This window comes from Octopus sinensis, linkage group LG4 (assembly GCF_006345805.1).
Source record: "Octopus sinensis linkage group LG4, ASM634580v1, whole genome shotgun sequence".
Taxonomy (NCBI): domain Eukaryota; kingdom Metazoa; phylum Mollusca; class Cephalopoda; order Octopoda; family Octopodidae; genus Octopus; species Octopus sinensis.
In genome coordinates, this window is record NC_043000.1 from 60,445,965 (window position 1) to 60,568,688 (window position 122,724).

The 122,724-nt window shown below is 35.6% G+C and overlaps 2 protein-coding genes across 6 annotated transcripts; both read right to left on the minus strand.

Moving 5' to 3' along the window:
* Window positions 1-28,738: 28,738 nt before the first annotated feature.
* On the minus strand, window positions 28,739-86,818 carry LOC115210224 (activin receptor type-1). Of its 5 annotated transcripts, none has more exons than XM_036502028.1 (9): window positions 86,683-86,818; window positions 47,947-48,107; window positions 45,335-45,402; window positions 40,710-40,890; window positions 38,317-38,516; window positions 35,246-35,345; window positions 32,991-33,611; window positions 30,725-30,855; window positions 28,739-29,088 (listed from the first exon to the last, which is right to left on the minus strand). In XM_036502028.1, the coding sequence occupies exons 2-9, from the start codon at window positions 48,026-48,028 to the stop codon at window positions 28,963-28,965; spliced, it is 1,509 nt and encodes a 502-aa protein (XP_036357921.1). In that variant the 5' UTR covers window positions 48,029-48,107; window positions 86,683-86,818; the 3' UTR covers window positions 28,739-28,962. The 5 variants fall into 5 exon arrangements, with proteins under 5 accessions (XP_036357921.1, XP_029634556.1, XP_036357922.1 ...); XM_029778696.2 differs by lacking the exon at window positions 86,683-86,818 and adding an exon at window positions 59,828-59,946 and having other exon boundaries at window positions 38,317-38,510; XM_036502029.1 differs by lacking the exon at window positions 86,683-86,818 and adding an exon at window positions 59,828-59,946 and having other exon boundaries at window positions 38,317-38,513.
* A 6,364-nt stretch (window positions 86,819-93,182) lies between these two features.
* On the minus strand, window positions 93,183-121,323 carry LOC115210798 (intraflagellar transport protein 57 homolog). The gene is made up of 11 exons (XM_029779536.2): window positions 121,095-121,323; window positions 118,325-118,494; window positions 116,091-116,199; window positions 114,863-114,916; window positions 112,339-112,457; window positions 111,178-111,274; window positions 109,168-109,248; window positions 104,230-104,352; window positions 102,470-102,736; window positions 99,619-99,685; window positions 93,183-93,366 (listed from the first exon to the last, which is right to left on the minus strand). Exons 2-11 carry the CDS (start codon window positions 118,480-118,482, stop codon window positions 93,203-93,205), a joined length of 1,239 nt encoding a protein of 412 aa, XP_029635396.1. The 5' UTR covers window positions 118,483-118,494; window positions 121,095-121,323; the 3' UTR covers window positions 93,183-93,202.
* Window positions 121,324-122,724: the final 1,401 nt, after the last annotated feature.

Genomic DNA, 122,724 nt, shown 5'->3' on the forward strand with positions numbered 1-122,724 from the left:
AGGCACTTATCTCAAAACTAAAATGAAGAGAAATAAATAAATTAATGAAGTCTAACATTCAGAAGCCTCAGAGAGATGAATAAAGGGAGCATTCTGCTACTTGTGGCCTGGTTAGGGAACCATACTGAATCCCTGACCAGTATCTGTTGTCCAACCAAACCATAACAGATGCAGCTCTCTGACATACCAGCTCCAGTTAAGCCATCTAACCCATGCCAGCATGGAAAATGGACGTTAAATAATGATCATGGTGATGATAGAGATTATGAAGATGATGGTGATATTTAGAAAAAAAGAACCATAGATGTGTCAGAACAACCTAAGATAAGACTTATATAAAGTAACTGGTTGTGGGCAAATTACAGACTGACATCAGTTTATAAACAATGTCAGTTACCAGAAATTTGAAACGTACAGTATGAAGCATGTTTTATTCTTACCCATTCAGTACCAATCTTAGAAAGTTACAACATTTTCAAATAAACCTTAGTACGTCAGTTTAGAATATAAGAATTTGTATATCTATCTGATACTGATATTGATAGATTTGTTTCAATTATATTTAGTTACTTTTCTTATAATATCTAGATTTTAATAGCATCTTGGAAAACCCCAGGTGAAACATTTGTAATGTATTTTTTAATAAGAAAATATAAATCCCTCTAATGAGGGATTAGGAACACTGATTGGCAATCTGTAGCCCTCTACACGGGGGTTGTCATGCAGTCCTCAAAGGAAATTATGTATCTACCAAGTGACTACAAAAATATGCTGACTGGTTTCCAATTCAATATTTTGTTAACTAGAAATTGCAGTAATTAAAACATTGCACTAAAATTTAAATAGTCTTTTTGTTATTTTCCATACACTCTTCCTACATTGTGATATTTACATAGTTTACCATTATACTCCATACTGTACAAAATCAATGTAGAACATTTCAGAATATTTTAGACTAGTATTATAACCTGATTTCATTCGGGTCTACTCGGGCCACATTTTAAAGATGAGGAATTTAAAAAAAAAAAACCGAAATTTTATTAAAAATTAGAAAGAAAATGAAGGCAAAAAGCACTCGTTTTTTCACAATAAAAAATCGTTTCCTAGTAGCCGGAATTTCGCGACAAAATGTATGTTTATTAAGCACAACAGCCTGCAGTGCATGCCACTGGGCATTAAAAGCCAATCACACAAACCTTGAATCACTCTTTTTGCCATAGCAACCACATCTTTATAGCTTGCGAATTTTAACCATTGTGGGTCTCATCCTCACCACGCATTTAGTATCCCTGCCAATTTTCAATTTGATCCTAACCTTGGTTTGGCTGCCATTAACTGTCAAAGCAAAATGTGCATACATTTTTCGTCCAAGGACTGTTTTATAGATATAGATTTACATCACTAACTTATTGGAGGAAAGGTGAAATAGAATAAAGTTAATCTATAGTATCATGTTTTATTATTACTATCTTTAAGGCAGCACACTGGCAGAATCATTAGCAGACAAAATGCTTAACAGCATTTCATATGTCTTTATGTTTTGAGTTCAAATGCTGCTGAGGGTGACTGTGCCTTTCATTCTTTTGGGATCAATAAAACAAGTACCAGTCAAGTACTAGGATTGATGTAATTGGCAAAACCACTTCCCTAAGATTCCAAACTTTGTATCTATTATTGAAAGGATTATTATTATAACCTTCATTAAGATGGTGGACTGGGGGAATTATTAGAGCATTAGAAAATGCTTTGTGGTATATGTATTGGCCCTTTACATTCTGAATTCAAATCCTACCAAGCTCAATGTATATTAAAATGCTCAAAGGTTGAATCTATCACTTACGGAAGTTTCATTACCATGAAAACAGGTGGTTACTGACAAGTTTATATAGGTGAAGTGAACAACTATTTTTTTGAAGATATAAGGACCATATGCATAATAAGAACTCCAAAGTGTAGCCTTGTTAGGGAAAAAAAGGTGCAGACATGACTGTGTGGTTCAGAAGTTTGATTCACAACAAAGTCATTCTGAGTTCAATCCCACTGCATGGCATCTTAGACAAGTGTCTTTTGCTATTGTTCCAAAGCAATCAGTGCTTTGGAAGTGAATTTGGTAACTAAAAACTGTGCAAAAGCCCATCAGATATATATATATATATATATACATACACACACACACACACACACATACATACATACATACATATATATAATATATATATATATATATATATATATATATATATATATATATATAAGTAAAAAACATATAATAAATGCATCAGCAAATGGAAAACAAGGGTCAGAGGTCCAAATGCAAATTGGTGCTTGAAGGCATGAAATTGCATTTGACCCTCTGGTTGATAACAGGTGAAGATTTGGTGACCTCCTGTATCTGTTTTCCATTTGTTTGTGCATTTATTATGTTTTTTTAACTTATTATTAATGGAACGCTAAGTACCTTTATTTTGTTTTATACATACATACATACATACATACATACATACATACATACATACATACATACATACATATATATATATATATATATATATATATATATATATTGGGGGTGGGGTTTGTGTTTGTGTTTTGTGACTCACTGCTTGACAACTGGTGATGGTTTGTTCTCAGGTACCCATAACTTTCAATGCAAAAAGAGACTTAAAACAATTTCTGGATTCAATTTGTTTAAAAATCCTTCAAGATGGTACCACACTACAATGACTGAAACACGTAAAGGAATAAAAGTAAATGTATCCAATGGGAAGCAGGAGGATGTTACAGTAAACATGACGGGAAGGTGAAACACTATATGTGTATACTAGCTTATAATAGCTTATGAGATGCTGTATTAGTGTATGGCATGGAGAAGTCATACAAACTTTAAGAAAAATATATATCCTATAAAGTCAGAGGTTTATTTTTAATTGAAACCTTTTTCTTTTTATTATAGGTTCAGCTTTCACATCAGAGCTATTCAGCTATTATTATAATTACTTTTCAATGTCAGCTTTCATTGACATCTCTTGCAAAAATTTATTAGCATTATGGCTATGTGGTTAAAAATGCTTGCTTTGGAACATTGTGATTATTGGTTCAGTCCCACTGCATAGCATTCTGGGTAAGTGTCTTTTGCTATAACTCCAGGTCAAGCAATGTCTTATAGGTGAATTTGTTTGATGGAAATTGTGATGTGGGAGTCTATGACTGCGTGTGTATCGTTGGCGATTTTTTTCTTCCGTCTTCCCTTCCTTGGACCTTTCCTGTTTCTATGTTGCTGACGAAGAGCTCTGCTCGAAACGTTAAATCCTCCTTCTTTCTTTCCTTTCCTGAGCGTCCAATAACACTATACTTGTTCCACATCCTTGCATTGTTGTGTTTTCTCTTTGTTCATGTTTGGATTAATAAGATATTATCTACTCAATTCCTTAACTCTTGTATTTTATTCACATACTAGACAACCCTGGCTGCCTACTGTGAAATATTAAAACAATTTTTTTCAGCTTAACATACTTTGATATGGAAAAAATCCACAACTGTATACCTCAACAAACCACTATTGCTCTTAAAAGTTGTTTTTAATATTTTCTACTTGTTCCTCACACTGCTTGAAAACCGGAGTTGGTTTGTTTACATCCTCACAATGAAAGAATAAATACAAGACTTTAAAAAATAAGTATACAAATCAATTTGTTTTGACTAAAACCCTTCAAGGAAATGCTCCAACATAGTAGCAGTCCAGTGATTGACACATGTAACAGATAAATTAGCTAAAAATTACTTAAGTTTCATTGATTTAGTTACCAATGCATCTTACAATAATTGTACAAAGTTAATTGTATTCTTTATGTTTTTTTTTCCAGTTTATTATGATGGAGTTTTTTCACCAGCTTCTATATGTTTTCAAGTTATTTTTATTCCACATTCTCACATGTTGAACTGCCAAGCTACAGGTCATTTTCCTTATTTGCAACATATGTTGAATCATTACTTTGAAAGCAGCATCAATGTGAAGACATGTGGACACAGACACACATGCATGCATGTATGCACGCATGCATGCACATGCACACACACACACACACACACACACACACATTCTTAGGTTTATCGAATCAACAGGCTCATTAAGCTGTAGCATATCTTGGTTTCCATGGCTTTCAGGCACAGGCTTGGTTGTGTGGTAAGAAGCCTGCTTTCCAACCACAAGGTTCCAGGTTCAATCCTACTACATGGCACTTTGGGCAAGTGACTTCTACAATAGCTTCAGACTGACCAAAGCCTTGTGAGTAGATTTGGTAGACCAGAAACTGAAAAAAGCCCAATGTATGCATATATATATATATATGTATGTATGTATGTATATATATATATATGTATATATAATAATAATATTAGGGAGTAAATCCAAATTTACAGGGAAAAATTAGATTTAGGATTAAATCTAATTTTATAGTATAAATATATATTATATTAAATTAGAGATAAAACCACTATTAGGCAAATCAAACAGTGAAAATCATAAGCCAATACATAGAAAAAAATTAATAAAAAAAATATAAAATATAAATATAAAAAATATAAAATATAAAATTCCAAATTAAAATATTTAAATTAAAGTTTTGCCTAATAGTGGTTTTATCTCTAATTTAATATAATGTATATATATATATGTATATATATATATATATGTACCTGATGTCACCCAGACTGTACTGATCAATACAGCACAATTGGATGCACAATATCTCACCCATAAAGGACAGTTGCAGGAAGGGTCGAAACAATCATTGTACTGGATAAAGACTAATGCCAAATCTATTTTCCACTTCATTCATCAATTATTATTATCTTAACTAACACTGCGTAATTCCTAAAGTAGATCCAGCATAAATATACCCCAACTATAGATGACACCAGGTAGCCCAAACTGTGAATATGCTTTGCTCAACACACTAATTGACATATACCTATTAGTTCAAAAAAATTACCTATATGTTTGTATGTGTGTGTGGGGGGGGGGCTAAAGTGTTTATTTATTGACAGCAAAGTAAAGCATACATATGCCTTCACACTCACATCATGATCAGTATCATCATTTAACATCCATGTTCCATGCTGACTATGGTTGGACTGTTTGACTGGATCCAGTAGGTTCAAAGACTGCACTATGCTCCTGTGTATATATTGGCATGGTTTCTATGGCTGGATGCCCTTCCAAACACCAACCACTTTACTGGGGGTACTGTGTGCCTTCTTTTTTGTGCCACCAGCACTACTGAGGTTGCCATGCAGCTTTGAGAACCCTTTGAAGAATGGGGATCAGTTTTATGCCATGGGATGAAGTATTAGAGTGTGGGTGAAGTGAAGGTGATGCAGAGCAGGTTTTTGTAGAAGAGCTGCATGGTTATTTACATTTTTAGTAGGGGAGGAAGGGAATGATCAGTAGGAACTCTGAAGAGACAGATAGGAGGCAGCCCCACAAGGCTTGTTGTATACATATGTAAATAAAGAACTAAACTGGTATATTAACTCTAACATTATTTGACTATAGACATTTGAGAAGGTAAAATGATGAGGATATATTTGCATTGCATAACACAACTGAGATGTGAAAAGCATTAATTCATAGTATCCAGCTATTTGATAGGTGAAGGAGGAGATTTGTAAGAATAAAACTATTTTTGCTCATTTCATCCTTCAACGCATTAGTGCATATATCAAACCCACTTTTTTCTAGTAACAACATATTTTACTAACTCTAGTGACAATAACTGTTGGATTCTGAAACATTTCTGTATGTTTATATATTTTATATATACATGTGTAAGTGTTTATGCTTCTGTCATGCAGAAACTATGTTTAAAAATTACTGACATGTTTGGTTCAAACAGCCAGGCCAACAATAAAATGACAATAAATAAAAAGAGAAATAATGGTGTGTAATATTATTCATTATTCTTTGATTTAGTTAAATTTAAATAATTTTTAACTTAAATAAACATAACTTCTGTTACAATTGTATTTAATCACTTATATGGTAACAAAATGTAATACTTTTATAATCATTAAGTGCTATCCAGTTTCAAGTTTATAAATCTAACTTAATAAGAAATAATACATTTATAATGAATTAATAAGCCATATGTCGTAGATGCTAATTTTCATTCATAAATTCAAATACTACTTCAACAACAAACAATAATACAGGGTACTTCTAAGAAGTCACTAAATCTCTAAATCTGCTTCATGTAGCAAATAAATACCTATAAAAATATTGTCCCAACAGTCTGTTGAAGTGGGAACATATGTTTAAGTTTCAAATTTCAAATTTAACAAATTTATGAAGTTTGTATCCAAAAGCTTAGGACAATTTGCTTACAATAAAGATGATTAACCATAGATAAAAATACTAACTAATGTCATTGGTCACCTCATTGGTATAAGATATACATCAGTAAAACTGACTGGCATAATCCAGCAACAATTGCAATCATCATCATCATCATCATCATCATCCGCTTTCCATGCTAGCATGGGTTGGACGATTTTGACTGAGGGCTGGTGAACCAGATGGCTGCACCAGGCTCCAATCTTGATCCGGCAGAGTTTCTACAGCTGGATGCCCTTCCTAACGCCAACCACTCCGAGAGTGTAGTGGCTGCTTTTTACGTGCCACCGGCACGGGGGCCAGTCAGGCGGTACTGGCAATGACCTCGCTCGAATCTTTTCACACATGCCACCGGCACAGGTGCCAGTAAGGCAACACTGGTAGCGATCACGCTTGAATGGTGCCTTTTACGTGCCACCAGCATGGAAGTCAGTTAGCTGCTCTGGCAACGATCACGCTCGGATGGTGTTCTTAGCACCCTACTAGCACAGGCACCAGTGCCAGTAATGCGACGCTGGTAACGATCATGCTCAAATGGTGCCTTTTAAGTGCCACTGGCACAGAAGCCGGTTAGCCGCTCTGTCAACGATCACACTCGTATGGTGCTCTTTGCACCCAACTAGCATGGATTCCAGTCATCGAATTTGATTTTGATTTCACTTGCCTCAACAGGTCTTCGCAAGCAGAGTTTAGTGTCCAAAGAAGGAAAAGGTATGCATTTGTGGGCTGGTTATGCCCCATAAGTATCAAGAGGAGATGATCTTGCATATTTATAGACGGTCCAGCATTATTTTAATCAATACACATTTGATCAGAATGTCATCACCTTCATTTATACATCTACTTTTTCTATGCTGGCATGGGTTGGATAAGAATTTTTGAGGCAGTAGTTCTTGTCATTAACTCTGCCTTGTTTTGAGGCAGTAATTCTTGTCATTAACTCTGCCTTGTTTTCAAGTAAAGTATTTTTATTTCATGTCATTGCTCACCAAACTGCTGAGCTGAAGGAATTTTTGTATACGTAGCTCATAATAACATCATCACTGTGGAACAAGTGTCCATTCAAAAGCACACAAAAGCTAACAAACTCATGCACACATATATGATCACAAATGCAGACACACATACTCACACACATATGTCACACGTACATGTACATATCACATTCACTTGGGAGTGCAGCGTACACACATATACATATGTGTGAATACACAGATATAAGCGTGCGTGCGTGCGCACACATGCACACACACACACACAAACACACAAACACGTACACAAACACACACAAACACACACAAACACACACACACACACACACACACACACACACACACTGTGCTGTTTCAGTCTTGGAAATCATAATTGCAAGGTACTCACAAGACTAGTCTGAACCTATAGTATAAACCACTCATTCAATATGCCATGCTGTGAAACTGAAACAAGAACCATGTAACTGAAAAGTAAACGCACCAGCACTGTAGGCCCCGCCAGGCAAATCAATGTACTGGGCACTATAGTATTTATTCATTGACAGCAAGGCATACACAGTCCAGAATTTGGCCCCTAGATCATAGGGTCTCTGGGTAACTGGCACTGCTTCTTAGCTATACAGCTGTACTTGTGTCTATTATTATAAAAACGATAAGCTATCAGGTGGAGTTCTAAAAAAAATGCAATAAAATTTGTTGGCTCCTTGACAGGTGGAAACATTTAACACTATAATCTCAAGTTTACTGTAAGAAAAAGAATACTTAGGTAATCTATATATATAAAGCTGAAGTTGTCTGTGTGTGGCAGGTTTGGTAACCTTCAACTAATACTATCTCCTCCGAGACCCTGCAGCGCAAGCTGACCAAAATTGAGAGTATGATAGAAGAAGGCTTGCTCTTTATTCCGTAGAAGATAAAATTCAAATTGGACCACGTTAGGACCAAAAATTATTTACATCAAAAAGGTACTTCTTTTCTATGAAAATCCCTATTTTTTACGATTTTTTGACTGCTGTGTCGCCATTTTTCAGTGTATTTCAACCAGGAAAATGTTCACTTAAAGAGAATAACAAGCTACATAATGCGAAATTTTTACTTTTCAAAAATTCCAATTCTAAAATTCCAATTCAAACCCGAGCAACGCCGGGTGATACTGTTAGTATAAGGATATTTAAGTAATATCACCTTTACTGACAAAGGTCAGGATTCCAGTAACAATGTTTTAGAATGGTTTTTATCGTCCAGAGAGTAAGGAAAAAGTTCTTGGAGAGTAGTTAACCCTTTACTCTCGCTAATTAATGCGTATTTTATTCACATTGTTTTGAATTAATCATGCACTAGCTCATAGCTTTGAGATTTCGATAGTGTGATGGTTTATTCTTAGAATGACATTGCAGTGTAGGTGTGAGAGGCCAGATCTGGTTGGTTTGAACATTAAATGGATAGAGTATTTGAGCTGAAAATGGCTAGTTTAAATGCTAAAGGGTTAATTAATGAAAGCAAAGTAAGTAGATTGGTCCATTGGAAACTTGTAAACAATGTTATTGTTCACAAATGTGATATAAAATAAATAAACCACATTTTAGGCAACTTTTCATTTGAAATCTGCTCTTTTACTCTTTTATTCTTTTACTTGTTTCAGTCATTTGATTGCGGCCATGCTGGAGCACCGCCTTTAGTCGAGCAAATTGACCCCGGGACTTATTCTTCGTAAGCCTAGTACTTATTCTATCGGTCTCTTTTGCCAAATCACTAAGTTACGGGGATGTAAACACACCAGCATCGGTTGTCAAGCGATGTTGGGGGGACAAACACACACACACACACATATATATATATATACATATACATATATACAATGGGCTTCTTTCAGTTTCCGTCTACCAAATCCACTCACAAGGTTTTGGTCAGCCCGAGGCTATAGTAGAAGACACTTGCCCAAGGTGCCATGCAGTGGGACTGAATCCAGAACCATGTGGTTGGTAAGCAAGCTACTTACCACACAGCCACTCCTGCGCCTGTTAATATTGTAGAGATATGATAGCTTACATTTCTTCATTTTCTTTTCTTAGAAATTTGTGTCATTGATCTTAAATAAGAAACTAATTTTAGAACTACTCAAGTCACCATAGCATCAATCACTGCAATATTCTCATTATTTTACTTACATCTATGATTCATAGAACTATAAGAAAACAGAGATATCAACAATATCAACCAAGTTTAATCTTCCAATTTGGATCAAATAACATACAGTAGGTTTCAATGAAACTAGTGGCATTCTACATCAGAAAAGTAATACTAGTAATTCAAATTGTGGAAATATCTTTTATGTCATGAACAAGAAAAGCCTAACATTTTCAGCATAACCATTCATCAGCCTGAAATGATAGGCCTCTTTCTCAAATCATAAAATTTATTCTGTTGTAGTGACACTCGTAGAATCAGGTGAAGCTTTGGTTACTCATAATTATTTACCAGGTTATCAGACTTAATGGGAGAAAGGTATCTCTTAGCTATGCACAGGTTATTTAAGCAGAACTCAGACCTCTCTTTCTCTCTCTGTACAGGACTCAGCTAGAGTGGAATTGGTCATTATCTACTCTTTATTTCCAGAACATATGCTTAGCACTAGCTCCTGCAACATATTTAACCCAAACCATCTTCATGAATTATCATCATCATCATCCTTTAACATCTATTTTCTATGCTGGCATGGGTTGGACATGGTTTGACCAAAGCTTGCAAGCTGGAGAGCTGCACTAGGCTCCAGTCTGATTTGGCATGGCTTCTACAGCTGGATGCCCTTCCTAATGATAACCACTTTACAGTGTGTGCAAAGTGCTTCAAATGTGGCACCGACATGAGCACTTTTATGTGGCACCAGCACAAGTGTCTCTTACATGGCACTGGCACACATCTTTATGAATGTTGCAATTGAAAATTATTATTTCTTTCTGTATGAATTACTGCTTCATTTAAATCTATACTTGTAAACTTTTGGCAGTAAACACTTTAATCTTGTAATTTGTACTAAATAACAAACAGTAGAGACCAATGAAACTAGAGGTATTCTGCATCAGCAATAAGTAATACAAATAGTGGAATATGTTTTATGACATGAGTAAGAAGAGGAGTCCAGCATTTTGAATACAGCCTTTCACCAACCTGCATTTGTAAACTTATCCACCTTCTAGTAGAACATAGATGATAAAAAAGAACTTGTGTGTGTGTGTACATGTGCATTATTGTTATGTTTCACATCCATATTTCCTTTACAGTGTTTGAATTATTTATATAACAGTATATATTTGTTCCTGACATTCCTGGTAAGGCAGCTGCAGGAGAAATACCTAGCCAAAGATAAGCCCCTGTACCTGGCTTTTGTTGACATGGAGAAAGCCTTCGACAGGGTCCCCCGATCCCTTATCTGGTGGGCAATGAGAAAACTAGGGATAGATGAATGGTTAGTGAGAGCTGTGCGGCCATGTATAGGGACGCCGCTAGTAGGGTGAGGGTTGGAAATGAGTACAGTGAAGAATTCCGGGTAGAGGTAGGGGTCCACCAAGGCTCAGTACTCAGCCCCCTCCTATTTATCATAGTCCTCCAGGCAATAACGGAGGAATTCAAGACAGGATGCCCTTGGGAGCTCCTCTATGCTGATGACCTTGCTCTAATTGCTGAGTCGCTATCAGAACTGGAGGAGAAGTTTCAGGTGTGAAAACAAGGATTAGAATCAAAGGGCCTCAGAGTCAATCTAGCTAAAACCAAAGTCGTAATCAGTAGGAAGGTAGACAAATCACAAACACCTTCAGGCAGATGGCCCTGCTCGATCTGTAGAAAAGGTGTAGGTAGAAACTCTATAAGATGCACCAAGTGTAAGCTATGGACACATAAGAGATGCAGCAATGTGAAAGGAAGGCTAACTAGGAAGATGGTTTTTGTATGTGGCAGATGCTCAGGAACAATAAACACTGAAAATGCTCTGAGACCAACTTCCGTCACTTTCCAGGGAGAAAAACTAGAAATAGTTGATAGTTTCCGTTACCTAGGTGACCAAGTCAGCAGCGGGGGTGGGTGTGCTGAAAGTGTAACTGCTAGAGTAAGAATAGCTTGGGCAAAGTTCAGAGAGCTCTTACCTCTGCTGGTGACAAAAGGCCTCTCGCACAGAGTGAAAGGCAGACTGTATGATGCGTGTGTACGAACAGCCATGCTACATGGCAGTGAAACATGGGCCGTGACTGCTGAGGATATGCGTAAGCTCGCTAGAAATGAAGCCAGTATGCTCCGATGGATGTGTAATGCCGGTACTCACACTCGGCAGAGTGTAAGTACCTTGAGAGAAAAGCTGGACCTAAGAAGCATCAGTTGTGGTGTGCAAGAGAGACGTTTGCGCTGGTATGGTCATGTGGCGAGAATGGATGAAGATAGTTGTGTGAAAAAGTGCCACACCCTAGCGGTTGAGGGAACCTGTGGAAGAGGCAGACCCAGGAAAACCTGGGACGAGGTGGTGAAGCACGACCTTCGAACTTTAGGTCTCACTGAGGAAATGACTAGAGACCGAGACCTCTGGAAGTGTGCTGTGCATGAGAAGACCCGGCAGGACAAGTGAGTCCACAACTCGTGGCCTTCTACATGGGATGGAGCCAGCCTACGTATGCATACCTTCCCTTCTTGGGACACAAAACTCTACTTGTGAAGACGTGTTGAGGCAAGTGAGGATCAGAATCGAAATCAATCAATGGAAATTGCGGATGTGCTACCAGTGCCGGTGGCATGTCGAAACTCTGCTTGTGAAGACCCATTGAGGCAAGTGAGGATCAGAATCGAAATCGATCAATGGAAATCGATCAATGGAAATTGCAGATGTGTTACCAGTGCCGGTGGCATGTAAGAGAACTTTCCGTTTCGCGACCGTTGCCAGCACCGCCCCGTTTCGTGTCCGTTGCCAGCCTCGCCTGGCCCTCGTGCCGGTGGCACATAAAAAGCACCATCCGTTCGTGGCCGTTTGCCAGATCTGTCTGGCACCAGTGCGGGTGGCACGTAAAAAGCACCCACTACACTCACGGAGTGGTTGGCGTTAGGAAGGGCATCCAGCCGTAGAAACACTGCCAGATTTGACTGGGCCTGATGAAGCCTTCTGGCTTCACAGACCCCAGTAGAACCGTCCAACCCATGCTAGCATGGAAAACGGACGCTAAATGATGATGATGATGATGATGATAATAGGCACATAGCCACAGGTTAAAGGGAGGATAAGGGTATCATTGATTACATGGACCCAAGGTTTGAATGGTGCTATATTTTATTGACCTCAATAAAGATGGAAGGCAAAGTCAACCATATTATTGAATTTAGAATGTAAAGCAACTTAACTAAATATCACAATGTATTTTTCCCATTGCTCTAACAAATATAGTATTATATATATTAATGAACTATATATATATATATGTATTATTAATGTACGATATATATGTATTATAGATATTGTGTGAAGGCACCTGGCTTAGTGGTTAGGGTATTCAGCTCATGATTGTAAGATCATGAGTTTGATTCCTGGCAATGTGGTGTGTCCTTGAGCAAGACACTTTATTTCATGTTGCTCCATGTCTGTAGAGTGCTCAGCCACTTGCACATTAATTTCACAAGTAGGCTGTTCCATTTATTGGATCAACTAGAACCCTTCTCGTCATAACCAACAGAGTGCCAGTATATATATTAATCAACCATATATAACAAATGTCATCACCCAATGTTGTATGCATGTCAAAACTCTCAAAAGAAATAATAATTGCTAATAGAAACTCTAAGTAACATGGTAGGGAGAAAAGTTAGTTATATTAGCCTCAGTACTTCACTGGTATCACTAAGCATAGATTTGATTAGATTATTAATGACAGATTGATCCATATTTATCCACTCTGTAGTTAACACTTCTATGAGCTCTATAATTGATGCAATTTTCAACGATCTTGCTTGCAAGATCGTTGAAAATTACATATAGGAACATCTGTCAATCTGTTTCCCATATGTATTCTATTGAGACCTTGAACAACCTATTTCAGAGATTTGATTCAGAGTTCTTTTCTAACCATGTGAGATCATGCTTGTATGGCATCCAATGTCACTGAGAGAACTCATGTATTGTCAATCAATCTGTTATAAATACTAGCCAAATCTACTTCTAATCACCTTAACCCTTTAGTATCCACATTAATCTATCAAAAGTACTGCTTATTTATTCACGTTGTTTTGAATTAATTGGGCATTTTCTCATAGTTTTGAGATTTTGATGACATGATTATTTACTTTTGGAATGACATTGGAGGGTAGGTGTGAGAGGCCAAATCTTGTCATTTTGAATAAAAAAACAGATAAAATATTTGGGCTGGATATGGCCTATTTAAATGCTAAAAGGTTAAATAATAGAGAGAACATTAGATAATCCAGTTTAAAATACATTGTCTGGAAATAAAAGATGGCATGGTAACAGTAGGAACATCTTTCACCATTAGTCTGCTCTATATCAGGGTTGCCATGGCCTATACAACAATTGGTACTTATTCAATCGACTCTAGAATGATGAAACGCAAAATCAACTTTAAATTCAAACTTAGAATCAGTCTAAATGCCATTTTGCCTGTTGCTCGACCAATTCTAACAAGTTACTCCATCTGAAAGATGATCTACCAATGTTCAATCTAAAGCAAACAACTAAGTTTTCACAAAATAAAGGACTTTTGTGCCATCTAATAACATAGGCACAGGCATAGCTGTGTGGTTAGGAAGCTTGCTTTGCAATCATGTAGTTCTGGGTTCAGTCCCACAGCACAGCATCTTGTACAAGTGTCTTCTGTTATAGCCTCAGGTCAATTAATACTGTGTGAGGGAATTTAGTTGATGGAAACTGTGTGGAAGCCCATCAACATATATATATATATATATATATATATATATATATATAATATATATATATATATACACACACATATACATGCATATATATGTGTGAGTGTGTGTGTGTATGTCTTTGTGTTCGTCCCCTGCCACCACTTGACAACCAGTGTTGGTTCGTAAACATCCCTGTAACTTAGCAGTTTGGCAAGAGAGAGACTGATGGAATAAGTACCAGAATTTAAAGACGGTAACGGTATTGATTTGCTCAACTAAACCCTTCAAACCAGTGCTCCAGCATGGCCACTGTTCAATGACTGAAAGAAGTCGAGAGAAAAAAGGTAAGAAATTCTGTTACTAGCTCCAAACACTGATAAATGATAACGGTTTCAAATTTTGGCACAAAGCCAGCAATTTCAGGGTGGGGTGAGTAAGTTGATTACATTGAACCCAGTGATCAACTGGTGCTTGTTTTATTGACCCTGAATGGGATGAAAGGCTAAGTCAACCCCAGTGGCATTTAAATTCAGAATGTAAACACGGATGAAATACTGCTAAGCATTTTGCTTGGTGCGCTAACGATTCTACAAGCTTGCTACCTTACTCTAATAAATAATAATGTTGGCAAAGTTACTAAGTATAGAAACTTGGAACATTTAAAACTGACAAAGTATTTCAATTGAGATTTAATGTATTGATAATTTTCCCCAGTACTTCCACCTCAATAACTACCTCCTTCAATCTATAAAGTAATCATATTTGTTAACTCATTCATTTACTTAATGTCCATTTTTCATACTAGCATGTGCTAGATGGAGTGTGTGTGTAGGGGTGGGGGTGGGGATTTATTTAGTGCAAACTTTTACAGCCATTTGCTCTTTCTGCTGCCAATCTTTACATATTCTTTGAGTGAGGGAGCAGTTTTTTTTTATTCCAGAGTCCTATTGAAAATAGAGAGCAGCCAATCATGCTGTCAACATCACTGCCATTTCACTGAAGCAGTGACAAATGTGGAATATTAACATTCGCAGACCTTTGTTCACACACAAACACACAACACAGATGCATACATTCATACACACACACACACATGATGATGATGATGATGATGATGATATGTTGAGAAAAAAGGTCGTCAGAATTTTGGAAAGAAAATCTTTTTATTTCTTCATTATTATTAGCATTTTTGTTCATTTCTTGAACTTGTAAAATATGTATATATATGTATATACATATATATATATATATATATATATATATATGGTAAATGAAAGACAGAAGATGGAGTATATGAGAATTTTTATTATTAATCACAACGATTGTTTCAACACACCTAGCATCGATCCCTCATGGGTGGGGCACTTAACAACTGGTTCAGGAGCATCCAACAGTGAAGATGTGTCTCATCAGGTGATAGAGAGACACAACTTGTTAAAATAACAGTTCCGTGATGTATCTTCTCATTTTGTAGAAGGAAAAGCAGCAAAACAAAAGAAATATTTTAATTTATATAGATCAAAAATAAAATCACAGATGCAAAAAATAAATGAACATGCAATACAGTGAAAAAAGTATTAAAAATAACCGTTAACATATATGGGTGCATATATATGGATACAAGTTGCATGGCATGTACACACTCACACATACAAGCATCCATAAAAATGTAAGTATGCGCACACATGTGGTTTGGTGCACACATGAAGAATGGGTAGTTTAAAGCTAAACTTAATCATCCCTATATATAATAATAATAAAGGGTGAAATCATAAATGAGTTTTACCAAGTGGTCAATGCGAAAATAAAACCTTGTAGGTAAATTAATATATAATATAAATATTTTATAATTATAACAAGGGCTTGGCTTGCGCCTCATCACACACTGAAAAATAGACGTCAAAAGACACTATTGCCACCATAAATTCTCTGAGAAATACACACTACACATAGGCCTATATGTAGTGTGTTTTTCTCAGAGAATTTATGGTGGCAATAGTGTCTTTTGACATCTACTTTTCAGTGCGTGGTGAGGCGCAAGCCAAGCCCTTGTTATAATTATGTGTATAATTATAAAATATATATATTTATAGATATATATGTTCAATATGTGACTGCGTGTGTATTGCTGGCCATTTTCTTTCTCCGTCTTGCCCTCCTTGGACCTTTCCTTTTTCTATGTTTCTCACGAAGAGCTCCGCTTGAAACATTAAATCCTCTGTCTTTCTTTCCTTTCCTGAGTGTCCAATAACACTATACTTGTTCCACGTCCTCGCGTTGTGTTTTTTCTTTGTTCATGTTTGGAGTAACTATATATATATATATATATACTTATATATATATATATATATATACTTATATATATATATATATTATATATATATATATACTTATATATGTGCATATATATATACATATATATATATACTTATATATGTGTGTATATATATATATATAAACTTATATATGTATATATATGTATATATACATATATATATATACTTATGTATGAATATATATTTATGTATATATGCATATACATATATATACTCATATATGCATTACTCTGTGATTGGGTGGGAGTGAGGGTGTATTAATTTACATCCATTGAAATGCTCATCAACAAAATCGATCCTCCTTGGATAGTTTTGTTTGAAAATAAAGTAAATCTTTCAGCTAATGCACTTTTAAAAGAATGCAGTGTAAATAGAGGATTACATCGATATATGCATTGACACCAGATTACACCAAATGAAAGTTTTTTGGTAACATTGCATTGATATTGAGACAATTTAATGCAGAAAGCTATAAAATAAAAATGAGCTGTCAAGTATTATATTTCAATTGTTTTGTATTTCAACAAAATATGACACCACCATCACAGAATATATTTTAGCATATCCTTACAACCTTTCACAATGACTGTAACCAAAAATATTTAAAATATCAATATATGTAGACAGGTAATTTCTAACACTAGCATGAGGTTACAGATTTTGGAAGAAGTGTACTAGGAAAAGCTGATCATAGTTCTTTAGATATAGACTAGCAGTATAGCCCAGCATTGCTTGGGTTTGTTTTCTTTTCGATCCTTTAGAATTGGAATTTTTGAAAAGCAAAAATTTTGCATTATGTAGTTTGTTATTCTCTTTAAGTGAACATTTTTCTGGTTGAAATACACAGAAAAATGGCGACACAGCAGTCAAATAATCGTAAAAATAGGGATTTTCTTAGAAAAAAAAGCACCTTTTTGATGTAAATAATTTTTGGTCTTAACATGGTCTGATTTGAATTTTTTCTTCTATGGAATGAAGAGCAAGCCTTCTTCTATCATACTCTCAATTTTGGTCAACTTGCGCTGCAGGATCTCGGAGAAGATGAAATGCAAAGCTAACCTCAGTGTACAACATATTATAAGGAAAACAAATATATTTATTATACTGAACACTTCAGAGAGAAGGCTCTATAGAGATACTTGACCTGCTAGAAGTAACAGCCAAATCTCCTTCAAATTACACCCTATTATTTAAAACAAAGGGGCAGAATAGAAAGTCAGAAATAAAAGTGAAAAGGGTAACTTAGTTAGCATATTAAAGTATAAATGACTTGTATTTTCTGCAGAATGTGATGCCATCACATTTTGAACTTTTCAAACTGAGCCAACAAGGGAGCCTCTACATAGTCACTTGGTTGGAAAAAAAACTGCAGCCTGGTATTTATTGATCCTGGAAGGATGATAGACAAAGTTGACCTGGGCAAGATTTGAACTCGGGTCTCAGAGAGTCAGAACAAATATCACAAGGCATTCTGTCCAATGTTCTAATGACTGTTAATTTGCCATAGCTTTGTTGTATTGAAAGTTTATGTGTTCATGTGTGCATTGCTTGGAAAGCATTTGATTATTTAACTGTCATTTCTATTGTAGTAGTAGGATGTATATAGTATAGAATCTATAGAAAAAGTTGTTTGATTTCATAGTCTTGGTTGATATGGTTATTCATTGCAAATATGGAGTAATGTGCTGCAGATTTTGTGATGCATAGTTTGAGATGGATGTCCAGTAAGAGTATATATGCTTCAATATATGTGTGCATAATACAATGCAGCAAGCAGGCAGAATCCTTACCATACCAGACAAAATACTTAGCAGCATTTCGTGCCTCTTCAAGTTCTGAGTTCAAATTCCACCAAGATTGATTTTGCTTTTTATCCTTTCAGGGTTGATAAGATAAGTACCAGTTGAATACTGGAGTCAATGGAATCAACTAACCTCCTCTTCTGAAACTGCTGGTTTTGTGCCAAAATTTGAAACCAATATGTGTGCGTAATATTGGTGTCTCATGTGCAATCTTGTTTAATTTGGAGATGCATGTTTTCAAGTTTTCAACTTAAGTATTAAGCAAGTGTCTGTTATTGTAGCCATAAGAGTGAAATTTGAAAGACATATTCTTGAATGTTAGACTTAAAGCTGTTGCTAGGTTTAACATCACTTCTTGACTCTTTGGTTCCTATATCACAGTTCATTCTATTGCAAGCATCAAAGCCAGATCTCCTGTCTAACATCCTTCCAGCTACCAGTTGTTGCCAGCATTGAAATGCGTCATGAGGTGCAGCTCTTCCTTTGTTCAGTCTGACTATTTTCACTACCAATATTTCATATTGTTTGCTACAGGCACCTGGCTTTTATTGCCCATATTGCATCATACCCTACTTCTCATACAGGCATCATAAATTCTGCTCTTTGTTTGTGGAGAGAAACTGTTGGTTTTTCTTACCTGTTTACATTCTGTAAGAATGTTATATACCATATTTTCTGATACACAAGTTCAAGTTTTCAGACCAAAATTAATAACCAAAACAAAAAAAAAAACAGTAAATTGACTTAAATACCAAGATGATGTTTTAGGACAAAAAATTTCATGTAAAATGCCGCAGGATTTGGAAAGATAGTGAATGTTTGAGTGTTTATACTGTGTACTACATGGACTTCAGTAATCTCAGGTGAGTGTATATCAAAGGGTTAAAGAGATATCAGTTGAACCCTTCCCAATGCCAGCTACATTACAGCATGTGCTGGGTATTTTTTTTTATACCATCAAAAGTGTTAGTGGTATAAAAAAGGCATCCAATGCACATAAAGTGATTGGCATTAAGGAGGGCATCCAGCTGCATAAACCATGGTGGGTCCTTGGACCCACCAAACCCATACCAACATGGAACATAGGATGTTATATGATGATGACAATGGTGATGATTGTGTATGTGAGTATGATTCTGTTTTAATACTATACAAATGACATTGAATAAGACAATATATTTAGCCTCAAATCAGCCTTAATCAAGCTATGGCCAAAAAAAGCTTCCATACTATCTAGGAATATATTACCCCAAGTCTCCTTCCTTCCTATTTTTTAAGATAGTAGTTTGTAGATTGGAGATTTGGTTGCTATTTCTAGCAGGTTTCCTCTTTGAGTCATACATTTGACAAGCATTTTAATAATAGGTGCAATAGCTGTGAAATTAAAGTTAAAAGAACTTATGTCTTTCACTATCGTGATTGTGTTTATGCTATAAAGCAAGATCCATCATTATGCAAGTATAAGTCTTCTCGATTGACAATATATTTTTCTTTTACTTTGCAGCTCCATGATATGTGATAGCAACAGTTATGCAACCAGTGCATTTTGTATTTGTTCCTTAGCCAGTTATAACAGGAGAGAGAGAGAGAGAGAGAGAGAGAGAGAGAGAGAGAGAGAGAGAGAGGAGAGAGAGAGAGAGAGAGAGGAGAGAGAGAGAGAGAGAGAGAGAGAGAGAGAAAACTGAGATTAATTAGAAACAAATATTTTATGATCAGCAGTCTGCATTTTGTATTAGTTCTTTTGAAATCAACTCACTTGAGACTGCTTTGGTACCATGAAATGAAACATCATTTTTAAAGTTCATATTTTAAATTATGACCATCAATTATAATTTTATGCATGAACATTTTGTCCAAAGTTATGTCAGAATTGCATTGCATCTGATTGATCTTCTGATAAAACCAAAGAAATCATGTTCCCATTAATTTTCTCATCACTGATATTATCTGTTGATTGCAACACCTGAATGAAATGTCACCATTAAAAAATTTTTTAAAACTTTTCTTACGAGAGGTGGGATATGAACATGGAATAGATTACTGCAAGGCGTCCCTATCTGTCACTGTAACAATTTTGACTCTTACATTAAAAATATTGGCCCCAATTTCATAACAGTCTCGAAACATGAGCACATTCTGTACTCTGCAATGGTGCTTTAAGTATGACTGGCTACAACTTGTTTCACAAAAATTGCTGTAACTCCTTTAGGGATAGCATGATGGTCAACATTTGCTCAAGCTTTTAAGTAACTCTTTGCAACAATTTGAACCAGTTGAAGCAAAAGCTATTTTTCTGTGATATTGACCTTAATATAACTTGAACTGCAAACATAAAAAGCTACAGTTAACATAGTTCTATCAATCCATCGGCCTTATGTAAATGACAGTAAAATACTGTTGGCACCATTGAGCTGTTTAGCACTAGGTCATCACTGATCAAGCAGACCTGTGGTCAAAGGCATTCCATTTACATTACATAATTTATCTCTGACTATATAACATAATATGCCCTTCCCTATATTTTAAAGATGGTAGTGTGATTTGAAAGTGACTATGTAGAGGTTGTCTGATTGATTTGTCAGGATATTGAGTTTTATAGTTGGACACGAAGTCTGTTTCTAACTAATCAGTTGTGAAAATGAAAGTTGTTATTTGAGACAAACAAAGTAACGTGCTTTGCCTAGTAATATAATGACTTAAGAAATTTTGAATTTGTGACTGTTGACAGTAACTGAAATCAGCCCTCACATGTCCTAAGTTTGAATTTTACCAGAATAAATTTTCTTTCAACATTCCAATGTACCACTAATATACTAAGTTTTATTGAGAGATTGAACCCAAGTTTCTCAAAAAAAACTCTTGAAAATAGACCAAAAGGAAAAAAATGTGTTAAAATTAAATGGTGTGAATTCAGAAGACTAAAGATTAAGGGAGATAACTTAGCTAACTCTAAAACCGAAAACTTATGAATTTTTTTTTAACAAATTAAAAAATGGAAAAATTTCAATATACAACATACTCTATATTTTTACCATATTACTTTAACTTTCACAATAGGTATTTCAAAAGTATATAAAAAGCGTAAAAGAAAAATGATCAAAAGTTTGATGTATGGTTTGGTGAATTATAGTTTCATGTTTTAACCTAATCAGAAGCTACTAAGTAATACAGTACAATGGGCCAAGAAGACCTATCCCACAATTCACCACCACTTGAAAAAAATCTCCCCATTTAAGAACTTTTAACTGCAGATTAAGCAACTAATTATAAGCTTTTATATGCAAAAGGTTTATGGTTGAGCTTGTGGCAGTGGAGAGCTCTGGCATTCTTGGTCCCTGCCATCGGGGTGGAGGTGGCTGTCTGCAAATATAAGCTCAACAAATCAGAGTGGCTGTTCCAGCTCATCTCCCTAGCCATCCTGCAGGGCAATGCCTTTTCCATTTTGTCTGCTAGGACCATGAGAGACAGTCTGACTTACAGGAAATTGTATGTTCCACCCCTTAATGTAAAAACTATTTTCAGGACTTTTTAACTCTTATGTTTAAGGACTATCATGTAATATGTGTATAGAATGAAAGTTATTTCTTAGCTGTAGTTTATATAGACATTCATCACTTTTATGATGTACTAATACATTGCCAGCAGAATATATAATACAAGTCATCAACTTGATAATCTATAGATTTACTTGTATTTCAAATGTACTTATCATGAAAGTGGAATTTGGAATTTGTGAAGAGCAAATACAATGCCTATGAACCCATTATGGAACGGTGGCAGGGAGATAGTTGAATGAAATTAGAACAATTAACTTTTTACCTGTTTAGTGCCTAGAAATCTATATCAATTTGAATTGTACGATAATGGTATTAGGTGAGAAGACATTGCTAGGGAAGAGAAGTTCACTGAAATTAAAGACTAGATGCGTTTAGTACAAGATATATGAAGTGAAACACAGTATAGATATTAGTATAAGTGGAAGTAAAGGTGGCAAGTGGGCAGAGTCATTGACATGTCAGGAAAAATGCTTAGCGGTATTTTGTCCGTCTTTATGTTCTGAGTTCAGATTCTGCCAAAGTTGGCTTTGCTTTTCGTCTTTTTGAGGTTGATAATATAAGTACCAGTTGAATATCACAGTCAATTTAATTGACTTAGACCTTCCTTCTAAATTGCTGGCCTTGTGTTAAAATTTGAAATCAATACAAGTGGAAGAAAGTAAACATTCCATAAGAAATCTGGAGTGAAGTACACATAACTGGTATTTAAGCAGATTTGCCTATCAGTGAGATGTTTTTCTTTTTACACCAAGATGTAACTTCATGAAAATTAATGAATTCTTTAAGATGACAAACTCTGATGTATCTAATATGCAATGTTTAGATGAGGCATCAGAATAATTGAAGAAAAATCAGTTACCATTATAACTGAATAAGGCACCAAGCTAGCAGAATTATTAGAATGCCAGACAAAATGCTTAGTGGCATATCTTCTTTTTGACATTGTGTTCAAACACTGCCAAGGTTGTCTTTTGTCTTCCATCCTTTTGGGATCAATAAAGTAAGTACCAGTCCAGCACTAAGGTCAATGAACTTGACTAATCCCCACACTTCATCCAACAAAATATTTCAGGCTTTGTGCATATAGCAGAAAGAATTATTATAGGTGAATTAAAAGGGGAACAGATAGTCAAAAAATAAAGTTTATTTCTAATAAGCTGCCGGACGAGATAGTGAAGATGCCGACGACCGCTCGGTTCAAAGTCTCTCTTGAACACCCTCCCTGTACATAACTCCATCTCCCCCTACATGGCCTTGCTTTTTGCTTTTAGAGCCAAAAAATTAACTTAACTTATTTAATTATCTAACTGATATTTTATTTTAAAAGTAAATCCCAACCAATTAAATTTTTGAGATTTTCAATTAAAAAACATCAATTAGTAATTTTACTGAATTTTGCTTGGTTATTAGGCAGAAAAACAATAAGCTTCTTATACACTACAACTTGTAAGAAAAGGTTAAAAAGCACAAGAAAAAGTATTAATTCTTTTATTTTTGCTTTTCTTTCAAATAAGGGTTTGCTGAGACAAAAGTAGGTCTTTTGTTGATCCTCTTGTTTCAATATCAACAATTTTTAAAGGTAATTTCATTTAGTGGAAAGCAATATACAGTTAGCATTTAAAATATGGAAGGTCAGACATGGAAGCACAAATAATAAAAATAGCAATAACAGTCTATCTCTACCAGGTTTTGTAAGCAGTCTAATTCACTTAAACATTCATGATTTTATAAAAATAAGATCATATATCCATGAAACGAAAGAGGAAAGAAATTATGGAAGAATTAATGAAGAAAAATTACAGCATATTTTCATTTTTATTACAAAGTTATACATTTTCTATGATGATGCATAACCCTTATGAAATATTAAAATCCCATAAGAATTAAATGTATAAAGTTTAGAAGTGGATGGCAGTTAAATCTGGATAAATGTTCTGAATGACAAAAGACATTAAAAGCAACTTTGAACAAGATATAAGACATCATTATCTATCTAAAAACAAAATAAGAATAAAAAGAGAAAATAAAATAAACATTACAAAAATAAATAAAAGGAAACTAAAAAAAAATTATTTTGTTAAAAATAATGGAGATTTCATTAAACTGACCCAAAACAACACTGTCGTTCAAGCATGTAACCGAATGGTTGTTGTATTAAACAGTAAAATGGATAACATATTAAAATGGTAAAATTGCATTGATGTGATGACTGATGCAAAAGATGAAAAATATAAATCAAAGCAATTGATGAATACAAATGATTGAAAAATCTTGAGGATGACTGAAATTACGAGAATAGTTAAGGATGTAATAATTTTATCACTAGTTTAATATATATGGGCTGTTGTTTAATCACAGGATGTTCTTGATTGAGCAGACCTAAGATCAAAGGCATTACAGCTATGACCATCCAAGTCTTTTACTCAGTGTGTCAAGAACCAGATTATCCAACGAGTCACTCTTTTTATCAAGATGTTAAGTGTGATTTCAGGGAAATTTGGTTGCTATTTCTAGTGAGTCAAAGTGATAATTAAGAAGTATTAGATATTTAAGCAATGCAATGAAGCAAAGAAATTCACTCTGCAACCATGTGGTTTTGAGTTCAGCTTCACTGCACAGCACCTTGGGCAGAGGTCTTCTACAATAGCTCCAGATTATTTAATGCCTTGTGAGTGGATATGGTGTGGAAACTGTGTGGAAGCCCATCATGAATATGTGTGTGTCTCACCAACTCACAAATGGTGTGAGTTTGTTTGTGTCTATAACTTAGTGTTTTGGCAAATCAAGACTAATAGAATAAGTACTAGACTTAAAAAACAAAAGTACTGGAGTCAATTTGATTGACTAATTCTTTCAAATTGGTACCCTAGTATACCTACAATCTGATATAAAAGGAAAGACATATATATATGTCATTATTTCACTTGTGATTAACGATACTGATACATATGCTTCAGAACAAAGCATCAGTTGAGTACAGAATACAATATTTCATGGTCATATTCCAAATCAAATGTACTGAGCTACCATTACTTCTGAAAATATGTCAAGATTTGGTGGGTGGGATGGATTTAATAAAATAACTTTGTCATTATTAACTCTTTAGCTTTCAGATTACTCTATCAAATGTAATACTTATTTACTCATATTGTTTGAAATTAATCATGCTATATCCCACAGCTCTGAGATTCCGACGGTTTGGTTGTATATTTTTAGAATGACATTGTAGTGTAGGTGTGAGAGGTCAGATCTGGCATAAAACAAGTAGAATATTTAGGCTGGGTATGGCCAGTTTAAATGCTAAAGAGTTTAACTGGTGTTTAGAACAAAACAAATAATGAGTTTACATAAAATTATGATGGAAAGTTTTAATCTAAATACTGTATAAACATTTTTTTAAAATGATGTTTTTGTATCATAGAAACAGGAGTGGTCTTAGATAGGTTGGTATAAAAAGGGTTAGGTACTTATATGATTGTATGTTTGGAAATATATTTATTACTTATGAAATCTATTTTATACCAAGTAAGTCACTAAAAATGTGATGTTACAAGAAAAAAGTTGGGAACCTCCACAGTGAAACATTAGGGTTTCAAAGTAGCCACTCAAATTACTGTTTCAATTCAAGGAAATTATAGAAATAGCTTAGATATTAGTTTAAGTTCATATGACAGTTTTTTAAAAAAATTGTTTAAGAAGGGAGACTGTATGTCAACAAGCATCAATTCAAAAAGGTCATTAAAGAAAGATTATGAACATGATTGTAATGAGTAAAAATTATGAACAAAAAGCAGGAACCTCATTGTCTGTTATATGGGGATAGAAATTCAGACAATGATTTCTGATTTGAAAAATTGCAATACACACACATACACATATATTTATGTGTGTGCGTATACATACTATACACATACATATAAACACACACCTACATTTATATATACAAATACATATATATATATATATATATATATACATATATATATATTATATATATATATATATGAGAGAAAGAAAGAGAGAGAGAAAGAGAAACACACACATATATACAAAGTGTCATGAAATTAAAGCAAGTTAAGTTTCGGGGTTTAATAACTATAAATGAATATAAGATATGAAAATTATACATCATTATAAAAAACTTAGTGTATCTTGTTTTTGTTTCATACTAAAAAAATTCAGATTTATAAATTAGATAATGGTTATAGACCAAAATACTATCATAACCCTCCACAAAGGAGGTGAAAGTAATACAGCAAAAAAACTTCAAATTAACTAAACAACAGTCTGGAAAATTGTCAAGAAATTTCAAGCAACTGATTCCTCCACTGATCAACCTGGACATGGCCGAAAAAGAAATGTGCAGACCCCTCAGCTTATCAAAAGTATCATAGAAAAGATATGGCGAAATCATTGTTGTTCTGTCAGAAAACTAGTTGCCACAGCAAAAGTAAGCTAAACATTGATGTATCAAGTGCTGAAAGAGAGACTTAGGTTCCATCCCTACAAGATGATCAGCTGTCATGAGCTCATGCAAGTTTATAAGGCCATGAGACTGGAGAGAAGTCATCTTATCCTGTGTCAGATTGCTGAAAATATGTTGCCCAACCTAGTGCTCACCGATGAGAAGAAATTTGACAACGAATAGACAGTAAACCACCGGAATGACCGATTTTGGAGTGTATCTGGCCCCGTCAAGAGTAGATTCATAAATGGACATCAAAATCCAGTCAGTTATGGTTTGGGCAGCTGTGACAGCCACTGGAAGGTCTCACCTCATTTTTGTGTTCTCAGGTGTTAAAATTAACACCCAACAATACATCAGCAACATTCTGGAAGCTGAACTGCTTCCATGGGTGAATGAATGCTTTCAAGGTGCACCTTTGAGCCTCCAACAGGACTCAGCACCATCCCACAGCACCAAACACTCACAACACTAGATTCAGAAAAACATTCTGCTGTTCATAGGCAAGGATGTATGGTCCTCAAGAAGCCCCAATGTAAATCCATTGGACTTTTTTGTTTGGTCCATTTTGGAGATGAGGGTGGGTCAAGAGCACTGATGTTGCTTTGCTAGATGCTCTGAAAGCAAAACTGTACCAAGAATGGGTTTCGATTCTCTAAGAACAGCTGTGTACAGCATGTGAAGCATTTGCACTTAGACTTAAGGTTGTGATTCGAAACAGAGGTGGTCATATTGAATAAATGTGGTAGTGTCATAATTGTGTTTCCTTTACCATTGCATTGCATTGCAAAATATAACATTTTGTTTTGGCAAAATAGAAAAAATTTGCTTGCCTTAATTTTAGGACACCCTGTATATATGAAAATACATAATATGCATACATAAACATGTATATGTGTGTTTGTGTATGTATACTTACACATGTACATACATGTAAACAAAATAAACAGAAAAATACTAATGAAGGAAAATGCAAATAATTGCAGATTTAAAATGACTGCATATTAGTGAAAAAATTCTTTGAAATGACCATACCTACCTGCCAAGGAAAAACATTCAGAGTTTATCAGCTTTAAACTTGTATTGCAAAAACACACACTCACATGAGAAAATGCACACATAATTCTCTACTGAAATGGATTATGGATCATATATATATAGATATATATATATATATATATATATATATATATATATTGTTGTATTTAGGAATGGTCATTTTGCCAGTTTAGCCAATAAAAACACACGCACTGTATATTTGGTGTTACTTTGCTTCAGTGTTATTTATTTTTTACATTAATCTTAATCTTATTTCGGCCAGAGTTCTTTCGTCACACTCCTGTGACAGCATCAGTGGTCCTTTGTTTTCTTCTTACTTATTTGTGACGGTTAGTAAAGAGAGACACAAATAAGTAAGAAGAAAACAAAGGACCACTGATGCGGTCACAGGAGTGTGACGAAAGAACTCTGGCCGAAATAAGATTAAGATTAATGTAAAAAATAAATAACACTGAAGCAAAGTAACACCAAATATATAGTGCGTGTGTTTTTATTGGCTAAACTGGCAAAATGACCATTCCTAAATACAACAATATCTGTTTCAACACACGACTTTACATAAAAAATCTTGCACAACAAATATTTAAACGTATATATATATATATATATATATATATATATATAGAAAGAAAGAGGGGGAGATATACATATATGGATAGCTATATATATATATATTATATATATATATATATATATATATACACACACACACACACATATATCTTATAGGTGGGAGAAAATACGGTTAGTAGGGAAGGAAAGGGATGAATCAAACATTATTCAGGTTTTATACAAGTGGTCAATGACTAAAAAATATGTTAAAAAAAAGTTAATATAATGAAAAGGTATAGACAACATGTGTGAATGAATCCTTTCACAAGATTGATGATTGGTTTAGTAAAAACTATGAAACTCTAATGATGTATCGCAAAAATATTGCTGAATGAGGTCTGTCTGTATAGATTATATATTTAGATATGCATATCTGTGTGTGTGTGTGTGTGTGTATATATATACCCACTCATGCATGTGTACATGCATGTACACATGCAGATATACATGCATGCATTTGTGTGTGTGTGTGTGTATATATATATATATATATATATATATATATATACATGTACACACAAAAGTACATACATATATATATATACATATGTATACATAAACACACAAATATATAATACACATGTACATAGATGTTTGTGTATGTATATATACATACTCACACATGCATGTTATGTGCACACACATACACTCTCTTTCACTCATGTATTCATACATATGTATACTCACAGAGAGTGTATATGAATTCATATTTTTGTTTGTAAAAATGTAAGCGTAAGTGCATACACACTCGTACACATGTCAGTAATGATAGTGTGTGCAGAATCTGCCTCTCTATAGTACACAGCTGTTAAGTCTCTGACAAGTGTTATACTGGAAAGTCTTATTTATTGTAATTAATTGTCATCTTCAGGTCTATCCATATAACGCTGTAAATTCTTCTTAACACGCAGCATTGACAGTCTGGCTTTGGGTTCATGGCGCCAGCACTCTTTCATTAATTTGCCCATCTGGTTGAGAATCTGCAACAAAAATAATGACATTATTCTTTAAAAAAGATCTCCAAAGATTTTAATGCATTTATTAAAATAAGGTTAAATATATAATCTGAAATTTATGATCAAGCAATGTCTTGAATTGTTTACTTGTCTTCATACTAAATAGTTGGTAGTAAGTACCAGAGATGATTATCTATGATATACAGGAGATGTAAAACTTGTAAAAGTCAACAACTGTAGTTTAAACAGACATTCATAAACTTCCGTTACTTATTAATATATTCATAGAACAATATAAGTGCAAATAATCAATTTGGTACATAACACATCTAGGAGAAAAATGAACCTGGAAGCAATCTTCAGAGTATATAATTGGTGCGTGTGTGTACAACTTTTGGATTACCTCTTTTTCAGCATTTTTTTTGTTGCTTAACCCAAATTAGCTTTGATCAAGCAAATATATGATCATAGGAACACAAGCTATGTGCAGCCTGTCTTTTTGTCTGGAATATTGTACTTGAGCTATATTATCAAATATATATTTCCTTTTAACGTAGTTGGGTGTGATTTGAAGGAAATTTGGCTCCTATTTCTAGCACAGAGAAACCAATTAAAGAATGATGTGCAAGTAAAATAGAAAAGTGGTTTCTTAAGATATACTAGATCATCATCATCATTGTTTAATGTTAATGTCTACTTTCCAGACTGGTATGTGTAGGACGGCTTTACATAGAGCTGTCCAGACTCCAGCTGTGTGTTGAGGCTGATTTTTATGGCTATCTTCACTTAAATATGGATGGTCTGTAAGAACAAACTTTACTGTGGTAAATATCATGCAAAAAACTTTCATATTGGCTTTTGGTGCAAAATGCACTCTTGTTTATATCACTAGCAGAGAGATAAACAAAAGTCAATGAGAACTTCTCTCATGATATGTACCACAGTATAGTCCGTTTAACAGAACATCCACATATTAGTGGGATAATTATTACCTCTCAGCATTAATACTGCCTTTGTCACTAATATATATAATTGATATATAACTCCATCTCCAAAATATTTGAAAAAATCATTTGAATTAATCTAAGATTCTTCAAAGTAATATATTGCATAATTTCAGTGAGCAGTGATTTCAAGAATGTAATAGCACAATTTAAATTACACAAACTGTTACATGTGTATGTTAATCTGACAGCCAGTTTCTTCCATTGTAGGTACTTCACAGAACACAAAATCAATGATTTTTTTTTTTTTTTACAAAGTTTTAAATGAATCAACACCTGTATATAGAGACTTATTTTACAGACTCTGGAAGAATAAAAAAGCAAAACTGATTCCACTGAGATTTGAACTCAGAACACTAATATCTTTCTGAAGCAAAAATTATCCAATGTGTCATTTTTCTTTAACAGAGTTAATGCACAACTGAAGGAGATTGACTGCTGTATCTAGAAGTGAGCAACCGCATAAAGGCTCCTACACTGTTTGTCTACTTTAGTAAAGCTGATGGTATTACTGATTCACAATCTCATTATAGCACTGGTACTGGTTACACTGATCCTGAAAGATATTGACTGTAGTGAAGCACAAAACTTGAATGCTGTAATACATCACATAGCTCATTAACACAAAGCTTTCTCTAAACCTAAAATATACTTACAGGATCAGTAGTCCATCTGTTTGGAATTATGGGTCGTTGCTGATCAACAGAAACTACTTTTCTCATATCCTCAAAACTGGGATCACTTGGAACAACATCCCAAAATGGTGGCTTGTATTCTTCAGAAATACCTGCAGAATAGAAGAGAAAATTATTTATCAGTATTATTGACCTGAATAATTACATTAATATTTGTATCATGGACGTGTGAAATAAATAAGAAATTTGGAACCTGGACAATTGTCTTCAACAAAGCCTTGGGCCGACCAAAGTGTTGTGAGTGCATTAGGGAGACAGAAACTGAAAGAAGCTTGCCATATATGTGTGTGAGATTGTGTGTCTGTACCCCACCACCACTTGACAACCAGTGTCAGTGTGTTTATGTCCCCATAACTTAAAGATCTGGCAAAAGAGACCAACAGGATAAGTACCAGGCCTATCAAAAAAATTATTTTAAAATAAGTAGTGGGATCGATTCATTCAACTAAAGATTCTTCACGGCGGTGCTCCAGCTTGGCCACAGTCTAATGACTTACTGAAATAAGTATAAGAAAGAAAAAAAAATTGATTGCTTGACTCTTTGTAGTAAGAGATATATGACTAGAAAAGTACAAACTTATTGACTTTAAGGATAGGAGAAACTGGAATTATAATGCTGACACTTTTGAGCAAGTGTGTTTCTGAATTATCTTAATTAAGACCTAGGCACAAAATAGCATTCTACCATAAAGTACTTTTTATCTCTATAGCATCAGCTATTGCAGAGCAAATGTTGAAAGTATTTGCCATAGAGCATTGATGCATTTGAATAAGAATAACTGAAAATGAACAGAAATCTGTTGAAAGTAATCTTGATACCAACTTGCCCCAGACAATCTCTGCTTCTGTAACACAAAACTATCACTTTCATAAAATATTCATACCTAAATTTAAAATTCCATTGTGACTCTATGTAAGACACTTTTGTTAAGTTTACAAACACCAAACTTAATGGAGAAGTTAGTTTAAAAACATCCCTTAAGTTTTCAATTATTTATCAAAGTGATGGAAAATATGTGTATATAGGGTATTTCACTGAAAATGCGGCCACAAAAGGGTTAATTAATACAATTTTTTTACTTATATATTTATAGTTTAGAAACCACATTATGTCGTTGGGAAACCTACCTTATATTATTTCACTTCAGTTAATTTCAAAAGAAGCGAGGATGAAAATTAACCGCATAAAGGTAGATAACTCATAAAATAGGCTCTATGGAAAAATTCTGATAAATATTGTCTAACCTGTCAGTGTGGTAAAGCAAATAGGAAATGTTCCTTTCTTTCAATATTTTAATAGATCTAATTATTTAGTACTTAAATAATTACATGCTATGTTTCATGTTACACACATGTATACATTTCTATCCATTTTTCAAATAAATATTTTACTCCAAACTCATATAAAAAGCAGTAATAGTTCAACATAGATTGTATAAAATAAATGACACATTTCTTTTAAATATATATATTTTTTATATATATAAATACAAAATTCTATTTTTAGAATTTATCAATATCAAGAATAAGAGTAGAGTTTCACCCTAAATTTGGATAGTTGTTGTTTGCTCTAGATCAGTTTAGACTGAGCAGAAATGATGAAAAGAGCTTTTAGCTGTGATCATTGCATCTTTTCTAGTGGTAGGGTATGATTTTTAACAGACAAATCAAAAACGACTGCTATTTTGAGTAGGTCAAACAACCACATATTGCAGTGGTTCTTAACATTTTTTCTATTTTCTGATGCACTGGGGATCAGATAAAAAGTTAATGCTGCACTTTGCATAGAGAGACAAAAACTTAGAAAAATATTGCTTACCTTATTTTATAGATCACACATGTGTATAACAAATTTATGAATAAGATGTTTGTTTTTCAAGATACTCAAGCATTAATGTTGATTTTCTAAAACCTCAAATAATATTTTTAAACAGTGCTCTGCTTGAATAACTTCTAAGGCTCCTCCATTTGCTTATACTAAGATATTTTCTTATTTTGAAGTGAGCAATGATTTGAAAATTGATTGCATTACTAAGTGCATTTAGAGCAGAACTCATGAATATCTCAAAATACAAACTCATCAAGCTTTACACACACATACATACTTCAATAAACAAAACGTACTCAGCAATAAACAAATAAACATTAATATATATTCAGAAATATTCTGAACATAATAGAATTGGTACAACTTAAAAAAATAAATAAATAAAAGAAGCTGAATTACCTCCAAGAGCACAACGGCGTGTTATTTCCCAGAGAACCAGACCAAAGGCATACACATCAATACATTTGAATGACTCAAATAGATAAGTGTTCAAATGATCATCAAGGACCTCGGGTGCCATGTAACGTTTTGTCCCCACCTTGGTGTTGTTTCCAAGATCTAAGGTGTTCGTTGTTTGACTGTGTATGACAGCAAGTCCAAGATCACCAATGCAACAGGAACCATCTTTTTTGACCAGGATATTCTTTGATTTAATATCCCGGTGTGCAATAGCAGGCTTTCCTTGTTTTCCAAGAATTTCTGAATGAAGGTGAACGAGACCTGCTGCTGCTGAATAAGCCAGAAGTAGCATCGACTGATGGTTTAAAACTACTCTCTGTAAGTAGTCATAGAGGGAGCCATTGACATGGTAGTGCATGATGAGCCATAGCTGAGTGCATGAATTACGACTGGTCATGTCTGATGCTAAGTATCCAAGAATATTATCATGACGTAGTAAAACGGTGTTATAAATTTCAGTTTCACGATCCCAGCTGGCTTCATCTCGAGAAGAAAATGTCTTGACAGCAACAACTTCACCATGATAGGTTCCTTTCCACACTTCTCCATATCGTCCTTTACCTGAAATCAAAACAAAATTTGTTAATTTAATGTAATTTCTTATATTGGCATAAAACCACACAATTATGAGAGGGAGTGTAATGAATTGAATCAATGCCCAGCACCCAGAAAGGTGAAAAGCAAAGTCAATCCCGACAAGCTTTAGAGTCAGAATATAGACAAGGTATTTTCCCTGGCTATTTTTGCCCTTTAACTACCTTTGCTCTAAAAATTTTGTCTTTCCACTTTCTTTAAACTGGCCATATCTGACCAAAATATTCTGTCTGTTTTATGCTCAAACTGGCCTGATCCAACATTTTACACCTACCTTTTAATGTCATTCTAAAAATAGACAATCACATCATCAAAATCTTGAAGCTATGAGATAATGCACAATTAATTCAAAACAATGTGGATAAATAAACTTTACATTTGACAGGAGAATCTGAATGCTAAATGTTTATAACAATAAAAATAAACATATTCACCTATCAATTTAACATCATTTCTTTCCTGATTTTTACCCAATGCAAAGGATTATTAAGAATAGCAGTATACACAGTATTACAAGAAATTATATTCCACACTGTTACTAAGCCATATTTTTGTAGAAAGTCAACAAAACGACACAAATTCAAGACATTAACAAATAATTTTACAACTTACTCACACTCTAATTACATATTTTTATCTAAACAATTTTAACCATACGGAGGTATTTAAAATCAACATTTTAGTAACTGCTTAATAGTTTGGTAAATTTTCATTGTTAATTGATGATTTAAATGCGCTGTTTTTCACTCAATGTGATCTGGTGCTCAACTAGATCACATTGGTGCTCAGAGTAGCTTTTCAGTCTTTGCTAGATATCATCCAGCACCTTCAACCATAATCATTAAGTTAGATGATTGACATTTTCTATTTTTCACATATCTTCTTAGATTCTCACATATATACATAGAGTGGTGTCTAGTATGTGTGTGGTAGTGGTGGGTGGGGCATAATGTGAATAGATCCTTATACATAGGTGACAGAAGAGAGGAACCAAAAGCAAAATCCTCTACTACACAAGCAAATGTGTAGCAGAGGATACTTAACCCTTCAGCATTTAAACCGACCATACCCAGCTCAGATATTCTACCCATTGGATCAATTCAAACCTTGTGACCTTGTGAATAAAATTCAGTAGATGGAAACTGTTAGGAAGCCCACTGAACAGACTGAACTTGTAAGTCAAAGGTACAATCTTGTAACATATCATGTCACACTGATTCCACCTGAGAATTATGTTAAGGATACACATACCTGTGAAGTATTCAGCCAATCACACATTAATTCAATAACAAGGTGTATCGGCTGATCAAACAACTTAATCTTCATTGGGGAAACTGACAGACATCCATTTACTTCACAGAGAACCACAGATGGTGTTGGCAGGCAGATCACAGCCACTGACATCATTATTTTATACCCATTTTTTTCCATAGTTGCATGGATTTGATATCTATCATAGCATCCCACTGTCCACTCATTGGTTTTCATCTAACACACACAGCAACAGAGACAGCTGGCCATTTTTGTTATATATGTCAATATTCTTTGGTAATTTTATGCATATAATTAAACCATATAGAGTCAAGCTTGACAATACTTACCAATCATTTCAACCATCATGACTTGTCTGGCTACAGTACTTTGAACAAGAAAAGGCAAACCAGATCCACTTCCAGATGTTACTGATTGTTCATAAAGCTCCTGTAAAAACACAAATATATTGCACAATCTTTGGTTTTAAAGCAACAAAAACATATCACAACATAACTATAATGTCTAGTTTAATATGGTTACTTGACAATGAACTGTTATTTTTTCAATCTGAATTTACTCTCACACCATCACATAAAACTGAAAATTGCACTTTGCTGAATGGTCAGGATATTGGTTTAATAGCATGGGCATGACTGTGTGGTAAGAAATTTGCTCTTTAACCACATAGCTCCAAGTTCAGTCCTACTGTGTGGCACCCTGGGCAAGTGTCTTTTAGCATAGCTCAGGGCTGACTGACAAGTGAGTGGATTTGGTAGTGGGTAACTGAAAGAAGCCTGTTATATACAAATACACATGTGTGGGTCTTTGTGCATGTATTGTATTTATGCCCCACCACTGCTTGATAACTGTTGTTGATTTGTTTACATCCCAGTAACTTCAATATATATATTTATATATATATATATATATATATAGACGTGCTGGTAGTATCTAAAAAGCACCATCTGAATGTGGTCGATGCCAGTCCTGCCTGACTGGCTCCTATGAGTGGTTGGTGTTAGGAAGGGCATCCAGCTGTATATATATATATATATATAAAATTATCAATATTTTAATGTCTACTTTTCCATGCTTGATATTTTTGGAGGCAACTTCTTTTTAAAGTTGGACACTCTTACTGTCACCGACCATCACCTGTGATGTCTTAACTTAGGTTGGACATGTTACACAAAAGATTGCAAACAAGTGGCGCGACTTGTATGGTGGTAGTGTTTACTTACAATTAGCACACTATGTCAAGACAAGGAGACGCACATACCAACAACAGGCCTCTTTTTCAGTTTCAGTTTACGAAATTCACTTCTAATGCTTGAGGCTATAGTTGAAGACACTTGTTAGGTGGGATGCACCCAGGGACTGAACTGGAAGCCACATAATTTAGCAATAAAGTTCTTAACCGCATGGCTATGTCAGTGCATATATAAGCAATACAGTTTGTTACAGAAAATAGATTTTAAGTTTGAGTTCATGCTTAATGAAATAATTAAGCAATCAGACAATAAACATTAGCCAAAAGTGTTGAAATGTTCTGGATAAAGAAGGTTTCCAGTAGCAGCATGCTGACAGAAGGTGGCAGATTAAATGGGGCACAATTCATAACTTTAAATGAGTTCTTTCCCTTTAATGGCTGGAAATACCATATAACCTTGCTGTTGTTCTTCACGCTTAAGTTCTGCTTGTTAAGGAGGAAACCAATATTCAACAGGCAATAAAATAATTATACCACAAACCCATTCCTATTCTCTTATACATTCACTTTGTGACATGTCATCACCACTATCTGTTTTCTCTCTTTCCAGCTAGCTGACACTTGTTCTTGTCGCTCTATCATATTTAACATTTCAACAACTTACATACAGTCATCTCCCTCAATACTATACTCCAACTCAGTTGAGTGGTTTTTGTGTTGTGAGTTACTTGGTGACCTCACTTGAACCAATGCCATGGAAAAAAATAACTGGTACACTTTATAAAATGGCTGGCATTAGGAAGGACATCCAGCTGTAGAAATCATGTCAAAGCAGTCACTAGAGTCTAACCCAGTCCTCTGGCTTATAAGATGCTGTTGAACTGTCCAGCACAAAGACAGTTCGACATATATGGAGGATTCATTTAGATCAAAACAGAAAGGGGAAAAAATTTACTCGATTATGTAGAAACGTAAATGATATGTGAAAAGCAGGTGAAAATTACATGTGGAATTGTATTAATAGATGGTAGTAACAAATTTCAGTTTTCTCTAGACACTGTCAAAGTGCTAACATTTTGTAAAAATTTCAAACATTGCATTTAGACAGAATAATGAAAGTTTTTTTTTTTTTTAATATTAGGTGTTTCTCAACTGGAAGGAAATTGTATTTTTGGTCCAACCTTTAAAAAGCCTGCACATCTCAAAAATGTTCAAGTTGATACTGAAATCATTAGCATATTCTTTCAAAGGCAAGATATTATGCAATTTTGCTACATACCTCAATTCTTTTATATGCCCAAATAAAAAAGTATGGCTGAAGTACCATTATTAAAATTTACCTTTTGTCATATCTATGTAGTGTTTTGGCATTACATCAAAGTTTGGTGAAGATAACTACTACTTCAGAATTATGATGGATTGAATGGACATGCATTAATATTCCTGCATGTATAGATAGCCTTAATAATTTACTAGTTATTAGATTCTTCATATTAATAGTATAATGGAAACTCAGTTTAAGAATGTTCATATTAAATATCTTTTTGTAACTATAGTTAATAGAGAAATGCTTATCAACTAACACTAGTAATTTCTTGGTAATATTGGACATAACATTAAACAAAAAAAATTTTTTGATTAAAAAAAGAAGTAAACCAGCTGATCAGACAGCATTTCATCTTAGTCTGAAATGGCAGGGATGAAGAACATGAATTATCTTGTTTTTGAATCCACTAGACTCTAATATTTAATTATAGCTGGGGGCCTGCATAACCAAAAATATTGTTATTCAATGACAAACTAGATATCCTTTAGCTAATATTATTTATTAACTTTAAAAAATTATGGGTGGGTGACCAGAGTCTATTTTCTAGAAAGGACCCAATACACATACACAAACAATAAACTTTCGTTCAGTTTCTGTCACAAATTCCAATCACAAGGTATTGGTCAACCGGAGTTTATGGTCAAAGCCACTTACACAGAGTTGGGCATAATTGGAATCAACTTAGAAAACCACATTGGTGTGAAGTAAACTTTTTAACTACATAGTCATACCATGCTCAAGATTGTAGCCATGTTTTGAACAGTTAATTCTTATGATCAGTATTCAAATATATTACACAATCTCAATCTGATTTATTATTTTTTTAATTTTTTATAATAATAAATGGATAAAATATTTCAAACTGAATAAATTCTGCTTACCTTCAGTGAACCCTTCTCATCCTTGCTAGCTTTACGTTCACTATCTTCTAAAAGGCATGGTTCTCGTGCACCAAAATCCTCCATTCGACATTTGTGCTTCCATCGAATATAAGCAATGAAAGCCAGTATTGCAGCATTAAACAGAGCAATAAGTATGAGGATGCTTAATAGAAGCACAAGTGAAGGATTCTTTACTGTTGTTTAATGAAAGAAACAAATATTGTTTAGGGAAACAGAATGGTTTTAGAATACTAGTTGACTGTTGACAAATACAAGTTGCATTAGGCTAGAGCTACAAGAACATAAATAAAACAGGTAAACGTAAATCTCCATTTTATTGTTCACTGGTCTAACAACCAGAGTTGAAACTTTGTTTCCAATTGTAATTTTATACTGGATGTTATGTCATTTTTTTTTTTATTATTAACTTCAAAAATATCAAATACAAAACTGGTTAGATTTTATGAAGTTGGTTAATGACAAGGAAATCTATGACTAGATGTAAGAAGTTATAAGTATATATATTTGGAACTATTCCTGCTGCACCAATTGTCCTTGAGAAATAATTCACTGGTTCATGTAATTGAATGGTATGGAGAAACTATTTCATATATGAGCTATAGTTATTATATTAGAGTCCTTTTAAAGTTAATTTTTTTCTGTTAGCTCTAGTTGTATTATAATTCTCTTTCAGTTTCTCAAAATATTGTTTATCCAAGCAATACTGATTATTCATTGTTGTGTAATACAGAAATGGGGTTTGATTGTCATTTGAATAACCTCAGTAAGATTTCTATCAAATTTAATACAAGTCTGGCAGTCAAAAAAAACATGTGGTGATGGCTTTTCATTTAGAATTATGGAAGCAATTCATTGTTGTCATGTATTTGTATGCTTTGCAGCATGATGACACTACAACAAAAGGCTTCCAGATTAAGCAAGTTCTCCCATTAAATGAATTCATAGCACTGCCTCATTTGGATTTCCTCATAGAGATATTGGGGTGATTTGCTATTGCCTTCCCCAACTGAACAGCCATTGACCCACAAGGAGCTTATCCACCCTCCTCACAAGAGTAGCAAGCTATTCAAGTGGGAGGGCTAGTTTAGTTGTGGACCACTTGACCGTGGAACAAGTAGTTCTGGTCTACATGGTACCAGTAGCAGGTCTCATCAGCCTGTGATGAGACAATCCCTGACCTGACTATACAAAGCAATTACAAAAGAATTCAAATTTTCAGTGATAAGAATATAGATGAAACAAATCTAATAGGGTTACATTATTGTAGCGGAAATAAATGATAAGACTTCTTTGTCCCACTGTTAAGGCACAGAGAAACTACTTCACTTCTATAGAGTATTGGATCATTGTAACAGGAGAAAAGCCTGTTCTGGCTTAATGATAATATATTAATCCCTTGACGCCAGTATTACCCGAAGCATGCGAGACACTGCTCTGGGATTTTTTTTTTATCTAATGAGGCCACACAAACACACAAGTGCCAACAAGCTCGCGTCTATTTACATTCACTGTTACAATAACATAGCGTCGTACATTTACGTTCACCATTACAATAACATAGCGTTGTATATTTATGTTAATCGTGGGTAGGCAAGCGAAAGTGTGATCGCATATTTGCATCAACCGTTGTCAAGGAGTTAACTAGAACTGGATATAACTTCATGAAACAACTATTGATATTTACCCAGTGAAAGAGGTGAGTTGGAAGAAATTGTAAAGATAAAGGTCTTGAAAAGGGTCTTGGTTGCTGCCCTTCCTCCTCTAAGTCAGTGCTCTGCAACCGGTATGCTGCGACACACTGGTGTGTCATGAGATGATGCTAGGTGTGCTACAAAGACACCTGAACAAAATTTTTTTCCATATACTTTTAGTTATATTTTTTGTTCAGGTGTGTTACTGAATTTTGAAAAGAATATAAGTGTACTGCAAGTGAAGAAAGTCAAGGAGCACTTCTCTAATTCAATAAGCTAAATATAACTAGAACACCCAAGAAATTCTTTCCATAGAAACAAACCCAAACCTGAATATTGTAAATAACCTAATCTCCTAATCTACTCAGTTGTCTTAGCAGCAGTGAGGAACAGGAACACTGGGTTCTTTCAACAAGAAATGCCTTCTTGCTAAAATCACGAGAAGTATTTTTTATAATCATAGTTGAAGTAGTGAAGTTGTTCTTATAATCATTGTTGGACAGGTACTAATGAAAAGAACTACTGAATATTTTGAGCAGATGACTACAAAGTATCAAATAGTGAGTACCATAAAAAGCATCAACATCAAATCCAGTTCTCTACTAGCTGCACCACCATTACAATAGCAATACATAGCAATATCGAATAAAACAAAAAAATGTTTTAGTGTACATAAATTACCTGGAGTAGGTTCAGGAGATAGTGAAAGGGTCATATTGGTGTTGCACCAACTTTCATTGCAGCATTTAATTAAATACGTGACACTTCGACTTGGGTTGCAACTAAGCAGTTCTGGTCGTTCAGTGCAACCTTTTTGATGGATTAACTCCCCATTTCGCTCACGAGTGATGGAAGAAAAACACTGTAAAGAAGGTTGGAGATAAAGTTATTGACAAGAATTTAAAACATGTATAATAAAACTCTCCTTACATCCTTTTATTTTTTTCTACAGTAAGGTTTGTATATTTGTTTCTTTCTGCGCTAAATAGAAGCATATGCTAAAGACTACTGACCAGACATGAATATGGGTCTTTTTCTCTTTTGTATGAATAATAAATTTGTAATTACAATGAATAACAATAACAGGGAAACTATAAACATAGTGGAAAAAGAAAAAAAAACTGTAGCATATTTCTCTGGTATTTTAAACTTTTTACTGCTAACATTTTGGTCTTTGTTGTATTGACCTTTAGACCTTTGGAATGCAGACCTTTTTCTTTTTCATCAGTATATATAAAATTTCCAAGAACACTAGTATTATAGCCCCTGGTACTATACTGAATGGAAGGGAGCCAAGGGTATGTCCCAGCTGAACACCTACTAGTATCTTTTACCTTTTATTTGTTTTAGTCATTAGACTGCAGCCATGATGGGGCACTGCCTAGAAGAATTTTTAGCCAAATGACTTAACACCAGTATTTTTTATTTTAAAGCCAGGAACTTATTCTATTAATCTCTTTTGCTGAACTGCTAAGTTATGGAGTTGTAAACACACCAACATTGGTTGCCAAGCAGTGGTGGGGGACCAACACATACAAACACATACACACAAGCTTCTTTCAGTTTCCATCTACCAAATCCGCTAACAAGGCTTTGGTCAGCCTCAGGTTGTAATAGAGAACACTTGCCCAAAGTGGTATGCAATGGAGACTGAACCCAGAACCATGTAGTTGGGAGAGTACATAGCTTAAATGGTTCTCATAAGTAATTTACCTGTACCTAGTATGAAAGGCCTTCTTCAGACCAGTTAATGCGAAGTGAAATGGTTAGTTTAAGCTTCTGAAGTGGTTTAGCAAAAAATATGGTATTTATGTTTTAACAGCATGGCACAAACCGTAACAGCATCTTTTCCAATCTAATTCTATCGACATTAGCTACAGCAAAACCTTCAGTAATTTGAAGCTTCTGTAATTGATGCTCTCTAGTGTTACTTGATGGTTATACTCAATGTCAGTCCTTTGAGGATAACATCTTCCTGCATGACCCATCATAGACGCTTCTAAATGGTGGTCTACACTAGAAATAGCAATCAAATCTCCCTCACATCACACAACCTACTGCCCTAAGGAAAGGACTCATTGGATAATGTAATCTTACACACCACTATGACAGAATGTTGTGGCTGAAATGTCTTTGATTGTAGTCTGCTTGATCATGGCTGACCCAGGGTTAAACAACAACCTAACAAAAGGTGATATTTATCACAACTGAAAAGTGGATGTGTTAAAACACAGAATACTGTGATAGTAACCATGAGAGAACCTCTTATATGGTTTTGTGGTGCATATAAGCAGTCGTTTACAGTGCTAGTGGAAGCAGTCACTGTTATTTCCAACCATCAGGCATCTACCAATGACAAGGCCAAAGAAGGCCGAAATAACATGATCTGGTAGTCCTGGCAATGGTGATGATTGTCTCCTGCTAGCAATGTAAACAAGAGTGCTTATATGCACCACAAAACCATATGTGAGGTTCTCTAATGGTAACTATCAAAGTATTATAAGTGGTGATAAATATTACCTTTTGGTATTAATAGTGAGTGCTTCTGTTGCTATCATTTTTTAATAAGCCCACTGATTATTTACAACACCAGAGCCTGATTAGGCACTGCGATCTCATGTATATCACTAGCATAGCAGTCACTGCTATTTCCATTGGTTAAGTGTCTACCATTGATAATGTCCTGGCAGCATTGATGGTAGTGATTGTCTCCTGCTAGTGATGTGAACAAGAGTGCTTATATGTACCACAAAACCAAATGAAAGTTTCTCTCGTGGTAACTATCAAAGTATTCTGTGTTCTAATACAACATCCACTTTTAAGTTGTGTAAATATTACCTTTTGGTCTAAATACTGCTTGTGTCGCAATTAATTATTTTTTAACAACTTAACTGAGTAGCCAGTATAACCTGAAATTTCGAACATCTCAACAATTACTCCTGTTGCTTCCGTTATTGCCTTACTAACCATAACTGGGTTAAGTGGAGTAATCACTTTCTGCCTCAGCCAAATTATTTTCTCAATAATTTCTCATAACAACATTTCTATGTATCTTTCCTTCTCTATCATTGGAGACAATTGTGCCATTGTTATTTCAAATGCGCTTCTCGTCAAAAGACATCCTTGATCATATGAACATGCTGCCTTGCAAAGTTTCACATTGCCCAACCTCACTGTACAGAAGAGTAACAAATCTACTGTCTGCATCTTCTTCCTGGTGCCATCGAGCATATTGATATCACTCCTTTCCACAACTGTCTAGGCCAGTTGGTTGGTTCGAATAATCCCATCTACTACTCTACACTATGTCATTTTGACAAAAATTTACTTTCTTATAGCTTTCTATTTGCTCCTTGCCTTAATACTGTTTAGAAGCTTTAGAAACAAATAAAGTGTTGTTAGTTCATGAAATATAATAGCGGAATAAAATCCAATAAAAGTAACTTGTAAGGGAGAAAGGTCAGGATTAACAGAAGAAAGAATAAAGACTAAGCAGTTTAATTTATGCTGGTTTGGAAATTGTATCCTGAAACATTTATACAGATTAAAAATAGCAGAAAAGAAATCATATGGAAGTGACAGAATAAGATAAAATTAAAATGGGATAAAGAATATGACATTGTTAGAGTTTAGAATCATAGACAATAGGTTCATGCTGAGAAAACAGCATTTGACTAGGATGAGGATTTTGACACAATTTGACAATCTGTAGCCTTATATTCTGCCAACAACAAATTGGAGTGGATGACTTGTTTAACCCTTTTGTTACCATGTTTCTGTAGACATACACTGCTTTTGTTTGAATTAGTTTTTAAAATAAAGAAAATGTTTGTAAAATAGCTGTCATTATTAAGCTAATGTTTAGAAAATAAATTAACATGAAATTTTGAAGAAAGGTTCTGATTTAGATCACTTTAAAACAGAGAGTTTATATCAAAATAAGGGATGGTCTCAGACAAGTTGATGTCAAAAAAGTAAATTGATTGTGAGCAGATGTAGCAGATGTATGATGTAATACATTCTAGTTACAGCTTCCCCATCCACTTTTGGTCAAGAACTACATTATCTATGATTCCTTCTATATTTCAAATTATAGCATGTGATTCCAGATTTGGTTGCAAGTATTAAAGGCTCCATGAATGGCAATGATGTTAGATATCGTGAGCTACATGTAGAAACAAACAGGTAGGAGAGAGATAATTAAAGAGCAAAAAAAAACAGTATGAAGACCATCCAGATAATACAAAGTAAAGTATTACAGATAAACGATACATGAAAACATATTATGGTGCCCATCCAGCATATGCCAGATTGGTAAATCAGATGCCAAGATAATCAGGAATATGAATGACATTGGCAAATGTGCCCAATTTTAAAGCACTGCTCACATATCTAGGATGGCATGATGCCATATTTCACAGACTGCATCCATAAAATCATGATTAAAAAAAAAACACCTATGCCCCAAATTTTTACAATATTAATTTATATTAATACATGATCACTAATTTGTAGAAGAGAAATACAGTCATAGAACATAATTATTGACCTAAAAGGTAAAGTTGGCCCCAGCTGATATTAAATCATAAAAGAATGTGGAGGGACAAAACTTAAATTATTGTCATTTTAATGTCCACATTTTCCATGCTTGTATGGGTTGGATGGAGTTTGTTGAGGCATATTTTCTATGGTCATATGCTCTTCTTTTCATCAACCCTCACCTGTTTCCATGCAAGATAATATTTCTCTCTGAATAGACATGTCTCAGAAGACTGGAAACAAAGGACACCGCTTGCTGTGACACCCATTTACAAACATCAAGTAGCATCAAAGTAAGGGGACAGTAACTCACACATACACACACAGATATGATAGGCTTCTTTTCAGTTTCCAGCTATCAAATCCACTCTCAAGGCTTTGGTTGGCCTGGAGCTATAGTAGAAGACATTTGCCCAAGGTGCCACATAATGGGACTGAACTAGAAACCATGTGGTTGGGAAGCAAACTTCTTACCACAAAGCCACGCCTGCACCTATTGCAATGCATTTTATTCAGATGCAATGCCTGCATCTGAATTACTGAATAAGTACTAGCTGAGCACTGGGGTCGATGTAATTGACTTACTCACTTCTCCAAAATTATTGACTGTGTGCCAAAATTTGAAAGCAATATATTTACAGATCATAAACTTATTTGTTTCAGTTCCTATCCCTGATCCAGAGTTGAAATTCTGCTGCAACCTTCAATCAAAATGAAACTTTTAGTGATAAAAGCAACAAAACTAAGAGTAAAAAAGGAAAACTTACAACAGTTGAGGTTTGACAAGAGGAATTTAGGCAGTCATCACAGAAGCAGGAAATAGTTTTATTTTTGCCTTTATATAAAAAAAGAAAAAAAAAAAAAAGTTCAATATTTCACTGTAAATATTATGATGCTTCATTTTTAATTTGTTAAAACAATTTTTTCATTACAAATATAATTTTCAAAAAACTTTGTGCTTCTACTGAAAGTTGTAACTCATCTTAGGCAAAGTAACACTGACTTCAGCTGGCTGAAGGTTTATGACAAAGAGCTGTGACACTAGTAGAGATGCTTAACTCTGAATTATGAAATCCAACTACAATACCAGACTCATAACAGGCTTCCAGAAATCCAGAATTACCAAAGGAAAAAAAAAAAAAAGAAAAAAAACCCCAGCTATTTTTGAAAGTGGCTAGTTTTGATTTTCATGGACTAGCTGAAGTTCACTGTGCAGCTACTATGTTGGTTAATTTGCATTGTTGGCATCCTTTTTGTCTCGGGAGACAATGGAGTTGCGCATAGAATAATCTATTCCGGCTTTTACAGTTCATGTCCTAATACATCTCCTGCTGTTGCTGTGTAGTCCTATCCTGGACAAACACTCCCTCTGGCAAGTGCCGCAAATGTAGCGAAGATTTTTGCCTGGCTGGTTGTAATGTCATAGTTTCTTGTTGACGTCTTTTCTTGTCATTCCATTTCTCCTCTCTCCCTCTGTCACTCCTTTGTGTTCCCTCTTTTATGGTATGTCGCCTATCTCCACGGTTGCTGGCAACTGCTTCCCAGTTACTAATATTGATGTTGCAGGCCTTCATGTCCCCTTTTGCAAACATCCTTGTGTCATAAGAACAGTCTTCATACAGTATGTTAAAAATAGTTTTGTAGCTTAATCTTTTTAAGTAGATATTAAACATACTCTGCTTTCAAAGTGTGTTAATTTGTACCTGTATCTATTAAATTTTTCATCATATAATTTTCCTTCTATAAACTTTATTCTGTATACATGGGCCATGGTCTAATCAGATCATCATCATAATCATCAATATCAACATTTAACATCAGTTTTCCATACTGATATGGGTTGGACGGCTTGACAGGAACTGGCAAGGCCAAGTTCCACAGTTTGTTTTGGTTTGGTTACTATGGTGGGATGCCCTTCCAAATGCTAACCACTTTACAGAGTGTACTGGGTGCTTTTTACATGGTAGCAGCACCAACACCAATGCTTTTTAAGTGGCACCCTGGTTTTAAGATTTCAATTCTGCAGTGCCGGGCAGAATTTCTCAAGTACAACAATGCACCATATATCTTGGTCCTTTGTCAGCTTCTTTGTAAAGTTCAGTTTTTTGAGATTGGCCTTCAATACTTCATCCCATGTCTTCCTGGAGTACCTCTTCCACAATCCCTTCCACTTAAAGGGATTGGCACTTCTTTATGCAACTGTCCTCATCAATCCACAGATGGTGCTTAGTATTTACTTTGACATATTGAAACCGTCCTTATTTTAATAACACTGGCTAAACGTTTTCAGGCTCAGTTGATGTAGTTGATGCATTTCTATTTTAATCAATAATTGATCATAAATAGATAATTAATTTTCAAGTGAAGTCGTAATAACTTTAAAAAACTGATAGTTATATATAAAAAAGATGGTAATTGATGTTTGGTCCCAAGTCAGCACTAATCAAAGAGCTGTATGATCAAATGCATAATTCAAAGTGTTCTTCCCTTTTGTTTAAAAGCGATAGAGTTATATGGTGTGATTTGCAAGATCCGGCTGTTCTTTCTAGCACAGTGAGCAACCATATAAGAATATCCTTGTTGGCCCATATAAAAAAAAATATTGTTGACTATTATAGAAATAAATGTATCAATAATAACAGAATTTTAAAAGGTTATTTTAACAATGACTTCTCATAAAGATACAAGGCAAGAAATTTGGGGGCAAGGGTTAATTGATTATATGAACCCCAGTACTTAAATTGTACTTTATTTTATTGGCCTTGGAAGAATGAAAGGCAGAGTTGATCTTGGCGGTATTTGAATTCAGAATGTAACTGCATCTGCTCACCACAATAAAACAGTTTTTCAGATATCATTTTAAAAAATATTTCTTCTCTAATAACAGGAAATTTCACAGGAAGTCAACTGAAACGTTAGCAACTAAGAGACTGTTTAACTAAAGTAGTGGTTCTCAACCATTTGTTATCTATGGACCACTTTGATTACCATTTTACTCTGGGAGACCCCCATAGCCATTCAGTTTTATAGATATTTCTTACAAAATCCCCTTCGATGACAGGAAGATACAAAGGTTTTTCATCTCTCCTAAAGTGTGAAATTTCCCATGAGATACTAACTGTTCATTGCTTGGCACATCGGCAGCATTTAGTGGCAAAAAATACTTAGTATTGTGAAAGATGGGATAAACTTCAACAAAGTTTAACTACAAAATCAAATTACTGTATACAAGATTCCATAGTGAAAGATGTTCAAATAAAGTACAATCAAAAGAACTCGAGTATATTTCTGATCAACTGTGCTTCTTCAACTACACAGATATTTCTTACCACTTATTGGAATGACAAGAATTGAACAAATGAATTAAGCATCAACTTACTTTTTTTTTCACTGCTGAGAGCATTAATGCCATAAAGCTTAAGCTTCTGGTGCCGTCTTCGGCGTGATAGTTTCTGTCTCATCTTTGAGGGCCTTTCAGAATGTTTAACAGAGAAGTAACATCATCCATACAGTTGTTAATTGTTTACAGTAAAAAAAAAGCTGAAAAACATGAAAGGAAAATAATTAAAAACTAAAGTTATTGACACTTAAATTTCTGAAAAGTAAAGATCAAATGCGAACATGAATTCTACATGTTCAAATGGAAGAGATATGAACTCTGCAAACTGCATGCAATCAACTTTTCAGATTACCTTTATCAGTGGCATGATAAAATACCCAAAGTCCACATTGTTAAGTGGATGGTAATAAAGAGGCATCCAACCATGAAAAAAAAAATATGTCAGAGATGCTGAAACAGTCATCAAACCCATGCAAGCATAGAAGTGATGTAAAATGATAATGACGATGACAATGATGATAGAAAAAGAAAAACCTAAAATATGAAGGACTTGGGGAATTGTGTAAGAATGAGAATAACGTGTATGATGCTTCTAGCAGAGGTAGAATGAAGTGGATCTTGTCAGACCCATTATGTCCTGCCTCACTGGCAGTGGACTGAGGACATATGGCAGAGTAATGAACTGAGAAATAGAAAGGGAAGCAAAGAATTCTTCATCATAGATGTATGGCAGACATGTAAGACAAAGAGAGAATAAAGCTTAGAGCAAAGTAAAAATTCTCAGTGAATATTATCATCATCTATTAATGACCACTTTTCCTTGTTTGCATAGTTTAGATGGAATTTGTTGGGGTAAATTTTCTATGGCTGGATATTCTTCTTGTTGCCAACCCCCACCTGTTTCCAAGCGAAGTAATATTTCCCCATGACCACACATTTTCATGGAAAACTGGAAATGAACAACTTGTATGGTAGTAACACTAATTTACAATCATGTTGTCAGGAGAAAGATACATGTACACAAACACACACACACACATGCAATGAGCTTCTTTCAGTTTCCAACAACCAAATCCACTCAAGGCTTCAGTCACCCAGGTACTATAGTAGATGACATTTGTCCAAGGTGCTGTGCTGTGGGACTGAACTTGAGACTATATGGTTTGGAAGCAGGTTTCTTAAACACACAGCCTGTTGATGTGATTACAGTTGCATCAAGCTGAGGTAGTTTCATGGAAGATGGAGTGAAATGCATGCTACAGTGTAGACCAAAAGAAACCAGATATTCCCTAATAATTATAATTATTTTGACTAGCAGAAAGACTGCCCTCCAGGCAGTTTTCTGCCAGCCACTTGATAATATTTTCACATTTGATTCCCAATTCTAATAATTTTTATATTTTATGTCCAATTATCTCTTTGTATAATAGTGTTCACTTGCTTAGTAAATTATGCTTTCATTATTTTATCACAGTTGTAATTTCTCTTTTTTAAACAAACATCAAGGTAGTCCAACTACAGAGAGGGGAGCAGTTTGTCAAGTTTTAACTCCCCTCATAGCAACATAGAGATTTCAATTCAGCAGCCCATCTGTAAGCTTGGCAGTGTGCATTTGTGTATGTGTGAGAGAGAACATTGCAGACAATGAATGAAATAAACATCAAATGAAAAAAATCATATAAATAAAAGGGCATAACTACAGATGTAGTTATGATTTTGTTGCCTCATAACATCCAGAAAAATGGATACTTTTTAACGAAATTTTCTACAAAAACCACTTAGATGTTGCAGCTTCAGAGTATATAGGGATTTATAGGAAAAAATTTTTCTGAAGAGTTTTGGAAAATTCACATGATCAGACTTTTCTCCCTCATAACTTTCAGGAAAATGGGTATCTTTAAATGAAAGTTTATACAAATACCTTTCAAATGGCATAGGTTATGATTATAAAGAAATTTGTGGTGAAAATTTTTTCTGACGGGGTGGGGAAAGGGGTTTTGGTACAACCGGAGTTTCAAATCAGGAACACCAAATAAGTTAGAACTACTGTTTTGATGGGGATTTTCCCCATTTTTTTAAAAACCACAGCCTTCAAAATGATGGGGTGGAGGAGGGGGCATCGTTGTACAAAACATGTTTTGAAAATTTTTTTCCTCCTCTCCCTCATCGTCCCACTCCAGACCTATTTTGGCCAATTTTTTTTTTTTTGCACTTCAAAACTGTGAGAGGAGCCTTTTCAGTAAAAAAATTTAAGAAATTGTTAATATTTCCAGAGGGAAAAGTGACTGATTTAATGGAGGTTTGGCAGTTATTTCTAGCACATTCCAAGACAACCCTCCTCGTTTCTTTATCACTCCCGCATGTATTGGTGTTTTCCAATATTTTTCTTCCCATAAATACATTTACATGCTATAAAAAATAAAATTTGAAAAATTATGTTTTTTCTTTTGCAACCCCACTCCCTGCCCCCAATTGTTGCTGTTTAGAATTTAAAATATTAGAAAGCCTGAGAAGGTCATTGCTGGCATTTATCCACAATGATTTAAAAAAAGAGTTACATAAACGATAATTCATTTTAATAGCATACTTCTCTGTTAGAAAATGATTTTTCTTATACAGACGGCTTTGTTTGATTCAGGTGGGGTAAAAATTTAGATTACAATATTTTTTTGTTGCTTATATTCCACAAATGGACCACACATACTTCGGCAGAATCATTCCATAAAATGTATTTAATGGGAGAAAAATATTGAAAAAACATCAATACATATGAGAATGAAAACAGAGGGTGGTTTGGGTTGTATTAGAAATAACAGCCAAACCTCCCTTGTATTGTTCACCTTTTCCTCTGAAAATATTTACAATTTTGTTTTGTTATTTTGTTTTGTTATTTTAACTGAAAAGGCTCCTCCCATTTTTTTAAAGTTAAAAAATCAGTCTGGATAGTTGTTATTGTAAGGCTTATAGCATACCAAACAGCCATAAGAACAAAATCACTTCTTAATTTTTTTTACAAAAATTATACCAGTATGATGATGATGATGGTAATGATGATGACAATGACGGTAAAATTAGAAATGGAAAATAATTGCACAGAATTTCTAAAGTTAAATAATTGTCTAAGTTAAAAAAAAAATTTCATTCAATTAATATTTTTACATTACGTATATAAAATAAACAGTGGGTTTTGTAAATAACAAATTAAAACTTGAAATAAAAACATTGAAATAGTAAGTGATAGACTTTGCAAGTGGAAGCAGTGAACCAACAAATATTTAAATTTGTGAAAAATTGGAATTAAAAAATTCAATAAATTTCATTAATCGAAATTATAAGAAATTTCTTGGAACATGAATTTATAAAATAATTTCCAGACAATCAAGCCTTTAATAATTGCTTTCTTTTAGTAACTGTTACATACCTAATTAATAAGCAGCTTTCTCCGTTATAATATAGATGCTACTTGGCACCACAAGAAGGAGGAATACAGTTGGGAAATACCAAAACCATTCTTATTTCCAATCAACAGCCTATGAAGAGGGCATTCTACAGTGCAAAGGCACAAACATCACCATTTGGTTAAGAACTTTAGGGTTTGTTTACAGGACATGACACTGCCAGTTAATGTCTACTATTGCTTCAGATTGCCCAATGTCTTGTGAATGGAAATGGTTGATAGAAACTTTAGGAAACCTGTGTGTGCATGTGTGTGTATATGTGTTTATATATATATTTCAACTCATCTTAGCATCAATCCTTCGTGGGTGGGATACTGCACAACTGGTTTAGGTGTATCTCTCAGTGTAGATGTGTCTCTTCAGGTGATTTCAAGAAGTGTCTCATTCAAATGGGCTCTGTTTAGCACAACTTATTACTGCATGTTTACTTTTTTCACTTTATTGTATATTTATTTCTTTTTTGTATCTGATCTTTGTAAATGATCTTCTATAAGAATGAAGCAGTATCCGTCAATTTACCTTTCCTATCTAGCAAGCCCAAAAAGTAAACATGCAGTAATAGGTTGAGTAAAATATAGTTTATTTTAATGGAATACCTCTTGAAATCACCTGAGGAGACACATCTACACTCAGAGCTACAAATAAACCAGCTGTTCAGTACTGTAATCCCTTAACTATCACAGGTATTATGTCCCAAAAAGCCCTGCGATATGCAAAAGTCCGTGAAGTAGAAACAGTACTGAACTGTATATTTTAAAAATCATTTTCATAATTTGTATATATTTATTTTATTTTTCAAATATATTTAAGCTTTTATAAACTCTCCCTACACTCTTAGGGGTACCTGTGTCTTCTCTTATTTTACGTCCCTAGTTTCATTTTCCATACAGTATGTGCGATTCTTTGTTTACTCATCTATGGTACACTACATATTTTCTTTTAATATATTTTAACTAATGTGTTATACAGTGCAGTACTGTACTGTATTTTTATTTACCAATATATTAATTTTTAGAAATAATTAAAATCTAAAAAAATATAAATACCTACTGGCCACAGAAACCTGCAAAATACTGAGGAGTCCATGATATAAATTTATATATATTAACCAGAAAAATCAGCAATGTACTGAAGGTCTGATGGGTGAACCGCATTTGGCAAGTGATTACTGTATCCCATCCACGAGAGATCAGTGCTTGATAGGACAAAATAATTAGTAATCAATAAAGATTCTCATATATTCCATCTTCTGTCTCTCTCATTGATTACATACCCAGTGAACACTGAGCCTGTGAATGTGCTTTACTTTTTTGGCCTATTAGCAGCCATTTTGTAATGTTTTACTCACCGAATGTAAACAAACAATGGAGTGTACATGAACAATCACCGAGGAGTGCATTTTAATTATTTTTCTGCAATTTCAAACTAAATTTGATAAAATAAACTTATTTAAATAATTAGGAATTCTTTACAGCACACCCTGTATAGCCATGGGCTGACTTAAAGCCTCGTGAATGAATCTGGTAGATGGAAAGTGTGGAGGCCCATCATATAAATGTGTGTGTGTGTGTGTGTGTGTGTGTGACCCCACCATTTGGCAACCAGTTTTAGCTTGTTTATGTCTCCATAACTAAGTAGTTTGGCAAAATAGTGACTAATAGAATGAGTACCAGACTTAAAAATAAATACTGAGGTCAATCTGTTTGACTAAACCGTTCAAGGCAGTGCCTTAGCATGGCTGCAGTCCTATAATTGAAACAAGTAAAAGAGAATACAAATTCGAATGGATTTCATCATTTAGTCGACAGATGAACGCAATGGACACATTTCAGTCTCCTTAGATCACCTCAGTGAAGTATATAGTGAAATAGATTGATGGTGATGTTGATTTTGATTTTACACACATACACACATTTATACATCATCGTTATTTAACATCTGTTTTTCATACTGGCATGGGTTGGATAGTTTGACAGGAACTGGCAAGGCTAGGAGCCATACCAGGTTCCATTGTCTGTTTTGGCATGGTTTCTACAACTGGATAGCCTTTCTAACACCAACCCCCTTTATAGAGTGTACTCTTTACAGAGGTACCCTGTCGAAGACTTTCTCCAGATCAACAAATGCCAAGTACAACAACTTATTCTTAGAAAATTACTGTTTGTAAATCTCATGAGAGATATTCAGCAACAGTACTTTGGAGTAAAGATTGTTTGCCAACATAACATGGCAGTCCTGGTTTAGGATGAATGTTGCTGTAATTTAGCCCTAGGAAACAACATCTCCAGCTGGCTATACAACATGGTCTGTGTCCTTATATTTTTGAACAAGGGAATCTAGCACCCCCACTCAGCTCAAAACAATGTCTGTGTATCACGATTTCCAGGTTATTTCCCTTTATCAGCACAGAATAAATTACAGCAACATTCGTCCTAAACCAGGACTGCCATGTTATGTTGGCAAACAATCTTTACTCCAAAGTACTGTTGCCAAATATCTCGTTGTGAGATTTACAAATAGTAATTTTTTATTTATAGATCAGTGACTAGTTGTTACTTTGAAAACTATATATTTCGAACAGGAATTTGGCAGCGCCACCTCTAGCTGAACAATTTTTCTTCTGTGACACATCAATTTTTTCATTTTTGCTACCTAACATTATGCGAGTTCGTTTCTGTCTGTGTTTTTGTACATTTGTGTTATTGTGATATACTTTATGTGGATTTGAACTATTGTCGTTTGACAAACAGTAATTTTTGCCCAACGGGGCAAAAAATTTCTAAATATTGTTATAATTTTTGCGAACTGTTTATTGTTAACTTTTACGGGTTATTTTACTGAAAATTTTTCTCGTCATTTGTGACAAGTTTCAACATGGATTTTGACCTTGCATCAAAACAGGATTTTCCCGAGGTGGGAGAAGGAAAACCGAGTGAAAATTTAAGGATACCAGGGAAAATCAGAGTTTTTTGGCCAATGTGGGTGGAAACATTATTGAACTTGAAGTAGCTATGGACAAACTATTCCAGTTTAGGAGTTTAATTGAAAAAGTGGAGAGGAGACCAAGTTGGTGCTGCCCCCTGAAACTGTACAAGCAATAAAGGAAAAAACAGTTATCTACAAGGTTTACGATATTAAAAAAAAAAGAATAATAGAGGTAAAAAACGAAGTAATGGAAAGGTGCATGGCGCCTATTTGGAATAAAATATGTTACGTCAGCTGAGGAGTAAGAAGTGCCACAATTGAGGCACATTTCGAGTCGGCTAGCATAGCCAAGAAAGTGTCGACACAGACTTTGAAGAATGAGGAAATTATGTTGCTGCCCACATACTTGGGTCACAGTACCACAAAGGTGACAGTAGAGGAAATTCTGGTAGGGTACAAAGTAATGTAGGTAGCAGGGGCAGTAGTGTACGACATGGAGGGGAAAATCACAATCCTGTAAATGAGGAAAAAGGAACTGGTGAACTGGAGTGGATAAGCTTTAGAAATGGTAATTCAAGCAGACAACGCGACACTAGAAAATTAGCCTGATAGAGTGTTTGTAGGGGAGGGGCATACAATTCATGTATCGGTAGAGGGACGTAGGCCCAGATGCTTTAAGTGTGGGCAGAAGGGCTATGTTCGCTCTTAGTGTACTAAGAAAAAGAGAATGAAGCCCCTCCTCAAAACATGGAGAAAGACAGACAAGTGGAAATAATACCAACGAAAGGAAAAAAATGAAAAAAAAAACAAACGAAAGAAAACACACAAGAGGCAACAGAAGAGATGGAGTTTACCCAAGTAACGCACAAACAGAAGAAATCAAACACCAAAACCAAAAAAAAAATACAACTACAGACAAACAACACAAAAAAATTCCCCAATCCCACCCCACTGGCACTACGTTAATTGGACAACAGTTCACCAAACCACACCCACCAAATTTAAAAGGTTTAAAAAAACTGATAACATCATCTCCTTTCACACAAAAAATGAGAAGGTTTTATGATATATAAAATTTCAACCAAAGATAAAACTTTTTAATAAAACGGCGGACAGTGGGTCTGATGTTCGCTTTGCAAAAGTTGGAGAGGAAGAATGGAAGGAAAAACTCCTTGAAGAACATTTAAAAGACAATGATATAAAAGATGTTACCTAAGAGGTGATAGCGGGCAAACTAATCATTAGCCACACCAACCCAGAGCCTGGTGGCAACACCGGTGAAAAGCCTAGCAGCTACGGGGAGTGTCGAGGAAGCAGGCAGACAAAAACTGTCATGCTTTCTCTCTCAACCACCAGTAGAATATTTTTCATTCATCGATGATTAAGTTAGGCTGTGTAAATGTGCATGGAATGGGGTTGAAATGGAAACAGGCTTGTTTCCTGGATGACCTCAGGACACATAGAATAGATGTGGCTATTGCAACTGAGTCCAAGATGAGCAGACCTCAAGCATTCTTGCCTCTTCTGAATGGTTACGAGAAATTTATTTCTCCTAGCCGGGGAAGAGGAGTGGGCGTGGCATTCCTTATCAGGAAGAGCTTGGACTTACAGAAAAGTACTGTCTTTCTGCACCCAGAAGGTAGGCTGGTCATCCTGGATGTGACCCATGTGAGTAAGCAATCCTTCAGGTTTGTAGCTGTCTACACTCCTAACGAGCATGGGCAGTCAGTTTTCTTTTTCAAGACCTGGAGCACTTTCTAGTGATGTCAAAAACGGTAGTTCTGGTTGGGGATTTTAACACTATCCTCGATGCGTGGGTCGATAGTGTTGGCTCAACTGATAGGAAAGGGAATCCTAGCCTCAAGAGTCTACTAGACAGCTTTAATCTAGTAGACTGTTACTGACTGGATGAGCCAAGCGTTCCACAGTGGACGTGGAGTAACAACGACAGCTCACGCTTAGATAGGGTAGTTGTTAGGGAAAGAGATAAGAATACTTTTAGTTATTCACAGTTTTGTATTGTGCCTTACATGGATCACAAACTTGTGACATGCGAGTTACATGTAGATAAATATCAGAGACAGGGACCCAGATACTTGAAGATGAACAAGTCTATTTTGACATGTGAAACCTTTCGTACTCGGATAAAGGTGTTAGTACAGAGGGCATTATGTGGCACCATCATTAATAATAGATGGTGGCACGCTCTTGAAAGAGCCATCTGTTTGGAGTCCATTAGATTTAGCAAACAGCTAAGATAAGATAGGACTAGAATAGAGGGTGATTTAGTTAAGAACTTAGACAAGGCGATGGAATCTGGCTCTGCCTCTAGAGTGCAGGTGACGAGAATGGTCTTGTACCATCACCTCAACTCCAAGCACGAAGGTTGCAAAGTTAGAGCTAAGCTATGTGCAGGGAAATGAGAAGACATTAACATTGCCGGATGGGCATGTTGTGTGGAGAGTCAGAGAAGTAAAAAGGCCTCTATAAAGTCTTTAATGGACGAACGGGGGCATAAGATCTATGGACAGGAAGAGATGCAGAAAGTCTTTCACCAGCATTCCACCCAGTTGTTCGGGGGTGGAGTGGGCAGTTCGCTTGAGCATGGGAAGGTCTTCCTAGCTGGTGGGTAGCGACTCTTGGCATGTGAGGTGGAGTACTGTAAAGGACGGATCACTCCCACAAAGGTAAGAGAGGCGTTAGCCGAGTGTGCCAGGGAAAAGTCGCCGGGGCTGAATGGTCTGCCCTATCAGTATTATCATTGTATGCTGGACTTGTTTGGAGATATACTGGCAGGCGTCTATGCAAACTGGCAACAGAATAGGAAGGTTCCCAGTTCTGTGAGCCGGGGAGTGATGACGCTGGTCCAGAAAAACTCGAGCAAGGGGGATAATATTAGCAATTACAGGCCCATAACTCTACTTAATGTAGAGTTAAAGATTTTGGCCAAGGTGTTAGCGAAAAGGTTGATGGCTGTTGTGGAGAAACTTGTAGGGAAGGCACAGACATGTGTAATCTCAGGCAGGTCAATCCAGGATAATCTTCACCTTCTCTGCTACACTTTAGACAGGGTTGGGAAATTAGCTGGCAAAGGAGGGGCAATGGTCCATTTAGACTGAAGTAAAGCATTTGATAAGGTAGACCATTGGTACCTAGCAGTGGTCCTCAAAGCAGCTGGGCAGGGCCCTGGATTTCGCAGGTGAATCTCCGCTATGTACAGTGGCATCAAGTCCACAGTCCAGATAAACGGTTACCTGATGGAGCCGTTTTCGATCAAGTGCTCAGTTTGTCAAGGGTGTCTCTTGTCTCTGCTTCTGTACGTATTGGCTCTAGCGCCATTGCTGCGGAAGTTGGAGAAGTTGGGAAGCAACCCTAATGAAATTGGATGCAGTAAGTCTGTTTCTGCTTATGCGGATGACGTCACCTTCATCATGTCTAACAAAGCACAGCTACCTTGTGTAGAAGATGTTCTCAGAAGATACAAAGCAGTGGCAGGGGCAAAAGTTAATAAGGACAAGTCCATCGGCTTGCGCCTCAGCACCTGGAGGAGCAAGTCGATATCGTCCACTTTTGTGAGTCACTGGACAGATGTTAAGTTGCTTGGAGTTAGGTTTGGCCCAGACTCTCTGATGGAGAAGAATTGGAGCGAGGTGGCAGACAAGGTAGAGGCCATAGTATGGAAGTAGTCCGGAAGGGCTCTGACCTTGAAAGGAAGGGTGAGGTGATACAGGTGTTTATGGCATCTGTAATCACTTACTGCCCGACCATTGTCCCTTGCCCCGATTCATGGCTAAACAAGTGGAAACGACTCCTTTTCCGCTTTTTGTGGAAGGGAGGAAAGCCACTTGTAAGGCACTCCATTTGCTGCCAGGAACCGTTAAAGGGCGGGCTGGGAATGCCTTGGTTAATGATGTGCGGACATGTGTTGAGGCTGAGACATCTCTGGAGAACTAGAATGGAAGGTTTCGTGACAGGTTCCTTCGTCTCTGGCCCAGGTTTGTTAACCTACTTCAGATACCATCTGAAGAGCAAGATGGGGTTGGAGAGGAAGACCCTGCTGCTAAGAGAGTATGAGAAACGGAAGGATGTGATGAGAAAGGTGGGTGTCAGTAAACCCAGCTTGTTCATCAATGAAAGGAAAATGTTAGTTGCTGGGTCTTACAGGCTGCTGGGTATGAAGTTTGAACTTGCTTCTTTTATTTCTTTTATTTTCTTTTTTAAGAAAAAGGATACGTTAAAAGTTAAGTCAATCATATATATTATATTAAAATTTTTAAACGTTCATTTGAACTCAACATTTTTGTAATTGTAATGTCCCATCTGTGTACTGATTGTATAATCATAATAAAGAATTCACCTCTAGCTAAACAATTATTCTGTGCTGATGAAGGGAAATAACCAGGAAATTGCAATACATAGATATTGTTTTGAGCTGAGTGGGGATGCTAGATTCCCTTCTTTGAAAATATAAGGACACAGACTGTGATGAATAGCCAGCTGAAGATGATTGTCTCCTAGGGCTAAATTATAGTAACATTCATCCTAAACCACGACTGCCATGTTATGTTGGCAAACAATCTTTACTCCAACTTATTCTTAGTTAAAAACTTCTTTTGCAGTTGCTTGGCTATGAAAATAGTGTCAGTAGTGCTTCTCCCCAGCACAAAGCCAAACTGCATTTCATCTAGCCTAATTCTGTTCCTAATTAATTGGGCTATTACTTTCTCTGTAACTTTTATACATACATACATATATATATATATATTTATATACGTACATACATACTATCATTTAATGTCCACCTTCCATGCTGGCATGGGTTGGACAGTTTGACAGGAGCTGGCAAGGTAGAGAGAGAAAGAGAGAGATAAAAGAAATATATACATATATATATATATATATATATATATAATAAGTGGAAATCAAACTGGTGAATGTGTTAGATAATAAGGTATTAAGACAATCTAACTCTCCCCAGACTCAACAAGATAAATAGGTAACTATATGATTAGTAAATGCAGATACAAGTTCATATGAGTTCAGATGCATATGCATAAGTCAATGAATTGCATAGTTGTAAATACAGGTAAAGATGGATAGACACAAAAAAAAAGATTGAAATAGATAGTGGGGGACAGATGCTTAAATGAACACAAACAGATTGCATTATAGTTTAGTGAAATATATATATATACATATATATAGATATTTCAATGTATGAGTGTATACATCAGAGATCAGTAATACTTGGTAATAACAAAGAGTATTATCAACACTACATTAAATATTTTTCACTCCTGGTCATTTTTTTTTCATCTTGCTTATAAGCAAAGTTTTTTTTACATATGTGAGAAAAATATTTTGTGAAAATATGTGAAAAAAAAATATATGAGAAATAATATTTTGAAAATAAGCTGCTAAATGTGTACTTCTATTATTCTATTATCAAAAGCCTTAAGTAGTTTATTTATTCTATATTTTGAATAACAATTTAAACTGAAGCAAGGAGAAAAACAAGAGAAGTTAAAAGCACTTACTTCTTTATCTATGTAGTAGCTAGGCATTAGAAAGGAAGTCCTTCACTGCTCTGAGAGCCAGTGTTATTTGCTATTTCGTGCTACTTATTGAAGTTTATCTGCTGTGTGTTGTCAATGAGAGAAACAAATGAAAATAGACATCAATTTTAAAGAGATTTTTGTTTTATATACATATTTATTTCTATTTCATACCACCATCTGCAGCTGAAGCTGTGACAGAGGGGAGGTAAACATCTGCCAATCTCTACTGCTAAATATACTATTCATCAAATGTCATAAAGGCTAAAAGGTCTAATATAAAATACAATAATAATGAGAAAGTTAACAGACAGTTCTCTCTCACTCTCTATCTCTCTCCATTCCTGTTCTCTCTTTCATTTTTTTTTTAAACATTTTGTTTTATTGGAAAGCCATTAGGGGTAGGGGAACAGTTATGCAAATATTTTAAACTTGTCAGTCAGAGCTGGGAATAACTGAATGCGGTGATTAAGTTGAGATTTATTCATACCAAAAAAAAAAAAGAAAAATTATATTATGTAAAAGTATTCTTGATGATGATGATGATAAAAAGGAAGATAGTACTAATGATGTCATAGTGAAAAAGGTATAAGATTAAAATAGGTAAATTAAAATAATTTCTCTTTACTAAGATTAAAAGCTCCATCTTAAAGAGAAAATTCTATATTTTTTGACCACTGATGGAAGTGGGTATTAGTTGATACTATTGACCTTGTACTTGAGTAGTACATTACTTAATCAACCTAAAAAAAAATGAAAGCAAAATTAACCTCAGCATGGTTTGAATTAGGAATATAAAACATCAGAAGAAATACCTCAAGGCATTTTCTCCAAAGCTCTAATGATTATGCCATAAAGAAAATAAAATGAATTAGAGAAAAACAATGACAATTTTTGTAAGCAACATGCATTTGTATCTGTTTTTTCTTCATTTTTTTATATCACTTTTGCAACATTACAACTAAGTTATCTCTTAAATAATTATTTCTCCTGAAGGCACAAGGCCTGAAATTTGTGGGGAGGTGAGTAGTCTATTACATGACCCCCAGTACTCAACTAGTACTTAATTTATCAACCCCGAAAGGATGAAAGGCAAAGTCGACTTTGGTGGAATTTGAACTCAGAACATAAAGACGGACAAAATGCCATTAAGCGTTTTGCCCACTGTACTAACGATTCTGCCAGCTCACTGCTTTAAATCTTTTAAATAATAAACAACGACAGAAGCATAGCTATGCAGTTAAGAGGTTCTTTCCAAACCACATGGCTTGGGTTCAGTCCCACTGCATGGCATCTTGAACAAGTGTCTTCTACTATAGACCCAGGTTGGCCAAAGCCTTTATAAATGGATATGGAGGATGGAAACTGCAAGAAGTTTGCTCCCTAACCACATGGCTTTTAGATTGGAGCCTGGCGGCAAGGTTTCTACAGCTTGATGCCCATTCTAACACCAACCACTCCAAGAATGGGTGCTTTTTACGTGCCACCAGAACAAGGCCCAGTCAGGTGGTTCAGGCATCAACCACGCTCGAATGGTGCTTTTTACGTGCCACTGGCACAACACACACACACACGCATTCATTCATGTTTTCTTTTGTTTCAGTCATTAAACTGCAGCCATGCTGAGGCACAATATTGAAGAATTTTAGTCAAACAAATCACCCCTACTACTTATTTTTTTGTAAAACCTTGCACTTATTCTATTAGACTCATTTGTCAAACTGCTAAGTTACAGGGATGTAAACATACCAATAGCAATTATCAAGCAATGGTGAAGGACAAGCACATACACAAAGACACACACACATATAGATATAATATATATCTATGACGGGCTTCTTTCAGTTTCCATCTACCAAATCCACTCACAAGCCTTTGGTTGTCAAGGCCACACAGTAGGACTGAACACAAAACCATGTGGTTAGGGAGCAAACTTCTTTCAGTTTCCATCTTCCATATCCATTTATAAAGGCTTTGGCCAACCTGGGTCTATAGTAGAAGACACTTGCTCAAGATGCCATGCAGTGGTACTGAACCTAAGCCATGTGGTTTGGAAAGAACCTCTTAACTGCATAGCTATGCTTCTGTCATGGTGCAGCTTTCTGGCTTGCCAGTCCATAGTCAAACCGTCCAACCTATACCAGCATGGAAAGCAGACATTAAACAATGATTTATGTATGTATGCATATGAGCATGTGTGTTACCTTGTTCTGATATCACACAGTAATTGTGAACAAGTGTCATCATTATACAAAGTGTCCCTCATTTCCATTCTTCTATGAAAACATTTTTGGTCATGGAGTAATATAGTCTTGCTTGGAAATAGATGAAAGTTGGTGACAGGAAAAGCATCCAACTGCAGAAAAATCTATGTCAACATATTTTGTCTTTCCCATGCAAGCAAGGAAATATAAATGCTAAAACACTGCTGCCATCAGCAATAGACATTTGTTATAAACCCAAAGTGGAATATCTAAGTTTAAAAGATTTTAATCAACTAAAAATACAGTAATCTACAAACAAACAAAGATTGTTAAATTGTAAGCAAAACTAAACTTCGACGCAATAACAGTTTTATGCAGTGAGTTGCTACAGTCTTGACAAACTAAAATCTAACACTGAACACGTGCTGTAAACAGAACAGAACTATGCGCAGTTACACTGCAGGCAAATAACAGCAATCAAGACAATCAAAGTCACGTGATCAAAACTAAAATCACAACAACATTAAAACACTGCTGCCATAAGCAATGGACATTAAAACACTGATGGCAAGGACAAGAGCAGCCAAATCTTCTTTCAAATCACACTATTATCTCAGAAAGGAAAATTCCTCAGATAATGACAGCCAAAGTGCACTGTGCCAAGAAGAAAGACAAGATAGTCACAGCTGGAATGCCTTTGATCAAAAGTTCTGCACAAACAAGGATGACATGGAGCTAAACAATTATTAGCAACTACAGAACAATAAATGAAAAATATCAGCTAACTGTATTGAACATTTGAAGTATACACGAGCGCAAGCAAGTTTGATCCCACAAACTCAGATCAACTACAATATTAAAAAATTTGGCAAAGAGAATTTGTGCAGAAAGCCTATTGGAAAAATCTACATAATCCTTTCTGCTAAAAGCACAAGGCCTGAAATTTTTGTAGGGAAGGCACAAGTTGATTAGATCAATCACAGTGCTCAGCTGGTCCTTATTTTACTGACTCCAAAAGGATGGAGAGCAAAGTTGACCACAGTGGAATTTAAACTTGGAATGTAATGAGGGATGAAATGCTGCTAAGCATTTTGTCTGGCATGCAAATGAACCTGCCAGTGTACCATCTGGGATGTATCTATATAATATTAAATATATATTATAAATATTGAATTTCTAAATGTCTCAGAGAGACATGAGCGGTGGTGGAGCGATATAGTGGTTGTAAACTGTCAACTCAACGTGACAGGAAACGTCGATGTTTCCTAGGGTTAAATGATGGTGGTGTAATTCCCTTACAAGACTGTCACGTTGAGTTGACAGTATACAACCACTATATCACTCCACCACCACTCATGAGACATTTAGAAATTCAATATTTCTAATTTTGGTGATCAGTAAATAAATTTTACTGAAAATAGGATATATTTGCAGAGAGGTTGCAGTCATCTCAGCGAGCGAGGCAGGCTACCCTGAACTGATGACGAGCAATACACTCAGAAACATACGTCTTCAGGTGCTGAGTCCCAGCTGGCGGGAGTGATTGCCTCCCCTTTGCAAATATAAGGACACAGAAAATGTGTCAAAGCCAACAGGAAACGTCAATGTTTCCTAGGGCTAAATGGTGGTGGTGTAATTCAGTTACGGGACTATCACATTGAGTTGACAGTATACAACCACTATATTAAAAATATATATATAATGTGTGTGTGTGTGTGTGTGTGTGTATATATATATATCAACCCGGAGTTATTCTTGTTGCTTATTTTGGATATATATATATATATATATATATATATTGGTTGGTGAATGATAGAATCAGTGGAACAAAAGACAAAATATTTTGTGGTATTTGCTTACGTTCCTTTATGTTCTGAACTTAGCTCCTACCCAGGACTGCTTTGCCTTTCACATTTTTGAGACTGATAAATGAATATTGAGGTGAAGAGGGGAAATCTATGTAATCGACAAAAATGCAAAAGGCAGTACCCAGTTCAACCACATCTAATGATTGAAACCAGTAAGAGAGAATCAAGATTTTCAGATATGGCGCAGGGAGAGTATAGTACAGCAAGACTATAAAAAAAAAATTATATAAGAGGAAATAGAGAAAATACCTTGTCTGATATACATACAATAGATAAATCTGACATGCTAAAGATGGAGAAATGCAACCATACTGTTAAAGTTATTAAATTGATAATTAAAAATAAGTGTATAAAAAACACTATCAGGATAAAGAAAGTTTATTTTTTCAATGGTGATCCTGAAATACATTTCACACTTTAAATGAAAATATTACTATTATTTATAGCTTTATGTGTGCCTTGGGAACCAATATTGCCAGAAACAATTATTTCATGTTCTCTTGTAGGTTCATAAAATTCTCACATCAAGAATATTATTTTTTATTCTACAGAATTTACCATCTGATCTTTTTGTGAGATGCTTCAGCCTGGAAATTTATTTGGAGAAGTGGTCTTGACCACTTGTTTTAGCTGGAATGAGATATTTGCAAACTTAGTTGTACCAAACACTATTCACTGGCAGTACCATGACAACACGGTAAAGCTGGATAAAGTAAAATGATAAAAAGAAGTGAAAATAACCAAAATGAATGAGATACCTGTAATCAGATGGCTTTGAAACAGTCTCTCTGTCCTCCATAGGGTTCTTGATTTGTTTAAGAGAAGTAGCAAACTAAGACAGAAGCAGAAACCAGACAGAACCCCCAAATTATGTAATGAAAATTGTATACATGTCCATGCACATAAGAGAATATGTATGTACATATTTATATGATGTGTGTGTATAAGTTTGCATATATGTGTGCGAGTGTGTGTATATATACATACATACATACATACACACACACATATATATATATATAAATATACAGTTACATGTATTGAGTATTCTGTCTCCCATTTATACACATTTACATATTTTTTAAACAGACAAACACACACACACACCTATTCAGTTCTAGATTTTAATTTTAGCTTTGTTAAGTATCACTAGCTTGAATTTTGTTAGTGCTTACCATTTGTTGTTGTTACTGCAAAGGAGCTAGCAGAGGAAACACCCACTCTGGCACCAGCTCTAAACCAGAGCTAGTACCATTATCAGCACAGCTGTAGTCACATAAAGGAAACTTTGTTGTAAATATAGCTACCATTTACATTTTAAAATCTGAAGAAATCTTTACAATAATGAACCTCATTCAGACATTGTGTCTCCACCAACAACATTTCACAATATAGCTCAGTTAAGTACCATAAATATCAAACTAGAAAGAGGCACCAATTTTACTGCTCCAAGAAGCAAATGACGTCAAATGAAGGCACAAGCATCTAGAAAGGAAGAAAAAAAAAGTGTAAGGGATCTTCAGAGATTCCTAATTTGTTGAAGAATGGGCTAATCAGCTTTATTCTCATTAATTTCAATTTACATTTCTTACCCCGCAAAAAAATCGAAGTGTGTGTGTTTTGCCTTGGGCTCTTCTTGATGGTGTCATAAGGCATCATCATAACATAAGGTGTGTCTTGGCACAGCAAATTTGTAGAGTAAGAGAGAGAAGAATGAATCCCAATACAGGCCAAGTACTTTATTTATGGACCTCAAAAGGATAAAAGGCAAAGTTGGGTTCAGGGGAGTTTGAACTTAGAGCACAGAGAGCCAGAATGGGTACTGCAAAGAAATCTACCTGATGGTCTAACAACAGTCAATTGGCAGCCTTATAAACACACACACACACACAGGTAGAGGCATGACTATGAGGTTGAGAAACTTGCTTCCCAACAATGCAGTCAAGCATTCAGTACCACTGAGTGGCACCTTGGGCAAGTATCTTCTTACTATAGCCTTGGGCTGACCAAGGCCATGTAAACGAATTTGGTAGATGGAAACTGTAAGAAGTCTATTGTGTGTGTGTGTGTATATATAAAACCTTGTTATTAAGATGATGTTTGAAACAAATTGGCATGAAATTTTCTAGGGAAATTTTATTCAGTTCTCTTTAAAACAAAAAGTTTGTGCCATTTAACCAAGGGCAGGTTGGTATCAAAGAGTTAAAGATATTTCAACTGTGATCATCCCATATTATTACAACTGCACAGAACTATATAATGTGTTATTTCCTTCTTTGAGCTGGTAAGGTGTAAATTTAGCAAGTGGATCACACCATGTAAAGTCTCACACACTGGTGGCTTGTCTTTCCTTCCCTTAATTTTTTATCACCTTTGCCTCCTCTCTTGCTTTAGTTCCAGTTCCCACTGAAACTGTCTTTGTTGTTCATGCACCTGCTGCGTGTTTCTACCATGAACTTTCTGTGTTTATACATTTTTTTAATATAGTTTTCAAGATGACAGATTCATTTATATAAATGTTTTGGTAAGGTATTCATTAGGTCAACAGTTTCAATGTCACTTGTCATTTGATTGAAAAAAAAACAAAAAAGGGAAAAGAAGAAAAAAAACCCCAACAACATCCTCTGCAAGTTTTTATCTAACTATTGTCAAGTGGCATTCAATATTCTGCTATTTCATAGTTCTGGTTGTCATCACCAGTCTTATATTACATCATTGTGGATTTTTTTTTATTATCATTCTTTCATATGTGGGTGTATGTAAAAAAATTGACTACAGGAACTGTATTAGGGAGTGGGGTGAGGGGGATAATACCAAGAGGAATCAAAAGATTAACAGAAAGAGCAACCAAGAGAAATCCTAACAAAAGACTAAGAAAAAGAAGTCTTATAAAAACTGAAAATGTCATAAAAGTAGACCTAAAGTATCTAGTGATGGTCTACACCAACATAAAAACAAAACAACCAAAAAACAAGAAAATAACAGGCTGGCAAGGACATCTCAATGTAGTTTTTCACCCTATTGCAAATAGCTAATTCTCTCTGAAATAACATCTTACACCAGTATTTCCTAAACTATTTTGCCCCTGGCCCCACTATAGCTTTCTCCAAAAATGTATCCCCTACAAGTAGTTGGGAAAAAACAATTTCATTTTTAATATTTTATCACAATTATTTATTACAAAAAAATATACTGGTAATTCTTTTATTAAGTATTGCGTTCAAGAAAAAAGTACATTATTGACAAGCAAAATAAAAAAGTGAGAAGTTTGTGCTATGGCAGATCTCCTTGATCTGAGGAGACAATTTTGTTAGCTTTAACGGTAAATCACCGCATTTTATAATTTCAAGTCTGCTTCTCTTGGTTCAAAGTAAATTGTCAACAGTACTAAAGCTATACTCAACCAAAAAGGCTAAAAAATAGAAAAAAAAATTATGGATCTCATGCCCCATGTTGGAAATCACAGCTTTACGCACTTTAAAAAAAAAAAAGCAGGGGACACATTGGATGATGTAGTTCTAGTAACATTCACTGACTCCAGTAAGGAAAAAAAAAACAAAAAAAAAAAACAATATGGCTATGGAATGATTGTCTTTAAGGTTAACCCTTTAGCAATCAGATTAGTCTGGCAAATGTAAATCTTATTTATTCACATTGTTATGAATTAATCATGCATTATGTTGTAGCTTTGAGATTTTGATTATGGGATTTACTTTTAGTATAAGATTGTATGGTAGGTGTAAGAGACTGTATTTGGCCAGTTTTAACATAAAACAAGTAGAATATTTGGGCTGGATATGGCCTGTTAAACAGTTGACAATTTACTTTGAGCCAAGATAAGCAGACTTGAAATTATAAAATGTGGTGATTTACAGTTGAAGCTAACAAAATTGTTTCCTCAGATCAAGGAGATCTGCCATAGTCACCAGGCACAAGCTTCTCATTAAAGTGATTCAATTCTTTTTTTTCTTGTCAATAATGTACTGGATTATGCTACAGAGTTAAAACAACAGGCACAGGAGTGGCTGTGTGATAAGTAGCCTGCTTACCAACCACATGGTTCCAGGTTCAGTCCCACTGCGTGGCAACTTGGGCAAGTGTCTTCTACTATAGCCTCGGGCCAACCAAAGCCTTATGAGTGGATTTGGTAAACGGAAACTGAATGAAGCCCATCGTATATATGTGTAATTCCTTCTTTCTCTCTCTTCTCCCCCTCTTTGGTGCCTTTGTCCCTCTTTTTGATTCCTTTGCCCCCTTTTTTTCTCTCTCTTCTCTTCTCACGTGACCACCGGTCAACTAGCCTTTCGACTTCTGAACACCGCCACGACAACATCAATTATTTCGTCTGCCGTAAGGCATTATTTTCCAAATACGCCAGCTAAGCTAAGTTGAACTGTCTAAAATCGAAAGACGCCTGTTGTTTTTGTCATATTATTATTATTGTTTTTTGTATTTATATTTGTGTGGCATTGTCTGTTTTTCTGTCCTTGTTTCGTATACATTCGATCCTTTTTCCAAGAAATCGTAGCTTAGTTTTTCCTTGGGGCTGGCCGGATCGGAGCGATCTCAAGATTAATCAGCTGAAATTGCGAGGATGATCCGGTTCTTGACTGAAGCTTAGAGGCTTCGAATAACCCGTCCGTTTTTTTGTGTCGTCTATTTGAATGTTTTGCGTTCTTGTCCCATTTTGTATTTTTATATATATTTTTTATACATATATGTATGTATGTATATGTGTGTATATATGTTTGTGTGTCTGTGTTTGTTCCCCCAACATCGCTTGACAACTGATGCTGGTGTGTTTACGTCCCAGTAACTTAGCGGTTCGGCAAAAGAGACTGATAGAATAAGTACTAGGCTTACAAAGAATAAGTCCTGGGGTTGATTTGCTCGACTAAAGGCGGTGCGGATCTTTTCAATTCTGAAGCCAGTTTTTTCAAATTTTTCCTACTGAACCAAACAATTTGAAACTTCGTATACTGGTAGAATGTGTCAAAAGTAAACTTAATTGTAAACCAGAATGAAAACGGAATTGTAACTTCTAAGTTTAACGTTGTTTAATAATTAGAATTTTAACCAATGATATTCCGTCATTCGGCTTTATTTTATTTACTCCGTCTCGACCACCAATTTGGTGACGTATTAAACATCTTAAATGTAAACAAGCCGCATGTCTCCGTGAAATCTCCTTCTAATTATTTAACGTACTCATGTTTCCAGGATCCTATAGTCAGCCACCTTCTAATAACAATATTTAAAACTAGTTAATAAGCCACATGTATTAAATTGAAAATGTTTCCATTCTGTTAGTACTTGCTTTCGTTTGCTATTAAGAAGTGGCATCTCAGTGACGAGGCTTCTAACAAGATTTCGTTTCTAATCTAATGCGTTTCATTTCACTTATTGTATTTATTTGTGCAAAAGGCAAGAAATTTAATATTAAAAAAGCAAAGAGCTGGCAGAAACGTTAGCACGCTGGGCGAAATGCGTAGCCGTATTTCGTCTGCCGTTACGTTCTGTGTTTGTTTACAGTTTTCCGAACGTTAGTACGTCACAAAAGTGCTTTCTACGTCACACTAATAGAATGCAGTCAAGTTTTACACATGAAAACAAACAATCTGATTGGTTAAAATTCGCAGTTTTAATCTACGATTAAAGTCATAAAATAGATTTTTCTCAAATAAACTAGTTCCAACCTGTGTCTTGTTTTGCTAGACTCTATCAGCATACGAAGTTTCAGAATATTTAGTTAAGTAGAAAGATCTGTGGTCCTGGCTTCAGAATTGAAAAGATCCGGCGGTGCTCCAGCATGGCCACAGTCAAATGACTGAAACAAATAAAAGATTAAAAAAAGAGTAACAGTTAATAAAATCACCAGAATTAAAAAACCATGTACAGAATGTCAGAATTCTCATCTCCTCACAAAACAATCTTGTTTAAAGCTTAGAAATTTTATTTATTGAAAGAAAGTAGTAACTGTCAGTTACATAAAATTATTTGCTGAATTCTTTGAGAAATTATTTCTAATTCTGTTCTAAATTAGTTTTAGAGTTATATAAACCATAAAGAGAATAACTGTTATTTTCTTTTATAAATTTCAATTCCTGTAACATAAACAAGAACCAGTATATTTGATATTCTGTTTCTAATGGTTAATCAGTTAAGAGATTGCATTGAAAAGACCAGATAAAGTTTCAATATCTGAATGAGAGAGAGAGAGAGAGAGCAAGAGAGAGAGAGAGAGAGAGAGGGGGGGAGAGAGAGAGAGAGTAATTGTTTTTGTAATCATTGTCATCATTTTAGATTTGTTTTGTTTCTACATTGGTAAGGGTTAAAGAGATATCAAAGTATCTTGCCATCTGTCATGATTCTACATCATTTGGCACACACCTGCAACAAAATGTGCCAAATTCTGTTGTGTACATCATATATCTGGATGGCCTTCCTATCATCAATCATTTTCTGGCATGGACTAAGTACATTATATCATGCCACCAATATCAAGCAGAATAAGAACTGGATTCTAATTTTTTTTTTTTTTTGACAGAAAAGTTTTGTTCAGACCCCCCATCCCCCACTGTGATATAGACATTCCACCTGCAGCTACCTTGTAATTCTTTTCCAAAACGTGTACAAACTAAAAGGCGGGGGGGAAGAAAACATTCTCCCAAACTTGAACAAAGCAAGAAGAATAATATCAAGTAGAGAAAGCAAAAATATTAACTAACAATGACGGCAAATTAATTGTCAGATAAAAGCAGTATAAAAAATGTGTGTGTGTGTCTGTGTGTGTACAATACACATAAATAGAATTACTGCTTGACAATACAGCTACATCATTATATACTAGTGGATACGGGGTACCCATGATGAAAAAGAAAACAATTTTTATAGAGGCTAAAAGGCAAGTTACCTGCTATGCCTGAATTTCACTGAAACACTGAAAGGTTGTCTAGGGATGGGCAGAGAGAGAAATAAATGTCTACTTATAACAGACACACACAAACATGACTGAATATACACATTATCATAACTATAAGTCTACATAAAAAAGAAAAGCTACAATGCTTGAAAAGTAACCCTTTCCCCAAATTTGAGTAGTATTTATTTTGCAAGATCACTATCCAAACTGTGAAAAATGATTCCAAGTTTTGCAAAACTCACAAACTCTTCTGCTTGTCCTTGTCAAAAGGAACTCCATTAAGTTTTCAGTATCTTTCTTTTCTTCACTTCTCAATTGCAATGGTTCTGTGAACAGCACTTCTATAGAAAAAGCCTCCATTTTCACTGCTTGTTTGCATGCAACTTTACACCACATACATTTGGTAAATCTCTAAATCTATCACTTTCTAACCCATTAGACACCTTGCATACATACACACCAAGTGTGAAAGTACCTTTGTGCACATGTATGTGTGCATTTCTTCACGTTTCCACAGTAGCCTAAATAAAGTCTATGAAGTGTAATTAGTTCAATACTTACCACCGACAAAGAGAAAATTCTTGAAAGATGGGTGGAAGATTTTAACAGCATACTCATATAACCCTTTTACTGTCAATGATGAAGCCATCAACCAGTTTGCTCAGGTTTTAATTGATGGGAAACTGGATACCACTCCAGCTTTGGTGAAGCTGCAAAATGCAACATGTTTGCTATCCTGTAACAAAGCACCAGGTTCAGACTCATTCCCTGCTGAAATCTACCAAGAATGTAGATTAGCTTTAACTGAGAAACTTCATGACCTGTGCCAACTTATTTGGTAGCATGAAATTGTTCCTCAGGACTTCAAAGAAGCATTCATCAGCCTCCTTTACAAGTGAAAAAAAAAAAAGGTAACTGTCAGGTCTCACAGGTAAGATTCTGGCCAATGTGCTGCTCAGTCACCTTATGGCACACCTTGAGGGGTCTCCCACCAGCAAGTCAATGTAGCTTCCAGAAAAATGCAAGACCAATGATATGGTGTTTGCTGTTAAAGACAACTTCAAGAAGAATGTCAGGAAAAAAATGCCAACTTGTACACCAACTATGGATATGTTCATCCTTTCCACTGATGAAAGAGTTGCTCCTTTTCAAAATATAGTCACATTTTAGGCTAAATTTTACCCATCAACTCATTGATAACTACTGAAAGAATAAAAAAAAAACTCTAGAAGATTTCCAGGTTCTGGGTTCAGAAACAATGAACTTCTTATAATTGTTGCCACCTCGACTCCATTGGTCATGAATGACCATGGGTGTACCTAAGTGGTTCCCCTCCAGGGTACAACTTTGGGCAGAAAGTCACCTCACTGCCGAATGCACAACCTAAGGTTGTTTTCATGGAAGACTAGCAGTTGCCCATGCATGCCAACCTCCCCTCTCCATACCACCGATGTTATCCAAGGAAAAGGCAAAGGCCGATACAGCTTGGCACCAGTGATGTCACTCATTTCTACAGCTGAGTGAACTGGAGCAACGTGAAATAAAGAGTCTTTCTTAAGAACACAACACAGCCTGGTCCGGGAATCAAACTCACAACCTCACGATCGTAAGCTCGACGCTCTAACCACTGAGCCATGTCACCACCAGTTCCATATTAGATCATCAAGCAATTAGTGAACAACTTCCTCAATAAAGTCAACTGGTGATAGCATCAGGCAAGTTTCGTTCTTATTGGAACTCCTTAGCGAACCATAATTCCAATCAATTGGCGAAATTAAAGGTGATCAATATAAATACTAAATAGAGGACCTACGTACGACAGAAAGACTTGTTTGAGATTAGCACAAATATATCATAAGTTGAGCAGGGTTTAAAAAAAATTTTATTCGTAACAGATGAGAACAATACTAAGGAATGTAGTTTCAATGTGAAAATAACCTAGCTTCTAACAAAAAAAACAAAAAGAAAGAAAAAACTACGATTCAATTCTTAATCACAAACTGCAACAGTTAGTCGCCACTGGGGAGAGCTGAAACCTTTTTTTACTATTTCTTTCTTTCCTACCCAGAAAGATCGTGGTTTACGATACAGAAGCAGAAATGGTGGTTGTGGCCAGACAGAACGGCGTCACCAGTATATAAACAGGAGTTAAAGCAACGTTCACTCGCACAGAAAAAAAAAATGGCCACGGAATACTGCTATTAACTTTTCTACACGAGAGAGAAAGCGACTTAGTGTGTGTGTCTGTGGAGTGGTGATACTGCAACGGTCGACTGATGTAGAGACTTTTGTGATTAATCAACCAAAAACAAGAAATGGATAACTAAATGTTACATTAATAGAAAAATAAACACAACTTTTTTTTTTCTTTTGCTTTGTTCGTTTATATACTAAAATAGTTGATTCCAGTTTAGATTTTACATAGAACTACTTTAATAATCTTATTTCGCATATAGGTTTTTATTTATTTATTTATCGGTTTCTTTAGTACCATTATATCATTTTCCCTTCCATAAGGAATGTCTGTGTTCAAGACAGATATGTTCTACTTTATGACCTGATAACCAAAGTGTCCATTTGGTTTGTGAAGACAAGTTATAAAACTTTCAAAGTTTATTTTCCTTGGCTTTTTTTTTTACACAACTTACGGGAAAATTACTGCTTTAAAGATGTAGCTGGCTATTTTTATTTTTAAAGCTGTAATATATTTTTTTTATATATCAAGCAAAATGAGAGGTAGTGGTGAGGGGACACTGATCTTTCATGTTAGTCGAGATAATCGATACTTATTGTTCGCAATGTCTTAGTACTATGGTCAGAAATTCCATCCTTATTTTTTTTTTCATCATCAAGGAAAACGTAGATAACGATGAGATTAAGCGATGGTGTGAGTTCATGAAGGAAATAAGAAGAAGAAAAAAGGTGAAAATCTGCAAATTAAGACACAATGTGAAGAGAAAAGTGAGTTCTGGAGTTTCGGTCAGAGCCCACCTTGAAATTTGGGCAATTATTCGTTTGAACGGGGATAATTTAAACTCGTCCCTAACTTTTTTCCCGATATATATACATAGGATCTTTTCGGTTTGAACAGCAGTTTTTAACATAATTTCTAGGTAACTAAAAAAATTTTAAACTTCGTATACTGGTAGAATGTGTTTATGAAACATCCTTTTCTCTTGGCTTTATTGAAAAAAATTCTATGGTTTGTAAGATATTTGTTGTTTTTTTTCTACAATTTCAACCAATCAGTGACGTGTATTGAGGTAAAAAAAAAAACATTCTGTGCCGTATGAATATGTCCCTCGTTTAAGAAACAGATTGGGGATCTTTTCCTTTTGAACGGCAGTTTCCAACACAATTTCTAGTTAACTAAACACTTTTAAACTTCGTATACTGGTAGAATGTGTCAAAATAAAACATTTTTTTTCTCTTGGCTTTCTTGAGAAAATTGTAATTTGTAAGTTTAACGTAGTTTAATTTTTCGAATTTTAACCAATCAACGGCCTCTACTGAGCTAAAATCATTTGCTGCGTCTAAAACTGAGACAACATCCTGTCACTAACTCTAACCCTAAATTTTAGCCTTTCGGGTTTTTTTCTTAATTGTTAAATTAATTTAATTGTTACGCATGTGTCTAGAATTATTCGTTTTGTTTTTGTTTTGAGATACACGTGTATTGTTTAAACTATTTTCCATTGCTTAAGAAAAACAAATCGAAAGCAATGGAAAATAATTTAAACAATTAACAAACAAAATAATTCTATAATTTTATACACACGCTTTCCGTACGTAAACATTCCATACGTAAACATAACATTGACAGGATGTTGTCTCAGTTTTAGACGCAGCAAATGATTTTAGCTCAGTAGAGGCCATTGATTGGCTAAAATTTGAAAAATTAAACTACGTTAAACTTACAAATTACAATTTTCTCAAGAAAGCCAAGAGAAAAAAATGTTTTATTTTTACACATTCTACCAGTATACGAAGTTTAAAAGTGTTTAGTTAACTAGAAATTGTGTTGAAAACTGCAATTCAAAAGGAAAAGATCCCAGATTGAGTTTATTTACATTTCTGAAGAAAAAAAGATACCCTTCCCCCCACCCCTAACCCTAAAACAGATTGAAATGCAATAGATCGATACTTGGGTCATAATTATGGGTGACAAGTTCATGACACCGCTAGAAAAAACTGCCGCTCAAACCGAAAAGGTCCTATATATATAACATATATATAATACATAATCTCTATATATAATATATATATAATTCTTTTTTAAACAGCATAAAAATAAGAAACCTTCAAACCAATGTTTTATTTCAATATATTAATTACAGTAAATACTCTGTAATAGTGGTGTTAGTTTTGCAGTAATGAATGTGTGTGTGTGTGTGCCTGTCTGTTTGACAAAAGAGACCGATAAAATAAGTACCAAGTTTTAAGAATATAAGTAATAGGGTCGATTTGTTCGACTAAACCCTTCAAGTTGATGGTTCAGCTCGGCCATGGTCTAATGACTGAAACAAGTTAAAAGAACAACCATACGTGTATTTTTCTTTCAGATGGTGTAGATTATGATTATATAGGAATTTGTAAAAAAAAACTTTTGGAAGGCGAAGGGAAGACATCTTGGATAAATCTCATACCTCAACTTTCTGTTCTCATAACTTTCAGAAAAATGGGTGCTTTTTGATGAAATTTTGTGGAAAATTTCATTAAAAAATATCCATTTTTCTAAAAGTAATGAGGTATGGTTGGTATGTCTATTTTGAATGAATCCAGCACAAAAAAAAAAAAATGAACATATTTATTTGACCTCAATATATTATTGGTACTTATTTCATTGTTTCAAAATAGATGAAAATTGGTGAAAACGATTAACAGAAGAAAATAATTGCTTTATAAAATAGAAAGAGAATCTGAATTTTGTGAAACATAGCTATGTGGTAACAAGTTTGCTTCCCGACCACATTGTTTCGGGTTTGGTACCCGTGCCGGTGGCACGTAAAAAGCACCATCCGATCATGGCCGTTTGCCAGCCTTGTCTGGCACCTGTGCCAGTGGCACATAAAAAGCACCCACTACACTCTTGGAGTGGTTGGCGTTAGGAAGGGCATCCAGCTGTTGAAACACTGCCAGATCAGACTGGGCCTGGTGCAGCCTTCTGGCTTCCCAGACCCCAGTTGAACCATCCAATCCATGCTAGCATGGAAAACAGACGTTAAACGATGATGATGATGATGAAGTATGGTCCTTTGGCAAATACCTTCTACCATAGCCTTGGGCTGGCCAAACCTTTGTGAATGGATTTGGTAAACAGAAACTGAAAGAAGCTTGTCACACACACACACAACAAAATAGGAGACTGGAGAATTTATTGGCAGTATTTATTCACCATCACATGTTTCATTTGCTCATAGGAATTGCAGTTTTACATGTTAGATAGACAGTTAAGTATATATATATATATATATATATAAGTTAATCCAAACAAGAAAACACAAAAAAACAAAAAACACAACAACGCGAGGACGTGGAACAAATAAAGTATTATTGGACGCTCAGGAAAGAAGGGAAGAAGGAGGGTTTAACGTTTCAAGCGGAGCTCTTCGTCGGAAACATAGGAGAAGGAAAGATCCCGAGAAGGGAAGACAGAGGAAAAAAATCGCCAGCGGTACTCACGAGGTCACATATATATATATATATATAATATATATGGGGGGGGGGTCTTTGTGTTTGTTCTCTACCACTGACTGATAAACAGTGCTTGTTTGTTTACATCCCCATGATTTAGCATGGTAAAACGAAGATGATACAATAAGTACCAGGCTTAAAAGAAATCAAGGACTGGGGTTGATTTGTTCAATTAGACCCTTCAAGATGGTGCCCCAGCATGGTCACAATCTAATGACTGAAACAAGACACCAGTCATTGTGTTACACTTTTACAAAAATCTAACTGGAACAAAATCGAGATATTCTTTAAACATGATGAAATATGTTCTAGTGTTATGCTTACAACCTTCACTGTGAAATGAAATCAAACAGGTTGAATATTTGGGCTGGATATGGCCAGTTTAAATGTTAAAGGGTTAAAGAAGGGGGCAGCCATGTTGGCTACTGCAAAGTCTACTTCTTAGGCTGGTATGAGTTGGGCAGGTTGTCAGTCTGAGTCAGTTCTTATTTGAAGCTAGTACTACCCTCCTATGCAGGCAGACAAGGACAACATTTTTCTCATACATTTCAGTTCAGCTTTGTTTCTGCAGCTGAATGCCTTTCCTCTAATCAACCACTTTACAGAGTTTATATACATACATATATATATATGCATATAGTTGTATATATGTGAACTTGAGACTAAGGGGTAGTCGAAGAACTGTTTTCAGTACCTGAAAATGATAGAGCTCAATTTGAAAAATTTTGTGGTATCAATCTCATGCAATGAAGTTTTAAAAGAATAAAGTTACGAGTGTTTGTTTCTCAAAGTTGAGGGTGATAATATAGTTCTATACCTTTTTAAGGGGACTTTTAATATATGTCACCGGCATCATTGAATTAAGGAGAAAATTATCAACAACACTGCTAATTGACACATTATTAATTAGCATAATAACATAGCCTGAAAAAAACATGGATTACATGGAAAAATGTGAGCAAAAGAAATATTCTTAAGATTATAAACCTGGAAAAGTTCAGGACAAGTTATTACATCTGGTAAAGTTGAGAACAAGAAAATTTTTACTTGAAATATTGCAGCTAAGGATAAATTTTGAATATTAAAAATTATTTGATTTTGATTTATAAAGTAACATTATAATTAAAAAAGATACCATCATTTTGTTAAAATATTGACACACTAGAATACTTAAAAAATGAGAGTCAGAAGTACCAATATAGCTAAAGTTTTATGTAAAGTAGAATAGTATATATGGTAGGTAAATTCATTATGTAAAAAATAGGCACTTGGTCAAGACTAAAAATGTGAAGACTTGGCAATAACTCAAGCAAATTTTACTGTGAATTTGTTGTTATAGGCAGATTTTAATATATAACTAATTTTTGTATTATTCTATTTATTGTACTAACTAATTGTGTACTACTATTATTTTTATAACCTATTTTCAAATTTCTAATTATTAATTAATAATTTTAAAAAATGAATAATTTTAAGGTGCAAAAAATATTTTGAGTTATTTTTTATTTTGAATAAAGTAACAAGTAATAACAAATAGAAGTAATAACTTGTAATAAATTTTTTAGTTTTAATAAAAGCTAATATTTTCTAAATCTAAATATTTTATTTGAAATGTTATCCTTAGCTTAAAATATTTTAAGTAAAATTTTTCTTTTCTCTGCTTTACTAGAAGTAATGATTTGTCCTGAACTTTTCCAAGTGTAAGAACTTGTCCTGTACTTTTCCACGTTTATAACCCTAAGAATATTATTTCTCTTGCTCACATTTTTCTATGTAATATATCTGTGTGTGAGTATGTGTCTGTATTTGTACACTCCCCATCACAGCTTGACAACTGGTGTTGGTGTGTTTGTATTCCTGTAACTTAGCAGTTCGACAAAAGAAACTGACAGAATAAGTACTAGACTTAGAATAAGTCCTGGGGTCGATTTGTTCAACAAAATCCTTCAAGGCAGTGCTCCAGCATGGCTACAGTCAAATGACTAAAACAAATAAAAGTGTGTGTATACATATATATATATATATCATCATCATTTAGCGTCCGCTTTCCATGCTAGCATGGGTTGGATGGTTCAACTGGGGTCTGGCAAGCCAGAAGGCTGCACCAGGCCCAGTCTGATCTGGCAGTGTTTCTACGGCTGGATGCCCTTCCTAACGCCAACCACTCCGTGAGTGTAGTGAGTGCTTTTTATGTGCCACCCGCACAGGTGCCAGGCGAGGCTGGCAACGGCCACGATCGGATGGTGCTTTTTACGTGCCACCAGCACGGAGACCAGTCGGGGCGGTGCTAGCAACGGCCACGATTGGATGGTTCGCTTACTTGTCACCGGCACTGGTATCACAGCTGCAATTTCCATTCATGTTGATCGACTTCGATTTTGGTTCTGCTTTCTGATATCTGATTTGATTTGATTTGATTTTGATTTTGATATATATATATATATATATATATATATAAAATCATCATTTAATGTCCGTTTTCCATGCTGGCATAGGTTGATTGTTTTGACAGGAGCTTGTAAGGCTGGGGCTTACACCAGGCTCCATTGTCTGTTTTGGTATGGTTTCTATCACAGGATGCACTTCTTAGAGCAACCACTCTACAGAGTGTCTTGGGTGCTTTTTACATGGTACCAGCACCAGTGCTTTTTATATGGCTCTAGCACTGACAGAGTAACTGAGTAACTTGCAAGACAAAAACCCCACCTCGGCTAGGAAGAAGGAGTAGTAGTGAGGTGGGATGGGTGTGGTTTTGTGCCAGCTCATGAGAGATTAGAAGATAAGACTAGGGTAGATGTCCTGCTGTAAAGTACATGAATACTCCAGTTGAACAAGGAAAGGAGGGTGGGTTAGAGAATAAGATAAAGAGAGAAATAGTGAGAGAGATGGTGGTGAAGATGTGTTGGTACATACCATTGAGTGACATAGTGGGTGGTGAGATAGAAAGGTTTAGACTGGGTGGGTAAGCATAGTAGAGGTGAATGATGGAGTGAAATATAGGAAATGCTCAGGGGCAGAAGTTGGGGTAGGCTTGTAAAAACACTGAGGGTGATAGCCAATAAGTGAGGTGTTAATGATGGAGAACACCAAGGGAGAGAAGGCACAAAAATGGCAGTGCTTGGTGGAGACATTAGGCAAGGGAAGATAATGGGAAATGGTTTGAGGTGGGGAAGGAGGTAACTGTGAAACAAATGATAGAAAAGTAATGGATGTTCAAGGATAAAGGTGGAGGGAGAATGATTGACAAGGCAGGTAATATGCAGGTGAGCATTGGACAAGTGTTAACCAAGGTGGTTTAGGATACCAATTCTGCAATGGTGGACAGGATTTCTTGAATACAGCAAGGTACTACATATCTGAGTCCTTTGTCATCTCCTTTGTAAGGCCCAGGGTCTTGAGATGACCTTCAGTACTTGGTCCCACATCTTCCTAAGTCTCCTTCTTCCACAAGTTCCATTCACTTTAAGAGATTGGCACTTCTTTATATATCTGTCCTTAACCATAAGCATTGCACAACCAAACCAGTACAGTCTTCTCTCCTGCATACAGCATCTAATTCCTCTTATACTAGCTTCATTCCTCTCTAGTCTTCACACGTCTTCTGTGTACAGGACCCATGTGTGTGCCAGAAACTTTTGCAAAATTTTGATTGAGAAATTGTTTGGGTCAAGATGCACCTAGCTCTGGCTGACCAACTGAGATTAACAGTGATAAAATGAAAGAGTTAGTTGACACTAACCCCTACTCCCACTAAAGACCAGAACAAATGCAAATATTCTCTAGATATCTAAAATTAGTGTTGAAAACCATCTGCATCGATTTGGTTATGTCAGCAGGCTTGATGTTTGAGTCCCACATCAAACGAATGATTCTAACCTTGCCCAACAGATTTTCCTCTGCTATTCATTGCAGAAGCTTGAAGAAAATGATCTCTTTTTCAAGAGAATAGTGACAGGGGACAAAAACTAGATCATCTATAACAATATGAAGCACAAACAATCGTGAGGGAAGTGCAATGAGCTACCACAAACAACTTCTCAAGCAGGACTTCACTTGAAGAAGATTATGCTTTCAATTTGGTAGGATTGGAAGGGTGTTGTCTTTTATGACCTTCATCCCTCAGATAGAACCATCAATTCAGATGTGTATGGGGACCAACTGTACAAATTAAATGGAACAATCCACCAGAAGCATCCAGAACTTGCTAATCGTGACAATGCCAGATTGCATACTTCTCTGCATATGTGGCAAAAGTTACTGGAGTTTAGCTGGGCAATTTTGTTGCACTCTCCATATTTGCCCAACCTTGCACCTTCATATTTCCACCTGTTCAAGATTCAATGAACGGACAGACCTTCAACTCTGAAGACGATGGTAAAAATTCATCTGGAAGTATTTTTCACCAGTAAAGACAGGAAATTCATTGAGCAGGGAATAATGGATCTGTCTTCAAGATGGCAGAAGATACAGGGATGAAACAGTAATTGTATCATTGATTGAATAGCCAACTCAATATATGCATACATATGTATGTGTGTATGTATGTGAGGTGGTGAGGTGACCCCCTTTGGTCAGACACTGACCATGGGTCTGCACCTAGAGAGCTACCCTCTGAGGCATAAGTCTGGGCAAGGTTGTTTTATGGAAGACCAGCAGTCGCCCATGCATACCGGCCTCCCCTCTCCACGTCACCGATGTTATCCAAGGGAAAGGCAAGGGCTGATACAGCTTGGCACCTGTGACGTCGCAACTCATTTCTACAGCTGAGTGAACTGGAGCAGCGTGAAATAAAGTGTCTTGCTCAAGAACACAACATGCAGCCCGGTCCGGGATTCGAGCTCACAACCTCACGATCGTAAGCTCGACGCTCTAACCACTGTATGTATGTATATATATATATAAATATATATCATATATATATATATCATTTAATGCACCCTATAAGAATTACTAATAATCTCATGCTATGGTAACATGATAATCTGGGCTGATTTGTATATGCCTTATGTCTCCAAGCAATCTTCTGGGCTCAGAGCATATGGTTAATCCTATTTCAAAATCAGGATGCTTGTCTATGAGAAAACGCGGGGGAGGGGGGACATAGTTATGTCAAGTGTGGAAAGATAAGAGAGGGAAAGGAGAAAGATGTGTGAGTGCATGTATGTATATCCATCTATACATACATACATAAAATTTTGCACAGTCAATTTTTGATGTGGCAGATGCTCGGGAGCAATAAACACTGAAAATGTGCAGAGAACAACTTCTGCCACATTCCAGGGAGAAAAACTAGAAGTAGTTGATAGATTCTGTTACCTAGGTGACCAAGTCAGTAGCGAGGGTGGGTGTACTGAAAGTGTTGCTGCTAGAATAAGAATAGTCTGGGCAAAGTCCAGAGAGCTTTTACCTCTGCAGGTGACAAAGGGCCTCTTGCTCAGAGTAAAAGGTAGACTGTATGATACGTGTACAAACAGCCATGCTACATGGCAGTGAAACATGGGCAAGCTTGCAAGGAATGAAGCCAGTATGCTCTGCAGGATGTGTAATGTCAGTGTGCATACTCGACAGAGTGTAAGTCCCTCCCAAAGCACAGGTCAGCCCAGGGTTATAGTGGAGTACATTTGTCCAAGGTGCCTTGCAGTGGGGTTGAACTTGAAACCACATAGTTGTGAAGCAAACTTAACTACACAGCCAAATCTGCTCATTAACTTTCCTGCATTACATAGGAATTTATAGCTTATACAATATTTTATTGTGTATCATTGTATCTTTCGTGGGGTGTCATTAGGGGTATTCCACAATCTTTGATTCAGACTGTGTTGCAGTTCAATCTGAAATATTGTAAAAAGGCTTGCTTCAAACAAAGTCTTCTTTTTGACGTATAAACAATTACACTGTGTTGTCTTTTAGCACATAATGTTGTTTCCTTTGCTTACACTAGACTTAGGGGTGTATGGTTTCACTTCTCAACCATTTTCGCTGATTTGTGTTCTTTTTGGATAAGAGTGAAATAAATGGAACAAATAGAAGAGTTTTGTTCCTTTTGTGAAACTGAGTACAGAGAAATTCTTAAAAATGTGTCAACAGAATAGTAGATTTTGAATATGAAGTGGGCATATCATATATAAGCAGATAATGAAGCTGTATGGGGATAAAACAAGTTTAAAAGTACTCAGAATTCCTCGAATCACACCTTTTAGGGTGATATGGGGAACATATCTTAAAAGTGGAATACATATTGGGTGTGGTCCTAGATGCACACCGCCTAAGACAAAATGGGGATCTTTTCGGTTTGAAAGGCAGTTTTTAACATAATTTCTAGGTAACTAAAAAATTTAAAACTTTGTATACTGGTAGAATGTGTTTATAAAACATCATTTTCTCTTGGCTTTCCTGAGAAAATTCTGTAATTTGTAACATATTTTGTCTTTAATTTCTTGTATTTCGGCAATTTCAACCAATCACTGGCGTTTATTGAGTTAAAAAGCATTCTGTATAAGAAACACATTGGGTTTATTTAGATTTGTGAAGAAAAAAAGATACCCTTCCCCCACCCCTAACCAACCCTAAATCTAAAATATACTGAAATGCAATAGATCGATTCTAGGGTCATAATTATGAGTGACAATTTCATATGACACCCATAATTATGACCCTAGAATCGATCTATTGCATTTCACTATATTTTAGATTTAGGGTTGGTTAGGGGTGGGGGAAGGGTATCTTTTTTCTTCACAAATCTAAATAAACCCAATGTGTTTCTTATACGAGGGACATATTCATACGGCACAGAATGCTTTTTAACTCAGTAGACGCCAGTGATTGGTTGAAATTGCCGAAATGCAAGAAATTAAAGACGAAATATGTTACAAACTACAGAATTTTCTCAGGAAAGGCAAGAGAAAATGATGTTTTATAAACACATTCTACCAGTATACGAAGTTTAAAATGTTTTAGTTACCTAGAAATTATGTTAAAAACTGCAGTTCAAACCGAAAAGATCCCAAAAGGGTAACAAGTGGAGTATCTTTGATCTTAAGTTAGAGTTGACGTGAGCTTAAACAAGAAAAAAAAAAGTTATAACATCCGACATACAAACAGTTCATACGGTGGAACGGACGACATGCCGCTAGCAAAAAGTTTGACTTTCCAAAGGATTCTGCCTGATGTGTTAAACTTTTCTTCATCACCGTTCAAATCATATTCCACTGTTTGAACTATTTGTATTACTTTATACCAATGTAGACTTCGGACTTTAGCTGTCTAGCGATATAGCGATTAAGTTACGCTTACACGAATATAACCGTAAACTTAGGATTTATATTACGGAGATGTACTCGCATAGCAAGTGATTTGATCTGAGATCGTGTGCTGGAACGAAAACAATTGCAGCGTGGAAGGTGTTTGTAAGCCATTTAAGAAACACACAAAAGCCGTTCGATTCACTTCAACATTTAAGTTTAATTTGTCAAAATATTTTCGTCGCTAAAATCCGTGCGGATATTTGTCAGTGAACAGGTCGCGGATTTTAGCGACGAAAATATTTTGACAAATTAAACTTAAATGTTGGAGTGAATCGAACGGCTTTTGAGTGTTTCTTAAATGGCTTACAAACACCTTCCACGCTGCAATTGTTTTGTTTGGATTTATAGGAATGTAGAAATACAAATGTATTGCCCCAGGCACGTTTTAACTGCCGGAAAATATTTCACACATTCAAGTAGATATTAGTTGTTTTGACAAAGCACGAACTCTTGAACGAAAATGGAAACTGTTCATATAGTAGAGTATGCACTTTACAAAGGAAAAGGCACTTTTGACTTACGCGAAATTAAACGACTGCAACCCGAAATCGGAAGCAGTTATGGAATTTGGCTTCCAGACAGCTTCTCCACAAACGTATTCTTCTTCAGTTCAGCTCCCATTTAAAATTATAGTTTGTCTTAATACAGTTGATGAGATTATGGATGATTATAAAGTTAATCTAGAATACAATTTGAAGCTAAAAACCTACTTTGATATTCATATCTGCGCACATTTAAGTATACTTACAAGAGGCCTATTTCTGCAAATAGAACAGAATGAAAACATAGACAGGTGTCTTTCTAAAGAGTCTAATGTTGATATTATGGCATGTACTAGGATAATGCATAAAATATTGCGGTTAATATATAGATCCGCGCCCGGGTGATATTTTCTTGACCACGATGTAAATTAATCGCTAGAAAGAAGCAGGAGGTCGAAATGTAAAATGAGGGCATAATTGAGAACAATCACTCCATGTCCAAACGAGATAGACTGCACGGAGCCTGTGTGAGCGCGCGCCTAGATGGGTGTGTTTACCTATAATTTTAGTTAGCAATTCCACTTAGTAATTTCCACAAATGTTGGTGAGTGATGTGAGCTAAGCAATTAAAAAAATTGACAGTTTGCGTGAGTTTCCTCTGGTGGCTGATATAAAACATATCTTTCCACTCTGCGAAAACTACTGAGTTCTATATCAGATGTTTGTACAATGCATAATATGTAGCGTATATTTTACAATTTTTTTTTTACATTATGATGTATAAAGAAGGGCCAAAATTAGCAAACGGGGTAAAATGAGTAATTTCTGATTCCTTGTCATTTTCTCTCTACCTGTTTGAAATCATTACATTGTAAGTATTGTGCCATCATTTCATACTGTTGCATCGCCTTTAGGAGTAAAAATAAGTCATCATTGCTGTTCTTGTAGAAGTTGAGAGAGTTTGGAACATTGTCAGGTGACAGGTACTTTTTTTTCCAAGAACTTATCTCTCAACTTTGATCCGATTGTGATTGCGGTTGTTAAAATATGTGGATAATGTTTGATGTTTACAATCAATATTCTTTTCTCTGTTGGATACGAAGTCAATTTTTCCCTACACTAACGTTTAATTTGATAATTTTCGAAAAAAAGTCTAAAATGGGGTAAAACGAGTAATAACTAATTTCAGTTAATTTCTTCTCTTCAACTGCATGGTGCGTAAAAATATACTGGGAAGAAAGCCACCCCCAGCAGATCAAGAAGAAGCCAAAGAGAATATTTATGTTGAGTTTTTTTACTTAGTTGTGGTTTGTTAATTTCTTATCGTGCCATTTTTCTGTGAAACTCTTTCAATTGATCTATATATTTAAAATTTTTGTTGCTTTTCTGATGTCCAAGGATGGATATTGATGTGTATGACTATTTTCAAATGTAATTCGGGAGAATCGAAAAGGCAAATTTATTTATCTTGTCTTAGTCATTTTACCTGAGCTGAAGTCATCTTTTATATGCTCAAAGAGAACGGAAATAATTTTCTGAAATGGTGTTTTGAATAAGTTACAGTGGTTGTTAATTCATTTTGAGAGGATCATTTACTTAGCTGACATAATTTTTATAAAGTAGTGAACATTTGTAAAAATTATTTTTTCCTCTAAGTCAAAAATGCAGTGAAAACTCCTCATTGTGCTCCCCACCGCATACTCTCCACAGACACACGCACGCAAAGGCGTGTGCGTGTGTAAAGCAAACATCAGAGATGTTTTGCCCGACACAAGAAACTGGAGAAGCAACGTTAAGATATTACAAATTTTTCACCTGATGGTAACTAAAACTACAGTAATGTTGAGAGCCTTTCTGTATTTTCATTAGGTATGTCTTCCCAGTGTACCAAATGTCTTGGCCCATAGCTCGTAAGGTCCGCTTCAGTAAGAGGAGAGAGACTGAATTAGCCTTCACCTACAGAGGGTTTCCATCTGTGATATCTTGTCAAACATTCTAGTACATATTATATATATATATATATATATATATATATATATATATAGGCATTAACCATATATATATAAAGAGACAAGGGGAGGGGGGAGTACGTTAACAAACATGTATATGACAGGGTAAAGAAAGACAAACTAATATAAATACTATTCACGTATTTATATCAGTCTATTGACTCGATCTCGTCACAATACGTGTACTTAAGCCAGGCGGATAAAAGCGAATTTTCGATCCAATAGGATTTCAACAAGGTAGGAATCTGATACAGTATAGCATTACAGTCCGGTCAACATCAAGTCTCCGACATTTACAAACAATACGAAGAAAATAAAGAGATATTGATGATTAATAAAGTACTATTTTCTTACCGTCAACTAGTTTTCGATTTCTTCTCTTATATGAATCCCACAATTAACTGAAGACTAAACATTAATGAGTGAAGAGTCAAGGAATGTTTCCGTAATCCTGATTAAGATCATTCTTTTTACTCTCTTTATTTCTTTTATGCGCTGAAGATTTTTACTCAGGAGAAGATAATTCTCAGATATTTATATTTTTGTTTACATTATCATTCTTCTGGCTGTGGTTGGTTCGCTTCATATCACATGTGGACGTGGTTTATACAAAACAACATATACACACAACGAGACAACTTCGGAAGTAGTACGTTGTTGTTCGAATTGTTAGAAATAGCAGCTAAATATCTCAACGCGGACTACTTTCTTAAAAAGGAAAACCGCGTTGAAGAATGAAGTCCTAGCAAAAAAAAGCTGAGTCAAGATTAGTGTGCCTATGATCATAGTCTGGTTGATAAGGGTTGATTTAAGAATTAACAATAAAATACGCACGTACTCATATAGTGCTTCTATCCATCCATCCATCCATACTTAAAGGCAATTCCGATAATGCATATGTGGTAACAAGCAAATGAACTTCTTTGGTTTGCTGCTGTTTCTGCTATAAGATGCAGCGGACTCATAGTTGTGTGCCTCGTCAGAGCCTCGAATCAGAAGTGCATAAATGTAATTCGGCGGACGTCTGGAATAGGTTACCCACATAAAGTGGAATTTCTCCGTTTTGACGGGAATTTTTCAGACATTTTTTTTCACAGTGCCCGTGAAAAATGGTCTCCTTTACCCATCCTCCACCCCACCCATCTCTCCAAACTGATTTTGGGCGATTTAGTGGTCATTGCACATGATGATTTGGTGGGGTACTACGCACTTAAAAACCATAGAAGAAACCTTTTTGGTAGGAACGAAAAAAGTAAATATTTTCTGACGAAAAGGTGTGATTAAAGGGAGATTTGGTTGTTGTTTCTAGCATTCCCATGATCACCTTCCCTGTTTCTTTCTCACTCTGACAAGTATTAATGTTTTTCAATATTTTCTCCCCATTTATAGCATTGCTTTTGAAAATTTATGATTTTTATCAACCCTAAACCTTACTGGTCATGAGATATGCTGGAAACAATAGCCAAATCTCCCTTAAATAACATACCTTTTTGTCTGAAAATATTTACTTTCTTGTTTTGCTGATAATGCTTCTCCTATAGTTTTTAAATGCATAGTGTCCAAAGAAATCATTCTATGTAGTTCCCACCAAATCAACCAAAATTGGTCAAGAGAGAGGAAGATGGGGGAGGGGTGGGGTAAAAAAAATTTCGAAAAGTTTTTTTACGTTAAAAAGATGCTTCAGATCATTTCCATGGGCACCATGAAAAAAATTATCTGAAAAATCCCTGTCAAAATTGATAAATTCCAACTTAAGTGAGCGACCTATTCCAGACATTTGCCTATAATTCTTTGGGCCTAATGCAGTTTTGCACCTCTCCTTGGAAAATGCCACCACCACTTCCCATCCCATTTAAAATTTTGAACATTTTTGAAATTTTTTTTCCCTATGTTGTAGATGACGGAGATTCCAGATATGCAAGAAACTACATTTTGAAACTTTCAAACTCAATAAGCATATAGATAGGTGTATAAAGAGATAGATAGACATGTGTAGGCTTGAAAGAAATGAAGCTAGCATGATCCGTTGGATGTGTAATGTCAGTGTGCACACACGACAGAGTGTAAGTGCCCTGAGAGAAATGCTGGACATAAGAAGCATTGGATGTGGCGTGCAAGAGAGACGTCTACGCTGGTATGGTCGTGTACAATGGATGGATGAGGAGAGATGTGTGAAGAAGTGCCACTCCCAAACAGTTGAAGGAATCCGGGGTAGAGGTAGACCCAGGAAGACATGGGATGTGGTGGTCAAGCATGACCTTCGAACGTTGGGTCTCACAGAGGCAATGATGAAAGACCGAGACCTCTGGAGATATGCTGTGACTGCGAAGACCCGACAAATAATGTGAGTTCATGGCTGTTTCCTGCACCAGCTTCACATAGAAGTCCCAGCCCATCCAAAGTACCTTAGATCGCAGGACGGCCTGCTGTGCTTACCTTGGATCGTAGGGCTGTGTTTGAGGAGACCTATTGAGTCAAGTACATCAACATCAAAAAATCAAATGGAAATTGTAGTTGTGATACCTGTTCTGGTGGTATGTAAAGAGCACCAACCAGTCGTGGCCGCTGCCAGCCTCCCCTGGCATGTAAAAGGGAAAAAAAATACACTCATGGAGTGGCTGGCGTTAGAAAGGGCATCCAGCTGTAGAAACACTACCAGATCAGATTGGAGCCTGGTGCAGCCTCCTGGCTTCCCAAACCCTGGTCGAACTGTCCAACCTATGCCAGCATGGAAAATGGACGTAATCTCCAACATCTAAAACGTAGGAATCTGAAAAAATTTTTCAAAAAAATGCATTTTTTATGGAGAGGTGCGAAACTGCATTAGCTCCAATTCTTTCTCCAAATAAACTGCATTTCATATTCAAGACTCTGATGAAGCTATAAGCACTCAACTATGAGTCGACTGCATCTTATCACAGAAACATTTATAAGCTAATGAAGTTCATAAGATAATCGTTTATTTCTTTGTCATCTTATATTCTTTTATATATATATATATATATATATATATGTGTGTGCATGTGTGTGTGTACATACACATAGACTGAAAATGGGTACTTTGAAGAAAATGGAGCTGGGGTGAAACTACACATACACACACATAACAAAAACAGAAGGAAATGATAAGTCCTCACACTCCTTTTATGGCCAATGGCATATTTGAATTAAATGATGCAGGGTCCAGCTGGGATTAAAAATTGGATCGAATCTATATATAACTAAATAACAGCAGGTATGAATTGATATATATATATATATCTTATCTTATATCGTATATATATATAAAAGAGAGTTTGTATGTGTATGCATTCCAAAACTGAGTTGCTGATTTTGACATATGGAGTACCAAAAAACTTTGTAGGCTTTTGGCTACCAACTAAGCTATATTTTCATTCGGATATTTGCATTACAAAAATTTAGCATTGTCAGTTTTCCTTTAGTCACCTATAGTAAATGACATTTTATATCACCACCACAATGACAATGACGTCACATTTTCTATTAGGCTTCAGGTGTGCATCAATGTATGTGTGCGTGCGTGTGTGTTTTAGTTTATGTATGTAACTTTCTCCCGCCCAACAGTCAAATGCGCCGATATTGAAAGTTCAGTTGCAGCCTGACTTTAAACGAACAACAGCATTCACTTTGAAGTACTACCAACATGAAGATTTGGCTGATTTAACACCACTCACAATATTTGCAAATATATCTGAAAAAATGTTATTCTGGTTATTATAACAAATTCAGAAACTTGACAAAGTAGAAAGCCTCAGTGGCTCTTTCAATATAATTACGCCGCCTTGGCTGGCTTCCGTGCCGGTGGCATGTTAAAAGCTCCAACTGATTGTGGCCGATGCCGGACCCCCCTGGCACCTGTGCAGGTGGCACGTAAAAAGCACCTACTACACTCGCGGAGTGGTTGGCGTTAGGAAGGGCATCCAGCTGTAGAAACTCTGCCAGATCAGACTGGAGCCTGGTGCAGCCCCTGGCTTCCCAGACCCCGGTCGAACCGTCCAACCTGTGCTAGCACGGAAAACGGACGTTAAACGATGATGGTGAAATGTTATTGCACTCTTTCTAACTAGTTTCAAGATAACTTTTTAACAGTCCTCCCAAGTTTCTTCATCACTGTGAGTATCAACATCGCACAACCTTTTTACTGCGTTAGTCAGTGTTTATTCTACAGCCTTTAACATTATACAGTTAAAAAATATGTAGTAATGTCAAATTAATTCATATCTTCCCACATACATCATTCAGCAAATATTTTAAATCAACATCACAACAAAAGCATCTTCCTTTCTATACACTTGGTTCAGTGTTCATTTCAAAATTGTAAAATAAATTATGTTCGTATGAAAAATTGAATTATGCCTTCTGAATTTTCTTGGACTTTCACTTTCTTCACCATGATATTCAATTGTAAATTTTATAACATTTAGTACATGTTCCAAATAAATGTTAACTTTCTGTTACATTGGTGATGCACAGTAATTTTTACTAAATTGGTGACTTTCCATTTTTTATAGCATAACTATGCCACAAAGAGAAATTGTATTTTGCACCTATATTGACTACATTTAGTAGCTTTTGCTAAATTGGTGACTTACCATTTTTTTATAGCATAATTATGCTACAGAAAGTATGTTTTGCACCTATATTGACTACATTTCATTTTGCTTAAACATTGTATGTGTACATTTTGCTGTTTTCATTATTATCAGTTCTATGAGTGTGTTTCTGCATTCCTTACGTCTATAGTAAACTACAGTAAAGGACATTTTACATTGTTTTAAGTAGCCCACATCTAATGAAGTAGCCAACCTTATGGTTGGTGATCGCCATGAAAATCATATTCTCATTTGTGTTCAAGATAACAACCATAAACATGTTTCACAGACTCATCCCTCTTATCATGCTCTCTGATATTAGCTTATTCTGTGGAATGGACAAGATGGGTATTATTTCAATATTCCACAGATTGAACCTGCAACAGGATAGCCAATTACAAACAAAAAGGTGTCGTCAAATGACTTCTATTCTTACCAACTAATGTTAAGACCAGAACAATCAAATCAATTACACATGTCAAATAAACTTTATTTTTGTTTACACATTTTCTACGTTATCTCAACAACCAGCTATAGTCATTTCAAATACACTTCTCCACAATGACCAGGTTTCATTAGAAAATGAAAAATAGTTTCACACTTTCAATTTGAATCAAAATTACAAAGTGTTGCATTACGAGAGTGACGATGTGTGAATAATCAAAACCTTGTAAGTGGATTTGGTACATGGGAACTGGAAGAAGCTTGTGTGTGTATATATATGTATTTGTGTATGTGTCTGTGTTTGTCCCCCACTACTGCCTGACAACCGGTGTTGGTGCATTTATGTCCCTATTTGGTAAAAGAAACCGCAAGAATAAGTATCAGGTATTTAAGAAAAATAAGTACTGGGATTGATTTCCTCAACTAAAATTCTTCAAGGCAGTGCCCTAGCATGGTTGCAGTCTAATGACTGAAACAAGTAAAAAGTAAAAGATAATATCATTGGGTTATTACCACCCTATGTTGTATGTGTACTTATTAAAGCAATAAAGAGTCATCAGAATGAAAGGCTGTCCATGGATCATTGTGAAAAAAAAAAAAAAAAAAGCTCTGATGTTGAATAACAGTTCTTAATTCAAACCGTTCACACCTATTATATGTTAAAGTTAACTTGGACATAAAAAAAAATAATCATGCGATGTTGTAGAGATCAGTTGTCCAGCTGAACATGTCATTCGATATCAATTTGAAAGAGAACACTTCAGAAAATGTCAATTGGTCACAGATTCTCAACCTGTCAAGTTGACAGTGTGTGAATATGTACAGAGAAATATGCTCCTGCAGACATAGTTATGCCAAGGTCAACAATGAGCGCAAAGTTCTAATTATTTCCGTTTGAGTCAAGTTTGAACATTTTGTTGGGAACCGTTTTACTGAAATGAAGGGCATGAAGTTTGTGGTGATGAGTGACATGTTGTGGTCGTTTGTCTGCTTGTATATGGCGCCTAGGTCTTGGAGTGCACAAAAATTGTCTGTTTTGACTTCTAGCATGACTTTAATGTCATCTGAATAATTGCTGATTATGGCCTGTTGTATATTTTTGCCTATGCTTCGCAACATTATGAGGAACAAAACGAGACCCCAGAAAGCTCCTCCACTTACTACCATATTTGTAGATAGGGACCCTCATCAATTATCAACATTTGATTTGTCTTTCAGGAAATCACACAAACATATATCTAACCTTGCTGTTCAGCCAATATTTCAAAGTCAACTGTGTCAAAACAAAGTACACACAGTTAATCCTTGATCCAAATAATAGACACAGCAGAATTTGGTTGTATTGTTGAAGAAGCTGTATCATTGTTTCTTCCAGAGACCAAGAGATGTTGAGTGTTCTTCAAAATATTCTATTGATCTATACAGTTTATTACTCTTCCACTTGTGTGAAATAAGGGCAAAACTTCAGTTTTAATTTTCACAATCAAACTACTATTTCACCGTGGAGGATGCTGTAAGAGCAATCATACTACCATGTTGACTGAAAGAAATTATTCAATTGGCCGATTTAAAAAGTTCACAGAAATCAAAACAGCATGGTTTTAGAGATCAAGATATAGGAGAGAATAATTTGGCAAAACATAGTGATTTATATATTTATTTCATAATATATATTTATATACAAAGAGTGTATTCTTTTTCTATTATTATCAACACACAGACACTCACACATTTATACATAATGTACATGCATGCTTACATGAATTATAATTGAAAATTATTTAATGAAAAAGTAGGTATGAAAAATTATGCACAATTTAATATTCCTGCATTTCTATAGTGTGTGCTTGTTTATTTTGAATATTCTTGTCTTTCAGTTTGGCTTGTAAAAGAATGTGTTCTACAACTCCACTGCGAACATCCATCTGGGAACATTCCTTCTTCAGCTGTTGTAGTGTCTGCTTAATTTTAACAAGTGGTGCTTTAAAACAAAAAGAAAGATTGAGAATGAGAGAAACTAAATTAAAAGAGAAAGCTAAAAGAAAAAGAAAAGATGGAAAACTAAAAATCAAAGAGAGAATTCGTTCTGTTGCCTCACCAAATTGCTGCTGATTGAAGTAGAGCTCTGATTAAAGGCATACCTGCTTTTTTCAGGTTTAGTGTATCCTAGAATACATCATCCAATGTGTCCTTCTTTTCAAGGAAACAGAGTGTAGCATGAAGAAGACTTATCAGCTATTTTTTGCAAGTAAAATGATCACATAGAAGTTATCTATGCTGGCATGGGTTGGATGGTTTGACCAGGGCTGGCAAGCTGGAAGACTGCACCCGATCCCTGTCTGATTTAGCATGGTTTCTATGGCTGAATGTCCTTCCTAACACCAACCACTCCGAAAGTGTAATGGGTACCATTTGCATGACACTGGTATCTGCCATGACTGCAATTTTACTTGGCTTGATAGGTCTTCTTCTCAAGCATGACATAATGCCAAAGGTCTCGGGCATTACCTCTGTGAGGCCCAACACTTGAAAGGAGCTTTTTACATGCCACCAGCATCGACCACTTTGCCTCCATGAGACCCAATGCTCGAAAGGTGCTTTTTATGTGCCCCCAGCATGAGTGCCAGTTATATGACACCAGCATCAGCCACGACTATTTCACTTGGCTTGACAGGTCTTCTCAAGCACAGCATATTACTAAAGGTCCTGGTCACTAGTCATTGAGGGAGAGGCCCTTTGTTGCCAGCAAAAGTAGGAACTTTACCTAGCCTCTCTGAACTTTGCCCAGCCTGTTCTTATTCTCATAGCTATGCACTCAAAGCATCCACCTTCGCTACTAACTTGGCCATCTACCTGAAGGGATTTATGATTTGTCTGCCTTCCAACTTACTAAGACTTTGGTTTTTGCTAGGTTAACTCTAAAGCCCTTTGATTCTAGACCTTGCTTCCATTCCTGGAACTTCTTCTCTAGTTCTGGTAGTGATTCAGCTATAAGAACAAGGTCATCAGCATAGAGGAGCTCCCAGAGGCAGCCTTCTTAAATTCCTCTCAAGTTGCCTGGAGGACTATGATGAACAAGAGGGGGATGAGGACTGATCTTTGATGAACCCCAACTAGTATCCTGAATTCTTCGCTGTACTCAATACCAACCCTCACTTTACTGGTAGCATCCCTGTACATGGCTTGTACAACTCTCGCCAACTATTCATCTATTCCTAGTTTCCACATTGACCACCAGATAAGGTTATGTATTTCTCCTGCAGTTGCCTTACCAGAAATATAGCATCAGTGGTGCTGCTCCCTAGCACAAAAACCAAACAGCATCTCATCTAAACTAACTCTCTCTCAAATTAGTTGGGCTATGACCCTCTCTCTAACTTTCATCACCTGATCCAACAATTTGATACCTCTGTAATTATTTCTATCTAAGTCATCACCTTTACCTTTGTAGCAGTTGATTATGGTGCTATTACACCAGTCATTGGGTATGACTCCTTTGTGAACCACCTGATTTACAATACGGGTGACTAAACCATAACCCACACAACCAGATGTTTTAAGCATCCCAGCAGTGATTCTTTGATCTCTGATCAAACACCACTGGAGCTATATAGTCATTTTAGACATATTATAGTCATGCTATTTAGCACCCTGTAGCTTAAGGCCACGGGCATAATTAGCCCTCCACAGGAACTAACCTAAAAGTTCACACATAGTGCAGCTTTTAAGCTAGTATATATATAGTACTCAGCCCCCTCCTATTTATCATAGTCCTCCAGGCAATAACGGAGGAATTCAAGACAGGATGCCCTTGGGAGCTCCTCTATGCTGATGACCTTGCTCTAATTGCTGAGTCGCTATCAGAACTGGAGGAGAAGTTTCAGGTGTGGAAACAAGGATTAGAATCGAAGGGCCTCAGAGTCAATCTAGCTAAAACCAAAGTCGTAATCAGTAGGAAGGTAGACAAATCACAAACACCTTCAGGTAGCTGGCCCTGCTCGATCTGTAGAAAAGGTGTAGGTAGAAACTCTATAAGATGCACCAAGTGTAAGCTATGGACACATAAGAGATGCAGCAATGTGAAAGGAAGGCTAACTAGGAAGATGGTTTTTGTATGTGGCAGATGCTCAGGAACAATAAACACTGAAAATGCTCTGAGACCAACTTCCGTCACTTTCCAGGGAGAAAAACTAGAAATAGTTGATAGTTTCCGTTACCTAGGTGACCAAGTCAGCAGCGGGGGCGGGTGTGCTGAAAGTGTAACTGCTAGAGTAAGAATAGCTTGGGCAAAGTTCAGAGAGCTCTTACCTCTGCTGGTGACAAAAGGCCTCTCGCACAGAGTGAAAGGCAGACTGTATGATGCGTGTGTACGAACAGCCATGCTACATGGCAGTGAAACATGGGCCGTGACTGCTGAGGATATGCGTAAGCTCGCTAGTACGCTCCGATGGATGTGTAATGCCGGTACTCACACTCGGCAGAGTGTAAGTACCTTGAGAGAAAAGCTGGACCTAAGAAGCATCAGTTGTGGTGTGCAAGAGAGACGTTTGCGCTGGTATGGTCATGTGGCGAGAATGGATGAAGATAGTTGTGTGAAAAAGTGCCACACCCTAGCGGTTGAGGGAACCTGTGGAAGAGGCAGACCCAGGAAAACCTGGGACGAGGTGGTGAAGCACGACCTTCGAACTTTAGGTCTCACTGAGGAAATGACTAGAGACCGAGACCTCTGGAAGTGTGCTCTGCGCGAGAAGACCCGGCAGGACAAGTGAGTCCACAACCCGTGGCCTTCTACATGGGATGGAGCCAGCCTATGTATGCATACCTTCCCTTCTTGGGACACAAAACTCTACTTGTGAAGACGTGTTGAGGCAAGTGAGGATCAGAATCGAAATCGATCAATGGAAATTGCGGATGTGCTACCAGTGCCGGTGGCATGTCGAAACTCTGCTTGTGAAGACCCATTGAGGCAAGTGAGGATCAGAATCGAAATCGATCAATGGAAATCGATCAATGGAAATTGCAGATGTGTTACCAGTGCCGGTGGCATGTAAGAGAACTTTCCGTTTCGCGACCGTTGCCAGCACCGCCCCGTTTCGTGTCCGTTGCCAGCCTCGCCTGGCCCTCGTGCCGGTGGCACATAAAAAGCACCATCCGTTCGTGGCCGTTTGCCAGCTCTGTCTGGCACCAGTGCGGGTGGCACGTAAAAAGCACCCACTACACTCACGGAGTGGTTGGCGTTAGGAAGGGCATCCAGCCGTAGAAACACTGCCAGATTTGACTGGGCCTGATGAAGCCTTCTGGCTTCACAGACCCCAGTAGAACCGTCCAACCCATGCTAGCATGGAAAACGGACGCTAAATGATGATGATGATGATGATGATATATATAGATATATATATATATATATATATATACATACATATATAGTTTGATCAAATTTTATGCACATCAGCAAATGTACCATTTGCTGTTCTAATAAGTACAAATCATTCTTATCAGGTTGTGAAGGGCAGATTTGGTGCTCATATTTGGTGAGGCAAACGAATGCAGAAATGCATGTTCAGCAATCTAGTGATGACATTTACACCTGATGTGTTTTCACACATGTTGTCAAGGAGGAGAATTTTGTCCTAAGATAATTTCTGCAGTGAAAGGTCTTCTCACATCCAACTGTACTTAAATGAGTAAAATATGACTTCACACAAATTTATTTTATTAAATGCTGCTTCATGCAACTTTATATATATATATATATATATATATACACAGAGACAGATATATACATATAGATTAAGTAAAGGTTCATGGCTCAGTGGTTAGAACATCAGGCTCAGTCATGAGGTAGTGAGTTTGATTCTCAGATCAGGCTGTATGTGTTGTGTTCTTGAACAAGTCACTTTATTTCACGTTGTCCCAGTTCATTCAGCTGCAGAAATGAGTTGTGGCATCACTGGTGCCAAGCTGTACAAGCCTTTGCCTTTCTCTTGGATAACATTGGTGTCATGGAGAGGGAAGGCTACTATGCATGGGTGGCTACCGGTCTTCCATAAATAACCTTGCCCAGACTTTTGCCTCTGAGGGGAACTTTCTAAGTGCAATCCCATGGTCATTCATGACCAAAGGGGTTCTTTACCCTATATAGGTTGAGTCAGTTTCTTGCTATTTTGGTTTCACACATATGTGCACAGGGTCTTCAGGTAAGTTACAATTGAAGAAATGTTTTTCTTCTAACTAAATTCCATCCTGCTCTTTCATTCTAACAGATACTTGAAGTTATTCTATAACCCATTACATTATTGGAGGCTCAGTGAAGACTCAATCATTATATTTTGTGAAAAGAGTAAATCTACCTTGTGGCGAACATCCTTTCTGTAAACCATGGGTGAACAAAAATGCATGAAGTTCAAGTGAAGAGTAACAGTTTCAGGTGGTTATCAAAACAATGTTGTAGACTCAACTTGATAAGATTTCACCCATCCTAGTCTGACTAACATGTAGGGAAACATGTCAAAACAATGATACAACTGTGTATATTACATGTATTTATGCTGTTCCTGAGTTATTTATGAGGTGGTATCAAAAAGCTTCTGGACTAGTTCTGTAGCATGCCAACAGATGGCAGCACATGGTTGTGTACACAGTGACAGCTAGCAATGACCTTCATGAGGCAGTGTGTTGAGTGACATAGTTGTGTTTACTTTGCCAGTTGTGAAATTTGTGCTTTTGTGATCAGGTGTATGCTGTAGTCTGCGATTTTTGTCATGGACAGGAATTTGCAACAAAGAGCCAATGTGAAATTTTGTGTTGAACTTGGAAATTCTGCAACAGAGACATTGAGCATGCTTCAACAAGCTTATGGCGATGAGGCAATGGGTCATACACAATGTTTCAAGTGGCACTGGCACACTACAGAGCCACAGCTCAATCAAGAGCATGCTCGTTGTTTTTTCAACATCCATGGTATTGTGCATAGAAAATTTGTACCCCAGAGCCAGACTGTCAATCAAGAGTTCTACTATGATGTCTCGAATTGTTTGAGGGAGGACATTTGGTAAAAGCAACCAGATTTGTGGAGCATGAAGAATTGGATTTTTCATGGCAACAATGCACCCTGTCACTGAGCTCTCCTCGCTTATGAGTTTCTCACCAAAAACATGGTATTGCTTCTGCACCCACCCTATTTGCCAGATTTAGCACCTGCAGACTTCCAGCTCTTCCCCAAGATGAAAATGCAGCTCAAAGGTTACTGTTTTAACACCATTGTCAAGATCCAGCAAATTGCTGAAGGCCCTTGACTCACAGAAAACAACTTCCGGGCCAGATTCCAAAAGTGGCAGGAATGCTGGGACCGGTGTATTGCAGTGCAAGGTGACTATTTCGAAGGAGACGATGTTAAAACTTAGGTAAATAAGTTATTATTTATTAAGCATAACTAGTCTGAAAACTTTTTGATACCACCTCATATTCTTCAAATGCTTCTACTTTTCTTTGCAAGCTAATGTACAGACTTGTACATTATACTTAGTGATTTTTCCATCACTACATTGTGTATGATTAGAGCTATGTTTTGCAAATTTATCATAAGACTAAGACATGCCCAGATTTATCTTCCATATTTGTAAAAGGAAGTATATATGGATTTAAAGACTCTCATCAAAAGTAGTACTTTTTAATTTTTAATTTATATTTCAAACAAACACCACTTTACAGTTTTACTTCAAATTTAAAAAAAACTATCATTCGATATGTTATATAATATTCATATTTTATATCTCTGAAGAGCAGAAGCGTTGTCTGTAAGTGCTTATCAATATAAGATTTCATTATAGGGACAACTCTTCTGTGAAACGATTGTAAGATACTTTAAATTATTAATTCAAAACTTTTAAACTATCATATATATCTACATATTATATTTATACTTATACATATTTACATATATTTTTATATATATTTATATTTATTTACTTATATATTTTTAATACAACTATTTTCACACGGGTATATCTTTCTGGGGAGTTTTGATATTAATTTCCTTATATTATTATTAATAATAATATATTATTAAAAAATATATATGTATATTTGTAAAAGTAAATAAAATAGTATTAAACATGAACTAATGTTGCTTTTTTCTTCATCACATAATTATTTCTAATTAACATTTCAATGCACCCAACTTTAGACAAGCTAATATTAACTTAACTATAATCCTTTTTCTGATTTTACTAACCTCCATCAGTCATAGTATTTCCTCTTTCTTCCATTTCAGATTTCACTTTGTCAAGTTCTTCTGTAATCTAAATAAATAAATGATACTGAGTTCATTACTTGGACATTATACTTTAAGTATTGAGCATCTCAAATATTCACTACTGACCACATGTCTATAACATTGATTTATCTTGATAACACAGAAGATAGCTAATCTTTATAGAAGAGAACAATGAGCATGGCTTTACCTCACTCCACTCCAGAAAAGCAAAACACAAAATAAACTTTTGTTATTAGCAACAGAAACACTATTAGCTCAAAACAGCATTCAGTATATCATACTTAATGCAGATATATAGTAGAAAACCTGGGAACTGTGGTATTCATCTCAAGAAGATGTCTCATCTAGACGTATAAGTGTTAAAAATTACAGAAATATATCAGTAGTAGATGAAAAGTGTCTAGTAATTCCATCACTGCTACCTCAGTGATAATAATAATCATCATTTAATGTCCATTTTCCATGCTGGTATGGGTTGAATGGTTTGACAGGAACAGGCAAGTCAGAAGACTATATCAAGCTTGGTTGTCGGTTTTGACATGATTCTTATGGCTGGATGCCCTTTCTAATGCCAACCAATTTACAGAATGTACTGGGGGCTTTTTATGTGGCACCAGCAGCAGTGAAGTCACCAGGTAACTTGCAAGACAAGACACCTTCAAGTGAGGTGGGAGTAGTATTGAAGGACAGAAAGTTGTCTTGCATTAGAAGAGAGACATGGCTTCCTCAGATGGTGAAGAGAATGAGGAGAGAAAGATGGTGAAGATGTGATAGAGAGCGGGCAGGGGCTGAACACCCAAGTTATAGAGTGAATAGAGATCGTGAGGGTGGGTAGGTGAGTTCACAAGATTTAGAAAGGAGATGGTAACTAGAGGTGGAGAGTAAAGCATTTAACAGGGGTATATTGTGTACAGGTAGGTAGTTGGACATGTAAGGGAGAATGGAGGGGAGGAGGGAAATGGTGGTAGTGGTGGGCATGTGCGGGTTGTGGGAGGGGAAAGGTATCATAACAAGGATTTTACTTTTCTGAGTGAGTCTTCTCAAGCACAGCATATTGGCAGCTGTCTAGGTCCTTTGTCATCTCCTTTGTGAGGCTCAACATTTGAAGATCATTTCTCATCAATAACCTTTCTACTGTAGGCACAAAGCTTGAAATTTTGGAGGAGTGGGTAAACTAATCACATTGACCCCAGTATTTAACTGGTTCTTAATTTATTGACCCTGAAAGGATGAAAGGTGAAGTCAACCTTGGCGGAATTTGAACTCAGAACATAGAGACAGGTGAAATACTATTAAGTATTTTGCCTGGTATGCTAACAATTTTGCCAGCTCACCACCTTAATTTCTCATCAATAATAATAATAATAACAATAATGGTTTCAAATTTTGGCACATAGCCAGCAATTCCAGAGGAGTGGAGAAATCAATTACATCAACACCAGTGCTCAACTGGTACTTATTTTATTGACCTTTAAAGGATGAAAGGCAAAGTTGACCTCAGCAGAATTTGAACTCAGAATGAATAGATGGATAGAATGCCACTAAGCATTTTCCCCAGTGTGTTAATGATTCTGTCAGCTTGCCACCTTAATAATGATCATAAGAGCTCTCAGAGAGTACAAACCTCCACCAAGGCAACACCAATGTCCTCTCAATGATTAGCTAGAGATGATTTTTAAAATGAGAATATCTGAAATAAACTCAATTGCTTTCACAAACACGAATACTAAAAATGAACCCAACTGCACTCAAAAATTAAGTAAAAAAACAGAAAAATAATTCAGAATCCTTGTCCAGTATCTGATCAATCCCAACGGTAGTCATGGAATACGAAGGTGGCTGAAGAACATTTAGTAACAGTAATAAATAGTTTATCCTTATCTAATACAAGCCAAAGTTAACAAATTCACCATTCAAAATAGTTTCAAAGGCGGAGGCAATAATAATAATAAGTTCTACTCAGGAATTTTTAAATGAATAGCATGAGACCTTTTAGCTTTCTCTTCTCTTAAAATCCGGCCTTCCTTTAGTATTCCTGTTGTTTTAAATTGATGTATAGATGTATGTATAAATGTAAGTATACTGTAAAGTGTTAATATGTACGTATAATATATAATATATATATTTAAAAAATATGTTAGTGTTATTTAATTTCTGAATGGTTTTGGTACTGTTTGTTTATGTAGTTTGATTTCTTTATCCATCAGTCTCTACTAAGACAGAGACGCAAGTAAAATTGATAACAGAGAAGTGAAAATAAAACTTTGGAAACAGCCTAAAGGGAGAAAATTGAGAAAGACTTGAAAGTCAATGTAAGACTGTAATCATGTAAAGTGAATATAACAAATAATCCAGAATACTTGTCCGGTACTGGATCAATCCAAAAATCTAATCAGTTTGTGCCAGTCATGAGGCCAAACATCTATGAAAGTTTCATCTGAATCCATCCTGTGGTTCTTGAGATATCTTGTCCTCAGACAAACAAAGATGACTGAAAACAATACCTCTGCCTCACTAAGGTGGAGGTAATACTACTACTACTACTACTACTACTACTACTGCTACTACTACTACTACTACTAATAATAATAATAATAATAATAATGATGACTTCTTTTACTGGCCACTCATGGCCAGTAAAAAGAACAAAAGGCAAAGTCAACCCTGACAGCATTTGAACTCAGAACGTTCAAAGTCGGAAGAAATGCTGCTGAGATTCTTACTGGTGTGATAATAATTTTACCAGCTCGCCACCTTAATGATAACAATAACAATAATAACAATAGTCAGAGTGTAAGGCAAGACTTACTTCGGCTAAGATACGTGAACGGTCAGTTAATCCACCACTTGCTTGTCGGTATCGTTCTTTGATCTCAGCTAGCTGATCCTGAAAGGCACGGAATTCTGTAAGAGAATGATCCAGCTGTTTGTTTGTGTATTTCTCACGGCTACGAATTTTCTCTAGTGATCGATCTATTTCATCTTGGAGTTCTTGAAGATAGGACTTGGTTTCTTCCATGGAGACTTCAATGTTGTTCTTGTGTTGGTGCATTTGATCGACATGGAGTCGCCAATCCTGCAAAAATCAAATAAGTTTAATGTCTTCAACAAACTTTAACAGACATAATTTTGAAGGTCCCTCATGACATTTAATTAATCCTAATCCTTCCTAGTGTCAATAGGACCAGTATATAATAATACCAACTTGTGTGCCTGTACAGATGGTCAGGTTAGTCTCTTGCAGGAACATGCCTAGAAGTTTTGACAGATAGATGAACTTTCAACTTATAAACAAGACAAATATTTATTTCCATTTGTTGATAAGAATGGGTGAATAACTCTGAGCATGTTTTAGTCTTATTTTGATCTCATCAGCGAATAATAGCCATTACCATATTGATACAGGTAAGACAATACATGATCATAACCAATGAAAATATACTGATCTTAAATTTGTTTACACCAGTGGTTCTTGACTAAAATTTGTTGGGATCCACACAAGCAAAACAGTAAATTGGAGATCGATAGTGGTATATTAAGAGATCATGAAAACATTTTGCTAGGTTGCTAGAAATAGCTTGGTTTCTTTCTCTAACATTTTACGTAAGTTCAGCCTACGTACATAAGTTAATGCGTAATGGTATACATATTTTAAAATTTGGTCCCTAGACCTGTGGAGCCCTCAGACAAGTGCCTAGTGTGTCCATGCTTTAAGGTGATGTTGATTACAGGTAAAATAAGGATTAAATAACTTCCTGTAATTCTCTGATAGATGAAGACTTGGTTGTATGGTTGAGAAGTTTGTTTTACAAGCATGTTGCTATGTGTTCAATCCCACTAGATGGCACCTTGGATGTCTTCTACTGTGATCTTGGGTTGATCAATACCATAGGAGTAGAAGCCTCTCTTGCATATGTGTGTGTGTATGTTTATATATTTCACTGTATATTAGTGAAAGATGTAAACATTAGTGAAAAACTGGTACCCTTTGAATGAAGTCTCCTGAATACATGTAATAAAAATGAAAAATAATTCCACCACTGACTACCTCTTCCTAACCTTAAAGAAGCTTTAACTTATAACATTCACAAGCCATCTGTATAACACACTTGAGACTTACATGTACACTATAATCTTTGTTACTCACTCAAGTAATCGATAATGATCAATTTTGAATCAATAAAAGGCCAATATCTTAGGGAAATGTATGTAATAAACTGAACTGACTAAACAGTTTATTATTAATATCCTTAGAGAGGGTTTGCATTCTGAACTTAGAAGTGCAAAACTAAACAGATACTCTATTGTATTAGTCTGCTACTGTCCTAATCTAGGATTAAGATGATTTTTTTTACCAGAACCCCAAATCAACTTAATCTGATGAGAGATGTATTTGGTACTGCACTAGTTTTTTACTTTAATTATTTCAGAAGGATTAGGTACAAAAATGATTGCAATAGAATTAGAACTCAAAACAAAGAATAAAATTAAATACTTTGTAGATAACATCTTCCAGACTTCAGGTTCGGGAATATTAAAAGAGAAAAAAAAACAATCAATTTTATTTACCTTGTTATCAGTTCTAATTAAAACTTTCAGCTGTGGTGTCACTCTTTGTACTTCCAGAAGCCATTCATCAAGGTTTGTCTGAGATTCCAAGATATTATCTGGTTTATTGCTACCTTCTTTCAACTGGAAATAGAGTAAGATATATAACCACTTGTACAGTTTTACTTGCATCAGATATTAACCTAAAATAATAATAAAAAAGATTTTCTTTTTTTAATTAGAGAGACATTATGTTCATGGCCTTTGCAAGCCCTCCAAGGGATATGAGACCTGCATGGTTAAAATTCCTATTGAACAGGTGAAAGTCAAAAGTGGCAAGAAAACCATTGATAGGAACAAAGTAAAGGGGCTATTCTGGGGAAATCTTTATATATAAAAGTGAAGTTGTGTGTCTGTCTCCTACGATTTAGATTCCTAACTACTCCCACATTTTGCAGTGCGGTTTAACCAAAAGCGGGTATCTTATAGTCGTCATTCATATCGAGCCCTTCTGGGTATTAGTGCGTGTCTACAATGAGTCTACGATTTACCATAATTTCTTTCCCATTTTTAATGCATTTTTTGGCTATTATATAAGGGAAGTAACTCTCTAAAAATGCTTATATAGTTATTTCCCTTACAAACCTGAGCAACGCCTGGCGATACTGCTAGTACTGAATATAGTAGCTAGTGTGGGTCCTGTGAAAGTGGACAAAATATGGGTGGCAAGAGACAAGTAAGGAGTTTCTGAATGGAGGTGGCACAAGATCATCAAGATCTGAAGAGTAGAGGCCACTGTAGTTATGCTAAAAAAAAACAGAGAGATGAAGCTGCATATCAGTAAGCTTTCTTCCTTCAGATGCAATCTGTAATGTCTATAGCAGCAGCAACAGCAATACTTCCACTAATGTGGAAAGAGTACTTCAGGGCAGGTTTTGAGCTTTATAGAAGGGGATGAGGTGAGGGATGGGGAAAGGAAATGAGCTGAAGTGGAAGGTTATACTTGGTGATACATAGATGCTATGTTGAGAATACATGTGCAACAGAAGAAATCTGCAGTGAGAGTGAGGGCCCAACAATTTTTTCTCCAATAGTATATAGTGGTGCACTTATCTACAGCCAGTTTGATTTGTCAGTCAGTAATCAGTTGCTGCATTGCTTCTAGGTCAGATTTCTGAAAAGATCTAAAGCATGTAGGATCCATTCCTTTTTTTCTCAAGGTACACTTCAGTGTCATCTACATATTTTAACATAGCATCATGCTTAAGTTGGTATCTATTTTATTAATATATGCAACAAACAACATGGGTCCAAGAACAGATCCCTTTGGGATGCCAGATGTCATTGCATAGGGTGCAGAATGTTGCCTTATAAGGGTTGTGAAATGGCAAAATTGGTAGAGGACTTGACAAAATACACAGTAATATTTGGTTACATTCTTCTATGTTCCAAGTTTAAATCCTGTCAAAGTTAACATTGCTTTTTATCTTTCTGGAGTCAACATAGTAAGTATCAATCAAGTACTAGGGGTGGACATTATAGATTGTTTCCTTCTCCCAAATTGTGAGACCTTGTGGCTATAGAATAATCCATTCCAGAGCCGTTTGCTAACCAAATTGTTCCTCACAGGAATAATCCATTCCAAGCTAAACCCATATTCCACATAAAGGAATTAAATTATGTTTTAATTGTCCAACCTTCAAAAGTAAACAAAATGTTATTTTCTTTGTAAAATATGAAAATATGCAAGCCACATGAAATGTGTAGATGGACATTAACAAACCAGTGGAATTCTGGTCTAAGCACTCCATATAATATTTCATAAATTTATTTTGGGATTTTCAAACTTACGTTCCACACACAGCAATTCTTACAATTATGCAAAAAAATGTTTGATAATTTTTTTTAATCCAAAAATTTCCAGTGTTTTTGAATTTTTAAAAAAGTCAGAGTTTAAAATATGGACAGTTCAAATTTTTTGCTTAAATCCCAGCAATGAAACTACCCTTGGGTGCATCATCATTCCATTAAATGTGTTTATGGAGAGAAAAAATATTGAAAAACATCAATACATTTTAGAGTGACTAAGAAATGAGGAAGGTATCAGGTGGTCGTGGAATGTGCTAAAAACACCAGGTAAATCACCTTCACACACAAAAAAGTTTTTTCCTTTTTTTTTTGCATAATTGTAGGTATTCCTCTGTGTAGAACACAAATTTGCAAAGCTTTTCTGAAAATTCCACAAAATAAAAAGTTATGAGAGGTTATATGGGATGCTTAAACCAGAATTCTACCAACAAACCATTTGCATACATTCTCCCAGCCACTACATGTGTGTATAGTCTATTCATATTTTGTTGTTCAAATATCAGCTTGTTAAGCAAATTAGCTCTCCTCTCATGTGTGTGTGCGTGTGTGTATAATGGGTGGGTGGTGGGTCTACTTGTGTGCTGTTGATCAAACCACAGCACATTATGTGAATTTTTCTTCAGAAAAACTGTTTGTTATTCAATTTGTTCATATAGAGAACTGTCCATATATGGTTACCCCACTGCATTAGAAATGAATTTATAAACAGATTGAATGGAAACTATGTAGGGTAAAGAATAATCATTAGTCATGTTGATGATAACCTCTCAGGTTCTTGTAGCAAAATAAAATGTATCCAGGGGCAGGCATGGCTGTGGGATAAGAAGCTTCTTTCACAACCATATTGTTCCAGGTTCAGTCCCACTGTGTGGCACCTTGGGCAAGTGTCTTCTACTCTAGCCTTGGGCTGACCAAAGCCTTGTGAGTGGATTTGGTAGATGGAAACTGAAAGAAGCCTGTCATATATATATATATGTGTGTGTGTGTGTCTTTGTGTGTATGTTTGTTTCCCATCACTACCAGATGATTACTGTTGGTGTGTTTATGTCCCTGTAACTTAGTGGTTTGGTTAAAGAGACAAATAGAATAGGTACCAGGCTTAAAAAGAAAATAAGTAGTGGGATTGATTAGTTTGACTAAATTCCTCAAGGCAGTGCCCCAACATGGCCACAGTCTAATGACTGAAACTAATAAAAGAAAGTAAAAGGAAGTCCATGTTGTAAAGTGGTTGACTATAAAAGGGGCATCTAACCATAGAAACAATGCCAAAAATAACAATACACAACTAAATTTGCTGGAGTTTTTTTCTACTGTTGCTGAGCAACATCAACTTGGCAAGAAGCAAGATGATGTGACACTTGTCCAACCCACATTAGGATGGTAAAACAGATGTATGACTATGATGGTGAGGATGTTAAGAAAGATGAAACTAAGCCAATGTAAGTGAAGATATCTCTGCAGGAGATTTATATTTAACTACTGTGATTCACACTTTAATATTGATTTGATTATTCAATAGCATGTTAGGCAAAATGCTTAGTGGCATTTCATCTGTCTTTATATTCTGGGTTCAAATGCTGCTGGGGTTGAATCTGCCTTTCATCCTTTCAGGGTCGATAAAATAAGTAACAAATGAGCACTGGGGTTAATCTAATTGACTTTGCCCTTCCTCCAAAATTGCTGGCCTTGTGCCAAAATTTGAAGCCAATATTGATTTCATTATGACAGATGATGGTTACAAAGCCAACTGAAGTGGGCCCAATGCATTCTTTTTTTTCTTTATTTCAGTCCTGTGCTGTGCTGCATATTCATTCATTCTTAGGTGGTTTTGTAGTGTATTTGGGAGAAAATGTCACCATGTAACCCTTCTTACAGCACAATTTAATAGCAGATTCTAAGAGATGTAGACAGATATTTATACGCTTCACAAATTGGATGACAAGTTACCAAGACTTCTGGTGGTTTGCTGTGCTTGAGAAGACACTTCAAGCTAAGTAAAAGCATGGTCGTCCTTGTATGCAGGCATGTCACCTGCATCCTTCTTCAGGCTCATGGGTACTATTTTTATATAAAAAAAACCACCTATGTCAGTGCCACATAAAAACACTTGTGCTGGTGCTACGCTGCATAAAAGCACCCACTACAGAGAGAAGAATCGACTCCAGCACTTGACTGGCACCTTATTCATTGACCCCTGGGTTGATAAAAAGCAAAGTTAACATCAGTGGTATTTGAAGTGAGAGTACAGAGGGTTGGAACAAATCCTATGCTCTAATGGTTCTGCCAGTTCTTCTACAGTTACTTATAAACCCCAGAGAAGATAAAGGCATAACTGACATCAGCAGGATTTGAACAAATGCAGGAGAATATTTAATCTGGTGTTAAAGCAATCCAAATTTTAATATTCATCAATAACATAGGCACAAAGCTTCACATTTTAGAGGGAAAACGGTATAGATGATTTTTATCAACCCCAATATTTCATTGGCGCTTTATTTTATTGATCTTAGAAAGATAAAAAGGCTTTGATGAGATTTAAAGTTAGAATGTAAAAAGAGTAACTATATACAGCAAACTATTTTGTCTGATGTCAAAATAATTCTGCAATTCACTGACCTTAATTTTCATTTTAATATCACCTTTATTTAAGAGGGTGAGCTAGCAGAATCATTAGCACAATGGGAAAAATGCTTAGTGGTATTTCATCCATTTTTATGTTCTGAGTTCAAATTCCACTGGGGTCGACTTTGCCTTTTATCTTTTCAGGGTTGATAAAATAAGTACCAGTTGAGTACTGAGGTAAATCTAATTGACTTAGCCCCTTTCCTGAAATTGCAGGCCTTGTGTCAAAATCTGAAACCAATATTACTTTTCTGCAAGCTGGCAGAATTGTTAGCACACTGGGCAAAATGCTTAGTAACATTTCATCTGTCTTTACGCTCTGAGTTCAAATTTTGCTGAGGTCGACTTTGCCTTTCATCTTTTCAGGGTCAATAAAATAAGTGCTAGTTGAGCACTGAGGTGGATGTAATTGACTTAACCCCACCCCTATCTTGCATGCCTTGTGCCAAAATTTGAAACTAATTTTACCTTTGATTCTTTGAGGGATTGTAAATTATCTAATCTCATCAGAGGTTCTTCATCAAAATCATCACCAGCATCAGCTTCATCCTACAAGAAATAGAAAATGAGAAAAAAGATGTAATTAAATAAAATATCTAGCCCAAATATTCTACCTGTTTTATGTTCAAACTTGCCAGATCCAACCTCTTATACTTACAGTGCAATGTCATTCTAAAAATAAACAGTCACATTATTGAAATCTCAAAGCTATGAAATAAGCTATGATTAATTCAAAACAATATGAATAAATAAGCATTAATCTGAATGCTAAAGGGTCAATACTGCCTCATTTGTGCATACTAAATTTTTATTCAGGCAGGCAGCTATCTGCAACATCAGTGAATGCTTTGGTCACTATTTCCTGTCTTGGAAATGATGAATTCTCATCCAAGCATGTGGATGGCTGCAAGTTCACATTACTGAAAGGGTCCAAAAAGGCTGAAATGCATCAGTTGATCTTGTTGGTTACTGTTGGGGTAACCTTTTGTTTCATTTTGATATTTGTTATATTTTTAACACAGCACACTTATAAGGGATGTCATCTCAGGACAAATACCACAGTAACAAGTCAATCAATGGTGTTTGTACATTATGTATGATACACATCATCATTCTTCATGCTGGCATGGGTTGGACGGTTTGGGAGCTGGAGAGCTGCCTAAGATCCATTTGTCTGATTTGGCAGGGTTTCTATGGCTGGATGCCCTTCCTAATACCATACACTTTACAGAGTGTACTGAGTGCTTTTAACATGGCAGTGGTATGGGTATTTTTATGTGGAACCAGCATGAGTGCTTTTAAGTGACCCCAGCACAAGTGCTTTTACATGGCCCCAGCACCTCCAATCCTGCAAGAGTAGGATCTCTCAGCTGAGAGAGAGATGTAGAGGACATGCTTGTATGTATGGATGGCTATGATTTTACTTAGCTTGACATATCTTCTCAAGCACAGTAAACTGCCAGAAGTCTCAGCCCCCCGTCATCTCTTCTGTGTGGTTCAACATCTGAAGATCCTTTCTTATCACTTTGTCCCAACATCTTCTTGGGTCTACCCCTTCAACACATTCCCTCCACAATTAAAGATTGACACTTTTTGATGCAGCTATCCTCATCCATACACATCACATTACTATACCATTGCAGTCTTCCTTGCACATTACATCTGATGCTTTGTATACTCAGTTTTTTTTCTCAAATCACACTTTGTATTACATGCATATTGACATTATCCATCCAGTGGAGCATGCTGGCTTCATTTCTTTCAAGCATTTGCATGTCCTCAGTGGTCACAGCCTATGTTTCACTACCATGTAGCATAATACTGCCTATATTGCATATGCTGGATTTTTATTCAGCTGTGTAGTATTTGCAACATAGGTGAATGTTTTATTCAGTTTCCTATATTATAGGTAATCCTTAGTCAAGCTGTGCTACTGTAGGGCAGATTGAAACAAACTTTACAGACATTGTAATAGGGCTGGGCAGGCATTTTCCCTGTTTTGTGGCTATGGAGAAAGAGGTTGTGAGATGGATGACACTGAAAAAATTGAGGATAGACACTGTTCTCTTTATTTTAGCCCTTATCAACATTTTAAGTTCCACTTGAAAAGTAAAGTGAAAATTGTGAGGGAAGTGTCCTCCTCTAGTGAATTTATCAAAGGGTGAGTGATTGTAGGGAAAATGATAACAGAGAAAAGAACACCCCAAAGTATGTGCTTGTAGATCACAGAACAACATTTGGGAGACGGCACATGTGGTTAGTGTGGTATTAAATCAGTAGGTTACTTTGCTTGCCCAAGCTGGAGGCTCAGAGGACTGTATCATCCATATATTCATACATTTTGTATAAGATGTACATTTTCCATCCTATACCTTGCAAAAGTTTTTCCTTTCCATCCAATTCTATATAAATCATTGATGTCATTATCATTATCAAATATGCTAATACTTAAAGAACATTTTGGTGACAAGTACTTACAACAATACCATCCTCTTCCATCTTATTGAGATCCAGTTCCATATCCTCAGCCATTATAATAATTTCTTCATCTTCCTCTTCTTCAGGATAAATTGGTCTAAACAACACAAAGTTATAACAAAATTCAGACTAAAATTATATTTGTTCTTGGATTAATTATTCCTTCATTTCAGTAAAACACAAATTCTTTTTTTTTTCCACATTCAATACACACACATACAAGCTTATTTTGATTATATGGGGATAAAGCCTTTTCAATAACAATACCCAGTTGTTAATATTAATCTGGGGGAGAGTTTAGCTGCCACTAATTTTGATAATAATTACTGATTGGTAACATTATCCATGATTATAAGTGGCTTCAATTGAGTGAATGTGCATGAATACACATACGTACAAAATGCTACCATGATGCTATTGGTTTTGAACTGATAATGTAAAAAGATATAACCAAATATCATTAATCAGTTTAATCCATATGACCAACAGTATATCTTGGTCTTGTTAGGACAATTCTGCTTTGAATTCTATAGCATACCCACTTCTGCCAAAGCCAACCAGTGATAATCTTGCAATTGAGTCCATACCCATACATGATTGAACAATCACCTCCTTAACCAGAAGTTATGCCTGTGCAGGAAGGGTATCCAGCCATAAAAACCAAGACAAAACTGACTGGAGCCCAGTGCAGCACTCTGGCTTACCAGCTTCAGTTAAACTGTCATACTCATGCTAGCATGGAAAACAGACAATAAATGAGGATGATGATGATGATATGGTCACAGTTGAAATGTGTTTGCTCACAGGGATGCTTGATTGGAGCTGGTTTGGAGCTAAAGAAAAAAACTGTATTTTTCCCCCCATTTTTCTCATTAGCCAAAATTATGATGAATTAGGTATGCAAGTTATTCCAAATTATTTCACTATCCATCCCTGTGAATTAGATATTTGAAGAAATAGCCATTGCACGTCTTAGTGAGGTGGATGTGGTTGATGTTCAGCTTGAAATCTGAAGATCAATATTTGGTGAGAAAATATGAACAAAAATGGGAATTTCAGAGGGTTACGAATTATGAGGGGAAGAATCAGAGTGAGGTCAAAAACAGACTTTAATAACTGTAATTTCTACTATCTTGCAAAACTGGTATTGTAGATACTTACTTTGCCCATTTGAAATTTTGCCTCTTTAATGCTTCATCAGCCAGACGATTGAGTACATAAATACAATGTTCACCACAACCTTGCTTTAATTTTGAAGGGGCAAAGTTCAGTGTGTAACCCTAAATAGAATAATATTCTATCAGAAAGGTTTTTCAGTTAAAATGAAAATGCTCTCAGTACAAATTAGAGATAAAATTAATTATTATTCATTACAATCATTAACAAATAAATATGATTATATACATACATATATATATATTGTATAAAAGATCGTGGGTAAGGCCAAAACAATGTTAAGTAAATGCAAGATAAATCACAAGAAAACAAATATATGAATTAATGTAGACTTAGTTTGTATTCAATATTTCGGGGTTATGACCCTATTTTCAAGAAAATAAACGAATGTTGCCTATGTGCATGTATGTGAGCTCACATGCTCTCTCACACACGCACATTGGCAACATTCGTCATAACCCAAAAATATTGAATACAAGCTAAGTCTACATTAATTCACATATTTGTTTTCTTGAGATTTACCTTGCATTTACTTAACATCGTTTTGGCCTTACACACGATCCTTTATACAATATATTCTACACAATGCTTCATAGTAATATATATATACATACACACCACACATATATACATATATATATACACACAGACATATACAGGAAATGTGTTCCTCCACCCCCCCCCCCTTCTATCCTTTTCCATCTACCACTCTCTCCATCTTGAAGCATGCACTAAAGAGTCTTCATCAGATTTGCATGTACCATACACATTCTCCCACCCATCTGTTTGGTCTTGGCTTTCATTATTCCCGCTTGCCATTTATTCATCTTTATACTCTATACCAGTGGTACCACAATAAAGTTCACCCAGTACACTGTTAAATGAGGGATTGAGAAGATATTTTAGCCTTGTTAAAGATGAAACAACCTCTGTAGTGCTGGGGTCACAAAAAGTGCACTTAGTATACTTTGTAAAGTTGTTGGTATCAGGAAGGGCAACCAGCTGTAGAAACCAAGCCAAAAATGAAACTTATGTGCAAAATATATTCCTCCAATCTATCTAAGAGAGCAGTAATGACTCATCCAAACTATGCCATCATAGAAAGATTATGTAAAATGATGACAATGATGATGGCAAAAACCAGCATCATCATCATTTTACAATGCTTTCTATGTTGGCAGGTTGTCAGATCTATTCTTACTAGGAGCCAGTGTCTTTGTAGGTGCTTTGCTGGTATGTTTCATTTATGGCTTGGTTTCTATAGCTTCCTTTCACCAACCAGTTTATAAAGGGCATAAGCTATATTTTATTGTAGTACCAGCACCCATTGTTATCACTTTGGGAAGACAAGACTAAATAAAGGGTCCTCTCAGCTCTGCTTTCTTCCCTTGTTCACCAACCACTTTACAAATTGTACAGGGTGCATTTTATAATGATACCAACACAAAAGGAGCTTTGAACATGAAAAGAGCAGAGAGTAGTCACTACTCTAAGATGTGTATGTTTGTTAGAGGCAACATGATTGTGAAGGAGAAAAAAGAATGACAGAAGAATAAGCAGGATGAGTGAATGAAGAGAACAACAAATATGATCATAGAAGCAAAGGGTTAATGATTAATGACTGGGAGTACACAAAGGCTTCAGAGTATTAGATACAAATGGGTCCAATACAGTTTCTTATGTACACAGACTTCATGATGGGCAAAACAGGTAGAGTAATGATGGTGGTAAGGTTGAATGTAGGTGAGTCTTGTCCATCTGTTGTTATAAAATGGCATAAGTGACACAGGAATGAATGAAGGATGGGTGCGTATGCTTGATGAGAATAAAACTAGGGTTAGCAAAACACTGTGATGGCATACAGCTCTGGGTAGTATGGAGTAGTTAAGGATTTTGCCTTGCAATCATGAGGTTCTGCATTTGATCACAATGTGTGGAATCTTAAGTGAGTGCCAATTACTATAGTCATGGATTGAACCAAATATTGTGAATGAAAAGAAATGAGAGAGAGAGAGAGAGAGAGAGAGAGAGAGAGAGAGAGGAGAGAGAGAGAGAGAGAGAGAGAGAGAGAATAAGGTTACAAATATATAGATGCTGTTGATACATAATTACAGGGGATAGGCTACTGGTACACAGACGAATTTTCTACACTAAGATCTATATATTTGAATTGTTTAACTTTATTAAAAATACGGAATGTGTTCATGCTGGATTTATAACTACAAAATCATCACCATATTTCAAGTGTTTATGCAAATGACAACTATGACACATCTGACTTGATTTAAACATGTTCTTTCGAACATATAATTTCAATCTGTTATTCAAATCATCTTAAATTTCATTATCATATGTTTTTAGATCTACCAAAAGCTTCAACTTTAATCATGAAGCAGCAATTACAAAAACTACCTCTGCAAATTATTTTTATTTTTTCATTTACATTTTAACGTTGTACAAAGAATATATTTGAAATTCTGAAATTTAAAAATAAAATGTGTAGGCTTACAAAATCTCGTACAACTTCCAGAATACTTGATATTGTTGCATTTGGGTCATCTTTCTACAAGAAAATCAGTAGAAACAAAACTTTTCATTTAATATTTATAGAATAAAAATAAGAATCAAAATGTGAACGCCTCAGCAAAAATGAATAAACGGTTAAGAATTCTCAAAGAATCTTGGAGAGGATGCTGGTATGACTTATATGATTTATCGCTATCCTCTCCAAGACATTATACTTTTCTTTATAAACTGTTAATCGTAATTGTTACGATAAAATTCCTTTACTCATTAATCACACTTTCAATCTCATCATAAAACAAGTACAAAGGGAGGTAATGCTAAGATTATTAATAAAACTTCAAATCTGACTGCAGTATCAGTGACTGAGTCACATATCTGTGATGAAACTTTTTGACATATTTTAACAGTGTTTCCTAACCAAAGTTCCTTGAAAACATAGGTTTCTTCAAGCGATTACAAGTGGTCCCAAAGAAATAGTGATAAATAGGTTAATTATTATTTGCAAATGCATTTTTGTGTTCAATTCTATTTCCATAATTTCATAATACACATACTCCTTAAGTAGAGAAATCCTGGCATCTATACATAGTATGGAGAACCGAGGAGAAAAATGACCTCTTAGTAGCGAATTATGGGGGAATTTGATTACAGTTTTGGTTAAAATTAAATTTTTTAAAGCTTCTTTACGGCACCTAATGGATTTAGCACCATGAAAGCTTTCATAGACAGTTTTATGATTTATGTAATATCGCATAGAATTTAAATTTATGAACGAAAAAGAAAGAGATTAATAAAGATATATAAAAGTTCTTATATAGGATTTCCTGGAGACATGGAATCTATTTCACCAGTTACCCAGGAATGAAAAAATGGTTGGGAAACAATACGGAATACTCACAAAAAACGCTAAGTGAACTTAATTGTGTATATGTTTAAATGGTAACCATGAGTTTTCCATGATGTAATTAATTAAGATATAATTGTATCTCTTTCAGTTTCAACCAATATTTTGTTTATAGCATCATTCAGGCAAACTACCTGAAATTTAAGAAGAATCCAAGGTGCTGACTGTGAAAAGGTTGCACATAGAACTCTATAATGCTATTACTTCTATTGGGTAATGTTTCTGGCCACATATTGACAATACCACTGTAATCAATTCTCAGTCCAAACAACTGATATGAATGAGGGAAGAAATAGTAATCAAATACCTCTTGAGGAATGTCAAACTGCCTACCAGTTCCCTGTATAAGCCATGCTGCTAAACAAGTGAACATATAAAACTGTTCTCCAGGATTGGTTGGAAGTGCAAAGTAATGTCTACAAAAAAAAGAAAGAAAGAAATAGTGGATAAAAATAATTACTTTCACAAGATGTTAAGCAAAGGTTGAACCTGTTAGAAATTGGACTGAGGTCATAGATTTTTTTAATAGTTTACATTAAAAGTTTGTGGGGTGAGATACTATTTCTTAGTTATTTTCTTTGTTTATCACAACTGAGGTTCTATTAAGAGTAAAGATCTTAGTTCCACTCCACTATTTTCTTACATTTCTGTTTCCTCTAAATTTTTGTATTTAGATAGCTTTTCAGCATTCTTAATTTGATAGATCACCATTATAAAAAACTCCTCAAGAAATGTAAAGACACAGAGCTTTTCCCAATCAAAGTTGGATGTAAAGGATTCATTGGACACAGTGTGAGGCAATTATTGTAGCCACTAGACCTAACTCATAATAAAGTTAATACCATTATGAGAGATATTCAGACTACAGTGGAGAAGGCAAGCTACTGGATTTGGTTAAGAAGGGACGATGAGCAATGCCTGGAAGAATATTCTGCGAAACCTAGTAACCAGCTGATCAAGCAAGTGGGGCTGGTACATAATAATGCCATTGAGAGGAAGGCCCTCAAATGAAATGGCATGCATTCTCTTCTGATAACCCCATAAAGCTGCTAGCATTTAGGATGCAGAGCTTTCAACTGGTAGCACTTGCATTTGCAAGTTGTTTGCAAAAAATCTCCGCTTTGCTCAGCAATTAGGATGCATAACATATTGATTTTTGTCTTTGATAATGCATGACAGCAACTTTTTCAGTATGTGCCACATGAAAAGCTGAGTGGTTGGTGTTATAAAGGGCATTCAGCTGTAAAATTCCTGCCAAAACAGTTACAGAAGTCTGGTGCAGGCTTCTGCCTGGCCGGCTCTTGTCAAACCTTCCCACTCATTCCAGCATAGAAGGCGGATGTTAAACGACAATGATGATGATATCCTTATTGCAGAAGATTGTTTTTAGTGTAACACTAAATACTTTGGAGTATTTATTCACATCCCATCACAAATCCTCTTGTGGTTGGATTTGTTTTACCTTCTTCCAGAGTTAACAAAGCAAGTACTAGTCAAGTGCATAGGTTGAATAAATCCACTGTAATTGTCCCCTGAAATGACTGATCTTGTGTCAATACTTATTATTATTACTGTTATTAAGGTGGTGAGTTGACAGAATTGTTAGAATGCTGGGCAAAATGTTTAGCAGCATTTCATCTATCTTTACATTCTGAGTTCAAATTCTGCCAAGGCCAACTTTACCTTTCATCATTTTAGGGTTGATAAATAAAGTCACCAGTGAAATAAAGGGGTCGATTCAATCAACTAGCACCCTCCCATAAAATTTCAGGCCTTGTGCCTATAGTAGAAAGGATTATCACTATTATCAGGATAACAACAACAACAGAAATAGAGGAGAGGCACACTATGAAATTTTACAGAATTTACTTTCATTTCTCTATGCACTTCCTGGGTTTCACTTTGTTTTCTCTTTTGCAATGATCAATAAAAGTATCAGTTACATGGGACAATCCAGTTGATCACATCTCCTCTATATAATAATCAACTTTGTGGTTTATTGTAATCTTGATTTTTAACATTTGCACAAGAAGAAAGAATATATATATATATATTTGTAGAAGAAAGAATATAGTCAATTAAATGGAATAAACCTTAGTAAATGCTGAAACTCCTGATCACTAATTTTCTTTTTACTTTGAAGACTAGAGAATGAAAGGCAAAAATTGACTTGAGTGGCATTTGAACTCAGGACATATGAGATACAAAAGTAAATACTGCAAGACATATCTGGCATTCTAAAATCTTGTATGTCATCAAATGAACAATTCTGTCTCATTTTTTTTTTTTTGTATTTTTAAGGTTACATTCTGCAACACACAAAAGTAGATATTTTTCAGCCAACGAGAGGATTGCTCTGATGTCTGATTGCTCCACCTGCTAAGAATAACTGCAAATCTTCCTCAGGTAATGCCCTATTGTCTTAAATAATAAAAGAAAGGACATATTGAATAATGTAATTTGGAAACAAGGGATAATTTGATATGCCTCTAATCAAAAGGAAAACCTAAGACCTTAGTTCTGACATGATAACTTACTTACCTTGAAAGAGGTTTCATGTTCATTATTGTCATAAAGCTTTTTTCATAATTAAGTAGACGGAGCTTTTCCAAAAGTTCTTCCATATTAACAAATGGTAAATATGCCATGCCCGGACTAACATCTTCAATTTCTTCTGTGCGTCTCTTCTCTTCAGACATTTTAAAAGGCAACTAGGAACCAAAAGAAAATTAGAGATCAGAAATTTCAGTCTTCTTGAAAGTCATGAAATATATGAAATTTTTTAACAATTAATTTTGAAAATCAAGAAGAATTTAATGAAATAACTTTGTCATAATGAAGCTGGTATTTGGTGCATAAATTAACATGAAATTTTCATGAAGGATTTTTAATCACTTTAAAACAGGAAGTTCATATTAAAGAACTAGAGGTAGTTTTAGCTGGGTTAAAAGGGAAAAACACTGAATTGAGTGACTGAATTATATAGACTGCCATATCAAAGCTAACATGGGCTAAACAAAAACATGTGTAAGAGTAGTATGAACATAAGCATGGCTTAATGGTGAAGTTCACTTTGCAATCATTATGTCCAGGATTTCACCCTCTCATGATTGCTCAATCAAGCATTTGATGCAATTCGGTAGGCAGAAACTGCACAGAAAATCAATAGATAGATTATAATTGAAAGGACCAGACTTATTACACATTGTGCGATGCTGATTCTGCCTAAGGATTATGGTAAAGGCACAAACATCTCTGGAATATTCAGCCACTAACATGCTAATTCAATGAATATTCATTGGAGAACCATTTACTTTAAATATTTTATGCATGGCCTGAAATTTAGATTTGAATATTTCAGTTCATTTATAATTTTATAATCATTTAAAAAAAAGACAGGTTACAACAGTTTTATTCTTTAATATAATTACTCTTTGACATGATCTTTATATATTAATAAAGATTATTTTGTATGTTAATCAATCCATTCAACTCAAATATCTTAATAATAAGACCCAAGACAAATCTGAAACAGTTAAGCTACAACTTTTTTTTAAAGTCTCTAGCTTTGAAACATCTGAAGATATTGTTTTCATACACAGAAAAAAGAAGGATGTACGTTAATTTTATTAATAGTTATTTTATTGACTGTGCAGATGAATGATGTGAAGTGAAAATTGCACTGTATAAGATTCCACCAAAAATCATTTACAGTTGTTCAGTATTGACTGACATAAAATGCTATACTAGTTCATCATTTTCTTTTTTTTTTTACTATTTTCAGGTCCTTAAGTTTATAGAAATGCAAAATGAGATATTGCAGTATTAGTGCCTTTATCAAGGGCATCAGTGGAGCAAGTGAATGGAAATTGTTTCAACGAAGGTTTGAACCTACGATAAAATCTCGGCTTACTTTCTATTCTTTAGTGCAAAACTGAAATTGCAAAAAGATTTGGAAGAATTAGAAGAAAGTTCTCCAGTAATTTTCTTTCATATAAATAAATGTTTATGTTAATTTTAAAATTTGCCAGCAAACTCTTATAAGATGATAATGTTCTAAAAGATGTACATGTTTATATGTTATATATGAAAATAAAAATATTTGTAAGGTAAAATATTGTAAGGCTCAAGGCTAGGCTAAAAGCTATTAACGTGCTATATTTGTGACCCATTTGATTCCTAGATGTAGCCATAAAAGAAATATGGATTTGTTGCACCTATGTAAAAATAAAACAAACAATATTTTGAGCCAGTATATGGTAGTGGAGTGACAATCGTTAAAGCGTCTGACTGAATACTTAGTCCTTTACATTCTGAGTTCAAGTCCTGCTTTGGTAACGTTGCTTTTCATCCTTCCAGCTTGATTGATTGATACTGGATCGATTTATACACCTCTAATGCATCCAACAAGTGAATAGAATTGTAGTAGAAGACAAATATATTAAAATAAATACATATTATAGCCTTATCTGTAGCATTAGCACAATTCACTCATATCCCTAATACTAGTATGAAAGGCGTGAATGGTATAACTCCCATGTTGTTTACTGACGTTAATAAATCTAATCCCTTAAATAGCGGATAATTCTAAGAAGAGTTGAGCAATTAACTCCATTCATCGGCCAAGCCAAACTTCACTCAAATCACACTCATCCTATTGTCTTATAAAAAAGTGGGAACGCATTGGAGAACGTGATACTTGAATCAAATGACGGGATAGTCACGGATGGAGCAATTTTACACATTGGTCTGTGCGATCAGAACTGACATGGAGCTAGACAATAACTTACTAAACTGGTTGCAGATAGAGAGATGGAAAATATATATTGAGTAGAATAATGGATTTCTAGCATTGGAGCAAGTATCATTTTCAATACTTCACTGGTGTTCATCCACAAAAAAATATTCTATCCGGCATTCAACCAATTCGGTCATCCATCTCATTACAGCAAAGATGTTTTATTTTCAAGGTTTTGTTATTAAAAAATAATATCAAACATTGCTGTTACTCAATTCAGTTAATATATTTATAGGTAAGAAGAATAAGATAATGTGAAGTTTACGTTTCCCCCTGATAAACAATATTAAAGATATGAGTTAAGTGAAATCGGCGAAACAGGGTCGAGGATTAGATGTTGGAAAGAATACCATGCGATCTTTAAAACCAAAGATTGCCGATTACTCAAGTGAAGAATGTTGAACAAACTTTTTCATAGCATCGAAGAATAAGTGTAGCTGTAAGATTGACGAAGGTAAGTTTTAAAAACCAAGGATAATTAAAAGAATTAACAAAAGCAAGCATACTATTTACCTGGAATCTTATAGAGTGTAATTTAGTGAATTAATTACCAACGAACAGTTTTTCTAGGAAAATTTACTCGGAAAAAAGTTTATTTATCTATGACCGTCTATGTTTGATGAAAAAGGGTGTGCACATGCGCAGTTACTTCTATGTATGTTCTGTTTGTTTATGACCATGGCAACGGCGAGTAAAGAGAGGTTGATGATGACGCGCGTGTCGGCCTTTTGACATAAGAGTGTTCCTGTGGATGTTGTTAGACTGCTGTAAAAAATAGATGTAGACGATTTTCTTTGTCTGTGGTACTTATTTACATAGGTGAACTGGGTCATTTAGAAATTAAGTGCCTTTGCAATACATGATCAATTTATCGGTGACAGATCATGAACTCGAAATGCTTGATTTTAAATACTGTAAGACTGTCATCTTAAAAATAATTACTAGTTTCATTCTGTTATTTCCTTCTAATTTCGAATACTGCTACTATCAATTCTATACTGGTTAAATGACAGTTATTGGAATATCAACATTGATTTGTAGTCATTGTTCAGGATGTCTACTCTCTGAGTTCAAATCGCAACTAAGTTCATCTTTACTTTTCATCCTTTCAGGGTAGGAAAAATAAAGTACCATTCCTATATCGGAGTCGATTCTTCCCTTTCTCTCACTCGTTTTCTTGTTTGTCTCTCTTTTGGAAATATTTAGCTATAATTAGACATGTAGAGAGAGGGTTCTGTTAGGTCTCAAATTCTCAGGATATGCTGTATGTCATATCAAGGAATTGAGGGTCCAAAGAAGTAATGGTCAGCTTTGTCTTTCCTCCACATGGGGCTAATAAAATAAATTCCAAGCATGTATTCCAAGCATAATTAAAAATTATTACAAGATGGGTTTGGGGATGAATCAAATCATCTTATAAATTTGTAGCTTGTTTATCAGATAATATAGGCACATACACAGTTGAGTGGTAAGAAGTTTGCTTCCCAACAGTGGTTTTGGGTTCAGTGTTTTCTGCTATAGCCCCAGGCCAACTAAAGCCTTGCAAGGGGATTTGATAGACGGAAACTGAAAGAAGCTCATCGTGTATATATATATATACCATCATAATCATCGTTTAACGCTTGCTTTCCCTACTAGTATGGGTTGGACGATTTGACTGAGGACTGGTGAACCAGATGGCTGCAGCTGGCTCCAATCTGATCTCGTAGAGTTTCTACAGCTGGATGCCCTTCCTAACGCCAACCACTCCAAGAGTGTAGTGGGTGCTTTTACATGCCACTGGCATGAGGGGCAGTCAGGGAGTACTGGCAATGGCCATGCTCAAATGGTATTTTTTTTACATGCCACCTGCCCAGGAGCCAGTCCAGTGTGCAAAGCAATGTTTCGGTATGAGCAGAATTTAGGTTAGTTGAAATATGTCTCCATAAGTAACTACAGAGTATTTGTCTTTTAGCAGTTGAAATACGTGACAAACATATTTCAACTTGTAGCAGAGCTACGTAACTTAGGCATTGTAATATGTGAGTTGACCTGCACAGCAGATGAATATATCGATGAGGCAGCTAGCCTCGCTTTGATACAGTAGCCTTGTTCTGAGACACTACACAGTAGAAATTCTCAGTCCCTGCCAGGTTTCGTTCAA

Coding starts and splice junctions, on each gene's coding strand:
- LOC115210224 (XM_036502028.1), bottom strand. CDS start 48,028: ATGAGACAGAAACTATCACGCCGAAGACGGCACCAGAAGCTTAAGCTT. Junction 33,612..35,245: donor CATGATGGTTGAAATGATTG/GTAAGTATTGTC, acceptor TTTTGATTTCAG/GTAAAGGACGATATGGAGAA. Junction 29,089..30,724: donor ACAGATGGACTACTGATCCT/GTAAGTATATTT, acceptor TTTTTGTTGCAG/ATTCTCAACCAGATGGGCAA.
- LOC115210798 (XM_029779536.2), bottom strand. CDS start 118,482: ATGTCTGAAGAGAAGAGACGCACAGAAGAAATTGAAGATGTTAGTCCG. Junction 116,200..118,324: donor AACATGAAACCTCTTTCAAG/GTAAGTAAGTTA, acceptor TTTTTTTTGTAG/ACATTACTTTGCACTTCCAA. Junction 114,917..116,090: donor AGTTTGACATTCCTCAAGAG/GTATTTGATTAC, acceptor ATTTTCTTGTAG/AAAGATGACCCAAATGCAAC.